This window comes from Pteronotus mesoamericanus, unplaced genomic scaffold (assembly GCF_021234165.1).
Source record: "Pteronotus mesoamericanus isolate MK-2021 breed Mesoamerican mustached bat unplaced genomic scaffold, CSHL_Meso_final scaffold_232, whole genome shotgun sequence".
In the NCBI taxonomy this organism is placed as follows: Eukaryota; Metazoa; Chordata; class Mammalia; order Chiroptera; family Mormoopidae; genus Pteronotus; species Pteronotus mesoamericanus.
Genome location: NW_026555311.1, coordinates 11,392,587 through 11,524,357, shown reverse-complemented (window position 1 = coordinate 11,524,357; position 131,771 = coordinate 11,392,587). Strand labels below are relative to the sequence as shown.

General features: G+C 37.8%; 1 protein-coding gene across 2 annotated transcripts; it reads right to left on the bottom strand.

The window, feature by feature from the left end:
* Positions 1-62,494: 62,494 nt before the first annotated feature.
* Positions 62,495-131,232, bottom strand: SLC39A8 (solute carrier family 39 member 8). 2 transcript variants are annotated; one of them, XM_054591681.1, is made up of 9 exons: positions 130,965-131,232; positions 130,335-130,807; positions 106,951-107,113; positions 99,393-99,562; positions 96,874-96,996; positions 96,243-96,410; positions 66,690-66,897; positions 66,313-66,497; positions 62,495-64,081 (listed from the first exon to the last, which is right to left on the bottom strand). In XM_054591681.1, exons 2-9 carry the CDS (start codon positions 130,551-130,553, stop codon positions 63,932-63,934), a joined length of 1,386 nt encoding a protein of 461 aa, XP_054447656.1. In that variant the 5' UTR covers positions 130,554-130,807; positions 130,965-131,232; the 3' UTR covers positions 62,495-63,931. The 2 variants fall into 2 exon arrangements, with proteins under 2 accessions (XP_054447656.1, XP_054447657.1); XM_054591682.1 differs by lacking the exon at positions 130,965-131,232 and having other exon boundaries at positions 130,335-130,857.
* Positions 131,233-131,771: the final 539 nt, after the last annotated feature.

The following is a 131,771-nucleotide window of genomic DNA, read 5'->3' as shown; positions in this document are numbered from 1 at the left end:
ATATTTGACTTCAGCGGTAAGAGATGAGATGGTAAAAGCAAGAGATTGGAGTAGTTCAAGACAGGTGTCGGGAGCCAAGACATGGAGGAGGTCTCCTAAAACTAAAAAATGCAAGAAACTGGATTTTCCCCTAAAGCTTACAGAACAAACAAGCCTTGCTCACACCTTGACTTTAGTCCAGTGAAATTTATTTTGGACTTCTGGCCTCCAGAATACATTATCTCATTTGGAACACATTAGCACAAAAAAATTAAAATCCTGGGATCCAGTGGACTTCAATGATAAGAAAACATATCACTTCTTATACCAGGAAATCTAGAATTAAGGCATGTTTTAGGTTTGTTAAAATCAAGGCTCTAGTCTTCCCTCATTCATCTGTTATGCCCTATTTGTGTGAGGTTGTATTTCTCAGCCTGATTCATCAGGTGGCTGCCAGCAACATTGGGACAATATGCTACCTCATTCATTGAGGGGAAGAAAAATCTATCATTCAGTCATGGTCTATAAATCCTGCCTTTTAATCTATTTGGCCAGATTAGGGCATGTGCTCAATCATGAGCCAAAAAACAACCCAGTGATGCCCCTCTCTAATTAATTTGAGCACATGTCAACGAACCAATCACAGCAAGGAGTGTGATTGTCAAAACTGGCATTAACTAATCAAAATCCACCTTTGAATCTGGGGATAAGGTGAATACCTAGGCAAAACTAGAATTAGGAAGAGGACAAAGGATAGGGAGACCGTATAATTTATCATCTTACTGAAACATTACTGAAAATAAAGAGGTAAACTACCAAGACAACAGATATTATAAAGAATTCCACCAAGACAACGGCACTGTCCCACTCATCCCGGAACATATGCTCACCCAATTGATACACGTCAATAGCGTCATCTATAAGCATTTTGATGAGGGTTGATTAGAATACTCTTTTGGCTTGAGACCAACTTCTAAGAATAAAGGATTACAAAAATGAGCAAACAGCTGACTGCAATGTTGGATGATTTACCAAAGTCATATAATTGGAAAGTAGCAAAACTATGTATATAACTAACCACATCTTCTTAACCCAAATTCAGTGCTCTTTCTATAGTCACTGCATCTAATACAAGGTCAAATACAGAGGTCAACTTCATTCTTATTAGTTTATTAAGGCTGTCAGAACAAAGTTACATCTTTAACAACAGAAATGTATTGTATCACAGTCCTGGAAAGCCAAAACCAAAGTACTAACAGGGTTGGTTCATTCTGAGGCCTGTGATGGAAGGTTTTGTTCTGAGTCTTTTTCCTTAGTTTGTAGGATGGCTCTCTTCCCCTTACATCTCTTCACATTGTCTCCCCCTTGCATGGGTCTCTGTATTCAAATTTCCTCTTTTTGTAAGGACTCTAGTCATACTGGATTAGGGCCCAACCTAATGAACTTATATTAAATTCATTACCTTTGTAAAAGTCCTACCTCCAAATAAGGTCATATTCTGAGGTACTAGGCATTAGAACTACAACATACAATTTTCGGAGGGGAACATAATTCAACCTATAGTACACTACCAAGGGAAATTCACATTAGGTTAGCCAGACAAGGGAGAGGTCTCTGTCTCAGACCATGTGAGAAACTACTGAGAAAATAGGGATGTCATCTCAGAAAAAAACAGTTTGAGAGAGACTTTGTGAGAAAGGACTAAGATTTACTCTCTATTTCTCCAAAAGTCAGAAGTAGAACAAAATAATGAAAATTGGCTGAAAGAAGATTTTATTCACCTTTCTAAGCATTTGGACACCTTTCTCTTCAGTATTCCATGGAAGTTCTGACATTTTAACCTCAGTTTAATGTAGGGTATCTTGGATCTAGGTTTTAGTCAACTAACTTAAAAACTAGCAGACTACTTTCAACAGCTTATGTTAATACATTGAATCCAGAATCTCTGCTCAATGCATTCATATCAATGAAGTTAATCTGATCTAATTCCTGAGGACCTAATATTTGGATATATGTTCTCCATATATAATGATTCTATCATTATAATTTAGCAATATGTTTCAATTATTTTACAGTGTATTATAACTCCTCCTGGCTCACACTCTGCACTTCACCATTTCTGATCTTCTTGGACTTAAATATGGCTATAGGTCCAGAAGCAGTAACAGGTGTTAAAAACAGATCCTGAGGAGCATAAGCAATTTCCTACAAGGAAACTCTCTCAGGGAAGACAGTTACATATCCTTCAGAAAAAGAGGAGAATAACTTCTTCAGACAGAGGAAGAATGAATGGCTCTATCTACTTAATAAGATGGGCTTGAAGGAATATATGGGTTCAAAGTCTCCAGATTCATCAGAATCCATCTATATAATCTCCATCCCAATTTTCAGGATTCCACTCCTTCCCAAACAATACCCTACTTTTACATAAGAGAATCTTCAGGGTTGGGGATTCAATTTGCAATATAATACAGCCACCCCTATAATTAGACTTTGGACTTGATTTAAAAATAATAAACAATGCAGCTACAAAAAGAAAAGCTAGATATTAAGGGAGAAAAGTAACGACACATTGGAACCCACAAGAACAAACAGGACTCTGTGTCTGTCACTGTCTCTAACCTTGATGGCCTTGGTGGTTTCTAGGCAAAGTTGGTATCTTTCACCAGTGGAATGTACAGGCACTTAGCTTAGGACTTGGAGAAACTGAAGGAAGAACCAGAGGAGCCAGCTGAGCCCCAAGATGAGCCAGCAGATTAGCAACAAGGTATATGGGCAAAAATAGCACCTGTTGTCCTATACCAGCCTTTAGAAGATAGTGGCCACTCTTTTACTACTAGCTTCCTTATCTCTCTCAAACTTCTCTTGTGGTCAATCTTAACTCTGAACTATACAAAAAGAGAATTCTGGGAAACATATTTTCAGCATAGCTAAATTGACACAGTCTGAAGCCATTATCCTTCCAATATTCTTTTCTGCTGTCTCCTTTCTATGTCCCAGGTGCCCTTGCATCAGCATCCTTTCTCCTTCTTTCATCAAATAAACTAAGGTCCCAATGCATGCAATTGACTCAAAGAATTTTCTTGGGGTTAGGAGAGATTCTACAAGATCTCTAATGCCTAATCTTTTCTTAAGCCTTTTAAGCTCAGCCAGTTCACCAATATGTGTATATTTATAAATATACATATATACTATTTGTGCATAAATGTATATAGCATGCATCACATATGCGTTTATATATATGTATATAGATACATAAGAATGGTAGGTATGCAAATATATATGCATAGTCTAAGCACACATGTGTGTATATATGTTAAATCAAGTTCTTGTTTATTATTCTGAAATTTCACATTTATATTTCTATAATTAAAGTTTTCTTTTGAATAAAATGAATAAACTATTACCAGAGTCTTGAATAAACATAAAAATAATAAGTGGTGGTTTTACTACAATATAGACACTAGGATCTATTTTTTCCAATATGAATCGACTGAATTAGAACTGAGGTCAAAAGATCTCATGTTATATTTCTTTATTTTTCTTCACAACAGTTTAATTTACTATACAGTAGAATTCCAAGAGCATGGAAGCCAATGAAGTTTTGTTATTAACCTTTTCTGATGCCTCTTAGTTAAGTAGCTTCTAATGTGAAATCCTTATTCATTACCTAGATTCTTTTATTAAAGATTGATTTTTTAAAAGATTTTATATTCTTGTAACTTTCAATATTTGATACTTTCACCTCCATTTGATATTTTAAAAGAAACTAGGACTTCCAGTCAAGATGGCAGCATCGGTAAACATGGTACTTTCCTCCTCCCACAGACACATCAAAATTATGACTAAACTACAGAACAGCCATCATTCAGAGACACCATAAATCTCACTGAATGGAAGTCCTACAGCTATGGAATTAAAGAAGAAACTACATTCAGACTGGTATGAGGAGCAGAGACATGGAATGGGCTGGTCTCATATCCACGTGTGGTGGGTAAAAATTGAAAGGGCTATCACAGCTGCAGAGGACCCCATAAGGAGTGAGGGGGTCTACCTCAGGGACCAAGTTTTGGGATGGGGAGGCTGTGCCACCAGCCACTACAGAACATCTACTACATTAGGACATTCTACCAAGCCTGGCAGACATAGCAGCTCTACCTAGTACCTACAAACAAACATAGGGAGGCAGTCAAAATAAGGAGAAAAACGACATGCCCCACATTTAAGAATAGAACAAAACTCCAGAAAATGAACTAAACAAAATGGAGACAAGCAATCTCCTAGATACAGAGTTTAAAACACTAGTTACAAGGATGCTCAATGAACTAAATGAGAATTTCAACAACATAAAAAGGACCAGTCAGAAATGAAGGATATGTTAACTGAAATGAAGAATAATTTACAGGGAATCAACAACAGAATAGATAAAACCAAGAATCAAATAAGCAATTTGTAATATAAAAAAGCAAAACACACCCAATTGGAACAGCAAAAAGAAAAAAGAATCAAAAGAAAGAAAATGAGGATAGTGTAAGGATCCTCTGAGGCAACTTCAAATGTACCAATATTTGCATCATTGAGGGCTCTAGAAGAAGAAGAGAAAGAGAAAGAAAATGAAAACTTATTTGAAAAAATAATGACAGAAAACCACCCTAACTTGGTGAAGTAAATACACATACAAGCCCCAAACAAGATAAACCCACATAAATCCACAACAAACACATCATAATTAAAATGGCAAAGATTAAAGACAAAAGAGAATCTTAAAAGCATAAGAGAAAGACAGTTATCTACAAGGTGGCTCCTATAAGGCTGTCAGCTGATTTCTCAAGAGAACATTTGAGGCCAGAGGGGTTTGGCATGAAATATTCAAAGTAATGAAAACAAAGACCTACGACCGATATTATTCTACCCAGCAAAGCTATCACTTAGAATTGAAAGGCAGATAAAGAGCTTCCCAGACAGGAAAAAGCTAAAGGAGTTCATCACCACCAACCAGTAGAATATGAAATGTTAAGGGGTCTTCTTTAAGAAGAAGAAGAAAAAAACAGATCAAAAACACAAACAATAAAATGGCAATAAATACATACCTACCAATAATTGAATCTAAAGAAAAAAAATAAAGAAGCAGAACAGAAACAAACCCATAAATAGAGAGAGCATTTGGCAGTTGCCAGATGGGAGGAGGTTTGAGAGAGCGTGGGTGCAAAATGTGAAGGAATTACAAAGTACAAATTAGTTGTTACAGAATAGTCACAGGGATGTGAAGTACAGCATAAGGAATATAGTCAATAATATTCTAGTAACTATTTCATGGTTATCTCATATGGGTGTGAGATTTATCAGAATGGTCACTTACTAAGTTATGTAATATCTGATCCCTGGGGTATACACCTGATACTAATATAATAATGCATGTCAACTGTAATTGAAAAATAAAAATGATTTTAAAAAAGAAACCACCTCATGTCTTGATGATTCACTGGGTTCCTCATATCAAATATTCCTTTGTAAGAATTTGTTTATTATATGAACACATGGTCCCACACCCAAGCACATGCAAAAAATAATAAATGAAATTGGTCTCCTTGACCCCCACCCTTTGCTTTATGGACAAGTCTGATAAAAGGTAAAATTCTAGTATAATTACAGTGCACATATCACTTCTCTTCTGTGATCTTACTTGATTTTCTCCTGTCTTCTCCTCCTGCATTGCCCACCCATTATGACTTCCAACCAGAAAGACACTGTATCTTCTTTTTGTACATCTCTGTGCTCAGTTAAATGAAGTACTCAGCATTCCAAACTTATATGATATAGATTCCTAGTGTTACTGGACATTGGAGTTATGAGCTTTTAAAGAATAATAAAATTCAAACCCCAAATCATTAGAGCTCTAAAAGTATGTCTCAGGCGATGTGACAAAAACATTACAGAGCCCTCAAATTACTTGTATAGAGCCCTGCCTAGTTATCTATTCATAAACGGACTTTTATTTTTTCTTTTAATTAAAGTTTATATTCAATACTATTTCGTATTTGTTTGTGGTATAAAACATAATGGTTAGACCACAATATATTTTACAAAGTGTTTCCCCCGATATTTCCATATCAACTAGTACCATACATAGTTATTACATTATTAATGACTATACTTCATATGCTGTACTTTACATCCCCATGACTATTTTCTAACTACCAAGTTGTATTTCTCAATCCCTTCACCTTTTTTCCCCAGCCCCTAAACCTCCTTTCTTCTGGCAACCATCATTCTGTTCTGACTTTCCTGATTGTACCTAGAGGAATAGTAGAACACAACAGCACGTCCAATACCCAATTTTCCCGGAATGTGAAAGTAAAATAAGACTATTACTGTCTTCTCTATTCCATCAAATGCAATTATCCCTGACAATCAGTTTTTCTTATATATATCAAAAAGTCTACTTCCAAGATCGTTTTTAAAGATGCATGATTTTACTGAACTTCCTTAAACTGTGCATGCAATAACAAGAGTGCAAAACCATAGAGAGAGTGGAGATAGGTTTATGCTCTCCTTTTTTGCCATGTAATGGAAAGTCATGCCTAAAAAAGTACCCATGACAATAATTTGTGAAAAGGCCTGGCAGCTATACTAGCTTTTGCTGAAAATTGCAAAATTGAATCAAGAGAAATCACAAGGGCAAAGGAAAAAGGTAAATTTTAAGCCAGTGAGGTCTGATTTGACATCTTTTAACATAAACCTGTGGGAGAACCTGCCTCAGAAGATCATAATACCAGCAAAGCTTCCTGAATAATTAAAGCAGGGTATTCAAGGTAAGCAATGAAATCTAGTTTGTTTAGAAAGCAGGGACCTTTCACAACACTCATATCCGGCATTAGAAATATATACTTAATTTGATTTCACTGTTCTTTTCTGCATTCTGCATTTTATAGAAAATTTTGATGTTGGAAGCCAATTTTATTCTACCTACCACAGTTGCAGATTTAAGTACAACTACAGTTGCTAAAGGAGCACCAAAGTACCAGAAAGTCTCTAAGACAGAACACATCTATGTACTACTACTATTTTACATATGTCTGTAACAGTTTGATTTCCAGACCTCATAGTCACCACCTCACTACCCCCCTCTTGAAAGGTTTTACCTGTTGGTTCATATTCTCTTTCTCTATCATTGTTTCCTATCTATATCTATCAGTGGTTCTCAGGCTGCAAATCAAATCTCCTGAGGAACTTTTAGAAAGCACTATGCATAAGTCGCACTCCCAGGAATTCTGGTTTAATTGTGCTGAGATGGAGTGTAGACTTTCATATTTCTTAAACTTTCCAGGTGATTTTAATGTGCATTCAGGATTGATAATTGCTTAGGCAGACAATCCTTTCTACACTGGACTCCCTATTCCTAATCTACCCTCCTCCAGATATTTTGCCTTCCATCTCACTGCATCCACCCACTCCCACAGTTATACAGTAGGACTTACCAGTATCGTCAGTCCTCCATAATGTCACTGTTAAGCATGCCACTCTCTACTACTTTTTCAAATATTCTATAAACTCACTTTGGCCTTCACTCTATTTATTGGCCACCTTCAAACTGAAACTCACCTCCTCATAGTCTCACTTGTCTCCATTCCCACCATAAATTCCATGGCCCATCATTATAATCATTTTTCTGTTTAAGTCATAACCCTCACGGCCCTCTCACACTCCTTTGTTTGTGTCTGACAAAACCCAAATACTGGATAAATCTAATCCCCCGAATGCCCTATAACTGGTGTGTTAAACATAAATGCATCTGTATGACTGGTCTCACTTCAGATCTTTGACTATTGACTTCAAATGAGTCTTTACACCCTCCAGCAATACAGTTATGTATTCCTTCCTAACTCACTCTCCTAGTCTACTAGATTACTATTTATATTTTACATTATCCTTGAACTTCTGACACCATTTCCATTTTCTTCATGCGTGGGTAATGGACTTGCTTATTTTATTCAAAAATTGGAAACTATCAGAATATGAAATTCCACAAGCTTCCAGCCCAAAAATCTACCTATACTCTGTACCTTGCCTACATACTTTACATGATACACAGCATCAAAGTCATAATAATGCTCAGGATAAGTTTGCACAGACTATTGAGGAAACATTTAGAAAGAAAACAGAGCAATCAAGGAAAGGAAAAGATATCCTCTACAATAGAAATAAACAAGGACATATATACCATATTTATTGATTTAACAAACATATGTTGATCAGCTATCATATGCAAGTCAATATTCAATGTGTTGCAGCAACAACAATTAAAAAAAAAAAAGAGTCCTTTAACATCCCCGGTGCACCATCTATATGAAAAAGCCTCCCCAAGTATCTCACTGGTTAATTTCTCACCTGCTTCAAATCTTGGCTCAAATGTCACTTTCTCAATAAAGCCTACCCTTTCCTTTCCACAATATTATAAATATCAGACTTACTCCTTCCCACACACATACACACACTCCCACATTCCCTTATCCTACTTTATTCTTTACTTTGTAGCATATTTTCTGGGTAATATACTTTATATTTATTTTATGTATTTTTAAGATTTTCTGTTTTCTGTACTAGCATGTGGGCAGCTTTAGGATAAGCACTTTTATTTGCTCTGTTTGCTGATGTGTCTCAAGCGCTAGAATAATCCTTGTACAGAGGAGACTCAATATTTGCCAAATCACTCTCTCATTTTCTCAATTTTCTCTTTCTGGAGTTCTTAATAAATAAATATTTGGTATTTTTGTAATATCTGTCATATTATTCAATCTCTCGTGTTTTCTGTCTTTTTAACTCTTTTTTTTGCCTCCAAGTAATTTCATCTGATCTATTTTCTAGTTTACTTTTCAGCTGTACCTGTTTGACCTGTTCATTGTATTAATAACTTTTTTCTTTTCATTTCTAGAAGTTCAATTTTGTTCCTTTTCAACAACTTTTGATTTATAATGTTCTCTTTTGTTATTAATTGATTCATTTTATATCTTCTTAAACATTCACATGTCATTATAAACGTACATATTTTGTAGTGTCCACTAATAATTCTTATATCTAAAGTCCTTAGTCATCTAATCCTACTGTTTGTGAGTCTATAGACAGTAACAAGAAGTATATTTTCCTTTGTATCTTTTGAACTTTGGATTGTGTGCAGAGTTCTATCTGTGACAGTCTTGTGTGGCCTAAGTTTAGGGTGGGGCCATCCAAACGGGTTTGCATTTGCTTCTGCCAGACTAGCTGAGTATCCGTTTTAGGCTAAACTTCTCAGCTTGGTAATTTCTGTACCATGGCGTTAGGGTAAATTCAAACCTCACATACATGAGGCAGAAACATTATTACAAATTGCTAAGAGTTTTTGTACACTAAGAATTAAATAAAAATATATAAGCTTCTTCATTATCCCCCATCTTTGTAGGTATAGGTTTCTTCTCCTCGTTCACACTTTCACTAGGAATGCAGCTCTTGGAGACATCGCAGGTCCTCCGCTCAGTGTTGTTAAAGTCCAAGTTCTAATTCCCTGCTTCATATAATCATTAAATCCAAATCTTCCAGTAAATTTCACACCATAATATTAGCTCTGCATTAATTCACTCTTTGTTCTGGTCGTATGGATGTCACTAAATTTCCTATAAATTCAGCGTGCATTTGAAAGAATGCCTGCTACATCTTAAACATAATTTTTAACTGTTACCTTGTAAACAGGTTTTCAAGTTATAAATGATAATAAAATTGAAAAGAAAATCAACAATTATATATGTAATAATAGCAAATTATAAGAATCTTCCTTGCAATCTTCTCCGATATTTTTTCATTTCCAGTTTTTCAAGATAATGTCTGTGTGTACTATTTGGTGAAGTGTTTTTTGTCAGTTTGTGTTAAATATGTGATTATTTTTAATTTTCACTTCAATTCAAGAAAGAATAACAAAAACGACTTTTTAATTCTAATTCAACCTAATAGAATAAATTATGTACATAAGGGCACTTTGCTATGTATATTTACATGTTCTTTGTTTGTTTGTTTGTTAGTTTTTGCAGCAAAGAAAGTAAGGGCTTATTTTCAGGAAGTCTCTACCTGGAGACACCTGTAAGCTAATGCTCCTCAGTGGTTTCCAGGGAATGGGTTATAAAAAAGAAAAACAATGTTATTAATGTCCATTTTAAATACAAGGAAACTAGCATACAAAATGTTAGGAGTATGCTTAAGATTGCACAGTCAGTGTTTTAGCTGAGAATTTTACCTCATAATGCTGATTTCAGATACTCATCTGACAACAGCTATTCTATCTTTTAAATCAAGTAACTACAACAGTCATAGGCCTTAATGAATCTAAGTCAGGAAAACATAAAGTTCCTTGGGATTTCTGAGGGGAAAGGTTGCTTTTAAATTGGATTCAAAGGCCAGGAACAATAAATCAGTGTCCATACAATAGCACTTGAAAAACAACCTGACAGAATATCTCAGATATACTAACATCATTGACCATCAGGTACAACATATAGTTAAAACATCAAACATGTCATATTATCATATTATGTACATAGACTGTTTCTTACATACAGTCGGCTCTGAAAAAATATTTGTAAATGAATATATGTACCTTTGCATTTTTATTTCCTTCATTTTTCTTCTTAGTTCTTGGCACTAACTTTGCACATAGTAGGTGCTTAATAATCTTTTAAACTTAATTCAGCTGGAACACACTGAACTGCCTATTCCCTGAGCAGTGAGGTGGAAACAACCTACAAACTGAGTTTCTAGGAAAATTCACAGGAATTCAGCAAGATGCTTGAGTTTTTAATTGTCATGAGTATTCAAAAAGGGTGAATAATTCTCTTGTGTTCGCTGATTTTTATGGTTGTCAACAGCATTCTACAAGTCTGTCCAGAAAAAGTCCAACCATTGTTAATATAGTAAGAATGATCTGCACAACATTGATATAACCTGACAGCCAAGGAGAGGGGACTGGAACATGCCATGCATGAACAATGATGACTTCACTGTACTGGCCAGTGGGGACAGGACACACCACTGAGTGAGCATGTGTACTGTGTGGCCATCCCATTCAAAATGACTGAGTGAGTAGAGCAACAGATCTGCATCAAATTTTGCATTAAGCTTGAACATTCCTCTGCAGAATCTATTTGGATGATTCAGAAGGCCACAGCTATGGGCAACTGGTGATTGGCAGCTTCATCATGACAACATACGTGCTCATGCATCACGTCACGTGCAGAGTTTTCTGATGAAACATCAAATCACCCAGGTGACTCAGCCCCCCTAAAACCCAGATTTGATACCCTACAACATCTGGCTTTTCCCAACACTAAAATCACCTTTGAAAAGGAAGAGATTTCAGACTGTCAGTGAGATTCAGGAAACTATGATGGGGCAGCTGAAGGCAATTGGGAGAACTATATGAGGTCCCAAGGTGCCTACTTTGAAGGGGACTGAGGCATCACTGTCCTATGTACAATGTCTCTTATAGCTTCTTCAGTAAATGTCTCTATTTTTCATAGGACATGGCTGGATATATTCTGGACAGACCTCGTGTTTTCTAACAAGTACATAAGGTATCCAAGTTATTTATTAAGTAGAAGCAAAAATTCAAAATAATATTATTTGTTTTTTTGTTTGTCCCTGTCAGTTAAAATCTCTAAGCTCTTAAACATCAGTATTACATGATAGACTTATACAGAGCAAAATTTGGAGTTAGTTTTAGGCATCAACTTATTCTTCCAGGGAAAAATACTGTAATTAACATACCAAAGTCTCAAGCATCTATTTGCGGTCACTGGGGTTCCATCTCACAACGTGGTTTGTTTTAATATTGGTGAAATCTAACAATCCAGTATTCTTTAGAACTCTGCAGATTAAAATAAGCCTCTTTCTTCAAAAAGTCTTACTCTCATTTAGAGTAGATAATCTGGCTTAAACATTTATTTAAATTTTTCCTTGCTAAAATTTGAGCCACTTATCCCAATGATATTGGCCAATGTGATTTGAGGGTGCTAATTGAATCATTCAACCATCTTATAAAGCATTTACTATTATTATTTTTCCCATATTTTACATAAGAAAATTGAGAAACAGAGAAGTTATATAAGAGGTCCAAGGTTATACAACCACTAATTGGTGAGCTTGCAGATAGACCCAGATAATTTAGCTCCAGAGATATCACACTTAACCTTTATGTCCACCCCAGCAGCAACTGTAGGAGTGATGTGTGCCAGAGACCAATTAAGACTTGCACCTTTGGTACTTTAAAGATGGTTTGAGAGCCTCTTTTAGAAATGTTATCTGCCACTTTATTCAAGCATTAGAAAATTATTGTCACCTATTTTATGAAGATGCTAAATCTCTCTGAGCAGTTATTTTGTTTTATATTCCAAATAGGTCTCCAAAAATGCTCTTGAGTTAGAAAACCAGATTCCAAATGAAATGGGGATATTTCAGCCTGTGCTAAGTAAGCAAGGTAGCCACTGGGATGCACAAACATAAGAGCAGAGATTAGAACTGCTGGTTTTCATGTGGGTCCATCCAAACTACACTGCTTAATGTATAGTTTCCTTAACAGAGAAATAGTGAGTAATGTTCCTAAAAGGAGTCATTTTTCTCTTTTCCCTCTAACTGTTCTTTCAAACTTACCTTATAAATATTAGGACCATCTGTACTTCACTTTTATTTTTTTATTGTTATTTCTAATCCTAAAAGTTTTCTTAGTGGTGTTCTATTTCAGAGGACCCAAGCCATCTTCTTTCTCTAGTTTGATGGATCTTTTTGGAGAAGAGATGAAAACTAACTTAGCAACATCATTGGGGACAAACAGCGCATTCCTATTAATATTTTGAGAAACATTTGGGTTGGTTTGGGAAATTTTAAAATGTGAGTTGCCAAAGCAATTATTTTTAAATATTTGTTTAAACAAACACTATGAAGAAAGTTTTGTAAAAGATAGCTGAAGAATAGTGAAAATTTTTTCTAGAATATTTATCTCAAACAAACATCCCCAGAAGGATATGGTAAGGAGGAAGAAGTTAATCAGAACCACCAACAAAAATTACAAATGTTTTTAGTAATAAATAAACACTCAAGATACAGCTTAATGCAAAATCATCACATCAATTAAACAAGAAGTTTGACATAATCTCTACCTAGGCTGCAAATTTCACTTTTCTCCTTTATCTTTATAGAACATTAAATTAATAATGAAATCTAGAGTAGTCTTCTCCATAATTAAAAATTATTTATTTCTGTGTATCAAATTTAGTCAAATGCTAGTACTCTGATTGGAAATTATCCAGATATTAAGGAACACATAAAATATTGTGGGTTGAGAGTCACTTGCTTTCATACTCAGGATCTTTCACTCTAGGTTTCTTATTCAAACCACTAGGGATAAAGGTTAAAATAGTTTTATAAAGTCTGAAGTAAATATAATCTAAATCCAAAGATATCAGCATTTACCTTGAGCTGAAACATATCCAGGACATTTATGAATTTAGCCAGTCATGGAAAGCAATGAAATCGTACCGTTATTTTCAGTCAGATGATTTTTTTCCTTAAAAAATGAAACATCTTAGAAAATGGAATTGAAGGAAGCTTGTACTTTATAGTACATTTATCCAGGAATTTAAGGCATATGAAGAATATGATAAAAGTATTAAGATTTTTGCTGGCATGAAGAATAGCAAATTCTTCAATTTTTGTACACCATGTTTCTGAGTATGGTGTTCTGTCACGGCAAAACAACTTTCACCAATGTTGTCTGGATCATGAAGTTCTGAAAACAATTTACAGACCAAGGTGACAGCAGTTAAAGTGTTAAGAAGGATAAATTCTGGATATACTTTACAGGCAAAGTACTTCCTGACAGAATGGATATGGGGTATGAATGAAAGAAAAGGCAACTACATGGTTTTTGTCCTAAGAACCTGGAATAATGGAGATGATATAAACCAACGAAATGAGATTGTTAAAAAAAAGAAAAAGAAAAACCTAAATAATTAGAATGCTGTTTAACTGGATTTCATTAGTGTGGAAGACAGAATAGTGGCACCCCACCCATCGACCCAAAGATATCCATTCTTAATCCCTGGAATCTATGACTACGTCACGTAACATGGCAAATGGGAATTAAGGTTGTAAATGGAATTAAGGTCACTAATTGGCTGACCTTAAAATTGATAAGTTATCATGTACTATTCAGGTGGCCCATGTGATCACAAGGGTCCTTGAAAGTGGGACAACAAGGCAGAAGTGGAGGCCAGATCAATGCAAGGGACTCAACTCACCATTAATAGTTTTGAAGATGGAAGAAAAAGACCATGAGTCAAGAAATTCAGGTGGCCTCCAGAGGCTAGAAAAAGAATTTGAAAACAAAGATTCTCTTCTCTCTTAGACTTTTGAGAAAAGAACAAAGTCCGGCCAAAACTTTGATTTTAGCCCAGTTAAAACTCTTGTCAGACTTCTGAACTAAGAACTTTAAAATAATAAACTTGTGTTATTTAAGCTACTACCTTTGTAGAAATTTGTTATGGTAACAACAGAAAACTAACACAATAAGAGAGTTGTTCATCATATCATTTCCATTCCTTAGTCTCCAGTCTTCATGGCCTCATGGTTGTCACAGTTAGACTGTAAAAGAACTTGTGGTTCAGTGTGGCTGATGTTAATCTTTCTTAATCTATCTAAAAACAAGTTACAAATTGTCAAGCAACTGAACCATAATGACAACAAAAAGCCCAATATGAAGACAATTACTTCTAGGCATCTCAAAGTTCTAAACCAATTAGAAATGTAAGTTGAAAGCAGAGGTTTGAGATTGTGTTTGAGGAATCAAGATGGCAGAGGAGTAAGTGGAAGTCACACTGACCTCCTCACAGGACCAATTGGGAATTACAATTGGAGGAATCACCTAGAACAAACTGAGCAATAGTGAGAGAGAAGCCTTATAACCTTGGACAGACAGAAGAATCAGCTTTAGCACAACCTAACTGGTAAGGAGTGCAGTAGAAACTCCAGAAGGTGGGCAGGGTGCCCACAGGCAGCAACACCAGAAGGATATTCGAATGGCCAGCTGGATCCCCCTGAGAAAAGCGGGATCTAAACCATAAGTAAGGATCTCCAGTCTATAGTAACAGAGCCCTAAGAGTACAAAAATAACAGCCAACTGCAAAAAGTGGAAGGGTTGTTCTCTGCCAGAGACTGGCTGCTAGAGGTGCAAAGAGCCATTTAAAGGGCCAACACATAAATTTTTGTTTGCAGCCACTTACCCTGGTCTCTGGCAAAGGTAGAGGCAGAGTGATCTAGAGACGCCTAAAGAGATACTGGGAAGGAGGCTTTTAAAGAGAACTGAGAGAGTAGTCGGCGGGATCCCAATGCTGACTCATCCCCCATACAGCAGCAGCCATCTGGTTTAGGCAGACCACTCCGCTGAGCAGCACCAGTGTGAGAGGACCCAATAACCCCACCCCCAGGAGAGACTCTGCCCTGTCCTGTCATGTCTAAGACAGCTCGTTGAGTGCAAAATGACTAGATTAACAGCTGAAGGAGACAGCCACAGAAAATAGATTCCTGGGAGTCTTAAACAAACTGCCTAAGTTCAGACAGGGTAAACATCTGACATCATCAGAGACAGATTCAGAAAGAAAAAACAGTGATCTCCTACCATAGAAGTTCACACCACAAAGTCAGGAAATCAAGACAAATCAACTTAAGAGGCAGAAGCAAAAAAGAAGAGTCTCACAAATAATGGGAAGGCAAAGAAACACCCCCTACTCAAAGGGAATCGCCAGAAAGAGAACTCAATGAAATAGAGGTAAGTAAACTATCAGATATTGAGTTCAAATCAATGGTTCTAAGGAAACTCAATGAACTCGGTGAGCTCAGAGAGAATTACAAAAAACTATAGGGAAACTATAAGGAACTTACTGCAAACTATATAAGCATGAAAAAAGACATAGAAACGGAGTCATGCTGACCTCCTCCCAAGACCAAACTGGAAATGCGACTAAATAGTGGAATAATCACCTGGAAAACAATGGAACTACAGTGGGAGAGGAGCCTTGGAGGCGCAGACAGTGGATTTGACTCTCACACATCCCAACAGGTGAGAAGTGCAGTGGAGGCTCGAGAGGGTGGGCTGGGTGCCCACGGGCACTAGCACCACAGGGACATTGAAACAGCCAGTTAGCTCCCCCCGAGAAGAACGGGGTCTGAATCATAAACAGGGACCCCTAAACTACAGCAGCTAAAACCAAGAAAATACAGACAAAACGCAACCCCGAAAAGCTTAGGGGTGCTCTCTGCCAGAGGCAGGTGGCTGGGGATGCAAAGAGACATTTAAAGGGCCAATGCAAAAATTGCAGTGGCAGCCACCCTCCTATATCTCTGGGTAGAGGCAGCAGCAGGGTGGGCTGGTGCCTGGGAAAAGACTGGTGAGGAAAACTTTGTGAAGAGAACTGACAAGGCGGCCGGTGGAGCCCTGGTGATGGCACGCATCCCACTCTGCAGCTACCATCTCACTCAGGCATAAGGGAATCAGTTAACCTGCCTTTTGTGTGCTCCACACACAGCTTGTGCGTGTGAGCTGGGGGGCTGAGTGCGGACTGGCTGGGAGAGCCTTGAGGAGAGGCTGGAGACGGAGGCATTGGGGAAAGAACGGGAGAAGGAACCGGGGAGCCCCGACTCCCTCCCCATTACAAAGTCTCCATTGTGGGCTGGAAAGGCGCGACCCCAAAGAGGCAGAAGCGGGGCGCGCATGAACCAGACTGCCCGCGATTGAAACGCAGTCTGCACAGGGGGTGGATCCTTGGCCGAAGGGGTCACAGAACTGCCCAGAGACTCCTGAGGAGAGACTGGAAATGGAGGCATTAGGGAATGAACAGGAGGAGGAACCAGGGAGCCCCGACTCCCTCCCCATTCTGTAGTCTCCATTGTGGCGGAAGAGGCCACACCCCCAAAGAGGCAAAAGCCGAAAAGCACACATAGACACCCCAAAACCACCCAGTGCAGGCGCGCACACTTGCGCCGAGTGGCCGGCGAGGGTTAGAAAGTGGGTGTGTGACCTGTGCGGGCTGGCGAACACTTCCACCGGCCAGCAAGACCTCCGACAGATTGGCACTGATATGGTCTGCGAGGGAGTGCGCAGAGCGGCAAGGGCAGGCGTAAATTGACCCACACGCCTGCGATTGCAGAGTGGCTCACAGAATTAGTAGATCCTGAGCCAAAGGGGTCACAGAGCTGCCAGAGTCCCTGGAGGAGAGACCGGAGACAGGATTAACCGGAGAGTCCTGGAGCTGACTTCCTCCCATTTCCGTAGTCTCCATTTGGCGAGGGCAGGCAACTCATCCAAAGAGCCAAAAGCGGGGAAAACACAATAGAAGACCCTAAACTGACCAGTGCCAGGGAGCTCGCCAGCCAGGGGGGACAGGGGAGTATGCAAGGTCACGAATAAGCCCCAGGGTCTGGGGCGAGCACACGTGAGCCCAGGCAGGCAGGGGATCCTGCCACGACGGGAAGCGCACTCAAGGAGCCAGCGTGAGAGTGTAGAGCGATCCCAAAAAATAGTCCATCCCTAACCAAAGGGGTCACAGAGCTGCCCCAAGCAGGAGTCAGACACAGACAGTAGACTCCTGGAAGGCTCAACAACCCAAGGTCATATAAGGTCAACAACTGACATCAGTAGAGGCAGGCCCAGAAAGAAAAGTAAAGGGAAAAATAAATAAATAAATAAATAAATAAATAAATAAATAAATAAATAAATAAATAAAAAGACCCACCTACTACCATAGAAGTTTAATCCACAAAGTCAGGAAATCTAGATGGCCCAAATGAGGCAGAAGCAAAAATAAATAAATAAATAAGTAAATTATTTAACAGACTCTCACAAAAATGGGAAGAAAAAGAAGTTCCCCCAAATGAGTGGAAAAGGGGACTCCCCACAGAGAGAGCTAAATAAAAGAAAGGCAAGGGAACTATCAGATATTGAATTCAAAGCAATGGTTCTAAGGAAGCTCAATGAGCTAAGCCAGCTCAAAGATAACTCTGAGAAACTGCAGAGAAACTATCACAATCTTATAACAAACTATATCAACCTGGAAAAGGATATAGAAACTATCAAGAAGACACAAGAGAATATGAAGAATACCATTTCTGAATTGAAGAACAGTAGACAGAATCCAAAGCAGGCTGGATAAGCCGAGGATCGAATCAGTGAGATGGAGAATAAGGTAGAAAAAAGTTCCCAGAAAGAACAAGAAATGGAAAAAAGACTCAAAAAGAATGAAGAGGCATTTAGGAAAATGCAGGACAACGGGAAACGCAATAATATCCGTATAATAGGGATACCAGAAGGAGAAGAAAAGGAGCAAGGGATAGAGAACCTCCTCGAAAAAGTAATGATGGAAAATTTCCCTAATTTGAGGAGAGAAAGGCTGTCATGGATCCAGGAGGCACAGAGGACCCCACTCAAGAGGGACTCAAAGAGGTCCACTCCAAGACACATCATCATTAAAATGGCAACTATCAAAGACAAAGAGAGAGTCCTCAAGGCAGGAAGGGAGAAGGAGAAAGTCACATACAAGGGGGCCCCAATACGACTAGGAGCTGACTCTCAACAGAAACACTACAAGCCAGAAGGGAATGACAACAAATATTCCAAGTCATGAAAAGCAAGGGCCTACAGCCAAGGCTGCTCTACCCAGCTAGGCTCTCAATTAAAATAGAAGGGGAAACACGGAGTTTCCCAGACAAGAGAAGGCTAAAGAATACATCTCTACCAAACCAGCACTCCAAGATATGCTAAGGGGACTGGTTTAAGAAGATGAAGGAAAAGAATGAGAGAGAGAGGAACACAGGTACAAAGGGAAAAGATGAGTAAGTTTCTATCAGTAATATCTCTCAATGTGAATGGACTAAATGCCCCAATCAAAAGACACAGGGTAGCTGAATGGATAAGAAAACATGACCCACACATATGCTGCCTACAAGAGACCCACCTCAGAGCAATTGTTGTCATTCCCTTCTGGCTTGTAGTGTTACACAGATTGAAGGTAAAGGAATGGAAAAAAATATTCAAAGGAAATGGGCAAGAGAAAAAGGCTGGGGTTGCCATACTTGTATCAGACAAAGTAGATTTCAAAACAAAGGCCATAAAAAGAGACCCAGAGGGGCACTTTTTAATACTTAAAGGAAGAATCTATCCAGAAGACAAAAACATTGTAAACTTATATGCTCCCAATAGAGGAGCCCCCAAGTTTATAAGGAAATTGTTGGATGACTTCAAAAAAGATATAGACAGCAACACACTGATAGTAGGGGATTTCAACACCCCACTGTCAAAAATGGACAGATCTTCCAAACAAAACATTAATAAACATATTGTGGCGCTGAATGACACACTGAATCAAAGAGACTTAACTGACATATATAGAACCTTACATCCCAAAGAAGAAAAATACACATTCTTTTCAAATGCTCATGGAACTTTTTCAAAGATAGACCACATGATAGGACACAAAGCAAGCCTCAGCAAATTCAGGAAAATTGAAATAATACAAAACTTTTTCTCAGACCACAAGGGCTTGAAACTGGAAATCAACCGCAAAGAGAAACTTCAAAAACTTGCAAACTCATGGAGACTGAACAGTAGACTATTAAACAATGAATGGGTCAATAATGAGCTAAAAGAAGAAATCAAAAAATTTCTGGAAACAAATGAAAATGAACAGACAACAGTCCAAAACCTAGGGGACACAGCAAAGGCAGTCCTGAGAGGGAAGTTCATAGCAATACAGGCTTACCTAAAAAAGATAGAAACATTTCAAATAAAAGACCTAACACTACAACTTCAAGAACTGGAGAAACAACAACAAATAAATCCCAGAGCAAGTAGAAGGAAGGAAATAGTCAAGATTAGAGCAGAACTGAATGACATAGAGATGAAAAGAACAATTCAAAGGATCGACCAATCCAGAAGCCGGTTCTTTGAAAAGATAAATAAAATCAACAAGCCTTTCAGCAGACTCATCAAGAAAAAAAGGGAGAGGACCCAAATTAATAATATCAGAAACGAAAGAGGAGAAATAACAACTGATACCACAGAAATACAAAGGATCATCAGAAACTACTATGAACAATTATATGCCAAGAAATTTGAAAATCTTGATGAAATGGACAAATTTCTAGAAAAGTATAATCTTCCAACACTGAAGGAGGAAGAAACAGAAAGCTTGAACAGACTGATAACAGCTGGGGAAATTGAAGCAGTCATCAAGAAATTCCCAGCACACAAAAGCCCAGGGCCCGACGGTTTCACAGGAGAATTTTACAAAACATTTAAGGAAGAGCTAATCCCTGTCCTTCTCAGACTATTCCAAAAAATCCAAGAGGAGGTAAGACTCCCAGACTCTTTTTATGAGGCCAGCATCACCCTGATCCCAAAACCAGATAAAGACCCTACAAAGAAAGAAAACTACAGGCCATTTCGCTGATGAACATAGATGCTAAAATCCTCAACAGAATATTGGCAAACTGCATCCAACAATACATTAAAAAGATTATCCACCATGACCAACTGGGATTCATCCCAGGCATGCAGGGATGGTGCAATATATGCAAATCTGTAAACGTGATACATCACATAATTAAAAGAAAAGACAAAAACCACATGATCATCTCGATAGATGCAGAAAAAGCATTCGATAAGGTACAGCACCCATTTATGATCAAAACACTCAGCAAAATGGGAATAAATGGGGCATTCCTCAACATAATAAAGGCCATATATGAAAAAACTACAGCCAATATCATACTCAATGGGCAAAAACTGAAAGCTTTCCCACTAAGATCGGGAATATGACAAGGTTGTCTGCTTTCACCGCTTCTTTTCAACATCCTATTGGAAGTCCTAGCCACAGCGGTCAGACAAGAGAAAGAGATAAAAGGCATCCAAATAAGAAAGGAGGAAGTAAAGCTATCATTGTTTGCAGATGACATGATAGTGTACATAGAGAACCCTGTAGACTACCAAAAACTCCTCAACCTAATAAGTGAATTTGGCAAAACAGCAGGATACAAATTCAACATTCAGAAATCAAAGGCATTTTTGTACACCAGCAATGAAATAGAAGAAGAAGAAATCAGAAAAAAAAATACCATTCGATATAGCAAGAAGAAAAATAAAGTACCTAGGAATAAATTTAACTAAAGAGGTAAAAGACCTGTACGCAGAAAACTATACGACATTGAAGAAAGAAATGAATGAAGACACAAATAAATGGAAGCATATACCGTGCTCATGGATTGGAAGAATTAAGATCATCAAAATGTCCATACTATCCAAAGCAATTTATAGATTCAATGCAATCCCTATTAAGATACCAATGATGTATTTCACAGAAATAGAACAGACATTTCAAAAATTTATATGGAACCATAAACGACCCCGAATAGCTGCAGCAATTTTGAGAAAGAAAAACAAAGTAGAAAGGATCACAATACCGGACATCAAACTATACTACAAAGCCACTATACTCAAAACAGTCTAGTACTGGCACAAGAACAGATCCATAGACCAGTGGAACAGAATAGAAAGCCCAGGAATAAGCCCAGGTCTGTATGGGCATCTAATATTTGACAAAGGGCGCAGAAGCATAAAATGGAGCAATAATAGCCTCTTCAACAAATGGTGTTGGGAGAGCTGGACGGCTACATGCAAACAATTGAAATTGGATCATCAGCTGACACCATTCACAAAGATAAACTCAAGATGGATCAAAGACTTAAATATAAGTAGCAACACCATCAAAGTCCTAGAGGAGAACATTGGCAGGAAACTCTCAGATATCCCACGCAGCAATGTTTTCACTGATATGTCTCCTAAAGCAAGGGACATAAGGGAAAGAATAAACAAGTGGGACCTCATCAAAATTAGAAGCTTCTGCACGGCTAAAGAAAACATCAGCAAAATGAAAAGGGAGCCAATCGTATGGGAAAATATATTCGCTAATGATACACCAGATAGAGGTTTGATCTCCAAGATATATAAAGAACTCACTCGACTGCACGCCAAGAAGACAAACGATCCAATCAAAAAATGGGCAAAGGACCCGGGCAGATGCTTTTTCAAGGAGGAGATACAGAGGGCCCAGAGGCATTTGAAAGGATGCTCAGCATCACTAGCCATCAGAGAAATGCAGATCAAAACCACCATGAGGTACCACCTCACACCGGTCAGAATGGCCATCCTAAGCAGATCAACAAACAATAGGTGCTGCCAAGGCTGTGGAGAAAAGGGAACACTAGTACACTGTTGGTGGGAATGCAGACTGGTGCAGCCACTGTGGAAAGCAGTGTGGAATTTCCTCCAAAAGCTGAAAATGGAACTGCCTTTTGATCCAGCGATTCCCCTGCTGGGACTATACCCTAAGACTACCAAAACGCCAACACAAAGGAAACTATGCACCCCAATGTTCATAGCAGCACAATTTGCAATAGCCAAGTGTTGGAAGCAACCTAAATGCCAATCAGTAGATGATTGGATCAAAAAACCATGGTACATTTACACAATGGAATACTATGCAGCAGAAAGAGAAAAAGAACTACTGAACTTCGCGACAGCATGGATGGAACTGGAGAGCATCATGCTAAGCGAAATAAGCCAGGGGGCGAAAGACAAATACCATATGATCTCACCTATAAGTGGAACCTAACCAACAATACAAAGATGCAAGGAAAATAAGACCAGCAACACTGAAAGGAAAAGAAATCAACAGAGACAAGAGGGAAGGACAGGGGGGCGGGGAAAAGGAAGGGAAGGGGAAAGTCAAGGAACATAATGCAAGGACTCATGGACAAAACCAAAAGGGAAGAGCTGAGGGAGGGAAGGAGGGAGGAGGCAAGGGAAAGTGGTGGGGGGTAGGCAGAGACAAATGTATTTGAAAAAATAAATTAAAAAAAGAAAAGATTAAAAAAATTTTAAAAAAGACATAGAAACTATCAATAAAAGACAAGAGGAAATGAAGAAATGAATTTCTGAATTGAAGAACACAGTAGAAGGAATCAAAAACAGGCTAGATGAAACAGAAGATTGAATCAGTGAGCTGGAAGATAATGTAGGAAAAAGCTCCCAGAAAGAGCAAGAAAATTAAAAAAAACTCAAAAAGGATGAAGATGTATTTAGGGAAATATAGGATAACCTGAAATATAATAATATCCACATAATAGGGATACCAGAAGGAGAAGAAGAGGAGCAAAGAATAGAGAACCTCTGTGAAAAAGTAATGATAGAAAACTTCCCTAATTGAAGAAGAGAGTCTATGACCATACCACCCTGAACACGCCCGATCTCATCTGAAGAAGAGAAAAAGTCACACAAGTTCAGGAAGCAGGGAGAGTTTCATTCAAGAGGAACCACTCCAAGACACATCATCATTAAAATGGCAAATATGAAAGACAAACAGAGAATCCTAAAGGAAGCAAGGGAGAAAGAGGTAGTAACATGTAAGGGAGCCCCGATATGGTTAGCAGCTGACTTCTCAACAGAAACACTATAAGCTAAAAGGGATTGGAAAAAAGTATTCCAAGTAATGAAAAGTAAAGGCCTGCAACCAAGACTGCTTTACCCAGCAAGGCTCTCAATTAAAATTGAAGCGAAATAGTTTCCCAGACAAAAGGCTAAGAGAATACACCTCCACCAAACTGACATTGCAATATATGCTAAAGGGACTGCTTTAAAAAGATGAAGAAAAAGAGCCTATGAACACTCAGTTCCTTTCACAGTCACCAATATTTGATATACCAATACTTTTAATACTCATTAATCTGATTGTGACAATGACTTACTTTTTAATTGTTCCTTTAATATTTGTAGAAACTAAACCTGTTCTTTTATATTTCTTGCTTATTTCTATTATTTTTAAAAAGCTTTAAATGACTTTTGGGAATTCTTCATCTATTTTTTGATTGTTTGTAGAATTTTTCCCTAAAAATAACTATTAAGCCTTTTTTAGATATGTTGCAAAAACTTTCCTATTCCATTACTTGTCCTTTAACTTTTTTATATGTATATTACTATATAGTCTTAAATGTTTAATATAATCATATTGTCAATATTTTACTTTGTAGCTTCTGGGTTTGGAGATTTTACTTCAGAGTAAGAAAAATAATATTTTGTATTTTCTCCTGAAACTTCTTAGATTTTACATATTGATTTTTAACTCACCTGAATATTTTTTGTGTAATGTGTGGAATAGGGCTCTCTTTTTTTTTTTTATTTCAAGTAATCGTAGTCCATGCAATTTATCTGTTGAATAAGGTTTATTTCCCCCACTGATTTGAAACATCAATTTAATCATATATTCCATTGTTAGACAGATATATACATTTGTTTCTAGAATGCTCATTTTATTTCCTTGATCTACTTGATTATTTCTGTGCCAGTGTCATGTTATTTTAATTGCTGATACTTTATAATGGATTTAAATTTTTTAATATTTTATAATGAACTTTGACATTTAAAAAAATAAGTAAATAAAATCAATCTGCATTAAAAAAAAAAAGAAAGAAGGAAGGAACTCCTACCATTTTCGACAACATGAATGGAACTGGAGAATATTATGCTAAGTGAAATAAGCCAGTCAGTGAAAGATAAATACCATATGTCTCATGTATAAGTGGAATCTATTCAACAAAATAAACTAACAAAAAAAATAAACCACAGGCATGGAAACATGGAGCAGACTGAAAGTGACAAGAAGGGATGGGGAAGGAGGACAGTGGTGGAAGGAAGGGGAAGGGTCTAGACCAAGAACATGTATGAATGACCATGAACATGGAAAACAGTGTGGGAATTGACTGTGGGAGCAGGAGAGGTGGGCAGGATGGGTGGAGGAGGGCAATGGAGAGAAAATTGAGACAACTGTAATAGAATAAACATGATTTAAAAATAAAATAAATAAAAAATCAAAAGAAAAAATATGTCATTGTGTTTGACAAATGTATAAAATATTCCCTTCATCCCAAAAGTGATTTCTACATATTTGAGGATTTTTCAAATTTTTAAAAAAATTTTATCATTTATTTCCACAATGGTCAGATAATATATTCTGTGGAAGTTCAATCATGTTTTTGAGATTTGCTCTATAACTCTCATTTAGTGTCTCTTAGTAGAATTTTGTGTACACTTGAAAAGAATATGTATTCTGCTTGTTGGTGAAGTATTCTAACAATGTACACTAGATAGTAGGTGGGCAGTGCTGTTCACATTATCTACATCCTTACTGATATGCTGCTTACTTGTTTCACTGAGGAAAGAGTTAAAGTTCCACACTGTAATTGTTCATTTGTTTGTTTTTCCTTTTAGCTGTTCAGTATTTGCTTTAAAATTTTGGAGTTTTTCTGTTAAATGTATACCTTTCTGAGTTGTTATTTTTCTTAATGAATTGACCCTTTCATTCTTATTAAACATATCTCTATGAAAGGTAAAAAAAAGAAAAAAGTAGAGGTTTGAGAGAGAGAGTAGCTAATAGCTTTCTCATATTCTTGGGGCATCTGAAAACACAGAATTGGGGCTAACAACAAAGAAAGTTTTGATTAGCAATGTAGTTAAGTGGAATAAAACCAAAATGCATCCCATCGAGAGAAAGGGAAAGTAGGTAGATAATGGTGGAAGTCTTGAAATGAGAACCACACTGTGGAATGTGCAGGAGGAAAAGTGAGAATCCTTGAAACAGACAGCAATTCAGGCACAATGGCAAGCATGTAATCTCTTGAGATTACAGTCCCCTTTTGACTTTCTCTTTCTCAAAGAATAATTTCATCAACCATCAGTTACCCAAATCATAAACTCTGGCATCAGCTTTAACGTCGTTTTCTTCCCTACGTTTGATCATTTATCAACTCCTATCTCCCCAGCTTTCTATCTCTCTCCATTCCCTCAGCTGTTTATCTGGATTGGACCACATCCATCTCTCACTTCCATCTCTGTTTCACTCCAAAGTTTCCCGACTTCTCTCCTGGACACTCATCTTCTCCTTTTTAGGTCACTCTTCAAACTTCTTCCAAAGTGATGTTCTTAAAGCACATATCTAACCAGATGTCATTAGTTCAATCCTCCAGTGATTTCTGGGGACTTAGTCATGAAGTTCAAACTCCTTAGCATGGGTTCTATAGAGTACTTAATGTCTCTTTCCTTTCTCCAAACTGCTACTCTATTCCTGAATTGTAATGAAATCCTCATAGTTGCTTGGATACACCACAATTTTTCTAGCCACTGAACCTTGCAGGGACATTTTTCTTGGCTTGAAATACACTTCTACACCCTCTACCTAAACCCACCTGCCCTCACCTGGCTAATCTTATGCATACTTCAGATCTCAGCTAACAACAGAACTTTTAGCAGGCAGCTTTCCTTGATCTCCAAAATTGAGTTGTCACACTCCTATGGGATCCCAAACATCCTATAACTATATACCATGTTATGACTGCCTTCATTTCCCTGTCTCCACATCAAACTGTTAAACATCTTCAATGAGGGGACTTTATTCCAATCAGAGTTAACTATTGTACAAAGCAAAATACCTGACATATAATAAATTTTTAATAAATATTTTTCAAATGACAAAAAAATGTGTAACATATATTTGCAAAGAGAGAAGACACAAAATTTACTCAATTGTTTCTACCTCTGGCTAAATATTGATATTGTTTTCTAGAATGAGGTAACCAAAATTTAGCATAAGCAGCCAGCACTATTCGAAATTTTGTAGTTATTTATCTCACCCGAATATCGCGTGTATACAACTTGAAGTTACATTTTTTCATACGTGCCTCAGCAATATTAACCAATAATCACAAGATTTTCTGCTGTTTCCCTGGTAAACAGGGCTGGAAGGCTAGTCATTTAACAAAGAGGACCTCATTATTTCTCCATTCCTCCCTGTATTACTTAGGGTGTAACTCACCGGCCTGTCTCACTGGTCTTACTTCCTTTACCCACTCCTACCATTTCCCTGGGCTTAATCTAGCTTCCTACTGGACACAAGATATTTATTAAAGAGCTGAGTCTAACAGATTTGGCTTTCAAATTCTTCCAAGTAGTCACAAATAATGTCTTTTCTTTTTTTTTAAGATTTTATTCATTTATCTTTAGAGAGAGGGGAAAGGAGAGAGAGAGAGAGAGAGAGAGAGAGAGAGAAAATGTCAATGTACCAGAAGAACATTAGTCAGTTGCCTCTTGCAAGTCCCCAACCAAGGTCCTGGCCCACAACCCAGGCATGTGCCCTGACTGAGAATCAGACTGGAAACTCTCAGTTTGCCATACAATGTCCATCCCACTGAACCATGCCAGTCGGGCTAATATGTCCTTTCTTTTACCATTTTTATTCTCTTAGCAAATAGGAATAGCTGATCTGGCTTCTAGTTATATGTCCCTTATAAAAACTCAAAAACTTGTTTTTCTTATTTTTCTAGCTATAAATTTTCATGGCATTGGGGTATTTGGAGGTGTAATAATTTGATTATTGAAACCAAATTATTTGCAGATGAACAGAATACTGAAATCATTACTATTATAACATGACTATTCCTTGAATGATATCTTCCTCTCCCATTACCAGTACAGGTGCTGCAAAGCAGTGGAAAGGCTGCAGTTCTTCAGTGAAAACAGTCTTAGATATTAGAACCAAAATGATGTTCCGTCTCAGTAAGTACTGTTTACAATGGCTTTTGTTTCACCAGCTCCAAAAAACAAAATGTGCCTTCTGTGTTACATTACATTTTAGCAATAAGATACATTTTTGCAACTGGGTGCTTCTTGTTACTAAAAATTAATAATTATCCTCCAACCACGTGTTTCTGTTTGTGTGTTCTCATTTTTTATGTGGTTTTTCACCATAGAAACAGGGTACATTTTCAGTTCCTGCTCTCTGAAACAAGACCACATCATATTCAGTAGTGTGCAATCTAATGACAAAAATGTTCAGTAAAACAGATTAAAGTTTGCAGAAGAAATCTACCAGTACTTTAAATAACCAGTCATGTAATAACGGACTCATTGAATTATAGTTTCTCTGTTCTTCACATTCTTCATAATGAACTAGTCAACTTTTATGCAAAATATGTGAGACTGTGAATTTCACACATTTTAATCATCCTTATATCATAGCTGACAGCTATTTTCTGACAAATTTTGTTCTCAGCAAGTTAATCAAAATTCCATTTCCAAAACTATGATATTTTGTATTGTTAAGTTCTGTTTTTAGTAAGGAAGAAATTTTTCCATGTAAAAGACTACTGAAAATTTCTGATCACTTAGTCATATTAAGACTTTGCTAAGTCACTACTGTTAGAACAGATCGTTAATTGGAAGGTAAAACCTTAGGTTGCCCAGCTTTGACTTCAGGATATTAGATATTGCTTTGATTCCAAACAATTGATTTGACACAGAAAAAATCACAGTACTAACTCTTGACAACTACCATGCAGTGCCCATGTTGCCATGGACATACAGACATTTGCTTCTCTTACCTAACAATCACCATTTTCAAATCTACTCTGAGCATCTATGTCTTTTGGACCAATCAGTTTCATGCCTTTATATTTACTTTAATTACTGTTACCTTTGGATTTATTTCTGGCAGGCAATTTCACCTTTCTAGTTACCATGTGTTCTATTTGCCCCCTCTCCTTTCCTACTTTCCGTTGAATGGATAAACTGTTCTGCTGGTTTATTTCTATACTTCTGGTGGTTACCACGGATTTTTTGATAGCACGCATGAGTTTGCTTTCCCCCTCTCATTTTTAAGCCTATTCATAGCTTAATTGTTCCCTCTTAAAAAGTCAGCTGCTGGCTCAGAGGGGAAATGCTTTTGAATTAGAGAACGGCAACACTTCCCCCAAAAGAAACTTGCTTTCCCCCAGCCTGGGTGCTCATCCGGAGCCCTGGCAGGCAGCAACCCTACCTTACAATGTGCCCACATGCACTGCCCTTTCAGAAGCTCAGGCACATGTGGTGGCACATGCAACTGCAGGTCTCGCCCCGCTCCTCCCTTTCCAGGCAAGGCAGTGGGGCAAGGGCCAGAACGTGGAACCCAATTATCTCTCTAAAATGGTCTGTGATGTGAATGACACCTTAGATCAATGCCATTAGTCAGGACAAACCTGAAGACCCCTATGATGCACGGCTGCCTGAAGAGCCAAACACTTTAGCGTGAGCTTACCGGCTATCGGCCCTTCTCTGACTCGTGGGGTCATCATATAAAACACTTCAGCTCTGATCTTCTTTGGATATATTTTAGCTTATTTTGGTCCTTTATTATTTAAACAGTAAATCTTACCGAGTTAATTGCTCATCCTAGCTTCCCTTATCTCAAAAAAAATAAAAAAATAAAAAAGTGTTCTTGATTTACTTCTCTTCTTGTTTGAGTACTTTGTCCTGGAGCAGGAGTTGGCAAACTTTTTATGTAAAGGCCCAGATAGTAAATATTTTATGCTTGTCAACCATGCACAACTATTCAACTCTGCCATTAGAGCAGCAAGGACCATAAATAATAAGCAAATGAGTGGAACTGTGTTCAATAAAACATTATTTACAAAAATATGTATGGGGCGGTTTTGGCCCAGGGCCTCCAGATTTCTGACTCTTGTCCTAGAGTGTCTTCAAAAAGGATCATTGTGTGCTAAATCTTCAGAAGCATTGTACATGTGGCAATTTTTTTCATGCATTTAAAAGATGATCCAGCTGGGAAACATTCTAGATTCAAATACCTTTTCATTTAAAACTCTAAAAATAAAATTCCATTTTCCAACATCACTATTGCACAATATAATAACAATAAAATTCTTGTTACATTAAGAAAATTTGCTTTTAATCTCTGGAAGTTTATTGGAATTTTCCCCTTAATCTTAGATCTTCGTACATTTCACCATACATATAGGAGAAACCAATTGCTTCTTAGAGTATTAAATTGATTCTGACTGACTTGGAAAAGAAGTTGCCATAGAAATTCAAGGCTTCCTTGAAGTGTAAAGGAATAAAATGAATTCTAAAAAATTTTAATGAAGAAACAAAGAAACATTAATTCCAATTCTAGGGCAAGGAAAAGAAGTTTTTCTTTAAGCACATTAGTGTTGTGAAGATCAATATTTTTATCACTGTTTACAACACGTAAAATGTTCTGTTCTCAAGTTCTTTCAAATAGATTTAGATTTCCTTCTTTCTAAAATGGTTTTAAGAAGCAAATAAATGAACCCAATCTCTTCTGCTTCACTGCTCTTAGTAGCACTGGATGCAACACCTGCTCAGCAGGGGGCATCTCCTATACGGGTAAAACGTAAACACTGCAAGTTCAGATCTTAACACGTATCTGGTCCCATTTACTACTATTAGATCCCAGGGCAGGTTGGGGGGCGGGGGGGGGGCAGGGATAGCACAAGTTTTGGAGAAAACTCAGAAAAGTCTGGGAGGATTAAATTATCCAATCAATCAAGTTCTTGTCCTATGCTTCGCTCCTATTTTGAAGTGTTTCTTTTCTACAATTCCTTTAAAAAGATAGATTGAAATAAAACCTAAATTGAGAATAGAATTTTCTCCACCCTGAGGAGGTTGCATTGTGGCTGATTTGAGAAATACAAACTCTTTTCTTAAATATTGTTACATAATGTTAAACTATAAATTCAAGCTAATCACAGCCTTGAACCTATGCATCTGATATATGTAACAATATCTAAGAAAAGAGTTTGTTTGTATCTCTCAGATCACCCGCAATCTCTCTCAGGTTTAAAGCCAAAACAAAAAATGGGTCATCTTTAAGTTAAAGGAAGGAGTTTTATCTTATTTCGGCAAATAGCTATAGTATACTTATCGTGTATTAGACTCCAGGCATCACTAAGGGTAAAAATATGTGTGATATATGACACTGCCTTCCAGAAATCCTGTGTCGGAGAAATGAAGACTCCATTGCATACATCAAATGCTGACAAAATATTACAAGTATAAGAAAGAAAAATATTTCTTTTGAAATATAGAAAAGATTCTTGGAATTGGTAGTATTAAAAATGAATTTTAATAGATAAGGCAAATTTTAGCAATCAATTGTGAATCCTGACATTCAAATAAAACACTGGTCTGGCACACATAGGTCACAAAAAATCCTAAAACTAAGGCATGTGGGTGTCTCCAAACACAAGCTGCTATAAACAGGACTTTTTTTTCCCCAACAACTAGTCTAATACTATGCACTTATGAACTTAAGTTACTTTGAGGATAATCATTTTCAATCATTTTGATCAAATAATCCCACTTCCTATTTTATACTTTCAAGTGATAGGTAGGAGAAAATGAAAAATATTTAAAATATGAATCCCAAGGATGAAGTAATGTGGTCTAATGACTAAATCCATAGGATCTGGAGTTAAAACTGAGCTCAAATCCTTTCTCTAGCTCCAGCTATTCGACCTCAGGAAGATGACTAAACATTTTTTATGTTCTAATTTTCCCTCCTAAAAAACAATGGGATAATATCTGCTTCAAAGCCTTGTTGTAAATAGAGAAGAAATAATATATGCAATAACTTCATCCTACTAAACAATTAAAGATTTCTTACATTTCTCCTAATGAGACAGGATAGTGAGAAGCTAGGAAAATTCCTTGGCAAGGGGAATAGGGAAACTGAGACAGACAGCAGGACACAAGCGCCGAGGAATTTAGAGCCAGGTGCAGATGGTCACTAGGGCGGGGAGGCCCCGAGTGCTGGGCAGGGGGCAGACCTCAGAAAACAAGGACTTCACCCCCAGGGTAACCTTTCCTCCCTGGAGAGAACATCTAGGCCTCAGTTATATTTTAGCTCCAGGCCCAGAAGAGCAGCAAAACCAGGTGGTGACACCAGGACCAACCACAAGGACTAAAGACCCCTCCTGCCCTGCCACTGACCAATCCGTGGAGACCAGGACCCTGAGAGGCCACACCTGAAGAACTGTGAATATTCTACTGGCCCCTTTGCTGAGACCTCCCCTCAGATTGCCAGGCATGCGCGCTCCCTCTGGGGAGCAGCTGTTTCCTTTCCTATTTTCCCAACACTAAGAAACCCGAGGCTTATAATCAGGGGAACAAGGGGCAGCAGCTGCTCATGTCAGGTTAATCCCTGAACCTGTCCCCAAAGCCCCCTTTTCTCTGACTTCCCAGTGAGCTAAGGCAGCCCAGCCTAGGCTCTCCTGTTGCTTCTTCTACCCTAAGCCCTTTCCTGTTTTACTGTCCCCAGCTTTAATAAACATACCCTCATAGTCATCTGGATTCATGTAGTGAATCTTTCGTACATAAAGTCAAGCACCCACACACTACAGCTGGCCCTTAGGCAGAACCACTCCGGGCCAGGCCTCTATCGGGTAACATAATCACATGTAGTTTATTACAATTTTAACTGAGTCACCTATGTTTATGCTTTTATACTGATAATACCCTCTATTTTCTCTTTCAGCTAATGGTTTCTTAATATAAGAAAATTATACATATGATATTCTGCAGAAGGTAGCAGAGGACATTCCTAGGAGACAGGAGGTCATGAAAAGGGGAAACTAATCAAAGCTCCTTTTATAAAAAGTTCATTTGTGCCACAGAAGGAAAAGTTCCAACCAAACCCTATTCGGTGGGCAAAAATTGCAGTGGTGGCCTTCAACCTCACGAAGAGGTCCAGGGAAGCTGTGAGCCTTCCTGGCGTCAATGATTATACAGAAATCTACAGGGTGACTTATAAAACTCCCACTGAAAGCCAGGCCCTGAGCACGTCTCCTTTCCCATAGCCCCGCATTGGGCTAGTCCTCTCCAGTCAAGTGCAAACTCCTCAGGCCTGCTACCTTATTGTCCTCCCAACAAAAGGGGTAGTTCAGTGTGTGCGATTTTAACAAGGGAATGAATACTCAAAACAAACTTCAGATAATAGTCTGAAAACCTTGACTATTTCAAAGCTCCTTGGCTAGCCAGCATCCCTGTTCTCTTCTGTTTGCCTTTAGGCAGAGCCTCTATTACAGTTTATTTGTTCTCCAAGGACATTTTGCAATCTCTTTAATTGGAGCTGAAAGGGGTTAAGAGACTACCTCCAGAGATAAACTGTCACTTGGGAATAAAGAAAGAATCCATAAATTTGCTTTACTTTGCTCTTTTTGATATCTCCAGATAATGCTCTTTTTTTAAGCAAATTTCAAGAGTTTTATTTTCTTTTAATTTTTTTGTATTGTTCAAAAATATTTGTCTCCGTTTGCCCACCACCTCTTTCCCCTGCCCCGCCGACCCCCACCTCCCACCCTCAATCCTTCCCCACTTTGGCCTTGTCCATGGGTCCTTTATACTTGTTCCTTGATTTGACCCTTCCCCTTCTATAACTCCAGATAACACTCTAAGTCTGTATTTGTTATGCAGCTTAGGTTGTTGAGGCAGAGGGGACAAGTGTCATAGATTGTTAAGTATGCTCCAAAATCCACGGTCTCCTCTTCCTCCTCATGCACAGATGAAATTCCCCAGCCCCTCCCAGTCAGCTGAGGCCACTGACTGTGAAGGCACGGGATTCAAACCTGGAGAAGAAACACAAGTCAAGCTTTTCTCCGCTCTTCTCCTCTGGCTCAGTAGAGCAGAGACACCCTCAGAGCGAACTTGAACGCTGCTCCTCAAAGAAAACAGGGCCTTCCAGCTCTCAAACTGGTTACTGAGTTTACTGAGTTAGCACAGAAACCCAGCAAGGCCACCACATTCGAGAAGGGGTTCTGGGACTAACAGCTTGTTTACTTGCTTCTGTTAAAACTTTAGGTAGGCCATAAAAAAATATGATTTCATAAAATTTAATATTACATTCTGAACACACCAAAATCAAGCAAAAAATAACAAACACAACTCTAGTATAGTGGGTGTTGTAAGTCATCATACTGTCAATTGACAGATCTAATCATTTCTGTTCAATACTGGCAGAAATTGGGGAGAGACAAAGGGCTTATGACATAAATTTAGAACTTTTGCCTTAACCGAAGGTATAAGCTAGTTAAAATATTCTCATACCTGAAATAGTGCAAAAAGTGGTTAAGCACCATAGGTTTACTCTGAGAATAAATGGTATGGCAATTGAAGAAAGATATATATGTGGGCATAAGTTAACTTCAGAAAGGTTCCAAGGAAGAAAAAGAATTTGAGGTTTATTTAGATAAGATCAAAAAGGGAGGACAGGGCAGAGTCCAGCCTGAGCTCCCAACACCACCATCAGCATTTCTTGCAGGTTCCAGAGAAGTTGACACCCAGGTCCTTTATTCTCTTCCAGTTTATCTCTGGGCCATGCCTTAGCAGAAAGGAAAAAGATGCAAAAACAAGAGTTCAGGAATATAGTCCCATTTTAATTGTCATTTGTATGACCTTGAGCAAATGCCCCTCCTCCTCAGTGTTCTCCTCTGTGATGCTCAGAAGGCCACGGCGCCTGCCTTACAGGATCCAATGAGTGAATAAACATAAAGTCCCTTAGAAATGTGGGAAGTGTTATACACATGTAAGTCATTATTCTTGCCATCCCCATTGCCTTTCCTGCTATTTGTAAAAGCAACGGAGGGCACTGTGGTATAGATGATTTCTATCACCGTCAGGGTTGTATAGCTATGCGTACAAATAAGATTTCTTTTACCCTTACCTTGATTTTGGGTAACACATTGGGTACAGAGCACCAGCTGTAGTTATGCAGTTCACTTATTCAGTCAGATGGCCTTTGGGGACAATTCGAAGACTTCTGGGATGAACATCCTATCTCTTCACTGATTGGTTGTACCTCCTGTTTCCATGGCAACTCTTGATCCATTCCACACTCACTCACTTTTGGTTTCCATTCACTGTAACATCTATTTAACAGCAAGAGACAGAAAGTTTAATAATGTAGAAGCATTTTAATAAATGAAGATATAATTTAAATAGAGGCTTTTGGCATTTTAGGAGTCCTTGGAGTTCTCCAAATTTTGCAATAGTTTCTTCCTGTAAGGGGAATGGAGGAAAGCAGACACTGTTTATAAAATTCCTTGCAAGAATATTGAGAAAATGTTGCCCCACAAATCCTCGGACATATTTTATGAACAGAGGTCTCTAACCTATATTTAGTACACCTTAGTCTCCCAGAAGGAAAAATGCAGGTTCTGAGCTCTCATTTGACACACACATTTTCATGACTCACACTCTCTCACATTATCTCGCTCTCCTTCCTGTCTTCCCAAATGGGCGTCACCCAACACCTGGTCATTGAGGGAAGGAGGCAGAAGTGGGGCAAGGATTACAGTCACATTAAGACTGATATATCAGGGTTCTGAATAAACTCACAACAATCTTAGAAGGTAGAAGTATTTTTCCCATTTATTTTATTTGAGATTATTGAGACTCAGAATGTTTGTTTAGCTGACAGTGTTGTAAGGTATGTAAGTGACAGGGCCCTGACCCGAGTGGCTCAGTCGGTTGGGTGTCTTCCCACAAAGTGAAAGGTTGCAGGTGTAATTCCCAATCAAGACACGTGCCTGGTCAGGGAGCGTGTAAAAGACAACTGATCGATATTTCTCTCCCTCTCTTTCTCCCTCCCTTCCCTTGTCTCTAAAAATAAGTAACTAAAATCTTTGTAAATAAATAAATAAATAAACAAATGACAGAGCCAGAATCCAAATACACACACAAGTGTGTCTTGACCACACAGACTTGACAGCGCCTGCAGTCATTGTACTGAAAGTACAGTATAAATGTCACAATTTTGAATGTTGATCAATGGCCCTGGTTCTGACTTTGGATCCCCTCCAGAAATCAGAACCTGAGGCAAAGACTCAGGTGCAGGCAGTTCGTTTAGGACGTGATCCCAGGAAGCAGGAGTGAATAAATGGAGAGAGGAAGACAAGAGAAAGGGAAAAACACTATAACTTGTCTTTCTGGTGGGTCACAGATAGATTCCTCTAGGACAAGTTCTTGGTTCTACCAGAACCTCTGAGAAGAATACAGAATGCCTTATAGAATCATCCAGCTCATAATCGGAGCTTGAGCATTTATACACTAGTTCCCCATCTCCCTCTCCCACTGGCTGAGAGTTGTCTCTGTACACGTTAACTCCCCCTCACTTCCTGGCTGCTCTTATGCACAGAGTAAGGAGTTCCCAGAGGGGCAGAGAAGACCCAGATTAAAGCACAGAGAGACCCATACTGGGCTCCGGGTGGGGCTGACTATGTTGAGTTGAGAATGAACTATCAGAACTACCTACCATAGGTGCTCCTGAAATTGGAGCTGGACCTAGAGGCTGTGGTGCAGGCATTAGGGCTGTCAGCTGCTCCCGAAGTCTAAGATATTTCACAACTTGCTGAGGTAACTCTTGGTTCAGCCTGTGGCTTTCACTCTTCACATCTGACATGAGCGTTACCTTAATTGTAGTTAGAGAACAGCACTGCCTCAATACCCCCAATGAATTCAGGAGTAGCTTCTCTGAAGTGATCACAATCCAATTACAAATTTTGAATGTTCATTTCTACTCCTAGTTTTGACACAAGTCTGGATGCAGAAGTCACTTAATGTGTTTCTGTCTGCTCACTGGTTAAATGGACATGCTAGAATCCACCTCATAGCTTGATGTAGGATTAAGTGAAATATTATATGTCACGCACTTAACAAGGTGCCTGGATATAGCAAGTACTCGACTAGATAGAATTTTACCAAATAATTTACAATTACCAACCTATCAATTTCCTTCTGTCCTAGCCGGAGGTGAGTGCATTAAAAGCACTCCGGGTCTTTCCACTCGTGATTATAATATGCTAATCAAAAGCTTCAAACGAAAGAACTACTATTCCAGAAACCAAACACCATTGTGACACGAAATTTCATCACCCAAAACCCAACATTTCCTTGGTACTTTGTCTCAGAATAATGAAAAGTGTTTCATGTCACTCCCCTCTCACACAAACTAGAGCTAAAGGGAAAGGTTTCAAAGGCTCATATTTCCACTTTGTAAAAAATCCTCTACTCTGAGGGAATAACAGGTGGTTAGAGAAGGGGAGAAAACAACCTGCACAGAAGCTGAGTAGCTTCTAGTCTCCATGGCAACAGCATATCATAGCCTGACCCCTTTAATCCCTTGATTCCCTTAAGATAAAGAAATGAGCAAAAAAGACAAAAATCTTAAAACAAAAAAATGTATCCTTTTGTGGAGTGGATGGTGATGAGGCAGCAAACAGGGCCGTGGGGAGATAATAGTTACGTATAGTTACATGACATTTTCTTCGAATTATTTTTTCAGTAAGTGTGATAGGTTAATATTGATCGATCAGAGCTTAGTTGATATTACTCATTCCCCCCACTGTTAGCCACAGTACATACTTGAGATGGCACCCTGGAGAGAGGGGACACTTTGAGCCTCGCCACAATTGGTAGCAAGAAAATTGATCTCCACAGGAGTGAATTTTATGATACTTTTCTTATCACAAGCTTTTTTGTTTGATTTCTAGGAAAGATACTGAACAGCTTTTGAATGATCAGAGCAGCATATCTCAAAGTGAGATCTGCGCAGCTCCTGTATCAGAATCCTGGGGGCCTTGTTAAAGCACAGATTCCCAGGACTGATCACCAGAGATTCCAGCAGAGCAAGCAGAAAGTGGAGCCACGGCAGCTGTACTGAACAAGCAGCTCCAGAGGGTTCTTCTGCACCCTGCAGTTTGAAACCACTCACTCAAAGCCTGCAGATTGCTCAAAAATCTAACTTTAACTAAGTTCCTTCTATGCTGCTATTTGTGTTGGCCTTCAAAAGATTATTTTAGGCCTGACAGGCGTAGCTCAGTGAGTTGTGCATTATTCCACAAAGTGAAAGGTCACCGGTTTGATTCTGGTCAGGGCACATGCCTGGGTTGCAGGCCAGGTCCCTGATTGGCGGATTGCAAGAGGCAACTGATCAGTGTTTCTCTCTGGCACATTGATGTTTCTTTCCCTCTCTTTCTCCCTCCCACCTTCCCTCTCTAATAATAAATAAATAAATGAAATCTTTTTAAAAAAAATTTTTCTACAGATGACCTACAGAGATAATCCATTTTTAAGACAAAAACTATAGGGAAACATTCAAAACCATTATTGTGAAAGGAACAATCTATTTTTGAAAAAAAAAATGCAGTGAATTAACAATAAAAAGTGAAATCTGGGTTTGACTAATTTCATTTAATTCCCTATAGTGCCTCTCTAGTTATAATAATGTCCATCTAATTAGCATAAAAATTACCCTTTAGGGGGGATAAATGGAGGACATCTGTAATACTGTCGACAAGAAAAAAAGTTTTGAGATTAAAAAAAGAGTACTCTTTACTCTTTATAAGATAACAATTTTATGTTAAAAGACAAAAATCTAATGTACTAAATCACTAATGTATTTCATACCTCTTAAAAATTGTACAAGTACCTTTAGTTGCTCATCTGATTGTATTCATACATTCACATATTCAAATGTTTAGTAAGGGCCTAGTAACAGTAAGGCAATGCTCTATATTCTGGAGTTATGAAGTCAAAAAACCCTGCCATCAGAGAAGACAGATACTAAATAATTAAGTAAAATAGCTACCATGTCAGATGGTGAAAAGCGCTACAGAAAAATATGAAGCCACAAATGAGGTGGTTGCAGTTGTTAATAACTGGCATGAAAAGACTTTAAAAAGAGAAGATGACATTTGAGTAAAAACCTGAGCATGGTGAGAGAACAAGTCTTAAAACTAGTGGGGGAAATGATGTTCCAGGCAGAGAAAACATCATGTGCAAAACGTAAAGTCAAAAAGCATGTATGACAAACATACATGGCCTGTCCGAGGGACAGTCCCAGAGTGTGGCTCGAAGAGAGTGACTGAGGGAAAGGTGCGGTGAAACATAAGAATTTCAGCACAGGAGGGACATATCATGATTTGACTTTTAAAGAAGTCACAGGAATGCTTTGAACAGAGAAATTATATGGACTGACATGTTTAAAGAAATCATCCTGGCATCAGAATTGAGAATAAATAAACTGTAGGAGGAACAAGGACTGAAAAAAAAGAGGCAAGGTAGAAGAGAATTCAGCACTCCATGGGCAAAACAATGTTGGATAAGATTAGACCAGAAGCTGTGGTGGTAGTAAGGAATGATAAGCTTCTGGAAGATATTTGAAGACAGAACCAAAAGGATTTATGGAAGAATCAGATATGGTATCTGGAAAGGAAAGAGTCATTATTATTTTTTTAAATCTGAGGAATTAAAAAAAAATGGAGCAGTCTTTACTAGATGTGGAAGATTGGGAGAAGCAGGTTTTGGGATATGTTTATATTAAATCATCTGTTAGACATTCAGGTAGCAATGTCAAGTAGACAGTTGGATAAGTAAATCTGAAGTTCAAGAGAGATCAATTGGGCAGGAAGTATAAATTTGTAAATCACTAGCCTGGATAATATTTCCTAGAGAGTGAGAGTAAATAAAGAAGACAAGTTCAACATCTAAATACTGGGTCACTTCAACATTTAAAGATCAGAGAAACAAACAGAAATTCTCAAAGAGTAGCCAGTGAGTTGGTTAAAAAAGGCAGAAAAATGGAGTATCCTTTCAGTTATGCGATGAACATATTTCAAAGAGGTGAAAGTGATTAAAGATGTCAAATGCTTGGAGGTATGTAACAGAGGTCTGGGAATTGACCATTAGATTTAGCAAAACAGAGGTGAATTACCATCTTCATTAGAGTGTTAGATATAAAAATACGTCTGGGATGGAAACTCTGATTTTATTGAATTGGAGAAAATAGAAGAGGAATTGGAGAGGACCAGTATAAAAAATTTATCTCTAGACCTTAGCTTTAAAGAAGGGGTGATAATAAGGTCAAAAGAAGTGACTTTTTTTTCTGATCCTTTCTTTAAAAAAATGTATATAAATATTTAAAGAATATTTCTAATCTAAGAGAATATTCAAGTAGAAAAAGCCAATTAAATTACAAAAGACAAGAGGGAATAATTGCTGAGCAATGTCCTTGAGTAGATGAGAAAAGACAAGATCTAGTAGGCAAATGGAACTGTTGGAATTTTTTCCTTTAATAACAAATTGTTCATCTATAATATCAAGAGAGATAGCAGCTGCATATAGCCATGAAGCAATGGTTGTGCCAGTTCACAGAAGTCCTCCGTCATTTGCTTTTTTTCCTCAGTGAAAGAGGAAACAGTTCATCTATAAGAAGGGAGGGGGAGGTGAAAGGGTTTTGAAGGTTAGGGGAGAAAGATAAGGGTGAGAACTACCTTGTGCTTTAGGAGACTGGGAAGGGAAGGGACTTGGGAAATGTGACGTGACTGCCAGCACTGTAAGGGGTCATCTTGAGGAATGGGAGGTGAGACTAGTCAGCCGTTGTGATCTAAATGTCTAGAGTCATATAGAAAAATCTGAATTAACGATCATAACAAGTTTTTCCATTCATTTTAAGAAATATATCCTTTTAATCTTGCCTAATATCAGTTTAAGATTTCTCATTCTCCCGTAGAAGTGCTGGGTCATGATTGTTACCTCTGCCAGCCAGATAGGAATTTGGGGGGGTTAGTTGCTGAATCTGTTACTCTTTCAGTTTATAAGAAAGTGAGGTATGTTTTTAAAATATTTCACTTATTCCAACCCCCATCCTTTACTTCAGGGGTCCCCAGCCCCCAGGCCAAACACTGGTAGCAGTCTGTGGCCTGTTAGGAACTGGGTATCACAGTGGAAGGTGAGTGACAGGTGAGCAAAGCTTCATCTGCATTTATAGCAGCTTCCCATCACTCACATTACTTCCTGAGCCCCGCCTCCTGTCAGATCAGCAGTGGCATTGGATTCTCATAGGAGTGTGAACCCTACTTTGAACTGTGCATACGAGGGATCTAGGTTGCACACTCTATGTGAGAATCTAGTGCCTGATGATCTGAAGTGGAGCTGAGGCAGTGATGCTACTGCTGGGGAGTGGCTGCAAATACAGATTATCATTAGCAGAGAGGCTTGACTGCACAGAGACTATAATAACTCCATTGCTTGCAGACTCCTCAAAACCCTACCAGTGAGTGGCAAGTGACAATTAAGCTGCGTCTGGCGGCAGGCTTTATAAAGGCAAGTGAGTTGATGTACTTCTATTGTATAGCAGCATCTGGTGGCAGGTTTCAAGTCAGAATCCGACACTTATTTTAGTCCATGTGTGACCCACCCATTATTTTATTTACCACTTCCATCTGTGCCTCTTTCCCACACTGCACACTTGTTTCAGTCACAGTTTTAGTAAGCCCACATGCTAATCCTCGCCAAAACAAGTGAAAACAAATGTCGCTGGATCGCTTCTTTGGAAAGGGGGGAAAGACCCAATGATGAGACAGCAGAAGACTCTAAGAGTGCCAACAAAAACAAAGCTGCATTTAAATGAAAATATTGAGCTCTACTTAAATTACAGGTTCATCGCAATAGGTGATTCACATTCTCCAAGTCCACTTTGTATAATAAGTGGCAGCTGGCTATCTAAGGAAGCCATGAAATCTTCAAAACTGTTTTGCCACATGAAGACCAAGAACCCTGCATTAAAATACAAGTCTTTGGGATTTTTCAAAAGAAAAAAATGTGAACATGAAGAACAGAAGCAATTATTGAAGGCCACCACCTCATCAAATGCATCTGCGCTGAGAGCATCATTCCTAGTGGCTAACCACATTGTTAAAGCTAAGAGCACCTTTACTATTGGTGAAGAGTTGATCCTGCCTGCTGCTAAGGACATTTGTCATGAACTTTTGGGAGAGGCTGCAGTTCAAAAGGTGGCACGTGTTCCTCTGTCAGCTAGCACCATAACTAGACAAATTGATGAAATAGCAGAGGATATTGAGGCACATTGTTAGAGAGGATTAATGAGTCACCATGGCATGCAATCCAGGTTGACAAATCTACCAATGCTGACAAGGCAACAATGCTTGTTTTTGTGCAATATATCTTTCAGGAGTATGTGCATGAGGATATGTTATGTGTACTTTTGTTGCCAATCAATACTATAGCTGCAGAACTATTCAAGCCTTTGAATGACTACATATCAGGAAAGCTGAATTGGTCATTTGTATGAGTATATGCGCAGATGGAGCAGCTGCCATGATCGGATGGCCTCCTGGTTTCACTACTCTGGTCAAAGAGGTCACTTCTGAACCTGAGTCTACGCACTGTGTCATCCATAGAGGAATGTTGGCGAGCCTAGCCGAAAAATGTCACCTAAACTTAACTGCATTTTGCAGGATGTGATTAAAATTATCAACCACATTAAAGTACATGCCCTTAACTCAACATCTGTTCACACGGCTCTGTGAGGAGATGGACCCAGAGCACACACGTCTGCTCTTATACACAAAAGTGGGATGGTTTTCTAAAGGTAGATCACTGGCCAAAGTTTTTGAGTTACAAGAGCTGCTCCAGAGATTTCTTTTAGAAAAACAGTTACCGCTGGCAGCACATTTCACTGACACAGAATGGGTCACAAAAGTGCTTACTTGTGTGACATATTCAATCAGCAATATGAACCCAGTCTGTCACTTCAGGGGAGAATAACAACTGTGTTCAAATTGGCAGATAAAGTGGCTGCATTCAAAGCCAAACTGTAATTATGGGGCAATGAGTGAACATTGGGATTTTTGACATGTTTCAAATATTAGCAGAGATTTTTGAAAGAGACTGAGCCAGGGTCTTCTTTCTTCCAGCTGATGCATGATCGCCTCTCTGTGCTTTCAAAAGAGTTTGACCATTACTTCCCAACCACAAAAGACCCCTGAACTGGGAAGGAATGGCTCTGTGACCAAGTTGTGAATAAGCCAGGTGAATAGACTTTGTCCATTCATCAACTGCTTGAGATCACAAGTGACGGTGGCCTTAAAAGGATGTCTGAGACAACTTCAAATCACCGTATGTTCTGGGTTAAAGTCAAGGTGGAATATCCTGAGACTGTCACGAAAGCACTGAAAAATCAGCTTCCATTCCCAACCTCCTATCTTTGTGAAGCAGGGTTTTCTGCAGTCACAGCAACCAAAACAAGATTACAGAGTAGACTGGACATAAGCAACACACTTCGTGTGTCACTCTCTCCCGTCATCCCAAGATGGGACCATCTAGTTGCAAGAAAACAAGATCAGGACTCCCACTGATTCTGCATTATGGTGAGCTGTATACTTATTACTTTGTATATCACAATGTAATAACAATAGAAATAAAGTGCACAATAAATGTAATGTACTTGAATCATCCTGAAACCATGACCCCTCCCCACTGTCCATGGAAAAATTATCTTTCACGAAACCAGTCCCTGGTGCCAAAATGGTTGGGGACAGCTGCTCTACTTTATGGCTTAAAAATCTCTATGGCATGATTTAATCTAACACACTTTCTAAGTTTTTTCCTACCAATACTATTCTAAATGCTACTCAGAGGAAATCATTCTCAATCTGAGCTTTTGGGGTCTTATATATTTACACCAAAGGATAATACAAAATTCCTCAAAGCAAAAATAATTTTAGTTCTAAACCATATGGCATATTACATATATTTTACTAACAGCAAGAAAATAATACTCAAATTAACCAAAAAACGTGGGGAGGCGGTATGGATTTGCTACTCAGAAATTGAGGATATTCCTATAGTCAGTCAGTCCTGCTTCTGAGTTCTTCATAAATCATGAATTTTCATTCACTGCTGCTAATTAACACCCTGCTACAGTTCCCATTCATCCATAGGTTTCTCAAGTAAGCTGTTGTGAGAGAGGTTTAGCTGGCATTTAGGGGGGAAAAAATGAGACTTAGAGCTGCATTGTGATTTTATAGACACCACCTACTGTCACCAGGGATGACTGATTCTCCCTCATTTTTTTCATAGTTATGTATCAGATGTCTGATATCACTTTTTTTTAACTTCAGAGTCTTTTAAAGTAGATAAGGGTGGGAAGATACTTTCTATCAATGCCTGCTTTATAGGACTTGAATACTTTTTTTTCATTTTAAGATATCTTATAAGTGTATATTCAAGTGAATATGCCTTGTTTGTGGTGTATTTTCATCACATGTGTGTTATTTGATAATGGATATTTGTTGTTAAAGCCCTAATTATAGCACGTTCTTACAGAGAAGTAGAATACCCTTAGCTACTCCCAGTATCATGCTTGTGTCTCTTTTGTTGATCCATTGATTGACTGACTGATTCAAAGACTAGCCTATGAACTTTAATGATAAATAAACATTTTCAAGCATATACTAGTTTCATAAGAAATATTATTACATATTTGCTTTTCTTAAATCTCTTCAAGATTAATTCACGAATCAGTATATTAAATTTACATTTCTTCTCTACTATGGGTGTTCTGTGTCATTTTGAGTTAACCTTTTTATTCCTAAGTCTTTCCTTTTGAAGAACCATTCAAAATAGAAAGAGTTTAGATTATAGATAACAGAGTATGCCTTAAAGTCAGAAAATCCAAGCTTCATACCAGCATTTGGTACCTGTGTGATCTTGGGAAAATGACTTCTATCTGTGGGCTTCACCTGTAAAATGGAAGATAATAGTACATTTGTGATAATATCATGATGAGAATTAAGCACATTAATTCATGTGACATGCTTGGCACGCAGTGCCTGGCCAACAGGAAGAATTCAATGAGGTTAGTTTTTACTAAACTTACAATGTATTATAAATGTACTTTATTCAGGCTGCATAGTATATAGGAAGTATTTAGAGTGAGTTGATTCCCAGCTATTTTACTTGTAAGTTATTTAATCTCTCTGATACTCAGTTTCTTAGTTGTTAAAATGAGATAGTTCTAAACCTTAAGTAGATGTGCATGTAAGATTCCTAATACAATCCTTAACTATTAGTAGGTATTCTTTAAAAAGTAGAACTACAGTCAATAATATTGTAAAAACTATTGATGGTGTCAAAAGGGTACTAGAGTCATCAGGCTGATCACTTCATAAGTTATATAAATGTCTAATCATATTGTATGTCAACTGTAATTGAAAGAAACTTTTAATTTTTTAAGGTGGAATAAATTATTATCTACATTAGTTAGCTAGGTATCCATAACGAAATACTATAGCCTGGGTGGCTTAAACAAGAGAAATTGCTTTTCTCACAGTTCCATAAGTTAGAAGTCCAAGATCAAGGTGTTGGCGGGTTTGCTCTCCTCTGAGACTTTTCTCCTTGGCTCACAGGGCTGCCTTCTCATTGTGCCCTCACATGGTCTTCCTTCTGCGCATGGCCATTCCTGGTGTCCCTCTTGGTGTCCTAATCTCTTCTTATACACACACTAGTCAGATTAGACCGGGACCCACTTAATTGGGCTCATTTTAACTTAATCACCTCTTTAAAGGCTCTATCTTCAGATGCAGTCACATTCTGAAATACCGGGGGGTAGGGCTTCATGAAATACATGGAGCTTGGAGGAATAGAAGTCAGCTCATAACACTACCCCTTCAGCTTTTTCATCCCTGTTCATCTTCCATAGTCCAACTACTTTGACAGACGCACTGAAAGAAACAACAGGGGTTTCCATGTTTCAGACACCACAATCTGAAGAAACAGAGACATTTGTATATAATAACTTTCTTTTCTTTTCATTTAAACATAGAATTTTTCCCCTTCCCCCACTTCATTTCCAGGTCTTGAAATTGTAGACAGTAATTCTAAAAATATATCCACTTTAATAAAATGGTTACAATAAAACACTGTATTTGAGTTATTTATTTTTAAAAAGATATTTTTTCTTGTATCTGTAAACAATAACTTTGATAAGCAAATTGATAACATGAAAAAGCAGAATATACATACTGTGAAGTGAGAAAATTTTTTAATAGATATAAAAAGAAAATATTTTTTACCAGTGTCAGTAACATTAACTTGATAAAAACAACCTTGGCAAACACTGTAACTTGTGTGCCCAATAGTCATTCACTCTTTTGTGCCAGTTGAAACCAAACTGTGTCCATATTTTTTCAAGGAGCCATTGTCACATGGGAGGCAGACTTCCCCAGACCCTTGTGGTGAATGATGATGGGCATAAAAGCCAGTCATGGTAATTCCACCCCCGTTACAGGATATGGCCTAGCTTAGGTGACTGAGTAGGAAAGGGAGTCTGCAAAGAGCCCTGGAAAATGGAATATAGGAAAAGAACACTTTCTTTCGAATATGAAAGAAAGTTAGGTAACAATAAGATTTTTTTTGAAACTGTAGCCATCTTGTCCTCCAAAATAAATTTTTTCTGTTCCCTCTGACACTGCACAAAACAACATAACAAAGTCTCTCAAATCAGAGACTAATTGTTCTCAACCAAAAATTAATTTAAAAGAACTGCCAAAAGACAAACAAACTGGATCACTTTGACACTCAGCTAGAAAAAGGTCAAGAACAAATTACTGGGGAAAATTTATAATTCCAGAGAAGGATTTTTTAAAAATTGGTAAAGAAAATGTTCATATTAGTGGGAAAGTAAAGAAGGTTAAAAATTGAAAAGTTGTTTCTAAGTCTTAATTTTAAAAATATTGTCTTTGAAAAGTATTTCTGCTTAACACTATTTTATAATAAAAGAAATACGTTGAATTTCAAAAATTCTCTGCTTAAACAAGAGAACTCAAGTGGTAGGTAACAATCTGTGGTCCCTGGCCAAACCAGCAGAAAGGACAGCCCTCTGCCATCAACAGCACCCTGCCACCACTTAGTAACACTTCTTGAGAATTAAAATTTCAGTTCAAAATATTATAAAAAGGCAGCAATTATCAAAGTGGTATTACCCCTCTGGTCTGAACCAGTAACACTGTAGCATTTTAAAATATGAATCGATCTAAATTTTATACATGAGAAAATCAACTCTTTCCACTGTCCTCTCCCTTTCATTTTCAAGGTCGCTATGATTGTGTCTGTGTAGGTGAGAAGTGGGAGAGTTATCTATCCTTATGATTTATGAAAGATTCTAAGTCAAGACTTGGCTGGTGTGGCTCGGTAGATGAGCACGACTGCAAACCAAAAGGTCACTGGTTCAATTCCCGTCAGGGCACATGCCTGGGTTGCGGGCCAGGTCCCCAGTAGAGGGTGCATGAAAGGCAACCACACATTGATGTTCCTCTCCCTCTCTTTCTCCCTTCCTTCCCCTCTATCTACAAATAAATACATAAAATCTTTTTTTAAAAAAGAAAGAAAGATTCTAAGTCATATAAACTGCAAGATACTTAGCATCATCTGGGAAACTCTAGGCTCTGTGAAACCAGAGAATGGGTCTGTCCTGCTAAGTTCTGTGTCTTCACTGGCTAGAGAGCTCAATCAATATTTGTTAAATGAACAGATGAATGAATGGGAACTCCAAAGAAATAGGATCCACCATCGTATACTAGTCCCCTCTACCGTCCACCTAACCCCCAATTATTATACTTAAATATGTATTATCTTTTACTGTACAACCTAATTTTTTCCTACTCCAAAATGACTCAGTTAATAATGGCCATCAAATTCCCAATTCATTACCTAGATTTTTACTTATAATCACTTTTAATTTAACAGTGCTTGAAGATTTTTCATGCAACTCCTGGGACATCTTTACCTGGCCTCGCATGTGTTATCAGTGATCTGGTAACATTTCACAATTGGCCATTTTAACTGCATTCAGTAAATAGCACTATGTTTCTTCACAATTCCTGAGAGAGATAAATTTGCCCATCATTATATTTTCAAAGAGCTGGGAACAAAAGATGTGGCACAACAGGTCAGAAAAAAAATATATCGATCATGCTCACTGAGCTCTGTAACCCACTAATCAAGCAAACCAAAGGGCAAGATGATCACAGACCTTTGGTGGCAGGATTCATTATCTTAACAGTTTTGCAGGAAAGCAGAGTTCATCTTGTTCGGTGAATAAAACGTACCAGAGTTTATTAGACATATTTTATAATATACAGAAAAAAATCATGAAGTCTGAATCCAGGTGACATTTCTGGTAAACACATTATTAATTGAACACTTAAGATTTTAATTTGAATAAGTGAACACTCCACCCCAGACTAATACTGTATCCATTCACTTTTGAAAGACTCTGGCAATGAGAAGTGGTATAGTGAGGAAGTGAGAGGAAGTTTCTTGATCACCAATTAACAATTACATTTCTTACACTGATTCTGAAAAGTTCTTAGGGAAAGAAAAGCTCTTAGAGTCAAGTTGCGTCTTGGAATAAAGTAATTTACCTTTAAAATGGGGGAGGTCTTTCTTTGTCTTGGAGAAAATATTTTTTGGCTAGGTTATAGACTTACAGGCAACAGGAGTAGCCATTCTTTGCGATAGCCTGGGGTAACGACTCCTGCCCTTCCGTGTCTTCACGGAAGGTCCTTGGGCCGATAGAAAGGACAGGCAGATGAGAGTCCCCAGAATCAGCTGTAAAGGGACAAGAAATGGTTTAATGTTCTACATGGCAATTCAGTGTTTTTAATGTGGTTATACTAAATAATCTTGCTTTCAAAGATAGCCTTTCTTAAAAACACCCACTAATACTACAGAGAAGTATTAGAAGTGTAAATTAGCAAGAAGAAAATAAGAGAGTCAGTATGGAATGCAGGATAGCAGTACAATTTCTGGAATCAGACACTTCTAGCTATAAATATCAGGCCCCCCCATTTCTAGCTGCTTCCACTGGAGAAGTTAATGAATTTCTTCAAGCCTCAAGATCCCTATTATATTAGAAGAGAAAAGCATGTCTATTTCATAGCATTTATTTAAAGATTACATAAGATTATATATGTAAAGTATTTCCCAAACTGTCTGTAGTTGCTCAACACTCAAGAAATTGTACTTAGTGTCATGCTGCTACTATTGATAATAATGATCTATATTCTATCTTACATATATGCACTGCTAACATTTCATTTTTTTATTTATTGATTTTGGGTGTGGGAAGAGAGGGAGACTCAATTTGCTGTTTTACTTATTCATGTATTCATTGGTTTTCTTTTATGTGCCCCTGACCATGGATCAAACCTGCAACCTTGGCAGATGGGGACTATGTTCTAACCAACAGAGCTACCCAGCCAGGACCAAACCCTACTGACTACATTTTAGCATGTAGTCTTTCATTTTGATTTCTATGTGTATGCTTCACATTTTTTATGTAATAATGGGATCATAATGTTTGTATGCATAATGCCTATAGCTTGCTTTTCAAAGTAAATATTTCCATGTCAATAAAGTTCTGCAATATAATTTACAATGGCTGTATACTAATCTCTTTTTATCTCTACAGTAATTTATTTTGCTGATCCCCTTATTGCTAAGCATTTGGGAGATGGTCCCAAATTTTTGCTATTATAAAAAATACTGTGATGGATTACCTTGTGCATAAATATTTCAATATAGCTCTTCTGGGGTTAAATTTCTAAAAGCAAAATCACTGGGTCAAACAAAGTGAATATGCACTTTTTAAGATTTTTGACATTTTGACAAATTCCTTTCCATAAAAGGCACCCACTGAGAATATGTGAGGTTCTCTTTTTGTCAAACTGTCCACAACCCTGGGACTTGCAATTCCACATTCAGTCAGAAAAACATTGCCAATATAATAGCAGTGAGAAGGTGTTTCATTTCTGTCACTATAAAATGAAAGCCTTTTAATGGCTAATTTAAATCTCCTAATTACTATCTTACAGTTACAATTTATTCTAGAGAAGGAGTTGACAAACTATGGCCCCAGACCAAATCTTACCTGCTGTCTATTCTGGTACATCCCATAAGCTACAAATTGTTTTTACAGATGAACATTTGCAATGAATTTTGGATAGGGCGCTAACTTCAACCGTAATTAAACAAAATGTATTTTTTTTTAATTTTTTAATCTTCACCCAAAGATATGTTTATTGATTTTAGAGAAGGAGGAGGTGGGAGAGAAAGAGAAATTGATGTGAGAGAGAACCATCGATCGGTTGTCTCTCCTATGCGCTCCAACAGGGGATGAAACTCACAACCTAGGCATGTGCCTGATGGGGAATCAAAACCCCCAACCCTTTGGTGTACAGCGTGATGCTCCAACCAACTGAGCCACACTGGACAGGACTCCAACCATTTTTATAGCCTCTTCTTTCATATCTGGGTTCCAAATGAAATTTCACATAAATAATTTCCCTACAAATGAAAAAAAAAGTTTCTGTACACTGCTTCCTAACATGGAACAAGAAAGAGACTTCTTTTTGCAAACCCTCTTCCAGTGACTATTGACAGTAGACAATTAATTCCCAATAGCCTCCAGCCCTCCTGTTTTCAGATCAAACTGGCCCACTTTTTAAAAGGTTATAACTCTAATTGATGAAAATGGCCGATGCAAATAAATCTAAACTGGTATTTGTAACTTTTTATCTTTTGGAGATGAAACTAATCTTGATGCATATAAACTATTTGATGCATACAAATTATTCCGCCCTTAAAACTGTTAAGCCACTATTCTTACAGTGAGAGAGGCAAGGGAGAATTTAAAAGGAACAAATAAGCATAGAACAGAAAATGAAAGCCTAACTTTCCCTCATTTTTCTGAGCCATTTATTTAGGTGGTGAGAGTAAACTTGCACTGAAGCTATTATTTCGCTTTGTGTCAAAATGTAAAGAAATGGTTAGGAGCAGAAAAAATAAACACAGGAATAAGACCTGGGTTGTTTTTCCATTATCTGCAACTTTCCCGATGACTGCGCATTTCCACAAGGTTTAACGTAAGTGTCTCTTCTCCCTTCCGGAAGGTCATTTAGCTACATCCTGAGACAGTCCCACGCATATAGCTCCTCTACCTTCAGCTTCAGTTTGGCAGAGAAATTCTTTCAAATAAACAATAAAGAAAATAGTCTGTTTCATTACAAAACATATGCTATTAAAAATCAACAGCAAAATAACATATCAATTCTATAACAGAAACAATGGGTACTACAATTAAAATTCTATGAACAGTGTACATCAAAGTTATCTACATTCTGGAATCAGTTAAGTCAAGACAAGGAGAACATAATCAATAGAATTATCAAAAGAGTAGCAGTAACAATGGCAATAATATTTAACGTTAGGGTGCTTTCTGTGTAGCAGGCCATGATAAGGTTGTGAGAACCAGGTCCATCTGACTTTCAATAGTATTAACAAACACTTGTTTATGTTGACCAGGCCCTGTTCTAATTCCATTAGGTGTATTAACTGCTTCAAGGCAATAACACCAATGAGGTAGGCACCATGATTACCGACCTCAGATGGGGTTTAGCAGGTTTGTCCTGCTGATAGAGCTGGTACACACTGGACCTGGAATATGAGCCTGGGCCTCTTGGCCAGGAGCCACCCACAACAGTGCTCATCCATGACATTCTCCTGCCTCTCAAATCCACCTGACAGCAGGAGGTGAGAAGATTATAATAGGATAAGCTCTAGTCTCAGTTGAGACTAGAAATATTGAATAGACAGTTTTTTTTAAAGGAGAGGATTACAAACCACAGAGGATAAAAAAGGAGATAAGTACTACAAAGGGTGCATTTTATTCCTATTATCTTCAAAGATTTCAAGATAAAAACCAATACATTAGACTATTTGACAAAGGAAAGCAATGGTCCTCAAATCTTTCCCAGGGGAAAGTGACACTACGTGGAGGTCAAAAATGTAGGTACCTAGCAAATGCCGATATATTGTCAGTGGTAATAGAAATAAATGGTAGCTGTTACAGGAATCACAAAAATTGAATGAAAGTAGCCACTATTTCCTGGAGGGATTAAGTACAAATTATAGTCATAAAATAGTCACTGGGATATAAAGTAGAGCAGAGGGAATAATGTCAATAATATTTAATCACTGTGTACAGTGCCAGATGGGAACTGGAAAAATTGGGGGCAATACTTTGTAAAATATACATATGATTGTCTAACCACTATACTATACACCTAAAACTAATACAAAATAATATTGAATGTAAACTGTAAATGAAAAAAAAAATAAAACAAAAAAATACTTCCCTCTATCCCAACCTCCACCACAAAAGTAGCCACCATTTCCAAAAGTTTATTCTAAGTGATGCTAATAAGAATTATCCAAATATGAAAAAAATGCTATGTGGTTTGGTAATAAGAGAAGCCAGCCCAGAAAGCACAGCTTTCTTTACTACAAGACGTTCAGAATCATGCATCACATGAGGTCTGTCCAGAAAGCATCCAGCCATGTACTATGAAAAAATAGAGGCATTTACTGAAGAACAGGCAAGATACAAAACACATTGTACATAAAACAATGATGCTTCAGTCCCTTCAAAGTAGGTACGTTGGGACCTCACACAGTTCTCCCAATCGCCATCAGCTGCCCCATCATATTTTCCTGAACCTCAGCAATGGTCTGAAACTTCTTTGATTTCAAAGGTGATTTTAGTGTTAAGAAAAGCCAAAAGTCACAGGGCACCAAATCTTGGCTGTAAGCAGGCGGAGTCAGTTGGGCAATTTGATGTTTCGCAAAAAACTCTGCATGAGACGTGATGCATGAGCTGGTACATTGCATGACGAAGCTGCCAATCACTAGTTGTCCATAGCTGCAGCCTTCTGAATCATCCCAATAGTTTCTGCGGAGGAATGTTCAAGCTTAACACAAAATTTGATGCAGATTCATTGCTCTACTCGCTCAGTCATTCTGAATGTGACAGCTACACAGTACACATGCTCACTCACCATTGCGTACCGCCCCTACTGACTAATACAGTAAAGTTGCCACTGCACATGCATGCAAATTCCAGCCCACTTTCCTTGGCTGCTGAGTTACATCGATGTCATACAAACTGTTCTTGTTATATTAACAATGGTTGGACTTCTTCTAGACAGACCTTGTAATACTAAAGTGAATTTCCGTGAAACAACTATCATAAACAGCATTTTCTAAACTTTTTTGAACACAGCATTTTTTTCTCAGAAGAAAATGTTAACATTTTGTAGATTACCCATTTTCCATGAAACACAGTTTGAATGAATTAATCAATCTTTATTTTTTTCTCTGTGGTAAAAACTGTCAAGAATGCGTTGCTGGGAGAAGAATTTGCACTGTGTCCCAGGTGTTCCCATCCACGCATACTTACAGGTGAAAGTTTATAGAGAATGAAATTACAACCTAGACCGATAGACAAGGGGGAGGAACACAGCAAGTTATCATGCATATCTGTTAGTATGCTCCCCTAAATTTTTCAGTCCTTTAAGTTGGGAGTCTTTTAAGTTTTCTTCTTTGTTCTAATTGTATTTGTTGGCTTTTTTTAGGATAAATGTTCACTGAAGAAAACAGAGAAAATAAGAAAAATAAACTTTGAATGATTTAAATCCCACGAACTGCAGTTTCCTCTTTTAAAACACTGATTTAGACATGTTTATTGAAGAAAATTGAAAATAAGATAATATTTTACACAAGAACCAATTTGAAACAATTCTAGCCCCACAAACAATGATACCCCTACTAATACATTATAAAATATATTTACCCTTTGTATATTTTATGCACCCATATATACATATAGAAGCAAAAGTTGGAATTACAGAGTGCATACTCCTAAGTAGCCTTCTTTAGTTAATGTTAATTTAATTTTTACATTTTACTTATCATCGTAGTATTAATAGTAATCATATTATCTAAAACACCTCACCTCAAATATGCTTACACTCTACAATATAAATGATACCGGTGTAATGATACCAAAAGTAACATTCTAGTGATATCAAAGTATCATTTTGTTATTAATTGCAAAAGTATTTCATCTGAAGTTGAGTCACATAGTGAAGTTCTTGGTTGCAGTCAAGGGAAGAAGAAAAGTTCTGGTCAGAAAAGAATTAAAAATTATTGACTACAACCAAAGTCAAATAGTAAGATGCTACCTCTTCTGTGAAGTATTGCTTGACTGGCTCTCACCTCACCCTAAGGAGAATTCTTCCACTTGTGCGCAATTACTCTTTGTCTCTGTGTCTGTCTGTCTGCCTGACTGAATGCCTGCCTGCTGTGTCCTCTATCATAAAACCTGGATTAGTGGTGTCGTGGGTTTTTACAGGCCTATATCCCCCTGAGCCTCCCGAGCGCAGACAGGAGCTCTGATTCATTTTTGTATCCTCTGGGCCAGGCTTCAGTAGGCATCAAGTGCATGTGTTATTGAGTTAGTTAATGAATTAATTCACAGGAGAACAAACTCAGAGTTTTTCTCATTCAATGCACGTATTCCCTGCAAAGGCTTATCTTATTTTTCAAAATAGGTAAAGTTTGAATTATTAATTTTTAAAGTATCATTTGGAAGAAAGTGAAATGTAATTATTCCAACACTAACCTGAATATTATGCTTAAGCATAAGTGAGGCATGTGCCTAAAAAATCCAGGTGTCTATAAAAATCAAATAACTTGACAACCAGATAATAGTTGCTAAGAGACTGCATTTGTCTGTGAACACATGGTGTATGAAGTGTGGCCTAGATTCATATCCCACACAAAGCATCCTCCTTGGAGTTATCTAAAAAGTTTGATTTTGTATGGTTTGTCAAGGCACATAAGTTACTGCCTTCACTATCCTGCTCCTGCTAGTAAAATTATGGGCCTACACATCGAATATTAATCTCAACACCATTATCTGTTCTGAACAAGTTGTTTAGATTACAGACTGAGGCCCTGTTAGCTCCAAAGCGTTTCAGTGGTATTAAATCCCACCCTCCCCTTAAATTACCACTGAGAAACAACCATCACTTAAGATGTACTAACAGAGCTAAACAAAAAAATTAAATATCTACAATGTTTCTGTATTCCAAAGTGAAATAAAAATAAATTGGATATTATCTGCAAGTTTCAAAAGACTTGTTCACCAGTAGTGGAACATAAGGGAGATTTTGCTATGCTGTGCCCAAAATAGAAAATTGATCCCAAATGTTACCAATGGGAGATCCAAAAAGTGCCACTTGCAAAAGCTAGAGATTCCATTTGAAATAAAAATGTCAGTATTTACCTGCTGTATTAGTTAGAAAGCTTATTGCAAGTAACTGAAACTCAAATCAAATTATCTAAATCAAAAGAAAAAAGATTTCCAAGGACATTAGAATAACTTGGGTAACTCACAAATTTGAAGGGGTTTCAGAAAAACCGGAAGCATACCAAGGGTGTCAGAGACTCGAACCACTGGCAACTGAATACATGCCTCTCTCCACTTTAATCTTCAACCAGAACCTCTAATTCTCCCTGAGCATCAGTCCCACCTCCTCAGGTTTCTCCTGGTGCCAGAGATGTGACCATTGGCAGCTCTGGAGTCATGTCCAAAAGGCCAGAGCTCTGGCTCCTCCCCTCCAATGGGAGAGGTTCAGTAGAAAGGTTATGATAGGACCAGCCTGGGTGGCTTGTCCTGCCACGGTTGATGGGCCCTCCAGAGCCACTGGAGGTAGGAGCAGCCAGTCTCTAAGGGGACGGCTGAAGCTGTTACGAAAGGAAGGGCAGAAGCCAAAATGAGCCGGAAAAACCACAGTAGTCCATCCTCCAACCATGTTGGCATTTATCTTAATATCATTTCATCATGTTCTCACTGCAAAGGTATAGGGTCACCTAACCCCTATTTTACACAACATCACCTCTAATATTCACTATTCTAAAATGTTTTTAACTTTTTTCACCTTAAAACACCAGGCAATCACTATGACAGTGTCATCCATTTTTCTCGCATGTGTTGTACAAAACGTGCAAAATTCTGAGGTTTAGTTTTTACAAATTAAAAGAAAGCATTGTTATGAAAGACAGAAAACAAAGGTAAAGAGAAGGGAAGATGCATATGATGTACCTTCCCAATAGTTTCTAAGATTTCTAAAATCAGTGCCTCCCACTTCATAACAATCCCTCATTCAATCAAGAAGAACAACGTTGAGGCTAATGAATAAAAAACACCCCAGAAGAAAGGGATTGTCTGTTCACAAGTGTCCACTGAAATAGGCGGAGGCACTCGCTCTGGGGTTAAAAGCTGTAGTCCCCAGTTTTCTCACTCAGATACGCCTCATAATAATTCATAGTGCATTTTAAGTAAAGGAATGTGATACATCTACATGGAAAAATTCTCATAAGGCACAAACTGTTTATTCAGCCTCATTTGTAGAAATAAGTTCAGTCTTCCCCAGCTAGAAATCTGTCTTTATTTTAAAAGTGTGATGTTTAAGGAAGTGTTGCCTCACAGACAGTTGGAATTTTTTATCTGTTCAAAAGATATATTTCTGCAAGAAGTATAAGTACACTTCATATCTAGGCTCTCAAAACATCCTAGATATTCTTCTCTGTTTGAATTGTTACTCATATGAATTAATCTAACTCAGCGATTTTGAACTTTTCTCATCTCATGGCACACATACACTAATTACTAAAATTCTGTGGCATACCAAATATTTTTTGTCTTTCTAACAAAAAGCAGGTATAATTTTGTTTCATTCATACTGGACAGCTATAGTTGTGCTGGCTGTTTTCATTTTTTCATTTGGCGATCTAAGGGAGACAAGGTCAGTGCCCCTGACTAAACAGTCAGGTATTGCATGTTTCAAAAACTCTTGCGCCACACCAGTTGAAAATCGCTGATCTAACTCAATTCCATCCTGTTAACCTAAGAACACTTCATGTATGCCTTCCAATTATCTTTAACCCCTTCCAGCTTTCAGTTTGCTTTCAAATCATACTAATTCCACTCACATTTACCCACTTTCGTGTCTTACTCTCACCCCAATGTTCACATAAACTGCTGATCGGTTACAATCACAACTGGAACAAATATGCCACTCAAACTAGAATAATGTGAGGTATGTTTATTTCTTTACAAAGGTCTACATTAACATGCAGCATAACAACTTTTTGGTCAATGACAGACTGCATATATGATGATGGTCCTATAAGATTATAATGGAGCTCAAAAATTCCTTTCGCTGAGTGACATCATAGCCATGGTAATGTGGTGGCACAACACCTCTCTGTTTTGTGCAGGTATCAGTCTATGGATAGTAATACCTGGACCCAGGTGAGCTTCTCACAGACATCTTGCTTTTCTGAACTAAGGTGACAAGTGAACCAATGACCCTTGTGGTTCTTATTACAGTTGTGAGAGGCCCTTTAGCAATAACTGCTAAGAAACTTTGAAGAAAAAAATAGAGTTTGGTTTTTTTTAAGCCCTGGAACATGCAAGGCACACCAGAGGACAGACAGTAAGGTCACAGGTAGAGAGAGAGAGAGAGCAAGTGCACAAGCCTGGGATTCTGCATTTATTTGGGGTGAGGGTAGAGGCCTAGGGTTTCACAGGGTTCCTCTTTATTGGTGAATTTAAAACATATGAGTGAGAATTTAAAGCATTGGAAAAGTAAAAAGACAAGCGCCCAAAAAGTCAGTTATCAAAATCAACCAAAATCTTTAAAACAAAGGAGCCACAGTGGGGGAGGTGGCCTAGCTCTGGATCTAATGTGTGGCTGGCAATGTGTTTATCTGAGATAGCCAGCTTTCACATGGACGGCTCCTTGAAGTGGACACCATGGCAACCAAAACTTAAGTCAGGCACCTGTACCACAAAAAAAAAAAAGAAAAGAAAAGAAAAGAAGCAGCGAGCTAACTGTCCTGGCTTACAGTATGATTATTCACATGGTTGTGGTGATCCTGATTTCAATAAACCTACTGCCCTGCTAGTCCTATAAAAGCATAACACACACAATTACAGTGGTAGGCTATACTATCTAGATTTGTGTAAATGAATTCTATGATGTTCGCACAACAATATCACTTACTGTCATATTTCTCAAACATGTACCGACATTAAATGGCACAGGGCTGTAATTAAAAATATGCAAGTGGGACCCAGGGAAATCACAGGATGAAACTCAGGCTAACAACAGCAGAACTATCACTGCCCAATGCCAAAGGGTCAGAGAGAATGCTTGCTGAAAGCAGATGGAAGAATCCACAGACCTTTGCTGGGCTAGTGTTTGTTAGATGAGCTAGTTGAAGAAATTGCGAGGAAGCATAAATAAAATTCAACAGCAGTTGGACAGAATATTGTAGGTCTTTCTCTGATAATAAAATGATTAGGATTAGCTGTGTCTTTAATTTTTACTTCATTTTTCTACTAATTCCTCTGCCTTCTATTTGCTAAAGTTCCAACCCGTGACCGATTGGAAATGCCCTTTACTGCAAGTACTGAAAAATGCTCTGCCTGGAAGAGGCTTTCTGGAGAGGAGCCGCCCTTCACTTGCACATCACGGACACACAGTGGGCAGAGAGTTCAGGACATCTGAGGACACGGATACCCTGCCCTCACCCTCCTCTTTCGTCCAGTCTCCTATTGAAGTTCCCCAGTGGCTAAATCATTTTTATTCCAGTCAGTCCACTGGGATAAAAAGCAGGAAACAGATTGGTGGAAAGTGGGTCCCTTTTCTGTGCAATTGAAAAACTCATGTCCCCAAAATAGCAAGTGCACAAAGTCCCATCATCACAGTCATGTCATTTTGGTCATGCCACATATCACTTCATTGCCCCTGAGCTCTAGATTTATTCTTCAGCACATGCTCTGCCCTAACAAGCAGAATTCTTTTAAGTGTCTCTCCTGTGCAGTGAGCACCTTGTTGAGCTTTCTCAGTAGAGGGCCCTGAGGGACATTGTAGGACAAAGGGCCCCTCCTCCTGCTGTTTGCAGCAGCAGCAGCCTGGGGCCAGCAGTGTTGGGGGAAGGACTATAGTCATACTCTGCCCCAAACAGACACACAGAGCATGTGGCCCCTTTGCAAGCGCTCAGCTTCTCAGCGGCAGCCTGGTCTGGTACGAAAAATAGAACCCATTTCATAGTGTTGTCGTGAGGACCAATTTTAAAGTGCATATGGAATCAGCATATTACCATGCAGTTCTTAACATGGTGAACAACTTTGGTTTCCTTCCTCGCATGCTTGGGGCGCGCAGCTAGATAAAACTTGGGCTGACACAATGAGCGTTTTGACACAGACTCTGGGAGAACATTAAGTCCTACAATCCCTTTAAGACAAACAGAGTCTCAGATCAACTATTGAAAGTATCCAGTCTAATATGTTGATCAGCACTTCAATCTTTATTCAAACACAAGGCTTCTCTTCCAACTACCTTACTCTCCCTGTTTGTTAACTGTGGCTTCGGGCCCCTCCAGGGTTAAGTGCTTGGATGGAGGAGGTAAAAGGAGGCAGAGGAAAGCTCCTACTTGACTAGTACAGTCAAAACATGGCTTCATGCTGTCTAAACCTTTCTCTTCATAGGTTATATAAATATCTAATCACTTGATGTTGTACACTTGAAACTAATATAATGTTGTATGTAATCACTCCATGTTGTACAGCCGAAACTAGTACATTATATGTCAACCGTAATGGGAAATAAATTAATTTTTAAAAAGCAATCCTTTCTCTTATCAACGCTGTTAGGACTCTCCAGAGGGGTTCCTCTCCAACGATGTATTCCAGTTCTCCAGTTTTCCCACTTGGCTCCATCCTTGGTTTTCCAGAAATCCGCTCAGTACTGACTTTCTCTGTCCTCAAGAATGCGCCCTTCTTCCATACGATTTTAAAATTGTCCCAGACAATATCTCTCACACCCCAAGTGGCTCACAGTAGGCCAAAAGAATATCCATGTAGCCTTGGTCCCAAAAAGCTCTGGGACTGAAGGTCAAACCAAACACGGCAACAAGTCTCCGCACTTGACCTCCAAAGCCACTCGCCAGCATCCTCTCAGCCTTTGTCTTCTGGAAGGCAGTCAGACCCCAGGCCACCTTGTGCTCCCCGCCTACGGTGAGGCCCTGCTGTGCCTCTGTGGGCCCGCGGGTGGGGCTTGCCACAAAATTGAAAATGAGACAGCTTTTAAAAACTTCCTCGGCTTTTTAAGGGAGGGCAGCCTTCCTGATTTGAATTCTTCCTAAGGGACTATCGGGTATAATTTATAATGTTTTGTCTTTGTTTTTCTTCCCCATGACTCTTGATCAGACATACCTTTGGTGACCACAAGCGTGGTCGTAAGTTATCCACATGCTGCCTTGCTGGGGTCCTCCCACAGGCTGGTCTATCCAGCCGTGGGGATGACATATACAATCACCGAAGTAGAAATTCAGCTGTTACATAAAGATTAGAAGCCCTGCCCATTAAAATCTTTCTTTGGCAATCCTGCTGTGTCTGACCAAACTAAATGATGTTGAGATTTGATGTTACCAGTGGTCACTATTTTAATTATATGCAAAAATCAGATAACAAAAAACTTTTCTGATCAACTTTGCTTCTGCTAAATAGCTATAATAACTCACATTGGAAAAGGGGGAATAAATAATTTTTTAAAATTTATTTTTGCCAATTTCTGCAGATAGTTCCATAGTTCTGGATAGAAGCCTGGTAATTTGAAGAGTTTTGAACAGAAAGATCAAAGTCCGTAGAAAGGATGTTCGGGTTTGGAGGTTTTTTTGTTTTGTTTTGTTTTTTAATTTTCTTAAAATTTAGACCATCCTATGAAAGTCAAAGGATGTCTAAAAATACATAGTACTCACAACAGGCAGAGACAGAGGAAGTACAAAGATAAGTATAACTTGTATGCACTCTATTAATGGTAAGACTGGTCATGTGGGTCAATGTAGTTAAAATGCTTAAGGCGATATGGAATTAATCTGAAAAGGGTCATGAGAATCTCTAAAAGAGACAGTTCCCTGAACGGGCTGTGTCAGAACCTTCTGGAACAATCATCCCCTCAAGTGAACCAGACACAAACCTGTCCAAACCTGTCCATAGTATCTACAATGTACATTCCTTGCTTCTTAGTAATAGAACCCTGATTTTACTGTGAAATAAAAGCATTTCCCAGCTTCTCTTGCCAGTTGGTATGGACATGTAGCTAAGTCTGGCCAGTGAATAGAACTGCAAATACCGTCTATTACTTCTGAGAAAGGTCCTTTAAGAGTGATGAAGAGTTGGCTGTGAATTTTTGGTTTTTCTATCCCCTTCCCCTTCCTCCTGTGTATAACTTAGGCTAGATCCCTCCAGCAAACACCTTAGAATACAAAGTCGCCTTGAAGTCAGAAGCCCTAAATGACAGATCAAAGGAGCCTGGGTCCCACTGACCATGAAACTGCCAGGCCAGCCCTGCACTGCTTCTACCACACTCCTTTCATAGGAAGGAAAGTAAAGCTGACATGCTCAAGTGCCTCTTATTACACACCATCAAATCCCAAACATAGTGATGCTGGCATTTTCTTGGCCTGCCCAGACTCCAACAGATTATTTTAATTTTTCCACAATTATAACAACCTCAACAATGCCACCTGGTTGCCAGTGATTGTAGCATGTCATTTGGAAATGTTAAAATCAGGGGTAAATGCCTATCATAAAATGAATAGAACAGGTATTCGGAGTTTTCGGTTTATCATGTCACCTTAGCTTGCCTGAAATTTTACTGGTAAAATCACTGATTATGAGACATAAAGAAGTTGGGAATTTCCAATAGAGGAAGTTAAATGGCCATGAGAGTATGCATTGTACGTACTTGGCACAGAAAGGAAGCTAAGAGAAATGCAATCTAATACAGATATTGCCACCCACAGCTGAGGGAAGACAAAGTGTCAGTGAGACAGTAGCTATAGCAACATCAGTGTTAGGGAATTTATTAATTATAAAGTTAAGAACTTCTTGTACTGTAATGGATCTTAACTGAACAAAGTACCTGGAAATCATGGTAGCCTATCGATAAAAACATCAAAGAAACACCCAAAGGAAGACACTTACATTAATTACCTTGTAAACTCACAGTACTGTTTTGGTTGTCTCTACTAATTACTTTTTTTTTTAATTTAAGCTCCTAGTTAAAGAAACCCCTTTAGATATCATAGATTGGAAATGCCCAATTCAGTAAGGCTTTACTAAGCATCTAGAGATCATGATAAAATGCTACTCAGGGACTGTCATACCAGTGAACTCTCTTGTTGGCTACACTAAGCAACTGCTATAGAAATGAACATGGCAGAGTTAGACTATCAAACTAAGCAAACACAAATTATCCTGCCTTAACTAGCAATGAACCAGTGCTACAGCCACGCATCCACACATTAATAACTTACACTGGTAAAGGAAAGAAAATACTCTCTAATAAGTAGCAACTTTCTTTTCTATTTTGGGGCCTTTGTGCTGTATTGCCTGTGTTCACCTCACAGTCAAAGAAAAAGGCCCAAAGGTCAACACAGGAGAAAATAATGTGGAGAGCCCAGACCATCAACCGACACAACGGTCCATACCAAGTGGGAATCTGTTTAATATCAGGTTGTAAATAGTTTCCTAACCCAGATATATAATCTATGCTTTAAAAAGGTAAAGATTATTTCTTAAAATTATGTAAACAGATGACGTGATAAAAATAGATCCTATGGTTACTGGTTTATTAATCTTTATAGTTTTTATTTCCTGAATATCCTTGAAAGAAACACATTACCAATTTCCTATTCATCTCCCCCACTCACAATACCAAATATATGGAAGTCACTCAAGATACATACTTAAAATTAATAATGAATCACACAATGCATGGTTTCAAAGGTGTTTACTATTTGGTCAAACAATAATTTTTTGTCAGTCATAAAATGGAATGTACATTCATATACATGTTAAATATTCATCAGGTCTGCATTACGGCTTTGTGACACTATTTTCTACTCTGTAGGGAAATGTAATTCCTGAGATCATTATTGGCCTTTATAAATCATTTTATTCACTGTTAAATCATCTTTCCTTAAGTGCCTTGGGAGTGTGAATTGAGGTTAGGATGTTCAATTTCAAACCAACTTTCTATAGCAGTTAAATGAGAAAACAGGCTTTATCTTTTATAAAAGGTAGAAAAATAACCATGGTGTGAAGATTTTTTTTCCAAAGTTTACCACACAGGAAAAATGTAGACTGAACACAAAAGAAGTCTTTTCTGAATGACTCTCAATTCCATAAAGAATGTATGTTTTCCAGATAATCAGTCTTTGACATATAGCAGTCCATCTGTTGTTTTGCATTTATTTAAAATATCCTTTGCTAAATAATTATGTTCATCTTTAAAAGAAAATTACTTAAAATTACATTCAATTTCTTTCTACAGACCAACAGTCTTCACCTTCACAAAGCAAACACATTGTACATGAAAACTGAGTTGTCAGTCACCAGCTTTGCATACTAATCGGCTATTTGTTTGGTGCAACTACAGCCTAAGTCATACAAAGCAATTCCTACTTTTTGTGAAATCTGGTAGAGTTTACACTTAGAGATAAAGTATGAAATAAAGTCTAAACATACTAGGGCTAGCAAAGCTTTAATGATTTCATAATTCATATTGGTTTTCAAAACAATCTTATAAATACCTAACTAAAATATAAAACAACAAAAGCTGTAAGCAATCTTCTTTTCCTGGGTTCACTAAGGCCTTTGGACTCATTTGTATCTATGTTGTGTACGTTCTCATTCTCTTCTGCATTTTGACATACTTGCTCATGAAAACACTAGAACAATTTAATTAAAAGAAAACCACTCTGAAACCACTTGAATTTCTGATCCTACCATAGAGGTTTAAATGCTTATGAAACCTGGCTTGTATTTTTTTTTCTGGGTTTTGATGTCTAAGTGATTATAGACTGCATGCTTCTTGCTTCGTGGTGATTTTCTAATATGCATGAAACATGAAAAAGTGGGTATTTACCAAAGATCTTGTATACAAGGCTTTTCAGACTGGAACTGATAACCTTTTGAAACATTTTTAATCACAAATAATGGCCTATTTCACAGATCTGAAAGCAATAACAAGTTTCCATAACTTACAGTTGAAAATATTATCTTTTAACTAAACAGGATCAGCTTAAAATCCTTTTGGAGATGTTTTTTATTCATTAAATGTCTTCTTTAACAACACCACCTTTCATTTCCTATTAATCCAATTCAATTTCTCCTGCATACAAAGTAATGAGCAGAATAGCTGTGAATCCAGTTAACATTCCAGCATTCTGAATCATGAAGAAGGTGAAATCAGTTTTTCTTCCTGTTACCTTTTCTCTCAGCATATCATTCATCTCTGGAAACTAAAAGAAAGATGTATTGTTAGATAACTGTTGCCATCTTGTGGTAAAACATAAAATAGTCATTTATAGATTTTTGTGGGAGTGGAAGATGGTCATTTATTTCAGGTGTTTAAATGTTTTAGCATAGATTGCACAATAGTAATATCTAGCCTTGTTAGACATCAACAAAAATAAAAGTATTAAAATAGTGTTCCCCAAGTGTGTTAATCAATCAATGGAATGGAATTTAGTTTATTCTAGTCTCTCTCTTTATTTTCCTCTCTCTCTCCTCCCACTCCCCACCTACATCATTCTTTCAGGACCTCAAATGCATCCAGCCTCTTTCCTTCCTCAAATCTTCACACTCAACAAAAGTTCTATCTGAACTCTTCTGCCTTCAATTTGTCAATGAACTAAATCCTTCAGGTTTCAACTTAAATCATATTTTCTTAGAAAGGCTTCTCTTAGTCCCTTCTAACTTATATTAGATTCCCTTTCATCTCTCATCATACATATTGCTTTTCTTTTATTTCACAGGTTTCTTATTTGTAATTACTGGTCATGTGTGTGATTTTGTTTGTTTGTTGAATTTTAAGTTTCCCTCTTTGTAAACAGAAAGCCCCATGAATGAGGGGACTGTGCCTTTTTTGTCACTACATTCTCCCCTGTTCCTTATCAATTTCCAGGCCTGGTAGAGAAATATCAATCCATGGTATGTAAAGAAATAATTTTTTAGCAATCACTATACATTTAATTTCTGTTCTTTTTAATTTGTGTCCTTTTGCTTTCTTTACCCCTCACAAAATTACTAGGTATTTAAATAAATTATGCACTGCTCTAGGATTGAAGACTGTAACAATCTCATTACAGTGAAAGTAATTAAAACCCCAAGTTCTGTATGTAAGATCTACCGTTTCTCAGCAGGTAACCTCTACTGAAAAGGCTTCATGTGGAGATCTGTAAATGCCGCTTTTAAAAACATATTCCAAAATGCTTGCTACAAATGCAGTGGTGCATTATACAATAGCAGTATCCAAAAGGTCTCCACAGTCAATCATGTGCCTGATTTAAGAAAATTGTTACAAGGATAAAATGGGTGAAACCATTCTGAAAAGAGTGAAACTTCTGTAAGTATATACAGCATCATTTATCAGTATTATTCCTGCAAACTAAACACTCTAACAGATTCTGTTCTTATGTCAGAGAAAGGAGAAGCGGTGACCTAGCATAGAGTGAGAGATATTAATTCTGTGAAGAAAATATAAATGCAGTGATGGTTCCAAGGGTCTGCACAGCGCAATGAACAGAGCTAGAGAGCTATCATTTGTAGCTAAGAATGCAGATGGAGGAACTTAAATTATTAAATTATGTCTGTCATACATATTCAGCTCCAAATGCAAAGGAAATATTCTTTAATTTGCATACACTTAGCACCTCTTCATGCTCTAAAAATCTGTCAATGCTTCATTTGAAAATGCACAGGATCATTTATATTCTGTGTCTTGCATACACACATAAAAATAAATACATAGACACAGCCATAAACATAAATATAGATATAAATATATACTGACCTAAGTACATATTATTAAATTTTAATTTACCAGTTTTAGTTTAACCCCAAAATGTTCTTGCTGTTTAGAACTTTGAAATGACAAAATTCTATTTGCAAAACAAGTTATTCCACTTGCAATACGATATCCTCACAAAAGAAAAGGAAAAACTCCCAAGGGACATGTTGTCATAGAATATGAGGTTTATCTACCAAAGGACAAAAAAACTTGGGAAAATATCTCTACTTCAGCAAAAATAATTTATTTCCTCTTTTATCAGTAAGATCATAGATTAAAGAATGAGCTCTCACTGGTGTGGCTCAGTGGATGGAGCACCAGCCTGTTAATGAAAGGGTCACTGGTTTGGTTCCCCATCAGGACTCATGCCTGGGTTGCAGGCCAGGTCCCCAGTAGGGAACACATGAGAGGCAACCACACACTGATGTTTCTCTCCCTTTCTTTCTCCCTCCCTTACCCTCTCTCTAAAAATAAATAAATAAAATCCTTTTTAAAAAAAGAATCAGTGAGAATCCTTTTCAAGATGTTGTTAGTACACTCAAAAAGAGTTATCTGTTAAACCAGGAATGTTTTAAATTACAACAAAAACAACTTTTTTTTTGCCCTTAGTCAAATTGTAATCCGTATGTTTATTTATAAATTTCAAACTAAAAGAAGGTAAAAATTTTTGAAATTTCTTACCATATCCGCCAGAGAAATATAGAGGAACATGCCTCCAGCAAGTGCAAATATAATATTTGGAGCAAAATTGTTGCCCACCAAAATGCCAAAAGCTAGCCCAACATAGCAGGAACATGCAGAAAGGAAATTGAATACCAAGGCTTGTCGAGTGCTCATCCCTGCATTGAGTAGGATCACAAAGTCCCCTAGAAGAAGAAAATATCAAATGAAGAGATGTTTCAATTTTTGGATGGGATGAAAGATAACCATCAGTATCTAACAAGGGCTTCTCTACTTTGATGCCATCAACAGAAATTTTAAGTATGTCACCTGAAATGTCTCACTCCAATGAAACCAAGAAGTAGTAACTGGCTTTCACAACATGAGCAGGCCCTTACCCAGCTCGTGAGGAAACTCCTCGCACAGGATTGCTATTGAAGTGCTGAGTCCCTGGAGAAGAGACAGGGTGCAGGAAGCCCCAATTGCCAGGCCATCGATGAAATTGTGGAGGGCGTCACTGAGCGTTATCATCCAGGCAATTGTCCCTATTTTTGACAGTTTGGGCCCCTTCAAACAGGTACACGAGCTTGACTCCTTTTTTTCATGCTGTAAAATGGCAGAAAATCAATCAACAGAATAACCAACATTTCTTGAAAGTCTAAGATACACAGAAAAGCAGATATATTATGTCTTAAGGAAGAGAGACATGGTTGTAACAGAAAGTCTTTCATAGTGGATGGGAACTCCTAATCCTATGTAGCAGAGAAAAGAAAATTTATGGTAGGGAAAAAAGAAATGAAATAAGTGAACAAGCCTTGAACAAGCTACTTAAAAGACATTTTATTTTACTTTCCCCTTAAAGCAATCTTTTGATCTGTATGAACAAATTCCTACTACTGCCTTCCTGAAACGTAGCAGATATTACCCTATGAATTTGAATTATTCACATACATTAAAATAAACATTTTCCAAAGACTAAATTTAAAGTCGTTTTCCGTGTTACAATGTGAAATATACATTTAAAGCATAATGACATCAAAAAACATTTTTCTAGTCACCCCTATTCCATGATGTGACTGTGAGCAAGTTACTGGGCCTCAGTTTCTTCAACTGTAAAATGAGGAGAATGTATTAAATGATTCACATATTTTCTCCATGACTTATTAAGTTTCCATAGTCTTCTAGGTGCTAGGCTGGGTATGTCAGCTGTAACATGGTCCCTACCAGCTCTAATTTCAATGGTTCTGTTAACAAATTTCATGAAGTATGATTGAAACAGACTTGCCTTTACACTAACACTTCTTTCCACTTAGAAACAATAATAAAATATAAAATCTTACAAAGGGATCCTTTGTAAGAATTTAAATTTTCACAAAGTTAACAAAATTGTATAAAAATCAAATGACAAATGTCAACTAAAGTGTTTTCCAGAAACTGTGAAAAAAAAAGATAATAAAATGCAAATACATTTTTAAGTAGGGAAGTCATTTCCTATTAACTAGAGAATATTTTATTCCTAATCCTCCTCCCCTCAACTCTGCCTCAGCAGCTAATCAACATATTTATTGAACATCTGCAATTTGTGAAACAGTGTGCTCAATGCTACAGGAAATGCATGGAAGCAGAAAAAATAGCTTCTGTCTTCAAGAAGTGTATTTACCTTGGAGAAGCAAGATGTAAAGTACATGACTGACTTTTTTAAAATGTGCATTATATATCCGGCTGAGAGGGACTTCCTTCTGAGCAATCATCTGAGAGATTTTACATTTATTCCAACATCACTTCATTACAGAAAACACTTTGGGGACTGTTCTTTCAGAATTGACTTTAGATCTTGCAATACATTCTTTCTCTGTTTCATTAGTGGCAAATCTTCATCTTTGGGGGATGATTTTTGTTTTTAGACATAGCCAAAGTCATTTGGAGCCTATAAATTCTTAAATTTGTATGGCAGGAGGGAGGATTGTTAGTGCTAATAATAGTAGAGGTAGTTGTAGCAGTCATAACAGCAGTAGAAATAGTCATAGCAAAGCCACATAGTTTTATTATGTGCCTGTTCTAAGTGCTTAGATTTTTAATTCCTTTAGAACAATTCTATGAATTAAGCACAACTGTTACCCTCATTTTATAGTTGGGGAAACTAAAGCACAGAATGGTTAGTTAACTTATCCAGGGATACAAAGGAAGTAGTGGGGTTTTGTTTTTTGTTTTGTTTTGGGGTTTGTTTTTTTTTTTGGTAACTATTTCACTCCTCCAAAGGTATGGAGGATAGCAGGCAGGAACTTCTTGTTTGTAACTGGGTCTGGAGGCAGTTCACAAGGAGAATGCCCCCTCCTCTCAAAAAAACTATACTTAAACACTTGAAGCAATGTTAGACTGTTTTATCTCATTTTATTTTAAAAGACAAATCTCATCAGCATAAATAAATTCTATCTGGTCTTAAAAGGTGGCCTTATTTTTACTTTATAATGTTAAAAGATTAAGTGAGGCAAATTAGAAATTTTTTAAGTTTATTTGAGCAAAAATTGATTCAAATATGGCAGTGTCAAACAAGAAGCGGTGAGAGCACTTCACCAACAAGAGCTCAGGGAGAGAATTTTACAGATAAGTGGCAAAAGCAAAGCAAAGAAATTATTGATTGGCTATAGCTTACAACCTAGTTGGTTATTTACGATTGTTTGGCCCTAGGTTTCAATTCTGTACCCTTCAGGCATTTACAGGCTTAGATTTGGTTTTGCTTCCATAGGCCACCATAGCACTAGAGACACCTCCGTCAAATGACCTTCTTGTTTAATTATCATTCATAAATGGTAATTTAACCATTAATATATCTTGAATGCACAAAAACATAAACAATTATGGTTTAGTACATAGCTGAGAATAAATGTTCCAGAGCTAGAAGCTCGAATGGAGAAACAAAGGTGGTCATGAGAAAAACCACACAGAAAGAGACCTTGGCTTTGCAAAAACTTACTACCAAGATATACTTAATAAGAACTGTTGCTTTCATCTTCCAAATTTGGTTTACCTAGTCACATATTTATACTTTATTTTTTATTTTATTTATTTTCTTTCTCATTTTCAATTACAGTTTATAATTTCCATATTTACTTGTGATGTCTTGACAACCTGATATTTTATACTATATACAAATTCTGTATACAAACTCCTTCAGTTCTGAAAAAGAAATTAATGTATCAGGCATGACCTTTTTCCCTCTAAGTATAGATATTATTGACCCGATTTACTACACTTTTTAGCTCTACAAGCTTAGGTCTCAATTGGCACTGTTGGGCAGGTTAACAGATATACATTTTTAATAGCTCTGGAACAAACAAAAGTATGCAAACATTCACAAAAAGTTCTTCTTTAATATGCTTGGAACTAAGTTATTGAGCAGAGAAAACACTATATTCAAATTACTTCTAGTTAAGTTAGTAAGTTTTCTTCTCTTTCCTTTTTTTATTTTTTTCACTACTGTTATTGTTTACTTGCTTGATTCTTTAACTTGTACATTAAATGTGAAACTGTTTAACCTCAGCCATGATTAGGCAACTCAATCTAGTGAAAAGACCCAATATCTGAAATCCAGAGCTGAATTCTAGCTTGGCCCTGACAACAATTACTGTGTAATCATCAGCAAAGCTCTGAACATTTCTCACCTTACTTATTAATGAAAATGAAAATCCAAGAAAACTACGGATAATCAGAATGGGGTGAGAAAGAATACCATGGACCACAGCTCTAAGAGTAGAACACAGACTAAGCAGAATCCTAATATAAGTATGAAAGAAACAAAATAAAACAAAGAAAATGTACTAAGAAATCAAAATGAAGAAAGCAAGTGGGATGAATGCAGAACAGCTTATCTTAAGGCAAGGAGGGGGAAGATCTAAGAGAGGAAGAAGAGGACAAGGAGAAAAAGGTGTGGCATGAGGAGAAAGAGAAATGGAAGGAGGAGAAAGATAAATAGGATGAAGAAAAGGAGAATAAAAATAAGAAGTTAGAGATGAATGAGAAGGAGGCAAGGAAGGAGAGGAAGATGAGGAAAGAAAAAGAAAGGATGTGCTATCCTTCAGCAGAATATAGGTCATATATTAATATGGCTTACACCTGCACTAAAATAATATGCAGAATAGTAGAGATGATGATTCTCTATATATTTCCACATGTAAATATGTCCAAAACATAGTGTTGAGGTAAAAAAAAACATATAAAACAGCATGTATATTGGGCACCTTTTTGTAAAAATAATCACAATTATAACTCCATAATGGTCTAAGTGAAAATATATTTGGAATGATATATACAAAAATGCTAAGCATGGTTCCCCCTGAGAGACAGTAGTGTGGATAATCCTTGTTTGTATGTTCTTTATCTTTTATGGGTGTTCTGGGTTTTTTGCACTTATTATATATTATTTTAATAGTCATAAAACAAAGCATTAAAGCCATAAGGTGAGAATCAGCAAGAGGGAAAAATGAATTTGTGATGACTCAGGAGTTTATTATCATCAACAAACAAGGTGAAGCTAGAGAATCCGGCTGCCTATAGGTTTGATCTAAATTGAAAAGAGGGTATATTGTCTCACTAAAATGAAACGAGTAGGGTTAATGACTGCAAAGATCAGCATGAGCACAGTCAGGCCTCATTCCACATTGGAAGAGGCAAGATGAGTCATGATTAATAAAAATGTTTTTTATGGTTTGTTTATTGTTTATATGTTTTATCAGTAAGAAGGTAAAATCAAACAACCATTGCAGTTAAATATTAAATTCCATATTTCATGCTGAAAGAATTTTACAAATAAAGAGGCTGCAAATAAAAATGGGTGAGTTTTATGTAAAGGAGCACTGAGTGCAAGATGCTTAATAGTTAAAGGTATGTATGTGCTTTCGTATCAAATGGGTGTGAGTTTTGAGTATTTGCTCTGCTACTAAAGAGCTCTGTGTCTGTCAGAAAGTTACTTGGGTCTTAGCTAATGTACTTAGACAAGAAAAGGAAATAAAAGGTATACACATTAAGAAGAAAGAAATATAACCGCCTTTGTTGGCACATGACTATACAGAAAATCCCAAAGAACTGACAAAAAAAAGATCCTGGAACAAATAAGTAATTTCAGCAAGGTAGTAGCATACAAAATATACAAAAGTTCATTGCTTTCCTATATACCAGCAAGTGACAAGTGGAATTTGAAAATGCCATTTATATTAGCTCCCCCAAAGACAAAATCTTTAGGTATAAATTTAACAAAACATGTACAAGATCTATATAAGGAAAAGCACAAAATGAAGAAATAAATGAAAGAAAAGCTAAGTAAATGGAGAGAGATTCTATACTTATGGATTGGAAGACTCAATATTGTCAACATATCTGGTCTTCCCAATTTGATCTATAATTCAACACAATCCCAATCAAAATCCCATCAAGTTATTTTATGGATATTTTCTGATTCTAAAGTGTATAAAGAAAAGCAAAAAAATCTAGAATAGACAACACAACATTAAGGGAAAGAAACAAAGTTGGAGAACTGACGCTACCTGGTGTCTACCCCACTATACAGCTACAGTAATCGAGACAATGTGGTATTGGTGAAAGAATAGACAATAGGTCAATGGAACAATAGAGAGTCCAGAAATAGACTCATATAAATATGGTTAACTGATCTGTGACAAAGAAAAAGACAATACACTAGAGAAAATATAATCTTTTCAACAACTGGAGCAGGAACAAGTGGACATCTATGCACACACATACATACAGTCTAGACACAGACCTCACACCCTTCGCAAAAATTAACTCAAAATGGATCATAGACCTAAATGTAATGCAAAACTATAAAACTCCTGGAAGATAGCACAGGAGAAAACCTAGATGACCTTGGGCATGGTAATAACTTTTTAGGTAAAATACTGAAGGCATAATCCATGAAAGAAATAATTGATAACCTGGACTTCATTAAAATTAAAAACTTCTGCTTTGTAAAATACAATGGCAATAGAACGAGAAGACAAGCCACAGACTGGGAAAAAAATACATGTGAAAGGCACATATGATAAAGGACTGTTAAACAAAATACACTAAGAATTCATAAACTAAACAATAAGAAAACAAACAACCTGATTTAAAAATGGGCCAAAGACATTTACAGACTTCCCACCAAAGAAGATATACAGATGGTAAATAAGCATATGAAAATATGCTCCACATTATATGTCATCAGGAAAATTCCAATTAAAACAACAATGTGACAACACTATATACCTATTAGGATGGTCAAAATCGGGAATGACAATATCAAGTGCTGGTGAGGATGTCGAGCAACAGGAACCCTCATTCATTATTCATTACTTGTGGGAATGCAAAATGATACAGCCACTTTGGAAGACAGTTTGGCAATTTCTTACAAAGCTAAAGGTACTCTTATCCTATGATTTAGTAATTGCTCTCTTTGGTATTTAGCCAAAAAAGTTGAAAACTTTTATGCAAACAGGTGTTTACAGCAGCTGTATTCTTAATATCCAAAACTTGGAAGCAATTAAGCTGTCCTTCAGAAGGTAAATGGATAAATAAATTACAGTATATCCAGAAAATGGAACATTATTAACCCACCCCCTTCAAAAAAATGAGCTATCGAGTCATGAAAATACATGGAGGAACCTTAAATGCATACTACTAAGTGAAAAAAGCCAATCTGAAAGACCACATACTGTATGATTCCAACTATAGGACATTCTGAAAAAGGCAAAACTGTGGAGACAGTAAAAAGATGAGTAGTTGCCATGGGTTAGGGGAAAAAAGAGATAGATAGGTGGTGCAAGAGAATGGTTAGGGTAATGAAAATACTCTATATCAGTGATTTTCAACCTTTTTCACCTCATGGCACACATAAACTAATTACTAAAGTTCTGAGGCTCACGAAAAAATACATTTTTTGCTGAGCAGAAAAAAAAAGTATAATTTTGATTCAATCACACCAAACGACTACTGTTGTCTTGACTGTTGTCATTTTTTTAATTTGTCAATCGAAGGAAAAAGAGGTCAGTGTCCCTGACTAAATAGTCAGGTATTGCATGTTTTAAAAAATCTTGCAGCGCACCTGCCTGCTGCCGCACACCAGTTGAAAATCGCTGCACTACAATGACTTATACATATCATTACAAATTTGTCCAAACCCATAGGATTTACAACACTGAGAGTGAACTATAAACTATGGACTTCGGGCGATTGTGATGTGTCGCTGTAGCTTTATCAATTGCATCGAATTTACTGACCAGGTGGAAGATGTTGGTAACGGGGAAGCCTATTTGTGAGGGGGCAGGAGTTTCTTCTCAATTATGCTGTGAACCTAAAACAGCTCTTTAAAAAATAAAGTTACTTAAAACAACTTTCTTGGAATCTGACTTCAGATTCCTTAGAATGTAGAATGGTGAAAATAATATGACCAACTTCATAGAATTGTTGTGATGATTAAATGCAATGTTCATAAACCATTAAGTGCTTGAGTGCTTCATGATGATAATTACTGTATCATACAGATCATTTTACCTAACAAAGTACAGATGAACACAGCATTATTATAAGTAAGATAAAACTGCCTAAGAAGAAAGTGTGTAAAACTAAAGATTTCTCATGTATGATCCTTGAATATATTCAGGAGTAAATTGATCAAGACTATTGGAGGAAAAAAAGGAGAAAATTAAATCTACAACAACAACAACAAAAAAAGAGCTTTAGGAAAATAAGAGGGTATAGAGACTTGTTACAAAGAAAAAGGGGAAAACTTTTAACAAGGATTCTTCAGCTTGGGCATAATATAATCTTAAAGAAAGCTATTGACTTTCAGCTACTAAAGTTCAAGGTATGTGAAAGAGTCATGGGATTAATTAGCCAGAAAGTAAAAAGTATGAAATCTGAGTTAATAAGTTCATATGAATCAGATAATTGACTGGGTAAAGGAGGAGAGAAAATTTAAAGATACAAAGTAATATCTTCAACACTTTGCAGTTTACAAAGCACTTCCAAATGTTAGTGTCTTCATTTTCTTTTGACCTTTACAACACCCTCATGAGTAAAACAGAACAGATACTGATATTCTAATTTTAGAGATGAGGAAGATAACAACCCAAGAATACAAATGAGTTGCTCAAAGTCATAAAGAAGGTGTTGGGATCTGGCTACTCAATTATTTACTGAGCACCTATTTGGTAACAGGCAGAAGCTGTGCAAAGAACTGATGACAGAAACATAAATAAAAGAATCTCTCTCTTGTTGGAATTCATAGCCCAGAAAAAAACATCTAGGATTCAACCCTCAGGCCTATAAGAAGTAGTTTTCATCTGCCCTTCCAGCATGACTCTCCACCCTCTCGCCCTCTTCTCTGTCCTGACGCTGTCCTGAATGGGCCACCGCTACAGGCTCCTTGTCCTCTGGTTTCCATTTGAGACTGACCACTGGGGAGCGTTTGGGGGTACAAAGGAGGGAGAAATCGTGGTATGTATTTCTCTGAAATCCCTTTGTGTGGTCACCTCAGGATCTCCATGACTCTCAGTTAAAGGCTAGGGCTCTTCTCAAGACAATTCCCTTCCCAGGTTCCAGCTCCCTCCCTTCTAGCCTTTGGATCCAGGGGTGGTCACCCGTCTGCCATTACTGGTCCCTGGTTTATGCGCTACCCCTGTGGTTCTCTCACACCTCACTCACACCTGTAAGTAAACCTTCCCGAAATTATTCTGAGTGTCTTATGTGTTTCTTATTAAGATACTAACAGATATAATCATTCATGCTAGACATAGCCATAAGAAACAGATCCCAAAAAAATGATATTTAATTGGGCTTTTCATAGATTTGAAGTATAGGGAAATGGGAAAAAGATTACTCATAGGCTGCATTTTTCAGTGAATCCCAGAATATGAAAGGGCTCTGCAAGTTCTAGGCTGCATTGCAAGCTTTCTTGTGCCTTGGTCCTTACGACCCAGCAGACCCACCAGGGTTGGAAGCATCCATGGCAGGCAGAGACGCTGAAAGGAGCCTTCTGGCAAGCCCCGACAGAGAAGCCCAGTGCTGATCCCTAGGATGTCAGGGTAAAACCATGTTCTCATTTGTCATTTACTATTATTTTTCTCAAAAGCAGTTCCTTACTTGTTTCTGGGACCTTGTAGAGACTTATCTTGTGTCCCTGAGGCAGTAAGTGGCTATGAGATCATGCTCAACATGAACTGGATGTTATCTGATCCAGCAAACCATAAAAGCAATTATTCACAGCAGCATTCCATTATTAAATTGTATATTCGAGATTAGGCCTACACTAGCCTTGAAGACCCAAACTGCAACGGCAGGTGTTTCAGGCTCTCATATTGAAACCTAATGCTTTATCTCTTTTCCCTCCAAACGGCAAGGCTTCGTGGATAGATCCATGGAATTAAATTAATTGGCTTTCATTTTCAGTGTGGGAACATATCATTGTACTGTCTTGAAAAAATAATGTAGGAGAAATCAGAGGGTTTTTCAAAAATATGCTACTATTTTGTCAATGGAATGTCAATGGAATTCAAAGTATATACTAATTAAGTATTTACAGTATCTCAATGGACTGTTTGCGTCACTCTAAAAGGTTGCCTACTCTTACGACAAATGAGAATAGCATTAATGTTCCTGTACATTTGAGAAGTGAGGTATCATTTCTTATGAAAAGCCTTTATGATGTACTCTCCAGCCCACACAACTCTCATTGTTACAGAGAAGTCTTAAAGGGAGTCAGAAGGCAACAGAACATTCGTTAAGTTTTAAGGTTAACTGTAGAAATTTTTTGCTAGGCTCCTGGAAAGTAGTGTTCCACAAACCCAGGAATATCTACATTGCTCAGCATGAAGGTTTCCAGAATGATTCCAATGAGGAAACAGGGGTAGGGCAGGGTGTGGTAGGGGAACGGACCCCATGCAGCAGCTGCCTGTTGTGTACGCAACCTTTTGACATGAATTATGTCAAAAGAACTGAAATACAAAAGACCCCACCCAATGAACTACAAACAATTGGTTAACCATCCCTGCAAGAGATGAGACAGTGCTCTCTGACTGGCAGAGAAGATCTACAAATGCAAGCTTCCTAGGGCAAGAAGCTTGGGAAAAGTGGGAAAAGGCAAGGAATGACAGAGAGATGAGAAGAGCGGTGAGAGAAAGTGCTACCTGCAGCCACGGTGACAGAACAGGCAATTAGGACCGTGGTGGGGTGTTAAGAAATAGGCAACCTGCCAGGAGAAAAGAAAATGAGCAACAGAGAGTTAGAAATAAAAAACTCTTCTCTGTGAGAGGGCAAGCAGAACCCTGGTCCATGTTTCAATAGTTCAGAAAAACAGAGGCCATCTCTACTTTGCATGTGAAGAGGGAGGGGTAGGAACTCTAGGGCATAAGGGCACCAGGACCTCATTGCCTCTTGATGTCACTGTGACACTCCGGAGATTTGAAGGCCAGTGTAAGAAGAGCAGCTCTGTAGGGGGGAACTGAGTATCAGAGATACAGGATACACTTGTTGACCACAGAATAGAAATAATGATAATATCAGGAATACAATTCATTAACTGTACAAGTCATCTAATCTTCACAAAAACCCTATGTGGTTATTATCCCCATCTTACAGATGAGAGAACTGAAGTGGACAGAGCTTTAAGTAACTTGTCCAACCTCTAGAAAGGAGCAGATACAGGATTTGAACCTCTATGCCAAACAAACTACCTGTGACCTCCTGAGGATGTGGGATTTAACTTTCCTCCCTCGTCTCTCCTCGTCACCCAGTACCCAGTGCTGCAGGCACTCTGGATGTTTCTTGTCTGAATAAATGAAGGTGTAGTAACAGGAAAAGTACATTTTTCTCTCTGACAGGTTCACAAATTATTGTCATATGAAACATCTATTCAAATCTTTTCAAAGAACAAAGATATGGACATTAACACACAAGGTGGGAAGGGCGTGTGTAGAAAAATCATTCATTAATCAATTCCAAATTGGTTGTTCTACATTAAAAATACCTCAAAAGTACCAAAGTGTTTTTGCTGTTCTCTGTGTGTTTTCTTGACAATTCATTTGTGACTAAAAGTTGTGGATCCAAATCAAAAGCTCCAGGAGCACAAGGAATTTTTTTTTCATCTCAGCCCAGAGCTTAACATTGGTAGGTGTTCAATAAATGTTTTTTTAAAAAATAAATGATGAGGAGAGGGGCTTGTTTTGCTGAACTGAATGGAGAAAAGGAATGCCAAAATTATATTCTAGTCAACAGATCTCAGGGTGTATCAACCTCCATCCCAGTAACTAGTAAAGGGCAGAAGATTTTTTTTTAATATGTGTATTGATTTTAGTGAGATGAAAAGAGAGAAAAACATCGATTTCTCCCATATACACCCCAACCGAGGATGGAACCCACAATCTAGGTATGAAGGACAGAAGAGTTTGAAGATTTTTATCCACAGCCATCTTGCATGTAACTTTATGAGGCTGAAACATTTCTCAGAAAATCATTGGAGGGAGTGGGCATACAAATAAGGATTGAAGCAACAAAGGCAACAAACACTGTTGAGTGCTTACTGTTTGCAAAGTATTCTCCTAAATGCCATGAAATGAGTAATTCCAACCACAGAATCACAGACGAAGTAATGAGGACACCAGAGTAATGAGGACCTGGCCAAAACCACACAGTTAGAAATGGAAAAGCCAAGACTTGAACCCAGACAATTTGCCTCCTAAGCCCATGCAATAATAAAAGGCAGAGAAACTGCACAAAAGAAGAGTGTTTTAGGTAAGAAATCCTGAGTTCAGTAGTTTATTGCTATAATAATGGATTATTTTACTGCTGTTGTCAACCTCCATCCTGGAAGGTGCCAGTGACTGAGGCACTAAGAATACACTAGGTTGATAATTGTGAGGTTTGCTAAAAGAAGGAAATCTTACCCTTAGCATCAGCATGGGTAGACCTGGAGAGCATTATGCTAAGTAAGGTAAACCAGTCAGAGAAAGAGAAATATCATATGATTTCACTTACAGGTGGAATCTAATGAACAAAATAAACTAACAAACAAAACAGAAACAGAAGCATGGGCAAATGGAACAGACTGACAGCTGTCAGGTGTGTGAGTCGGGGGGCTGAGTGAAAAAGGTGAAGGGATCAAGTAAAAAAATAATAATTTATAGACACAGACAACAGTGTGGTGATTACCATAGGGAAAGGGGTTGGAGATGGCAGAAGAGGGCAAAGGAGGAATAAATAGTGATGGAAGGAGACTTGACTTGGGGTGGTAAACACACAATACAATACATAGATGATGTATTATAGAATTGTACATCCGAAGCCTATATAACTTTTTCAACCAATGTCACCCCAATAAATTCAATTAAAAAATAAAAATAAATTGCCCTAGCCAATGTGGTTCAGTTGGTTGGAGTATCATCCCATAAACCAAAAGGCTGCAGGTTTGATTCCTGGTCAGGACGCATGCCTGGGTTGTGGGTTCAGTCCTGGTCTGGGCACATATGAGTGACAACCAATTGATGTTTCTCTCACATCGACATTTCTGTCCCTCTCTCTCTTCTTCCCTTCCCCTCTCTCTAGAATCAATAAGCAGGTCCTTGGGTGAGGGTAAAAACAATTAACTAATCAATGAATTAATTCCTGAGGGAGGAAAAACACCATTTTGGGGCTTTCAAATCTACTCTATTGTTTACAGACCACAGCATGGACAGAACAATACTGTTGTTTTCTTGACTATCCCTTCCTGAGTTTGTTACATTAAAGGAAATGTAATCAGAACCAGAGATTTATTTGAGATTATTGATACTACTTAAATGTTAGAACACAGTAACACTAACTTTGAAGAAAGACTTTGATCCAGAATTTTCTCCAGTGTTGTTTTATACCAGCATCCATTGTGCCCAACCTATGCTGACCTTTTATCCTAAAACCCACCACACTCTTTGCCACCCTAGAGACTGCACTGCCTCTTTACTCAGCTGTGACCTTCTTCTCCCTTATCTGCGCATGGATGGCTGCTTCTCACAGTTCATATTTTTAGTTTAAATAAGTCCCTGACCACCCAAACTAAAGTAACCCACCCAGACATCATCACATCACATTTTAATTCCCTGCACAGCATTTGTAACCCTATGATGTTGAACTGTGTGTCCCACTGGAAGGAAAAAATCCCAGGGAGCAGAATTGTCTTTTGTTTAATTCACCACAATATCTCCAGGTTATAGAACAGGACACCTCACAAGTGAATGATAAAATGATTAACTGAATGCCATCTCCCTGCCTGTTACTATAGCTTCACTGATTTGACCTATATACCAGGATGTCATTCAGAACGTGAAATGTTACCCTAGAAAGAAGGCCCAAATCAAGACTATCAGTTCTGTTTAGCTATACCAGTTGCATGGCTCTGAAATTTTTGTCAATGTCACAAAACCTACAAAGAATCCAGAGATAATATGAACCATTTCTGCAAAAGCGATAACTTCCTAATAAAGAATTTTTGTGATTTTACTTACAATATATAAAACAAAATATAAAACAACCTTTAGATGTGGGTGTTTGTTTTGCAGCCTAGGAAACTATTAACGATGATCTCTCACTTCAGTTTTTCCAATATGTATTTTATAATCTAGTAATAAAAGTAGATGAACTAGAAAGCATCAGACCAAAGATCTGCATGGTTTATTGAACTTTCAAAGGTAATGTGTGTTGGTGCCTTCTCAACTATTGAATTTTTTCTTTAATCTGACTTCACTGAGTTGCTGTAAAGGTTTAATATAGTTATGTTCAATAAGCAACTCTATATTCCTAAATAGAAATTCAATAAAATGAAGTTTGGTTTTTGGGTTTTTTTACTTTTAATGCTCTTATACTTGAAAACATAAATAAAAAGCAATAATATCCCACCACTTTAAAAATAACTGGGCTCACACATTGGGCTCTTACCTTTCTGGTAAGAATTCAAAGCTTACAATGCATCCAAATAAATTGAGCCACTGATTAACATGGTGAACAAAGTTAAAGACAAGAGAAAGTCACCACCTAATTAAAATAAATGACAAATCACTAACTTAATTAGGTTGAGATCCTAGAAAGGAGCTAAAATTGCCTACCTAAAACATACCCATATAATAAAATGAGATTATACTACCCAATCAATGATCTGACTCTAACCTGATGGTACATTTATTAACAGTGAACACCTAATTTGGTCTTCAAATACTTTTGACTACTTTTTTTGTTCACTAAGATTATCAGTGAAGTGTGTGACTAGCTATAAAAGTGATATTTGTAATGTGGGCATTTGCCTCAGACATGAAACTGAATAGATATGAATATAGAGACAGGTGAACAGCTATAGGTAAGTGTGTGTGTGTACGCGTGCGTGCGTGCATGTTACAATCGCTAAAACTCTACTACATAGTACAGTAGTGCCAAACTCAGAAAGCATTTTGGCAAGACCACACTTCATTTGTAAGGTGTTTTAGCTTTGTGATCTTTCTAATTTAGGATCCTTATTTTGAAATATATAGAATAAACAGAACGTGTAATAATAGAATATATTATAAATTCATTGTCTTTTCAAGGGCTTCTCTTGGGGACATAAAATTCATTTATTAGAATAAAATACTTCATGCTTTGGCCGATTTTCCATCATGCAATACACTGAGTAAAAATTACTCACCAGTTCTTGAACCAGTATTCCCAAACTGCAAGATGTAGCATGTAAAAAAATATAGCACCATATAAATATTTTCAAACAAGCAAATTACATAAATCAAAGAAAAGAAAAAGTCATATTTTGGCAAGTCCAATATTTATGACATGGACATCCTTTATAATTCAACCTTTAAAAAAATTTGAAAAAACTGATGTTAAAGACACACCAACCATAGAATATATGTTTAAATTTCTCCATTGCTTATACTGATTTGCAACTGAGCTTTCTGCACAATAGAACCAAGCAACTCCTTCTGATACTTGGAATAATTTGCTTGAACCTCTTAAATTTTTTCCTCATTTATCAAAAAAAAGTGTTGGCATTCGTTTTCAGTTTTTTTTAATCAATGACACAGCAACACAGCGATTCTTCATTATACTAATGGGGAAGGAGGAGGGAATGAACTTGACATAAAACCTAATTGAGTAAAATCTCACTAATTCTTCTAAATAGGGATAAGTCCTGCTTGATTAGTGAAAGTAATTTAGTATAGAACATTGTTTAGACAAATAGACTTTTATTGCTTTTCAGAACTCACAGTAACAAAGGCCTCCCGCAGCCAGCTCATGGTACAGTGGAAATCCTTAAGAAAATCTGCCACATTCCATAGATCAGATTAATGTAGCATATCAATAATATAATAGCAACTTAGTGTTTCTTTAGATAACTTTAAAACTTTAGGTGCAACTTGCCTATAATTTGCTTCAAAAGCAAATTTTATAAATGCTGCCAAGGTACTCTACAGCCCAGCCTAGAAGCAAAATACAACAAACTATAATTTATCATCTATGATTGATTAGTAGAGTCAAATTTAACAAGGTTTCACTATGCAGGCAATCCTCAATTCAGTAGAAATTATATTTCAGAAGTTCATTTGTAAGCTAACTGCTAGAAATCAGAACTGATTAGAGCAATGCTGCCATTAGGAAGTGAGTTGATGTATACGGAAGGAACACGGGCTTGGGACTGAAGACCCCAGGAGGGGATCTCATCGTAGCTTTGCCATTTATTATCTGTGTGAACTTGAGTGAGTTACTTAACTTAATGGAGTGTTAATTTACTCATCTATATATAGATTTAATATCCATCTCAAACGCTTTTGTAGCAATTAAACATAATAATAGCTCTAAGGCACCTACAACAGTGCTCACTATCCTTACCTCTGGGAATTAATTTTCTTTTTTTTTTTTAAGTGTCTTTCTATATATCAGAGAACATTAGCTGGGAGATTGTAGAAGTGCTTCAGTGGGTTCAAGAATCCCCTTAAATTGTATGCACTAATTGGTTTGTCCATATATTCTGTCGCAAAAGCCAATAAGCTTCACCAGACAGCTTCCTACGGAGAATGATGAAGAACCAATGCGCTATAGGGAAACGTCCCAACATTTTTCAAGCTAATAAAAGGCCAAATGTTTAAAAAATAATAATTGGAAGTATCCTCTGCACCTGGGTTACTGTTCATCCAATCTCCCTTACCTAGCAGTCCTTCAAGGTGGGAACAAGTGTCATTTTCTCAGGAGAGCATCTGTTCTTGCATCTCTTCCAGTCCCAGCATGTGCCACACACCTTTCTCAACCCAGCAACTTGTGTATACATTTGCTGTAAGTACTCTTCAACTATACTATGTTTACATGTCTGTATCTTTGAGGAATACCAAGTACATGTTAGATGCCTTTCAAAGATAAGAATTTTTTTCCTCACAAAAATGTATTTATGTTTGGAATTCATTTGAAGAGGCCATGCGAGTTAATGAGAAGCATACAAATCAGGAAGCAACTTAGCTTTGTTTAAAAAAAAACTTTAAGTGGATTGACCTAAGTTTAAATAAATGCCCCCCTTTCGCTTTTCTCATCTGTGATATGGAGAAAATCACACCTCCAATCAAGGTTGTACATGAATAATATTGAAAAGTATGGAGTATATTCCCTGCACATGATAGATTACCACCACCATCACACCATCACACCACCCACTACCACCATCACTATCGTTGCTATTAATTATTCAGAAGTGACAGGTAATAAAAATCTGACACACTTATTAATGGGTTCCTGTACTGGCACTGGATATGGTTCAGAGACTAGAGAAAAGAAAATCTGCAGAGACAGCTTCCAGGAGGTGTCGTGCAAAATGATGTCTCTGGAACTTTATACACAGGAGCAGGCTACTTTCTATGTGTAACCGCCTGGGTCCCTGAACCGTCCAAAGTTTGCAGGCAGGTCATTCTCTCTGTCTGCAATAATGTGGGACTCCACCCAGATGGATTGTAGCTCTCTATGCCTTACATCTGTGCACAGTGGTGTCCAAATTTTGGGGCTCAAGGCTGCATAGGTCACATTTCCACCCCTGAACATAAAAGACACAGGCTTAGGGCTGAGAATAGTAAGCTGATCCTTTCTAGGAAGCTGATCTATTATTCTCATTCATCTTATCAAGGGGGGTCCACTTCATACTGGAGGCCCATAGGGTTTCTTCTATTCAAAGCTCAAAACATGGCGCCACCCCGTTCCATCCCATCCCCTGACCATTTTCTTCTGCTTTTCCTTTCTAACGCTCCAGAAGATGGCATTGCCTAGTGTGTGGGATTTTGTCCCCAAAATCTCTTCTAATAAGCCCTGACACCAGGAAATTTGTTTTGAAGGGAGAGCAAATCAATGTCAAAATTCAATCCAACTGCCTTCATCTCCTTTATTCAAACTCGCCATTTGGTTTGTTCTCCACAGACTGCTGTGAAAGCCCCTGTTCCCCACCTCTATTCTGCAAACCTTTCATTCATATAACTCGTGGCTATAAATTGCTTCTGTGCTGAAGCAGTCATCTCTTTTTGAATCATCAAAATGTTTCCCACCGTATCTTCATAGAAACCGCATGCATAAAATGCTTTCCTCCTTCCGGCTGACATGTGCTTATAAACCTGACACATAATCCCACAGTTTGCCACCAAGAATCCTACTTTTTCATGAGTTGCTCAATATGCTGCCACTGAAATAAAGAACTTTGTGGCTCTGCCTCCAAAGACAGTGTTGCACTGTTACTCTCACTTAATCCCCATGGCTTCTCAGTAATATGGTGATGTTGATAGTGTGGTAGCAATAGTATTAAGATTCAGTGTTTACTGTATGCCTATGCTTATTCATTACTTTTGAAAGATTTTATTTAATCCTAGTAATAATCTTGACTGCTAGAGATTTTTGCCAATTTACAAATTCAGAAAATGATTTAGAAAAGTGAAGGAGCATCATTAATCGTCAAAGTCAGAATTTAAACTAAGACCTATGACTCAAGTTCTTTTCACAAAGCAACCTTGCTCTAATTTACAAGTTACTAATCTATTAACACCTAATTAATAACACTATATTTCAGAAATGATGTAATATTTGTGAAAAAAATATACTTATGTAGTCATGTCGTCTTTCGCCCTGCTTTAAGATTCCCAATTCTAAAAGTAGAAAAGTTGTGTACAGATTATGCATACTTGGTAATAGTATAGAAAATGAAAAATATTTAATAAATTTAAAATTGTGAAATACAGTAAATTCTGAATAATGAAGGAGCTTTATTAATCTAATTACGGTATCTTTTTTAAAAAAAAGAAAACTGAAGCAAACAACCCGTTGAACTTAGACACATTCCCATCAAAGCCAGAAATAAGACAAAATGTTGGCTATCACTACTTCTAATCAGCATTATCCCATAAGTTCTTGTCAATGTAATGAGACAAGCAAAATAAGAGTTATAACAATTGGAGAAAAATAAAAAAATGTGCTTACTTGCTCTTTGATGTCTATACAGAAAATCTAAAAGACTGAGCAAACAAAATACAAGAAACAGTAGGAGAGTTCAGCAATACCACAGGATACAAAATCAATATACTAAATCTGTGTACTCCCACATATCAGTAATAAGCAATTAGAAAACATAATATGAAAAAATATACACCATTTAGGACACTTGCAAAGCTACAAAGTCATTAGGAATAAATCCAACAGAATAGTTTAAAGACATACAGAAAACTACAAAACAAAGAAAATCTGAAATATTATAAAGATGTCAGCTGTTCCTTAATTGATCTGTAAGTTCTATTCAGTGTTAATAAAAATCCAAAAAATGATATTGATATGGAAGAACAAATTTTCAATTTAAAAAAAAAAGTGAGAGGCTTTGTCTTAGAAGCTCAATGCTTCCTAAAAATGATAATAATGAAGGCAGTGTGGTTTAGAACAAGAATTTTTGTGGTACAAGGCAGGAAGAAAATAAAAAGCTGATTCAGACACACTGATATATAGAAACTTGATATATGGCAGAGATACAATGATCCATCTAATAAAAGAAACTAGGATAACAGCTTACCTATACAAAAAAAAGTCTTGATCTTTTTCTTATATCATACGCAAAAATAATTCCACATGGTAAGTTAAATTTTGTAAAAAAAAAAAAAAGAAAGAAAGAAAGAAAAAGAAGAAGAATATCTTCTTTACTTTGGCAAGGGAAAGATTCCTTAACATGTCAGAGAGTAGAAAGCCTGAAGAAACATATTGATATATTGACTACATTAAAATTAAAATTAAAAAAAAAATAAAATATAAACCATGTGAAAAGAGAAGTCACCAATTCCAAAAACAGATTTGACTCCATTTAATAAGTAAACATTAGGATCTAGAATGTATGAAAAACTTCCACAAATGACAAAGACTCTCCTTGACCAAACTCTAGGGTCAGGCTCCTCTAGCTTTCTTCTCGACTCCATCCCGGCCTAAGGGGTCTGCATCCATCCCTTCCGAGTCCACTTACAGCAAGAATCCTGCTAAGGCAGTTTAGTAAGAATCTCCTTATCCTTGATATCGGATCATCCTGGCCTGCCTTCAGTAACAATCTTACTGACTTAATAGAGCAAGAATCCCCCCACCCTTGATGTCTTCTCTTACTAATTTTCTATCCACTGACGTCTCCATTCTGCTTATTAGCTATAAATCCTCAACAGTCACTGCTGTCCTCTGAGTTGAGTCCAATCTATGTCCTCTATTGAGTCAACCCATATTGTTACAGCCTTGATGAAAGTCTTCCTTACCATTTTAATGAGTGTCAGAATAGCTGTTCTTTAATACAAATCAATTTAAAAAGACAAACAATTAGAACATGTGAAAAAGATGAACAGGAGACACAAACTAAACTCTCAACAATTAAGTCTATAAAGAGAAGCTAAAGTATGCTAGTAATCAGAAATATACAAAGACATATCACAAAAAGATACTATTTCAAACATTAAATTGGCAATAAACAGTCAAAAGTCTGAAATTTTCAAGTATTGTCAAATATATTTGGAAAAAATGTGAATTCTATCCTGCCGTTGTTGAAAGTGTAACTGAGCGTGAGAGGTGGACCGCAATTTGTTGTTATTCAGTAAAGTCACACCCGTGCAGGCACTAGGCTTCTCTACCTCTGTAGCCCAGCCTTTCTCCCAGAGATTCAGTAAGACAATTAAGTCTCAATGCCTTAAGGTATCCATTCTACATAGTAAATTAATTTATCTTTTGTGAACTTGGAACGCACGATGTATTTGTACCATCCTTAAAAGGTAAGAGAAAATAGTCATTTAAATTGTTTTTTGTGGGACTTATTCGTCTCACAAAAATCCAGTTGAGAAAAGATCAATGGTTCTGAATCTGAAACTATCTAAATGCCCCCCTAGGGCATTTAGAAATGTGAGGGTAATGAAGGCTATTTTTTTGGTTGTCATTAATGACTGGAGTGCTGCCGCTGACAAATAGTACCCTGGGAGCCAGAAATGCTTAATAGACTACAATGCACAGGAAACTTTCACACAAAGAATTGTTCTGCTAGAGATGCCATTAGTGCCCACCTCAGCCCCAGGCAAACTCTAATTCACAGGCCTGAGGAGACATGGATAAGCATGTACATTGTAGCGTTGTTACAGCAAAAAGCTGGAAAGAAAAAAATTATCGTTGTCAGAGAAAACAGATAAACAAGTAGGAGTAAGATCACACAGTTAAAATGAATGAAATAGAAATACAGGTACTCAAATCAAGTTGGAAACTGAGAAGTTTTTGGTATTTTATCCGGATAATTCTCAAAAGGTTTTTATCCACTGTGTGTAGGACTCTTTCATGGAGTTTCAGAGCAATATGTGGGGTAGGAAACAGGCAAGATTTCTCTCCTGTTTCTAGGGAGATTGAGAGGACATCTCTTAGAATGTCTTGTCTGTGACTGTTTTATCTTTCTTTTATTTTTTAGTTCAAGATATTCATTTATTCAACAGAAATTAGATTAGAGGGCTATATGCAGAGGTAAAAGAAAACCCTAAAAGTCTAGAAGTTATACCCAAAAGTCAAGTTTAATAACATTTTCATTATGTTTGCATGGACCTGAAAGCACATATCAATGAATTAAAATGCTAAACTCCATAAAAATATCAACCATTTAAATGTTTATCAGACAATTTACAAAAATGTTCCCTTTTCATTAGGATATCATAGGAGTCCCTAACTGACCCTTAAGCTGCCCTTTATAGATTAAATAGTGCAGATTTGGGTACATTTCAAAGCACTTTTATAAACATTACCTTATTTGATTCTTCCAGCTAGCCTAGTAGTTGGTAGTAAAGATGTTCTTTCTTTATAAAGCTTCCTAGTCAGTGATGATGCTACCAGCCTCCCCGTGTGAGATCTCGAATGTCCCAGCTGGTCGAGTGACTGGCTCATTTAAGGAGTTACAACAGACAACCCTAAGCCCCTCCTCACATGGGGTATCAACTAAAAAACTTTTGCCAAATTTACATACCTGGGACATGGTTTATCCAGGAAAGCAAAAGTAGTTCTCCATGGAGGATTTCCCTTTTTTGCCTAACTGCTCTGACTACTTCAAACCTCTCCGTTTTAATTCTAATTTAATTTAGGTTGCAAGTACTATCTCTAGTAGTGTGACTTTATTCACTGGTGTTCTATCTTGTCTTTCAAATTATGATTTTTACAATTTGTATCACTAAATTTTTCATCTTTATAATAATCTCTATAAATTTCTATATCCAGGTTTAAAAATGAACAGCACTAACTACAAAGCTTAATTCAATTTTAAGAGATTTTATGCACCTCAATTATTTCAATAATATGACAATCAAATGTCTTTCATCCATAATTAAAGTGTCATTCTTTCAATGCCCTTTTCTAATGAACTGAATGTATCAAAGTGTGACAGATATGTCTGGACCTATAGGTGCACAGCTGAACAACGGTGTTAGAGCATCTGTGGGGCAAAAACTGATGATATCATTCAAATGGCAAATTAAATTGGAGTTAAGAGTTTCATTCCATTAAGTTAGAGTAAATGTTTTGAGTTCTCTTAGTCTATCTGACAGAGATCACTGGCAAGCTTGCAAATATTTACATTCAGAATGTTGTCTTTATTACCAAAGGACCTTCACATTTTAAAATCAAACCTAGTAAAAGTACTCAAATTATAAAAACAGATAAATAATGGAGATGAGAATGCATGAAATTCTATGTTTTATCCTCTCACTGTGTTTCTCTGTTCCAGAAGAAAAATATAAATAAAGTCAAAAGCCTTTAAAATTTAGAACAAGAAGCCCTCTTCTACATGATGATCTATAAGTAAGTAACCATATCTATTTAGAAGTTATTCCCAGAGTTATTAAAGTTAAAGTGAAGGATTTGATAGATTACTATGATTACAAACTAAGAGAAAAAATTGGTGAACAGAAGAGAGAAATATGTAGTTATCATATATATATATAATGTGTCAAACACATTGTTACATTGACCCATAATAAATTATTTAATTTTCACAAAAATTCATTAATTTAAAGATGTTTCCTTATCATTTAACAGATGAGCAAAGGTGCAGAGATGTTAATTAATTTTCCCCAAGTCAAACAACAAACATTTTATTACTAAAATGTGAACTTCAAAACCCTTGTTACTTCCTCTACACCCACTGGCCCTGCAAAAAAAAAAAAAAAGAAGGAAGGAAGGGAGGGAGGGAGGGAGGGAGGACAGGAGGGAGGAAGGAAGGGAGGAAAAAAGAAAAGGAGATTCAGAGAAAGGACCAAGAAATCTACAATGACAGCGCAAGAACACTATCACATCACAGAAACCAACTAATGAGCAACTCAAAGAGCAAAAGAGGGAGGAAATGGCTTTCAGTGAAAAATCTGCCTTTATTTTCCTGGTATTGAGTCAATAATAGACTCTCAAGTATGTTCTATACTACAGGAATGCCCCGGGGGGGAGGGAAATGATGAGTGTTAAGAATACAGCATGCTGCCTGGAAAAATCATTGTAGAAAATAAGTAGATTTTTTAAAAATTATACACAATTTAATATTGGAGGACATGATGAAGAGGAGGAAGCATGTGAAGACTAGTCATCAAGTGGAAATAACAAGCAGTGCGTTACAAGGTAATGTGTAACCATATGGACCTTGGAACCAGGGTGACTACATTTAAATCTTTACTCGGTACCGGTGTGACCTTGGCTAAATTACTCAACTTCTCTATACATCAGCTTCCGTATCTTTAAGATGGAAACAATAATTGTACTTACCTCACAGGGTTGTTATGACAGGAGAAAATGAGTTAATATTTGCAGAGCAATTAAGACAGCATCTGACACATAGTCTTATTTCAGAATTAGCTAGTCTTTGGAAAGTTGGACAGTGAATAATGTACGGAGAAAGTTTGAGAAATCTTGGAGAGTACAGAGTCAAGAAAAAAAGAATAAAGTAGAAAAGACTAGCAGGGGTGTCTACCTTTTGGCATCTCTAGGCCACACTGGAAGAAGCAGAGTTGTCTTGGACCATACATTAAATACACAAACACTAACAAAAACTAAAGAGCAAAGAAAAGGTTTTAAGTACATTTATGACTTTGTGTTGGGCTGCATACACAGCCATCCTGGGCTGCATGTGGCCCGAGGGCCACGGGTCGGACACCCCAGGCAGCAGAGCATGTCTGTAGACGTAGGGAGAAGGAGAGATTCAGGAAAGATAAATGAAAACAGAAAGAGGCCATGGGAAAGATGGGCACATTTAGAGGAACCAGCCTTAAAAATGAGGAAGGATGCAAGTTCTGACACAAAAGGAAATGGAGAGCAGATGAGGACAGAGAGCAGTTTTTCAGGAAGTAACAGATGAGACCGCAAAGATCCAATTACAAATAATGATCTCAGTCTCTTCATTAGAGGAAGAAAAGGTAAATGTGAGAATTTGGGGGGGAAATTAAAAATGTTTAGAAAAATAATTCTTGAAAATATGAAGATAGTCACTAATGATGAATAAATGTACAGCTAAAATCCGCGAAGTGTGGGCTGATTCAAGTGGACTCATGTACCAAGTTTTATGACTTCCGTAACACACAGAGAGCCAGACAACACACAGACGAGAGCCAGATAAAGTGGCCTATAGCAAGCAAGGAAACATAGAGATGGATCTGGGGAGGGCAAATTTCACTGCCAACTGCGCTGTACTCAGAATTCCTCATCCTGATTGTCTAGGGACATCACCGAATTAAACCAGCTTTTCTGTGACCAGGAGTCAATCAAAACCAAAGAAAACCACTTCTTATTTCATTTTATTATCTGTATCATTTTCAGTTTTAACTAATTGTTGATATAACTACATACTGGAAAATAACGGATTTTTGTTTTTAAATCTTGTGATGTTAAAAATCTATGTGATTTAAAATAATAAATAGGTTTTTGATGAAATATGGCAAACTAGACATACATATTTTTCTCTAGCCCCTCCTGAAAATCCCTGAAATCAAAAAATAAGAAAGCCATAAAGTCACAAGGACAGAAAGAATGGAAAGTGAAATGATAGCACTGAGATATTTATTTTGGGTGATGAATAGAGGAGAGTAAGTTCTAACTGACTTCACAGAGGAGAAAATTCAACAAAAAGCAGAGTTATGCTGGGCCCAGAACCTCAGAAACATTGAGGGATTGAAGGTGCCAAGTCTCTCTGAAGGTAGCAGGTAAGGAGTGAAACTAAAAATAAGGGAATTACTTGTAAGTTTATTCAGGAAGCAATTAGAACCCCAGATCCTGCTCCGAAGCCAGTGCAGCAAGGCCACCACCCCAAATAACAACAAGAGGTTTATCTCTCGGGGAAATTGAACCAGACAGACCCTCAATTCAAGGACAGAAAGTACAAATGAAGGCTGGAGTGAAGTACAGTGCTGAAGTCAGATATTCACACTGTTCCAGCCCCTTCTCCTCACCCACTACATCCCCACAGGAGCAGCCAGGAATATCTACCACCCTTCCTACCTCTAGGCAAAAATACAAAAAACCAGCCACCCAAGAGAAAAGTCTGATAGAGAAGCCCCACACATATACACAGCGCTTCTGATCAGGTTTTTGTGTCTCATACTAAAAAAAAAAAAAAAAAAAAAAAAAGGCTTTCTGCTTTTCAGTACAATATTATATACTATTTCATGTATATTATGGAAGGGCAGAAAGTTTGTCTGTTCTGTCCCACTAATGCATTCCCAGTGCTTAGAACAGTGCTAAGTACACATTAGATACTCCGTAAATATTTGATGAATGAATTAAATGTATTTAAAATCTGTAGGCCTCTCATAGAGACTCAAGAACATCAAAAATGTTATCTTTGTATTTGTAGAGTATCAGTTCCAGTCAGTTATTGATGAAACATGTCTCCCTAACATCACCATACGTTGCAGCTAAATTCCACTTCATTGCACCTCAATTTTAAACACAAAATTTACAATAGCCCATTTCTTAAAATGGCTGATATTAATTTTTCTTCTATTAGGGAAAAATAGGTGGGTTATATAACTTTATATCTATTTGCATGTATTCTCAAACGAAAGCACAAGAGGTTTTCATTTAGAAACTGAGCCAGATTACGGAAGCTAGGAGAAATGAGCTAGATGGGCCCTCTAGTGGCCTCGAAGGGCTGTTAACACTCCCCAAAATACCTAACATTCCTAAGGAAACAAATACTTACATGTCTAGCACAAAGAGCAAAAGAAATGAACAAACAAAATAGAAACAGACTCATAGGTACAGTGGGGGATGAGGGCTGGATGAAAATGGTGAAGGGATTAAGTAGTTACAAAATAATCATAGGCATATAAAGTACAGCGTAAGAAATACAGTGATCAACGTGGTAATAACTAGGTGTGGTGCCAGGTGGGTACTTGAAATCTCAGGGGAACACTTTGTAAAGCATATGATTGTCTAACCATTGTTCTGTGCACCTGAAACTAATAAAAATAATACTGAATGTAAACAGTAATTGAAAAAAAACATTAAAAAAAAAAAAACAGAACACCAATAAACACAGTCCTTTTAAAGCTGTAGATCTGGGAAAAGACACACCTGGCTGAACAGATACCGAAATGACTTCACACAACTATGCAGTAATCAGTCAGAGAGAGAAGAGAGAAAAGCAGCAAGTGTCACAGGTTGAGATGTGAAACTTTACTGAGAGGCAATAACTCAGTAACTATGCTCCCCTCCTCTCTCATAACTGCCTTCTTATTATCCCACCATCACCCCCACTGTTCCTGAAAACGTGCACGTTCCTGCGTGTGCATACCACATCCCGTGTAGACTGCAGTGCCCAACTTTCACTGGGTCTGTAGCAAGGGTACTAAGGAAGTTTCACATCATTTATATAAATATTTAGAAGTTATAGTCAGGCTAACAAACTGTTCAGTAAAATGCTTTCTGTCTTCCTACTATGTTTCCATGGCAACAAAATTTTTTTTTAAATTTGTGTAAAGCTGTAAGTGCTATACAACTGGATATAAACAAAACACCACAGGCAACGAAACATAAATATTGTCATATATCTGAGTATTCTGTGATGAACCAGAATTGTATGGATTAGTATTATCCGTGACATCCCTAAGTCATGCATTTTAATCATTCTGTAACAATTCTTTTGTTCTTCCTACACCTTAGCAAAATCAAGAATCATGCTGTTACAATCTAAGTTGCCATACAATTTGTGTTCTATTGACAGTAATGTCAAATTAGACTAATTTTTGTAAGTCACTCTTACATAGTTTCTTATTACTTTCAGTTTGGAAAAACTTCATTGTGTTGAAGCAGTAGCAACAGGAATCATCAAGGAAAATCTTAAGGCAATACTTGGACTCAGAAATTTTACATGTCATGTTCGAGCACTGTACTGGGTCACCTGGGTTAGGTAATTTGTATCATGTAAAATATTAGAAAATATTTTATTACTAAAATCACTATCACTTATATTACAATACTACTGCCTTTTAAAGTGATACCTAGACACTTATGATATTTCTTAAGTTCTGTTTCTTTTCATTTTTAGTGCAATATAAAGAGAAAACAAAATAACAGTATTTTGCTCAATTTGTTTAAGTCTCATTCAAAATTATACATTCAACCAAATAGCCAGAAAATAGTCCCCATAAAAAATTAGCATCAGGCCTCATCTTAAGGCCCAGTATGTGTTTATCATTCTGGCGCCCACCTCCTCTGCCTTCGGTTGGGCTTCTTATCCCTGGACGTATATTTCCAGAATCCAAGCTTCATTTCCCCTCTCATTAGACTGGTAGTTGACTTATGTATACAATTCCATGGTTGTTTCTACTCAGAATGTTAAGGAAACTGTACCACTGGCCTCCAGCATTGATGTCAGGAATCACAACACCATTTAGCTTCCAGTTCCCTTATTTGAAGCCACTTGATTATGCTCAAAGCTTTTAGAACATTCTTTCTCCAGATATTCCCAGAAGAGCCTGGCTCTTCTTCTTCATTATCCAGTTCCCCACCCATCTCTTAACTTTCTTGATCAGTCAATCAAAGAAGATCCCACATGTCACTCCCACATCACCAAATTTTATTTTCATCAAACTAGTTTGCTACCTGATACTTTCTTGTCTTTTCTATATTGTCTCTTTCTGCTGAATAAACTATATACTCCACAAGAATGTGTTTGCTTCTGAATCCCCACTGCCTAGGATAGTGAGCAGGTTTCAATAAATGTTTATTGGCTCAGTGAATGAAAGCCTGAATTCTAGCACTACTACCAGACGTAGAGTGAGAATGGTCTTTTGATTGATATTCCTAAAGTAAGTAAAACAGGATCATGTCCGGGACCCTAACTTTGTCATGGTGCTTATATTTACTTCAAACATGTCTTCTGGCCATAGTGAATCATAAAGTTTTAAAACTAAAATCATAACTGCAAATATTGAGAGGAACACTGTAATGTATATGACCCGTCTAAAATCATACTGCAAATATTGAGAGGAACACTATGTAATATATATGACCCATCTAATAGCTGGATACCTGAAACCAATACAAATTGAAAGACAAAGAATTTTTATTAAATGAGACAAAAAAACTAAAATCAAACTTTTGAGAAGTTCAAATTATTTGTCCTCAGAAAGCAATGCCCTTGGGCTAGTTTGTCGTCTTCTACCTACAAAAAACTTAGTATTTATTAAGTTAAGAGTTAATGTCATCATCTTGATCCTCGCTGAGCAATGACATGAAGAATGTAACTTGGCCAGAGCCCAGTCTTCAACACCAGAGGTCCTAGGTCCTAATCCAAACTACACCATTTAGGATCTGTGTGTCCTTGGTTTTGTTACTTAACCCTCTCAAAACCAGTCTCCTAATTATAGCACTACTTGTCTCCTTGGCTCAAATCAGGATCAAATGAGATCATTCACTTAAAGTTTAGGTGTAGTCCTTGAGCGTTTAATAAATATTAGCTGTAATTATTATAATAAATTATCTATTTGAACATTTCCATATTCTTTGCAAAATCTTGGCTGAAAGCATCATTCATTACATTGCATGAAATAATTTTCTCTCTCAACTTAGTGCAAACACAAATTGCCTCTTCAAATGCACTTGAGATTTTTTTTCCTTAATCAGTTGGAGAAGTAGATGACCAATCATGTTTTCCTTCCAGAAGGAAATTCAGGTCATTTTCCATAATGACCTTTTCCAGATATCTTTTTCCTACCAATTTTCCCCTTGGCTGGTTTTCCTTTTGGTTTTATTTTTAATTGTCTTCTTTTACATTTCTCTTAACATTGTAGCTTGTGAGTCTGTCATTTACCAGCTGAGTGACCCCGAAAAGGTTATTTAACATCTAGAACTCCACTTTCTTAATCTGTCGAATGGGAATTGTGGTGGAGACCAATGACACTATCAACCCAGCATCCTTTTTAATACTCAGTGCTCTACTGCATCCATATTCCCTCAGGGCCATATAAGGGACCCAACCCACTATGAACTTAGATTAATCTAGAAGTAGACATTTAATTCAAGCTGAACCAAGAAGACCCTTGCCAGGAATTCTGGATTTAAGACTGAAAGAGTCAGGTCACTTTCCTTTTGTAGCTGAAATTGTAAGACATAAATCTCAGTAGCTTCTAGAGTCCACATTTCCCACTTACTAGGAATTGGTCCATAGTGAAGGAAAGAATGCAAGGAGGAGAAGAAGAAGGGGTCCCAATGGTTCTAATGGTCCCTAGGTTCTTGCTTTTCTTGTAGCTTGGCTGTTCCATTAGATATCCCACTATTTTTCAATAAATTCTTCTTTTTGCATATATAATTTAGATTTGATTTCCATCACTAGAAACTGAAATATTTTTAATACTAAGAAAATACACCTTACTTTGAATAGATGTTATAAAAAGGAAATGAGATAAAATATTTCAGTGCATAGCATGTAACCTGGCATATAATATTTGATCAAGCAATGATGCTTATGAACATTATTTAGAAGATGGGAAAACAAATTCTAAGTCAATTAATTAATAAACATAATTTTGATAGCTTACAAATCTTCTTTCTTCTTGCAGTTTAAAAATCATTCAAAGGGATTATTTGGTTTCAGACTGCGAAAGAGTTGCAAAATAAAAGAAATGTTCTGATTAATTGTGCTACATATTATCATATAAATCTAAGTGACTTACATAGTTAAACAATCTTAGAGAATAGTGAAACCTCAGATACAGTAACCCACAATTTCTTGCTTAATTCACTTGGTTAAACATAGAGAGAGAAAGTAAAAAAAAAAGTAGGCTTACATTTTACTTATCCCACATATATAAGAGTAAGTCTGACCCATTTAAGTGTACAAAATACTGACTTGGCAATCTTCAGATGGAGTAAAGAATCAAGTTAGTAAAAAGAAAATGAAATTACCATACCTGTAGAGATACCACACTGACAGTATCAAAATGGATGTGTCCATTAGGCTCTGTGACAGCTGGATTTGCATAGCATGTCACACCATTGATGGCAGGTAACGTTTTAGGTTGATGAGTTTTTTCTTGAGAAGGACCAAAGTCATCGTTACTAAAGTGAGTGTGATCATTCTATATGGAAACATTAAAAAAACAAAAAGAGCTTATAAAAAGGAAAAAAGAAGGCTCATGCAGATAAGTAAAACAGAGTTTAGTTGCTTTTTATCTCTAAGAGAAAAACATTATGCCTATTCTATGCATACTCTAATCTTTTTTGGATTTACAATGTTTTTCTCCCTTTAAATGTATTCTCATTTGTTAGACACTATTGTATCTGTTTTTTCATGTTAGAGAACACGTAACTTTTTATTTTGTTGAACATGAATGGAAAACATTTGTTATTCAATGTTAAATTGTTAGCACTTACACCAAATTCTACAATACAAATCATTTCCTTTATACTTAATGTATTGACTCTTCTTTGTCCTTACATTCATGAATCTAACATATGAACAATTCATGGAATCATTTATTTGCCTATATAAAGTAGCTTTGGCAAGTAAAATATCAAAAGCTTTAAATAAAGTCCATTTACCTGACCATATGTCTTTAATAACATCTTAAGAATTCTTTCAAAGAAGAAAAGTAGGTAAAAGCCACCAAACACAGCAACGGCCTTCTCAACATAGTTGTCAATTTTGGGATTAAATCCAAATGCCTGCGGAGGGAAAAAAAAGGAAATTCACTTAAAACTAAGTAATATAATTTCATTTCTAGAAAATAATACAAAAATTTCTCAGTATCCAATTTCCACTGAAGTTCTACATCCATCTTTACATCCAGGTAATATTGGGAACTTACCTGCCAAAATTATAAAACAAAAACTCTGACACTACAGTAAGCCAACTGTGAGAGATCTCTTAAAAATCTCCTAACCAAAGGATATCTGGTGAATAAAACCCCGAGTATCTTATTGTTTCCTAGCTATAACAATTGCAGCAATAAATACTTCAAGAAAGAAAACTTCAGTAGTAAAGAAGCAGCACTGAATGCCAGATTTGTAAGATAATGTTAGATCTAGGTAATGAAGATAAATGAGACTGTTTACTTTCTAGAAGAGTAATATATGTGTCTATCATATCCAGAGTCAAATTTTTAAAGCAAATATGGCAAGCCACCAGGATTACTGTTTTCGCAAGAGAGACCCTCTTAAACCTAGTGGATCCTGATAAATCCTGAAGAGATTAAATAAATGAAAAACTGGGCCAAAGAATAAAGAAAAGATTTAAGATACCAGGTACATGCACACACACACACAAAATGATGAGAATGAGAATTCATTGTTTAGAGGACATAAGACAAAAGCTGGAGTTTGAAATTATAAAGATATTCCTAACAGACAAGAAACACAAACTTAAAATAAATAAAGTAAGAGGAAAAAGCTTTACGCCATTCCAGACATTGTAAATCTTCCCTCTGAACTGCAGCCTAGAATAAAGGATGCCCAGACTCCTGCTCTATGTCTGCCTCTGGGTAGACCTAATGGTCCCGTCTTCATCTGAGTGACTTCTCTATGCTTATTTATACAGTGCAAAAAATGGCACAAAAATACCTACTTTATATATGTGAAACAGAGGTTATGAAAATAAAATGAAGTAGCAAAAATTTTGCCAAAAAAAAAAACCAAATACACATCTGTGGAAATATGAGGTAATGTTACAAAGGCAGATTCTTTAGTGTTTATATAAATCTCTGATCACATCCATAGTTCCTTAATTATCACAGACAGGCAAAAGAAAATCCACAAATGTTGTTGAGGAAATTTCTTATTTTTCCTAAGAAATTTCTTGTGCACTACATTTTCAATAAAATGAAAACCCACAAAATCATAAATGTGAATCGCCACTCTATACACAATATCAGTTTTTTAAATGTAATTTGACCCACAAATCAGGTGAGTTAATATATACACATATAACATTATATTAATGTTACATGTATACTCTTACATATAAAAATTGTTAATCAGAAAATCTATATTGTCATCTCAGTTTTGTTACTAGCTCATTGTATAGTTATAATCAAGTCATGTAATCCCTCTGGATTTTTTTTTCATCTCTACAGTTGAGATGACCTTCCTAGGTCCTCTCTAGATATAATGATAACAACAATAATAATAAATCTATGATACTAAAATGTTATATTCCCAATTTCATATATAGCTGTGAGAACTAAAAAAAGCTTTAGATATAATTTTCTAAAAGTTATGAGATGAGGTAATGCCCTGAACTACTATTTTTCTCTTTGCTCAGTGCTCACCTGCACCCACCTTTTTGTATACACAGAGGGTGAGGGGAGATACAGTCCGTGTGTATATATTTCCCCAGCTCCCCTTTGTGGCCTCCTCACCTTTGTCTATTCTCTTTCCCCTCTCTTTCCTCTCAATTATTCTTCTTCCTCTTTATCACTCCCTTATATGGCCATAATATAGATTTAAAATAAAACATATATAATATTTGTCAATTAACTGAATAGTGCATTATAGTCAATGTCAGATCAATAATACATTTTACAAAAGGAAACAAATGTTGCTGTTTATTCATTGGCCCTCACCTGATCTTTTTCCACAGTCGAAAAGGAAAGGAAAGAAAAGAAAAGAAAAGAAAAGAAAAGATTTGTCAACCACACTCTTATTTCTCCTCTAGTCTTCAATAGCTATAGTAAATATCTAAGGGAATTTTGTAGTATACTTTCAGTAAATTTGACATTGCATGCTCTTTAGAAAAAAATAAATTAATAATACAAGTATGTAGAGAAATCAAATTTTCCAAATGCAAGACAGAATAAATTTTAAGGTCCTCAGAGGTACTACAGAGCTGTCTGAGCACATCCTGGTAGCTGGCCTCCTGGAATATTAATTCTGTCTCTGACATGGACATTCCCTGAAGCTTGAGACAAGCTTCTTCATTTGCTGCAATTCAGCTCTCTTTTATACAAAACACCATGCACCAGACCATAAAATTCTGTGAGAATTATAGAGGTTTTAAATGTGCAAAGTGCTAAAACATGTGAAAGAAACAGTTATTCACAGAAACAGAGAGTAAACACCCTTACCTCTGGAATAAGTTGGAAGATTGCATTTGAAAATAGAGTCCCAATAGCCAGCCCCACAAAATAGGTCAAAATCTTGGGGAAATAAGATTTCTTTATCAATGGAGTCAAAATCAATCCAAGGAGAGATGCCAGATTAATAATTGTCACTGACAGGAATCCGTATCCCCAAACTGTGAATCAGAAGGAAAGAGGAGAGATTAATCAGAGCAAAGGCGCCAAATGAAGTCTTAACTCTACAGTAGACTTGAAACGAATTTCTCCTTGAAAGCTTGAAACAGATATGTTCTTTTAAATGAAATCATCTCAATGAAAATTATATATAAAATTGGGACCACATAGCGTAATAAGTACTAATAGAAATGTTGGGTATGCTTTCATCAGTCCTAAGCCATCATTATGGGATGGCAGAACTGCATGGCTTGCAGAGATTTTAAATATTATCTAGAATAGAGACAATCTGAGGTCCACAGCCTACCTAGTTTTATCTATTGGTTCATAGCCTAGTTAAAACTCAGCCTTTTAGAGGAATATTGAGGCAGTGTGAGTTTCAGGGGAGAGGAATGGTAGATGGGTGGTGGTGGGTTAACTTCAATGTGACCATAGTTTTTGACAGTAGCTTGTCATAATCACTGGTCTGCAAGCACCTGTAGGGAGGACTCATCTGGACTCAGCCCAGTGCAGGGAGCACTTGGGAAGGGAACACACAGGGGCAGGAGAGAGCATCTGCGTTGCACAACTCACCCTGCAGGGCCCAAGTTATGGCAAGAATATCCTGTACAGAGGAGACCCTGGTGGCAGAAGGAAGTGGTGCACCTTTCATCTCTATTCCCAGGGCCTGGAGCCCAATAGGTACTTAATACATTTCACTTAGGATGAAATAAACGAATGTCATCCTAAGTTCTCCTGCTAATGGCGTGCGTGGCCTACTGCCTTTGGACCTCCATTTTCTCCAGTTATCCCAGAGGGACTGATTTTTTAAAGACATAATGGGAATGCAAGTGGAACATATTGTGAGTACAGGACAGTCATGATGGCAGCTCAGACTAATATACAAATGGCCCCAAACTCCATGATGTGCGGCTTTAGGCCTGTGGCCCCTACACACTAAGCACAAGGACAGTGTGAAAGATTAGAATGTTGGCTCTACATTGCTGCTTCTTTGTCCAGAAACTATTTTTAAATGTTGGGCCCCTTTTGTCATGGACACTATCAGCTGATTACCAGAGTAACACAATGCTTAGTGAGTATTTGCCATGTCCCAGGCACTGTGCTGAGCAACTAAAATGTATTAATTCCTTTGACCCTCACAAAACCCTCTGGAGTAAGTAGTACTATCGCCTCCTTCATACAGTTAAGGAAACCAAAGCATATGGAATTCAAATGAGCTGCCCAAGTCATGCAGATAGAAAGCCATGCAGATTTCAAACCTCAACAGTCTGCCTCCAGGGTCCATGTTTTTTAGCAATATGCTTCATTACTCCTGCAGAGGTAATTTAATTTTGAAAGAGTCCATGGAGCCCTGGCTGGTGTGGCTCAGTGGATTGAGTGCCAGCCCGAGAACCAAAGGGTCACTGGTTTGATGTCCAGTCAGGGCATATGCCTGGGTGGCAAGCCAGGTCCCTTGTAGGGGGTGCACGAGAGGCAACCACACATTGATAATTCTCTCCCTCTCTTTTTCTAAAAATAAGTAAATAAAATATTTTTTAAAAAGAGTCCATGGAGCTCAACAAAACTGAAGATTTTATAATATGCTTTATGGATATAAGATTGTTCACCAATATTCTAGTTAAAGCGATTCTATCTACAAACAAACAACCTTAGCAAATGTTAATGGAGTCTATGATGGGAAACATGCTTCCTGACAACAAGCAGCTTGGATCTATTGCTTGAGCAGCTGAGAAATGTGAGAACACACCCATACACAAAGTAATATAAGGCAGCTCTTGCTGAGTACCAAATGAAAAGAACAAATAATAAATGTTACTATATTACCACAATAATCATCACAGACTAATCATGAATTTATCTTCTCCACTTTCTGTCAGCTCAAGCCTCCTGATGATGCCATACAAAATCATCTCATTGGACCTACACAGGTCCACCTCATTCCCATTTATTATCCTATTACCTGAAACAACACTACCTACTCTCCTCAGATGTTTCACGTAGAAAAAGTTCTCAACCCCATATCTTTCTCCATGATACATCTATCTGTAGTTTCCTTCACCATGAATAGCCTTCTATTCCATCACTAGCCTACAAGTATGCATTCATTCAACCAATATTTATAACCTCATTGGGTACACAGGATACATACAAGTTGAAACTAAAATAAAAATGCAAACGTTTTGAGTACCAAAGAGAGGCAAAACCACATACACATGTTAAGCACATCACCTTCCCCTAAAAATTCCTGCTCCACTACCCTTCCCAACTGTCTCCATAAATAGCAGAAATATTAGGATCAATTTCAATTGCCGCTCTCCACCAACCAACTCCATCCATGACCGGTGACCACATGCCATCAATTCTGCTTGAAATAACTCTCACTCCAGCTTCTCTCTCCTCATTACTTTTGCCTTGAGTTCAGGCCCTCACCATCTCTTGCTCCCTCATCTGATGCATTACGACAGTTTTCTGTCTGGCTTTCCCCCCTGCAACTTGACATGGCCTTATTATTCTAAAACACAACCCAGGTCACCTCATGGCCCTATGTGAAATTGCCCTATCTCACCTGACTCCCATACAGCCTCACCATATTATATACCCCCTTATCAACATGGCCTTTCTGCAGACACAATATTCCAAAAACAGAATTGCCTTGTGGCTTTCTGTCGAGAAATATCTTTTTGTTTTCCTCATGGCTGTCCAGGTCAACTCAAAGGCCTCCTCTAGGAAGCTTCCTTGGCTCCTCCAGGTGGCAATCCCTGCTTGTCAAGCTTTCCATAGTTCTTTGACTGAAGATAATTGGGCCACTTACCATATCTTGTGTCTTACCATGATTTTGTCACTTATACATCTGTCTATATCATATAAATTATGACATTTTCAAGGAGGGGGCTATGTTACATTCATCTTCAGTGCCTAGAACGTTGCTTAGCAAACAGCACACATTCCTTGACAAATGAATTAATGAAGTCCATATTTCCAGGTGCAGCCCAGAACTCTGTCAAAAGATACCAATTAATCTGCTTATCTAACCTTTCTAACTCTCCTTAATATTGTGCACATTTCTCAGAACCACTGGGAGAACTTTGGGAGTGTGAATCATCACTCTTCTGGGCACACTGCTTAGTTTCCCCCTTCTTTCATTGTTAGGACATTATTCAGGGGGGGAATCCATCATCCACTCAACGAGAGCACCAGAGAATAGGTCAGTATAAAACATTCCTTGGACCCCTCCCTAGACACATTGGACTTCCTCCAGTGGTCTGTTTTGGACTTTCTGCTTCTTATTAAACTCAGAAAAGTTTTCATAAATTTCCAAGGAATATTAGTAACAATAGTTAACATTTATTGGATGCCAGCTGTGTTAAAATTCTTCTGAAAACCTCACATATTCTAAGTCATTTAACTCTCCTAGTTCATAGATGTTTTACAGGAATAACAAGGAATAACATAATACCAGTTAACGCAGTCCCTAGAATATAGTTGTCTTCAATCTATGTTACCATTATTTTTTTTTAAAATAGTAAGTAGACCATCATATAAACTTTAGTTCATTTAGCTCATTGCTACCCAGTGAAAGAACAGCAGACTAGGAATTGGGAGCCCTGGGCTTTCACCTTTCCTCAGGTATTGGACCCAAAGAAAGCCATTTACTCTCTGGAGCTTAAGGCTTATGTCATCGATTGTACTACGTAGTTGGACTATGTGATCTCCAGGGATGCTACAAGTAAAATTCCATTATTCTTATCTATTATTTGAATTAAACAGCATTCTGTGACCTTATCAAAAAAATGAGGCAATTCTGGACCATTAAATAACTGCTAAAACTTAATTTATCTCCTAGAGAATTGAATTTATTATCCTTTTATTGCAGTTATCAATATGAGTTTATAAAGCACCTGAAAAGAAACTTCAGATTCACAAAATGTGATGTCTCTGATGAATGAGATTGATATCTGACCACTGAAATATGAGTATGAATGTGGTTCATAAAATCCTGTGCCATGGCTCCTTTGGATTACTTTTATTTTGATTTTTTCACTCCCTTGAATGAACTCAGAATTAACTCTATATTAAACAGTTATGTCAAGAGTCCGGTGGATCTCATTATTTAAAATATATATTTCTCTGTGGGAAAAGAATAGGCTTACACAGGCCAGGGAATAAGGTGAATCTTTGAAAACATGTGTAAGGGTGAAGACGTACTCTTCCTGCTCTATGCAAGGCACCATTCTGGGCACATGGATATGATAACTCATTTAAGAGCCAATTCTACAAGGAAGGTAATAATTTTTATAGGCAAAGTAATGAGGCACAGAGACATTAAATTAGTTGCTCAACTTCACACAGCCTCACTAAAATAAAGCACTTAAGATATTACACCAAAAAGGCAATATATTGACTAATTAAACACCCTACATTAATAACAAGTACTCTCCCAGTTTCCGTATTTCTCCAGAAATGTTTCTAGGTCTCTACCCCATCTCACCCACTCTAGCCCATTTCAGTCCATAAGATAATGTGTACCCTAGCAAATGTATTTCTCTTTGAGGGGCCCTCTGTCCAAATATATGGAACTGTTGATTTTTCCATTTTATGACTTTGCACTGACCCTAGAATTCTCTCATTTTCTGTTTCTACTTCCCTGTTTCTACCTCCTGGTTCCTGAGACAGAGTAAGCCTGAGAACTGCGGCTAAGAACACTTTTATATATCTGTAATTAACCTAAAGAAGATTGGTTTTTTCTGAAGCCTCACTTCCTATACTCAGAATTATCTATATTATGTATATTTTATTGAACAGACATATATAGAGTACCTCACTACCTGCCAGAGAGCATTCTAAACATTTTGTAAATATTAAGTTACTTAATCCTCATAGCAAATGGTACTATTTGCTATGAAAAATGGTACTATTTTAGATGAGAAAACTGAAGCAGAAAGACATAAATAAAATCATGTGCTCAGTATCGCTAGAAAGTTACAGAGCGGGGATTTAAGCCCAGGTGGGCATATTTCAGAATCCATGCTCTTACTATGCTATACTATTAGCAAATGTTAGTATATAAAGCAATTACTGAATGTACTTTTGAATGTAAAGTGCATACTGCATTCAAGTTAAATTGACATGTAGGAATACAAACACACTGTCATTTAATACATATTCTATTAAAGATATTTGAACTATTAGCTCTAAAATTATTGTTTTTCAATAAATTAATAATTACATTGATAAAGTATACTTGGCGGTTTCCATTCTTTGTATATGTAAATAGGAGATAAAAGAGAACATGGGTTCTGAAGCCAAGACAGCCTGGGTTCGAATGAGACTCTATCATGTACAAGTCGTGCACTCCCGAGCAAATGACTTTAAATCTCTGTGCCTGTTTCCTTAGCTTTAAAATAGGAATAGCCATTCCTACATTATATAGTTATATGAAGATTAAATTAGTTAACATGCAAAAAGCTCTTAGAACAGTCCCTGCAATACAGTAAGTGTTATATAAGAGTTGAGTATTGTCATTACTTTTGTCACTGTTATTCTTATTCCTGTTATTCACATGAAGAGACTGAAGTATTCATATACACAAAAGGAATCCAAAAGTAAGTAAAACGGGCACTCCCGTCGTCAAGGCTTCCCTTCTAGTCTTCTCTACTGTGCGTATATTAGTTATGCTCACTCTGACCAGGGGCTTCAACTGCTGCCTTTAAAATAAATGACACATCTCCACAGCCTTGACCTATTCTCTGAACTCCAAATGTGTGCATGCCCCTGCCTACTGGACACAACCCCCGCTGGTCTACCTCAATGTCTCAAACTGACCGTGTCAAAAAAATCGTTCTCTTGCTCCTCACCTCTGGCTCCCTCTAACAACAAACGGCTCCTCTCCAGGCTTCTCCATCCCGGGAAATGGCACAGCCCTCTATCCACTTTCAAGGGCTCAAACCTTGGTTCGTCATTCCCTCCCCCACACCCAAACCAGCAGCAAACCATTTTAGCACCGCCTCTGCAATCCGTCCTGAGTCTCATCACTTGCCCTCACTCCTACTCTCCTGTGTAGAACCCTAAAATGTTTTCATACCGCATTCAAAATAAAGTCCAATCACTTTATTGTCCACCACAAGGCCCCTGGCTCTCCCAGGACGTCACTCCTTCTGTCCTCCCTCTGGCTCACTATGCTCCAGACACACAGGCGCTCCTGCTGTTCCCTACACCTTCCCAAGCACCTGTCCACACTCATTCTGACGGGTTCCTCGTTCCTCGAGCCTGCGTGCTTTTCCCCCACAGAAGACTTTGCCTCGGTCCTCCCCCGGCCCCCACCCCGCCCCCGCCCCCCGCAGCCACCCCCCTCCACCCCGGTCCTTAGTCAGGACTCTGTTCAAATGCAAACTTATCAGAGAGGCTTCCGTTTACTCCCTTAAATTCACACACACCCACCCTCTCCTTCTGTTGTAAATGGCTGGAACCTACTTTATTTTCTTCAAAGCATTTGTCCCTCTGAAATCCTATTATTTATTTGTTTGTTTGTATACATGTTTATTATGTTTCTTCTCCACTCTGTCATAAACCCTAAGAGGGCAGGGAATTTTTCTTCTTGCTCATGACTGAATCTTCAGTACATAGAACAGTTCTTGTCATGTCATAAAATAAACATTTATTGAATGAACAAATAAATGATTAAAATATCCATGTAGGTCAGGGTAACAACTTGAGAATACTGAGAAATGGCACATAGCTAGCAAAAAGACCTCCTGAACAATTAATTGTTTTATCTCACTTGTGAAAGAACTCTTCATGTTTAAGTATGTAAACTATATTATATAGTAAATATACTATATATGTGTGTTTTCTTATATTTTAAATTTTTTGCAGTATCTATGACAATAGCATTATAGGCACTTTAAACAGTTGCTGGCATTTTCTTTTATTTATGAAAATTACAGTGGTAATAATTCAGTACCTTAAGATTTCATCTAGAGACAAACTGGTTTTCTTATCCCTTCACTGACACTTATAGATAAACTAACAGGTTTTTGAATAATATTATAAGTGCAATGTAACAGAAATTAACTGATCAATTTTGAACTAAACAGTATGTAACCCACTGTGCACAGCATAAAACATGTGTTTAAAATCAGGAATTGGGTTTTATAAAGTTATTAAGTGGTACCAAGTGTAATTTTGACTCCACGAATAGAAGAGTACAACTTAGGAAACTTAAAGAGTTCTAGTTATTCTTATCCTATATACTTCCAGAATATAAGTGCTTTACCAAGGGATTCTATACAGATTAATTAAAGCAGTAAAGCAGAAAAAGAAGCAGGTTAACTTCATTTCAGACTAGCCCATAGTCTTTTCAAACAAATGGGAGAACAAGCTTCTAAGATACCTTCGGAATGACTTGGTTTGGTCTTGTGCATGGACTGCTCATCACAAGGGTGAAAACTCAGTTGCTGAAGGACTGCTGGGCAGATGACAGAGAAGTTCGAGCTGGTTACCTGGGTAGCATTTGAAAAGCCATGAAGGGAAAAGATCTCTTCAGCTGACAAACACTGAAATAGAAGAAACAGAGTAAATGTATATGTGGTGAGATAGTGAAGCACTCCAGCAAAGGCTATACAAGACACAGAATATTTCCTCCAGACCCACAGCACTAACACCTTACACAATAACTCACTACAGAAATGTATAGACCCCTAAAACTGTGAAACAGCCCACACTTCCTTAAACCTAGAAACAAGAAAAAAAGCAAAAAACCTTCTGGATCATCAGTCTACCTATATATAGCCAGCCGAAAAGGTAGGAACTGGTCAGGAATTTCCAAGGACTTTAGAACAAAAGGGCTTTAGATGATACAATATTTTTTATCTTCCCGCCCTGTTTTTCTTTAGTTTGAATGGATATTTTGTGTGAGCTTTGGAGTGGCTCTCTACAACATTTCTTGGAGACAAACACCAGGCTCCCTTACAGTTTCACATTTGAGGGATTCGTCCATCCTTTTAGCACTAATAATCCCAACACATAAATATTGTTTTAAAATATGTTTTTGGTACAAATGGTTGTTTGTTAAAACATGTATTATGCTCAATGATAACAGGTAACTTTCTTATATTATACCAAGTTTTTGAAAAGTGATGTGAAGTTTAGAAATTCATTAACTATTAATGAGAAATAGAATTGTCATTAGAAAAAAATTCTCTGCAAAAAAAATAGTAACATTTTAAAGGTAGTATTTTAATCTTGGACAAAATTTAAGTCTAAACTACTTTCTGCATACTCACATTAATAAGAAGAACTTAAAAGAAATTAAATGTGTTACTATTGCTAATGAATGTTGTAAGAATTATAGAGTATGAAAAATATCCATTCACTCAAATAGAAGAGTCTTTCATAAGTACAATTGAGAGCATTGCTGTGTATACTTCAGCCAATATTTAAACCCTGCTAAGACCTTAGCTTTGTATAATACGGTGGACTCAATTGCGTCTTCCTAAAGTTCACATATTGAAGCCCTAACCGCCAATGTGATGATTTTGGGAGATGGAACTTTTGTAAGGCAATTACAGTCAGATAAAATCATGAGGGCGCAGCCCTGCTCCACTCATACTAGTGGGCTTACATGAAGAGACACCAGAGAGCTTGCTTGCTCTCCCCCGCTCTTTGCCATGTGAGGACAAAGCAAGAAAGCAGCCGTCTACAATCCAAAGAGAGAGCTCTAACCAGATTCCAAACCCCTGCCACCTCTACCAGTCTCCAAAACTATGAGAAAATAAACTTCCATTGTTTAAGCCACCCAGTCCATAGTATTTTGTCATAGCAGCCCATGTTCACTAGTACACTATGAATGATATTGAAAACTCAAAAAGTTTTTGTTCATTGTTTCACCATAAGTGCTGTAATTTTCTTCGTAACAAAAACAATGAAACTAAAAATGTAAGATTTTGAGAACAGGAGATCACTACTGATTTTGAAGAAGAGATGGAAAGACATCAAATACACCAAGATGTTTGGAGTTGTCAAAAGCTAAGAGTGCAATTGCCATAAAGAAAATATACATTTAGACCCCTTTTTAATGTCTAAGTATGTGGCTGTGTTGTTCCCTTATTCAACCGATGCACTCCTTTGGGTTCATGACAATGACTGCTGTGTGCCATTTCTAGAAGAGGAGCCAGTACACTCAATGCTTTGTTAACTGTCTTTCTTTTGGTGAGAATAAGGGATAATAAACTAATGATGGAAGACAATAGCTTGATAGCCAACTGGGGGAGGCAAAGTGGATATAATTTATTCATTACCATGAAACCACACTGGACTATAATTGTTAGGTTCAAAAATTACAGAGTCCATGTGGTCCAGGTGTGCACTGCACGATTCCAGGAATAAATGGGTGTGGTAACACAAACACAAGGCAGCACTGTGTCCCTGCAAGGAAGTCTTAACCTACTTGGACTTCAAGTTCCTTCAACTGTAAAATAAGAGGAAAGGGGGAAGCTGCTGATAGGCAATTTACAAAGCCTTCTCAGAATTAACATTATAACATGTCCTAAAACTTGATGTCTGGTAAACAGTTTTCAGACTCCAGTTGCAGCCTGTCAGTGGGTCAGGAAGTTCACTTATAGTCAGCATTTTGTAAGGAAGTAAAAAACAATACAATAGAAACTACAGAGTGTATCACACATAACTAGGATAAGGACTGCTTAATCAAATTTTACATCAGCTATACATTATACATACATGTACATGTACATGGGACCACAAGGCAAAGTTTATTTTTTAGAAGCTAGGAGAAAAGGGTGAAGAGATTAGGAAGTACAAATTGCCAGGTACAAAACAGTCATGGGGATGTAAGGTACAGCATAGGGAATATGGTAAATAATATTGTCATAACAACGTATGGTGTCGGGGGGTACTAGACTTATTAAGGGGATCACTTTGTAAGTTATGTAAATGTCTAACCACTTTGCTGTACACCTGAAACTAATATATGATTGAAGGCCAACTGTAAGTAAAAATTTTAATTTTTTGAAATTTCAAAAAAATATTTTTTTACTGTAAATGCTGTAAAATGTTTGAAAGTTACTACCCTTAAGGATGTCCAAATTGCCTGTTGTATATCCTTAAAGACACTCTCCTACATACAGTTAGGAAAAGAAAGATAAACAAAGGAATAAATAATCAGTATTGTAAGACAGCTTAGAGTCTAGATGAGTTGTGCAGGATCTGTATGAAAATTTGTTTGGGCAGGTACTCATGGTGTGCAACAGCTCAATCTCAAGGAAGAGTAAATAGGTGGAGAGATGACAAAACTCTAGATCTTGTCTTATGATAAGAGAGTGGGGATAGAATATTAAGAGAATACTAACAGTGTGGCAAAACAAAAAATAAGGGCAGGCCTAATTTATTTAAAACAGCTATCTTCCAGTAAATAGAATACAAAAAAACTTATACAGCAGCCAAATTTTGCTTTTGAATAACTTTCATTTGATTTTATTTTTTTCTTTTTATCTTTTGACTCCTTTCACCTGTTTCTCCCACTCTGGCAACCACCCATCTGCTTTCTATATATGTGAACTTGGTTTCATTTTATTTGTTTTGTTTTATATTCCACATATCAGTGAGACCATATGGTATTTGTCTTTTTCTGTTTTCTTCACTTAGCACGATACACATTAAATCTTACCATGTTATCACAAATGGTAAGATTACAGTCTTCTTTATGGCTGAGTAATATTCCATTGTATTTATATACCACACCTTCTTTATCCATTCATCCACCAGTGGACACAGGTTGCTTCCATATCTTGGCTGCAATGAACATGGGGGTGCATATATATTTTCTAGTTAGTGTATTTTGTTTTCTTCTGATAAATATCCAGAAGTGGAATTGCTGGATAATATTATAGGCATATTTTTAATTTTTTGAGGAAACTCCATATTGTTTTCAGAGTGGCTACACCAACTTACATTCCCACCAACAGTGCACAAGGGTTCCTTTTTCTCCACATTCTCATCAACACCTGCTATTTCTTGTCTTTCTGATAATAGTCACTATGTGAGGTCATATCTCACTGTGGTTTTGATTTGCATTTTCTTATGATTAATGATTTGAACACCTTTTCATATACTTGTTAGCCACCTGTATATCTACTTTGGAAAATGTCTACTCAAAACTTCTGCTCATTTTTTAACTGGATTGTTTGGTCCTTTTTGTTTTTGACTTGTGTGAGTTTTTCTCCTGTTGAGTAGGTTGCTATTTTATTTTTTTGAAGGTGTCCTTTGCTGTGCAGCTCTTTGGTTTGATGTAGTTTCTTTCTTTTTTAAAAACTTTTATTTATTCATTTATTTACTTATTTATTTATTGCTATCATTATTTTTTCTTTGGTCTCAGATTCATAAAATTATTGCCAAGACCCACATCAAAGGACCTTACTACCTAAGTTTTCATCTACGAGTTTTATGGTTTCAGCTCTTAACATTAAACTATTTAATCCATTCTGAGTTAATTTTTGTGTATGGTATAAGAGAGTGGTCAAGTTTTACTCTTTTGCATGTGGCTGTCCAGTTTTCCCAACACCATTTATTAAAGAGAGTGTCCTAGCCCCATTGTAGATTCTTGGCTTCTTTATCATAAATTAATTGACTATATATGCATGGTTTTATTGCCAGGAGATGTGGGGTCATTGTGGTATCATGAGGAAAGCATTCCAGGAGACCCACAAGGGAGGATCAGGTCTGGTGATAAGATTTATTTGTGGCACCAGATGCAAGATCAAAGGAGTTCCCCTGGGTTTCCATTGTCCCATCTCCGTCTTCCACCCAAGGAAAAAGTTCCAATCTTGTCTTCATGAGAACAGAAATAGGGCCAGTGTCCAGAATTTCTGTGGCATGCCAAAGATAGTCCCTGTTAAAGCTTTGTCCAGTCCAACCTTTATCACCATCCAGCTAGCTTAGCTTGTTTTTTGGGCTACGCCTTGTCTAGGACCCACATTTGGAGTCCACATGGCTAATGGGGGCCACAGGTGTCTGTTAGTCCCACATGGCTGCTATGGAGAGAATGCAAGAACAACAAGGCAAGCAAGAAAGAAAAAAAAAGGCTCTTTGTTCGGTGGAATTATGTTATCTCAGACTTGGGAAGAACCAAGCACTTTTTCAAAATAACCAATAAACTTTCTGAGTTTTTGGAGGCTTCTGCTGGGTCCAACCCCGAACCAATCTATTCCTTAGATCCTCTGGAATTTTGTCTTTTATCCAATCCAATCCCTTTTCCTGGATAGACTAACAGCCCTTTATGGTTTCCATTGTGGCTCCTACTGCATATGTGCTTACCTCCCCCATTATTGTTCTCTCTCTCTCTCTCTCTCTCTCTCTCTCTCTCTCTCTCTTTCCAGTGATCTGAGAGGAAGGACTATTGTTCCCTGAGCAGTAAGTGAAGCTGCAACTTCTTTGAGAAGCAAGCATGCTTATGCTCTTTATTTTATTCAGCTTAAGAATGTCTGAGTCCCTTTGTTCCATTCCTTTAATAATATTTAGCTACCTATGCTAACAGTTTTATTTGTGGGCTCTCTATTTTTGTTCCATTGACATGTGTCTCTTTTTATGCCAATATCATACTGTTTTAATTACTATAGCCTTGTAATATAGTCTGAAGTCAGTGAGTGTTATGCTTCCACCTTTGTTCTTCTTTCTCAAAACAGTTTTAGCTATTCAGGGTTTTTTGTGGTTCCATACAAATTTTAGGATTATCTTTTGTGAAAGTCATGTGAAAATGCCATTGGAATTTTAATAGGGCATTGAATCTGTAGATTGCTTTGAGTAGCATGAACATTTTAACAATATTGATTTTTTCCAATCCATAAGCATGAAATATCTTTGCATTTATTTGTGTCTTCTTCAATTTCTGTCATTAATGTCTTATAGTTTTCAGTATATAGGTATTTCGCCTCTTTGGTTAAATTTATTCCTAGGTATTTTATTCTTTTCGATGTAATTGTAAATAGAATTGTTATTTTAACTTCTCTTTCTGATAGTTTTTTATTAGTGACTAGGAATGCAACAGATTTTTGGGTACTTATTTCTACTCTGTTTTGATTTAACAAAGTTGAACCTGAAACAAAGAGAGCAGTTGCCTAAGAAAGGACAGTGTTTCCCAGAGCAGGGACAAACAGGATGAGCACCTGAGTTGTAAGGGCAACAACAAAACCAGTAGAACCACTAAGGAAGTTCAAACATTCTCCCAAACACAGCCCTTCACCTCCAAAACAAACAGGAATGAATTTTATAACTAGTGAATCCAGTGGACTCCTCAGAAAACAACTCAAAGTGATTGATGAGCCAGAATAGTATGTGCCTTAAAAAACACTTCATTAGCTTTCAACATCTCCTTCCAATTTACATGCTGAGCTTTTCTTCTATCTATTTGCTTTTACAAATCTGTTACTCTCAAGGGTGTCTCTTGATGTCTTTTGTGAGCTTTGTGCTATCAGAGACAAACCCCAGTCATAAGCTTCCATAATGTTTAGTGCATTGACTTTTTTCTAAAGACATTTTCTTAATTTTAAGTGAAATTACTATTTGTTTGTCTCTTTCCACATTAAGATGATTTCAAAGGAGCCTTATATACACAACAAAGTAAAGTAGTAGAAGAGGTAAGGGGGTTTAAACATATATCATAAACAAGGCTTCAGATTATATTCAAAATTGTTTTAGCAAATAGTTCCATACATTTTTTTCTACTGTTTCCCCCCCCTCCTTCTTCCTCACCTCTTCTGACTAGTCAAAAGTTGGCTTTGGGTTTTGAGGGGCTTTTTTGTTTTACTTTGTTTTGTTTTGTTTCGTTTTGCTTCTTTTCCAGACATATTTTTGTGGGAAAGAAGGAGGCTGGTACAGGGAGGGTAGGGAGGGTTGAAAGTTGAATGATGAGGGCACGTTCCTCACTCAACATTTTATACAGCTGAAGTCTGCTTATAGTAGATGCCAAGGAGTTAAGCAAGATTTAAAATTACATACCTTAGATAATGACACAGACTCTGCTTGACTAACTTTAGTCAGGCTCTCTAAGCCCTCTAAGCCTCAGCCTTGTATCTGTTCGGGGTTGGGGGCGGGGGGTGGCCTACATTGTCTAGTTTTAGCAAGAATCCTGCTAAGTCAGTTTAGAGAGAATCCTTCATGCTTGATATCTGATCAGCCTGGCCCACCTTCAGCAAAAATCCTGTTAGGTCTGTTTAACCAAATTCCCTCTTAGTAATTTTCCATGCATCGCCCCCACTTTGCTTCTTGGCTGTAAATCTCTACTTGTCTTTGTTGTATTCAGAATTGAGCCTCATTCTATACTGAGGCCCCTTTTCCCCTATTGCAATATGTAGGTCTTAAATAAAATTTGTTTTTATTGCATTGACCACTGTTTGGCTCTGGTTTTCTTTAACAATACCAAGTACAATAACCACATAATTATACTTCACATCACATAAATTTTTTCAACAACTATTCATTGAATCTTAAAAGTCAGGGTATATCATTGATGGGAGAAGCGGAAAGTAGAGGGAGCTAGAGGACGCCACCAAGAAAGGAACACAGTGATCCTCTTCATCCGCAGGGGACACGTTCCAAGGCCCCCAGCAGATGCCTGAAACCTCGGATAATACCAAACCTTACAGATACTATGTTTTTTTCCATACATACACAACTATGATAAAGTTTAATTTATAAATGAGGCACAGTAAGAAATTAACAACTGATAATAAAATAGAACAATTTATAACAGTATATTGCTATAAAAGTTATGCGAATGTGGTCTCATCCAGCAAACTAGCACAAATTTCTTTTTCTTTCCTTCAAGTTTTGCAGATAGAAGATTCATTCTCACCATAGATCTTAGCAGCCTCAGCATACATTGTTTTCTTCCCTTATTAAGTCAAAAACTTTTACCTTTTCATTTAAGGGAAGCACTCTATGGCTCTTGGCATATCTGAACTGCCAGCATCACTACGCTTGCACTTGGAGGCCATTATTAAGTAAAATACAAGTTACTTGAACACAGGCACTTGGATACCATGATAGTTGATCTGATAGCCAAGAAGGCTACAAAGTGAATGACGGACAGGGAGCGAATACAGCATAGACATGCTGGACAAAATGAAGCAAACCCAAATTTTGCCACCCCCAATACTGTACCTTTTGGTACACTGATTTCAAGTTGGTTATTAAGAAATAAAAAACTCAGAGAGAACCCTTTACCCTTCCCTTTTCCTGCCAAAGAGGTTCAGATAGAAAAGCCTGCTCCGAGAGGGGACGCTTAGGATGTCACCTTAGCCTCGTTTGAATTGCGTGTGGTGCCTGGGAGAACTTCAAGTAAGGCCTGAGAGCGGCATCAGCCCCTTGGGAGCCATTGTTTTTGGGTTGCCTGGCAGGAATTTGCCTGCCACGTGTGTTCCGTTCTTCCTCAGTTACCTGTGAATTGACCATTTTCACTTTTAAAATCTAAGATTTAGTTCCCTCCTTTTCTCTATGTCCAAAATGACATGTATACCCAGTTTTCCCCCACTATCTTTCAAATTTTATGCTTATGTGAATTCCTTATGTGTGCTTATTAAAAATATATTTCCTCCCATTAATCTACTGTACAGTATTTGAATTATTAGCCCAGCCAGATGAACTCAGAAGATGGGAGTAAAAGTGTATTTTTAGCCCCCACAAAAGGGAGGATTCCTGTCCCCGGCAGGATGGAGTGGGATGGCAGAGGGTTTCATTATGCTACTCACAATGGCGCACAATCTAAAACTTATAAATTGTTTATTTCTGGAATTTTCCACTTCACATTTTTGGACCCCAGTTGACAATGGGTAACTGACACTGCGGATAAGGTGGGGACTACTGTAATACAAAGATAAACAAGTCATAATACCTTCCATCGAGAAACCTGAATAATTGTGGCAGAAATAAATCACATACACTAACAGCTATAAAACCGGAGAGCAAGTGATAAATTCACAAGACCCATAATGATAAAGAACAAGGAGAGCTCACGTAAGAGAGAAATAACATGCAGAGGAAATCGTCAAAAACTACTCTGCGGTCAGAACTCTGGGAAAATGGGAAGAGGATGTTGTTACTGTGTGATTAAGGGACCCAGGAAGAGAAGCACATGGAGGATGGCGGTCAGTCTGGTTTTAGACATTTTAAGTTGCAGCGCCTGTGAGACACCAAGTGGAAATGATGAGTGAGCTTCCCTGAGAAAGGCAGAGGCCAGACATAAGGATGTGGCTCTCTTCTGTTAGGCAGTAAGAGCTGAGCAGGGGTGGAGGATGTACCATCAGGAGAGAGTATAGAAAGAAGAGAGAAGATCTGGCAGTACATATACAAGGTGGGAAAAAAGGAGGTTTACAGTCATGAGTACATGAAACAGAGTTTATTCCTATAGTATTACTTATTAATTATTGTATTATTTTTCATATGAATAACTGTAAACCCTCTTTTGCCCCACCCTGGATAATTTGTACAAAAGCAAGGAAAGGGAGCCAGAGAATGAGACAGAATGAGATAAGCCCAAAACATAAGAAATAACCGAGGCTGGTAAAATGTAGGCAATGTATATGGTTATCTCCCTCCTAAGACCAATCCCCATCATCCCGTAGCAGACTCCTTAGTGCATGGGAGCCTCGTATGTGATGTAAGTAGGGCTGCCCAAAGAACAGATGACCCAGACCTGTCCACTCGCTGGTAGAGCTATTGAACAAGTCTTTTTCTATTTGGATTGTTATGAGCCTGGGGTCTCCTTCATCCATTTTTTTTCTACCACACAAAAGAAGATGAACCAGTAGAGGAAAGACAGATTTCCAATTCCATCACTAATCCCCTGGATACAGCTGTGCCTAAAGCTGGTTCTGCCCTTGAGTCTTCTGTTAGTTACTTGAGCCAGTGAATTCCCTGGCTCAAAGTTGTTTCTTTCACATTCAAGTGAAAGAGTCCTGATTGATATATAAAGTATTTAAAAGACATTTTAAAGCTAACAAATTAAGGCATCATCCAGAACCTATGAAAAAACAAAAAGATAATCTTTTCTTATGTTAAAACCTCATCCATTCTTCTTCCTTTTCTCAACACATGAGTTGTTTTCTCTACTTGGCTATCTTGTCAAATGTCACCCATTGAATAATACAAAACCATAGAGCCATCTGATCCTGTACCCATTATGCCGAAGCCTTCACACCATACCAGAAATGAAACATAATCCCATTCAAAAGTCACCCCAGAAGTGGTTTCAGATTATGTTTTGCCATATACTGTGCTTCTGTGGCAGCGGAGCAGTTCACATTCCCACCAAGCACACTGCTAGGTGTGGTTGTGTCCTCTTGTGTGGAGGTACAGGGAAGGAGAGGATGTACCTCATAATGCCTTTAGACTTGGTGACAATCAAAGGTTGAATGAAACAGCAAATCTAGTCAGTTTTCTAGGTTGTCAAGTAACTAAGCCACACACTTTAAATTATATTTCAAAGCCTCTAGCTAGAGGTAGAAATGGGGTTGAAATCCAAGTCTGAAAGAACCCCATCTACCCTCTTTCCTTTAGTGACTTCTCCACCCTGCTTCATCATGTCTGTTGTTTTTCAGCAAGAATTACAACTGCCTTCTGGAATTTTCCATCCTTCCCCACACCGCAGGTAAATGATGGGCCTCCTGTACTTTGAAGAAGAACTCATCCATAGTCTTCACCTATTTTGCTGTCATAGAAGCCAGTTCCACTTCCCCCTCACTCTCATTCATTCATTCATTTATTCATTCATCAAACACAAGCTGCTCACATCTTCTCTGGGATAGGTAGTCTGACAGGTGCTGAGACCAAGACATAGTTCAATACACTCACCATTCAGTAGGTAAAACATAGAGATACAAAACAAATAACTATAATACAATGTGATAAGTAGAATAATAAAGATGTGTGCAACATATTGTGAAGGAAGAGGGAAGAGGTCAGGGAAGACTTCCTGAAGGAGGAGGTACATGTGCTGAGTCTAAAATGTTAGTGTAGTGCTTCTCATGGCTAGAGAGAGAAGGCATAAGCCACAAAAACTAAGGTTGAAGTCAGTATTGCAAGCAATTATGTGAATAGTTGACAAATAAATTTTATAAACAATAGTTATAAGAATTCTGGGAAGCACACAAAAGCTATATGCTTAACACATATAATCTCTTTTAATCTGCACATCAACTACTAAAGTAGATTTTAGAAAAAATCTGGGATGAAGAAAACATATCTTAGAAAAAAGTAAATTATTCAAGATTAAACAACTTAGAAGTATTAAAGGCAGAATGCAAACCAGTGTCACATTGTGACATCTGACTTCTAAGCCAATACTCTTGCTGCTATACTCCTATATTTTGGTGGGTTAAACAATGAAAAGAACACAAATGGTGAAAGAGACAACCATTTAGACCATGGCAAGGAATGTAGTTGTTGTCCCTGACAGTGACTTGAGTTATACAGTTAAATTGCTCTTAGGCCATATTTGGCATCCCACCCAAAAAGAAATCTCAAAAACAATCAAACAACAGTCAATTCAAACATCAGTCAAGTTTTCTGACCATGCTGAGGACTAAAGAAATGCAAGATGGTTGTGATTCTTTGCCCCCCAATAAACCCTTCCATCCATCACCAAAACAGAAATATTGGGCAAACACAACAAACACATTCAAGCAGCAGACAGCCTGGCACAACCCTGCACAATACCCTCTGCCACATGCCCATGGCTGCTGACATTACTGTGAAGAACCACATAATAGCCTCATGAAACCTAGACCATCTGTGTGTGTGCCATCTTGAATGTTTTGCTTCCCTGTTACTGTTTTAAACCCAGTATTTTTGAAGCTCAAGCAGAAAATCCAGCTAGTTGATTCATCTACCTGAGCTACCATCACATGAGACCAGTATGACTGGTCATAGATTGTTAGGAATGTGTTAGGAGGAAAAGGTAAAAATGCAAAATAAGAATTTAATGAGAAAGGAACCTCTGGAATCCTGGAAAGCATACTTACCTTAGAATTTATTAATGCTAATACTAATAATGTGATGCCACGTGCCTGGCACACAGTGAGACTCAGTAAACATTTATTAAATGATGGGTGGGCAAATGAATGAATGAACCTCTCAACTTGTCTTAAAAGTATTTTTCAAAATCAACTGCAAAACCAGTGTAAGGTCACAGTAGTAACCTAAGTAAAATTATGAAAAAGCAAAAGAAATGTGGAAAGTAAAGTCTGTACACACAAAAGTGTCTCAAATATGGAACTGGCCAAAGATCACAAGAGAACAGTTTAAATATTTAAATTTTAAAAGTTTAACAATCGAGAGGCCACTTCTGACCCTGAAACAGGCAAGTAGTCCCATTAATTTATGCCTTTGGGGGTGAGTGAACAATGCCATGAAACTGGTGATTTAAACACTTCACACTGGCAACGGGAACATTCCAAGCAGGACTGACTGAGAACATCACTTTGAGGTTTGTTACTGATGCAAAATGGAACCACCTAACCTCAGCAACAAGGAACTAGAGGACTGCTTGCAAATCTCCTCGATATTGTGCAACATATGTATGTACTGAATCACCTCCTATTTTACCAGACTTTTCTTGAACTTTTTCACTCTTAATTTTCTCTTCAAAGTTTACATTATTATTTTACCAAGATAAAGCATAATTTTCTAAGGTTTGAGTGAAGAACATTCTTAAAAGATGACCTCTACATTTAACAGGTGGCTAATCAAGTGATCCCAACCCCGTTTCCTAAGATTCATTTTCCCAGTTTTACTTCAGGTTCCTAGCACTGCTTACTGCAGCCACTATGGCACTGGTTCATTCTTACCTACAACACACACGTGCACATGCACACCCGCATTCACTCTCAAAACTCTTCCTGAAGAGGAGACCAAAAGTGCCTTTCTAAGATATCATTTAAAGAGAAAAATGCTGTGTTTTATGATACATTGTTATAGGAAAGGGGATTATTATGAAACAATATGGATAGAATGATACCGCAACCATAAATAAGATTAGATAAAATCTGGAGATACGTGCTTCAAAATGTTAAAGCATTAATCTCTGGGTGGTAAAATTATGGGTGATTTTTATTTTTTCCATTCTGCTACTCTATGTTTGCCAAAGTTTTAGTCAAGATACACATATTGTTGTTTCTTTTAGAAAAATAAAGTTAAATTATGGGGAGGGAGGGTTAAATCTCTTTTCTTGGTTTCTCCAAACACAATGAAGACAAGTTGGAATTAGTGCTTAATTTTACTAAAGAAAACAAAAATTTAAATGCTATTATACACTTTTAAAAAGAGGTTTACAAAGTGTTCTGACTTCACTATAGCTACTGACAAGTGTCTCAGCCTTATCCCCTTCCATATTCAGTTCCTCAAGGCCCTCTGGTCCGTAAAAGGATGTCATGGTGTCAGAGCGCAGAAACTCGGTCTGGATTCTTGACTTTCCAACCCTACTTTCTGTCACCTGTGAGATAGCCCCACAGGCCTTCTCCATTTTGCAGCCAAGACCAAAAGGCCTTTAAAGCCTTGCCACTCACCAGGGGCCTCCCACTCACAGCCCCTGGGGATACGGTGTGGGCGGCATGCCTCTTCAGTTCAGGGCTGCGGCTGATGCCACAAGGAGTGAGCTCATCCTTCAGAGCCATCTCATCGCTTCATACAAGGAATGGTCTTGTCCTTTGCAGGCTGAACTATGCAACAACCCTTTAGCACAGTGGTTCTTAAAGTGCGGTCCAGGAATCCCTGTGGGTTACCAAGACGCTGCTAGGGAATATGAAAGGTCAGAATTGTTTTCATAATAATACTAAGACTGCATTTTCCTTTTTCACTCTTATTCTTTCATGAGTAAACAACGGATTTTTCCAGAGGCTATATGACATATGTCACAATAGAATGAATGCAAAAAGCATATATGAGACTCTCACAAACCAGATACTAAAGAGATTTGCAAAAATGTAAAGCAATGTCATTCTTTTCACTAATTATTTTGTCATGGTAACATTCTTAAAATGTTGACATGGTATGGGTTTATTAATGTTATTTTTAATAAACATTTTTTAATTTTCTCAACATTAACTTGGATAATTATAAATATCAATAGGTATAAACCACACATACTAAAGGTGTTTGGTGTCCTCAGTAATGTTCAAAAGTAAGTACAAAAGGGTCCTGAATCCCAAAGGTTTGGTCTAACACATAAGAATGACACACAAATGGACCTTTACATGCCACCTAACTGACAAGTTGGGGGCTTCTAAACAATCTTGTCTAAAACACATCTCATCCAGTTTGACCTGCATGCCCACAGGATCGTTTCTACAGAAACACTGCCATTGTCACTCCTCTGCTCAAACTGCCCCCAACACGCGCGCGTACACACACACACACACACACACACACACACACATTCTTTCTGCCAGGAGTGTAAAGGCCTAACACAAGAACCTCAGTTATCTATCTTCAATATTCCACTTCCTTAACCATCCCCCAGAGCATACTTGAACTCTCTATCTTAACCAAACAGTCCCAATAAGTCTTGCGTTTTACAGTCATTGTGACTTTGCATGGTCCCTGACCCCCACCTAGAGTTCTGATATGCCTCCTTGCAAAGCTTCCAGCTCCTATCTGTCCTACACGGGCCCACACCTCCTCTGCTTCCTATTGCTATGCTCACTCCTTCCTCTCCAGACACCTTCACCAAGAGCATTTATTTGTTTAGCACTAACTGCATGCTTCAATGTATTACCATCTGTTTGTAAAAGTGGATACCTCTTTAGTAAGATCGTGAACAGAGAATAGACATATTCCTTTTTATATCTTCCTGAACTCTTAACAAAGCATCAGACAAGGTTAGCAGAAGGCTTTGATGGAGGAAAATGGAGCTGATGAGTTCCATTTGGGGCAGGCTGAGACCTATTGAGCTGGGGAAGGGAGAGAGTTAGACATCAATGGGCAATAGGATGTACAAAGCTGAACCTCATGAGAAATATCTGAACCAAGCCAACCTATTTAGAGAACGTCTACAGAAAGGTAATAATTGCAGCCCAGGAGTGACTGGGCTGTGCACAGAGAGTGTGTAAGATTAAAAGAAAGAGGGCTGGAGACAGAACCCTAAAAAACACCAATACCTGAAGGGTGAGCAAAGGACACTGAAATTGAAAAGTGAGCCAGAGGAGTAAGAGAAATGAGGTAGATACACTTACAGGCAAGAAAGCAGTGTGTTTCAAGTAGGATATGTTCAATACCATCAAAATTAACAAAGAGGTAAGGCCTGAGAAACGCCTTACCCACTATATTTAGCAATAAGAAGATTTGGGGTGATGTCCTGTAATTTCAAGAAATTGTTGGGGACCGAGCCACACCACAGTATGTTCAGGAGTGACTGGAAGGTGAGGAAATGGAATAGGAATTCATAAATTTCCATCATCCAGTTATAGGTAGAAAGGGAGATACACACACATACATGTGAGGTTCTGTGGCCTCAGCAGAAGGGCCCCACTAACACAGCCTCTGTCTAAAACCGGCGCAATGGGAAAGAACCGAAGACTTGAAACTGGAACCGCTGCTCCCCCAGACAAACTGGGGTACTTGGTGACTTTTGCCAAATGACTTATTTGTGCCTCAGTTTCTGGAGATACTGACATGACCTAATTCTCTCACAATACAATTTTTAGTATCAAATGTCAATAATGAGAAAATAACATTGTAAGGCTGAAAAAAATACCAGGTTTTAGAGCTAGCCCTGACTATGGCAGAGACAGCTTTATCAGGGAAAATTACAATAATAATTTTTTTCTTGTTTTATTGAAACCAGAAGAGTATCAGCAGAAAACACCTTCTTGCCTTTAAATGACTACAATTCTCGGTGGCTTCAAGAAACTGGCATCAGTTCTAACTTGTCATGTAGGAACTTGGACAACATAGGAGCCATGTGGCTTTTTGGAAAATAAACCAGCCCCTCCGTGGGATGATAGTCTCCAGCAAGAGGAGCAACCATGGAAGGAGCATAGGTTTTGTTTTGTTCAGTTTAATAATTTTTAATTTTTTTACTTTTTAAATTTTATTTTTCAATTAAAGTTTATATTCAATATTATTTTGAATTAGTTTCAGGTATACAGCATAGTGTTTAGACAATCATACACATTACAAAGTGGTCCCCCACCCTTGATATTTCCAGTACCCGTCTCCACGATACATAGTTGTTACAATATTGATTATATTCCCTATGCTGTACTTTACACCCCCATGACTATTTCGTAACTACCAATTGTATTTCTTAATCCCTCCACCTTTTTTGCTAGATCACCAAATCCCCCACCCTTCTGGCAGCCATTAGTCTGTTCTCTGTACCTATGAGTTTGTTTTTATTTTGTTTTTTTTTTTGTTTGTTTATTTGGGGTTTAAGACTCCAGACTCAAGCCCTGCTTTCTCAAAATGAGTATAGGTTTTGAAGTCCCGTCACTCGGGAGTGGAATCCTCACTCTGCTGCTTCTGAGCTATGGCTTTGCATGAGGTATGTAACCTAGCTGAACTGGGTTGCCCCGTGGGAATACATGCCCTTACCCTGTGAGGTCAGAAGGGTGTACAGGGTGGTGTATAAGAAAGCACAGAGCACAATGCCTGGCTCATGATCAGTGCACCGTAAATGTTAGCTCTCATTCCTGTTGGGCCAGGACCTGCTTCCTCTGCTAACGTGAAGGCCCTTCCCAGAACATTTACTTACAAGGCATTCATCCCAAGATGAGAAACAGAGCCAGCATCTAGCTTTCTCATTAATGTGCGTAGGTGTATATCTAGATTCTGAGATGCCTGCTCCTAAAGAAAAGTGTAGCGCAACATGATTTGATATACAAACTCAGTTACCTGGTGTCAATAACATGCATCCATTAACAAAGGGGTCTGTGTGTTTCCTAGCAGGTAGAGGGGTGTGTGTGTGTGTGTGTGTGTGTAGATATATGTATCTCCAGTGGTCATGCACAGACCACTTTCTCCAGTGTTACACAGCCAGCAATGCAGCACTTCACAGGCATGATAAAGTAAGATTTACACTCTACACTGCCAGAAGAGAGAATAAATTCATTGGCAGAATCCTTCTAGAATAATAGTGAGAATAGGACTGAATGTTTTAACACTAGACATGTTGTCTCCCTCATATCTGAAGCCTATCCATAGAAGAAAGAACAAGGTTAATATGCCCTTCTCTAGGAAAAAGTTAGGAACTCAGAATTAGGAAAGCTATTGTTGCCAAAATATTTTCCCTGGGGAAAAAAAATCCTGGCTGGTATAGCTCAGTGGATGGAGTGTGGGCCTGTGAACCAAAGGGTTGCTGGTTTGATTCCCAGTCAGGGCACATGCCTGGGTTTTGGGCAAGGTCCCCAGTAGGGGGCGCATAAGAGGCAACTACACATGGATGATCCTCTACCTCCTTCCCTTCCCCCTCTCTAAAAATAAATAAATTATTTTTAAAGTTTAAAAAATAAAATTAAAAATCACCCTATAAGAAAGAATAAAAGAATATTTCATTCTATAAGAGAGAATTCATGTAAGTCACAGGAAAATCCATCTTGTGATTAATAGTAGAAATACATTTGGAACAGGCAGATGTTCATTCAATAAATATTTTAAAAACCAAGCTAGATAGGCAGAATTCTCCAAAAGGAGAACTGATGATTTGTAACTCTTCCAGGAGGCATTTCCCAAAAAGATCGCTTACTCTTCTGAACTAGTAGCACCTGCTATCAATAGTATTCATTGAACAACTAATCACATACAGCCTTTCAAGATGTTTTATAATATTGGTTTCAGTGACTACTTAACTACAGCAGTTTTGCCTGGCATACTTTTCTCAAGTTGCCATTTTATTTCCTAATTAAATTATAAGCTCTCTGATCACAAGGACCCATCCTCATCAGAGTAGTTTCTATAGTCAGCACTGTTCCCTTAATGTGACTAAGCAATGGAACTAGATAAGCAACTGATGGTTAGTAATTTCTACATATTTCAAAATCTGAGGTAATAGTTGTTCTGGCTACAGAGAGTGTAATTTTATAGCCCATAATTCAAAAAACTCACGATAGTACGTGTTTAGGATTGCCTGAGGTTCTACCACTTCTGTGGCATTAGTCACGTTACTTAACCTGTTTGTATCTCATTTTCCTCATGTGCAAAATGAAGATACTAACGGTACATTTATCAAAAAATTTTTTTGAGTATCAAATATGATAATACAAAGAAACTGGTTAAAAGAGTTATGTCACATAGAAAAAGACCAATAATCTCTTGCTATAATTATTTATGTTATGCCCAAAGAGTCCAGGTGATTCCTGGGTAGTGGGTAAAGATGCAAGTTTGGGAGCTAGATGTGGAAAGAATGAAGGACGTCTTCCGGCGCAGGTCCCAATCACGCCTGACCCGGAGGCAAACTGAGCTCCTGGTATCTGTATAAAGAGAGACTGGAACAAAACCAACTCCATCTCCAGATCCTGGATTTCACTTCATTTTTAAGTGCCATGCTGTGAGTTTTGACCAACTGTCCTATCGTTAGCAAGCATATCAAAGCTTTCCGTTTGATGATGTTCTGTGTTCCATAAAATGTAGCCCTAAATATTTCTGTTAGTAACAGCTGAAATGGCATAACAACTAAGATTAATATCAAACTGGTAATAGTATCAATTATAAGCATTCGTCTATCATAATACCACCAGCAGGTATTGCCCTGGCACTATGGCATTCTTTGTTCCTTTGTCTTGTCAATTATTACTACCTGAGTTACGTTATTTTTTTTAAAGTACTGTAGCAGGGGTCTGTTAGTGAAGAATAATTTGCACAGACTGCTGAGTTGTCTTTTCTGCCCCAAACCCATCTTCCCCTAAGTAAATTGCCCTACAAAAAGTTCTGTTATATTCCATGGAGTGAGTGGCCTGCTTTGTTTTTCGGTCTGAAGATACCTTCTCCTTATGGTGGCCACTACACCTTTTCTCCCCCATCGGACAACATCATAGTCAAATGATTTTACGAGTATCCCTCATTTTCCCAAAACATCTTGGAAACAATGATTACACTGTACACAGTCAGCTTAAATGAGAATGATGTAATAGATCGGAACAAGTCCATTATCTTGAATAAAAAATGACCAGAGACCTAAGTGCAACCTCACCCTTATGTCCCACCTGTCTGTCCCACTCTGCCAGTTTCTCATCTGAACAAGCAGTCTGCAAACAGTCTCTCAATTCCTTAAAGACATACCCCCATTTCTCAGAACATAAAGACTAAAAAAGACCAGATGCTCTTTCTCTGCTCTGTTCACGGTCAGTGCTTCCCCTAACCTCCCTCATATAATCCACCATTACCCCACCCCAAGGAAAAGTACAGTAAATAACAATAAGCTATGCACACAGTGTATGTGTAATGACCCCGACACACACCCCCACACAGGCACACCTTCTGTTTGCTACATATCATTAGCCTGGCCATCCATTGAAACAAGCCAAGAGTTACCATACTACCTCTCCCTTGGGCATCGTCGGGCCAGAAGCTAATGAAGAAGACCTAACGACAGTTAAATGACCACAGCAGGCAAAACACTGAAGCAGAAAATATTTATCTTGGGGCTCTTTTGCCTTCCCATCAGCCGCGCCTGCTCTTCCTGGAGAAGGCAGGGCCTTTATGCTACCTCCTGTCTCCAGGTTCAAGCAATCATTACATCCCACTCCTGCAAGCCACTGCAGTTTCCTCCTTAGTTTCCGACCTGACCCACTCCAACACTTTTCATACTCTCATGGAGATAAATTTTCTGAAAACCCAAGTCTGATCCCATTCCCCTTTTGTTTGGAATTCTTTAATTAGACATAGCGTTCTGTGGTGCATTATAATTCCATATACCTATGTTATACCCCTCCAATAAACTGTAAAGTCATGTGAGGGCCCAAGTTATCTTACTTATATTAAGCAATCTTCACTCATTCATTCAAAATATACATAATGAATACATGTTATGTACCAGGCAATACACTAGCCCCTAGAGAGGAGAGTTAGATCATTCTCTTCAATTTGTTCAAAATCATAGAGGAGCGGTAAGGAAGTGGGGAGGTTGCAGTCATATAAACAAAAAATTGTAATATCTACTAAGTTATTTACATATTATAATATAATTGCAACATATAATATGTTACAACTGTAAAGGCATTAATTCATATAGGATCACATAGAAGGGACTCTTACTAAACCCTTGAGCAAACCAAGAAAGGCTTCTCAGAAAAAGTAATGTCTAAACCAATACCTGAAGCATAAGCAGGTGTACATGGAAAACCAGAAACTACAGGCAGTCCATTAGCCTGGAGCAGTGGCAAAGGAGAAGGTCTGAGAAATATAAAGGGACCACATCATGAAAGGGCTAAGCCACACTAAAGTGTTTGAAATTTATCCTGAAGGAATTTAATTGTTTTACTAAGATGAGTAATATGATCAGATTTATACTTTTAAATGACCACACAGATTAGTGTACAGTAGTCATTCAACATATCTGTTAAACACATCAATGGTTAGGTGTCATTAGCATAATAAAAAAGCATTTCAGTTATTCAAAAAGACAGAGAAAAAAGGATATCAGTGCTGGCTGTGATGCCCCGGAGAAGTTTTATGCAGAAGTAGTGGCAAAAGATAGGTGGGCAATTAAAAGTGTAGGATTTTGATAGGGTAATTCAAGGGAAAGAAGGACATTCCAGTTGGAAACATGAATAGGGTAAGGAAGAAAATAAGCCAAGAAGCGGCTGCACAAAATATAAGGTGAATTCGAAGAAGAGTATATAGTTCTGTCTCGTGAGTGCTAGGTCTGGGTGGGTACTCGCTCAGGTCAACCTTAAAGTGCAGGATCTTGAATGCCAGGCTCAAGATCTAGACTTCACCAGCAAGGCTGCTTTGAGAGAAGGTAGGCATGTTCCAAGTATTGCTTTAGTAAGGTTTAATACGAAGTAAAAGAGGTGTACAAACAAGGTTCAGGCAAGCAAGTGAAAAGGAACAAAAGATGCAGAAATATGCTGCAAGATACGTATTGAAAGAAAAAAGAGCTTTAAGAGAGAGAAGCAAAGTGTGAAGGTGAGTGATGGTGGGAAAAAAGGCTGCCTCACAGGCCAACCTGCCGCAGCTAGTTCTACTTCTGCAAAACCCCCGCAACACTCCTGGCAGGCTGATTTATGATAATTTAGAGAATGAAGATCTCCTTTTCTATCAAGGTATTTAATCGGCATCTACAGTAATAACTTCAAATGAGGTGTTTTGAAGAAGAGAAAAGAACATTTGAAGAGAAAGGAACTTCTGAATAAACAAACACTGAGGCCATTTTTTAAATCCCCTCAATTGATCACCCAACATATGCATTCAGTTGGGGCTTCCCTGTGAATTCTAGGAACTCCCAGAAAGAGATCAGATTTACACCCCCTCACCTCTGAGAACAACTGAACTAAAAGAGCTCCCCTCTCACTGTTTAAGTCACTGCTTCTACCTGCTCTTTGTACCCTCATAACCATGAAGCAAAACAATAAACTCAATTGTTCTATTAGCAGTTTGAACCTAGGTCACTTTGGTCTCCCAAAGCAACAAATTAATTTAATGGGTCTTAGGAATACTTTAAAAATATCAGAATATCTTCCAAATTCTCTAAAACACCTCCAGAGTATAGCAGCCTATGATCTGAGAAAAGCTGATCTAAGAAATATCACAGCCCTCATCCAAAGGAACACTGTCATTTGTTAATAGATCTCGGAGAAGATTCAATAAATCCCCAGTTCATAGAAATAAGTTGTATTTTCTCGGCCTTTTTCAAAGTCAGAAAATCAAGCTTTTCACAATTGGCGCGTATATTGTTTATTCTATTTTGTTACAAGTGAGGAAACTCAAGTTGCATTCTTTAAGTTGCAGGTATTAATGGCCCTAAATTTTGCTCCAAATTGGGCGGTTTCCTGCCAGCAAATTAATACATTCTTCTGGAATCTATTTCATTTGTTGTCATTTTGTTTGATGATGGTTGTTTTCATCAGGACTTTTTAGAACATCAAATTGTTGTTTGTTAGGCCTGTTTAAGTGATAAATTGTCCTTGGCTTCCCTTTGTTTCCAAAGTAATTATGGGCTTCTTCCTGTCTCTTTTTGATGCCCACAGAGGCCACAATGAATGTAGTTGAATATGCAAACATGAGAATGAGAAACAAGATGTTAACATATATATAATTTATCAATTTATGAATCCTACTTACAAAAGAGGAAACATATTGCTAATAAACTTAAACAATTTTTCAAATTAATTTACACATATTTTCCAGCCTCTTTGCCAACGGGGGGGATCAGGGATCTTTTGTCTCTTTGAAATTCATCAACACCTCCAGACACTGCGAGATAAGGAGATAACTTAAGTCAAAACAATGTGTGGGCTACAGATTTGCAGCTGCTTGTCAAGTCCCATGCTTCTTTCCAAGCACATGACCACTCCTACTCCTACCTAGAAATACCTTAGTCAGCTCAGCTGTTTCCCCTACTTGAAGAGACTGCAACTAGACAGAAAATACTTAGGCAGTTGTTTTGTTTTCTTTTCCAAAATATCAATATAATATGTGGGAATTTCAGTTTTGCCAATATATTTCTTAGACATTAAATCAAATGTTTAATTAAACCATGCCAGAGCTAAGTACTACGGTTTATTAAAGTACCTGCATAAGTGAAACACAAAACCCTCCCTTCTAGTTAAAGGGAGGTCATCCTTTGATACCCCACGGCATCAAAAGTTCTTCTTGAGTAGTATGTTTTAATTGACGTGAGATATTTCTAAGAAAAAGAATGTCCACCTATCTATAATGTTCTTAGCAAGGAGTCCATCTGACTGGAGTTTCCCTAACGGCAATCTAAAGTCAATACATTAGGAGATGCTAAATTTCCAAGAGTGCAGCATTTCCCAAACACCTGGGACCACAAAAACTTTTTGTAACACAAACTAACATGGGCCAGAAGTGATGAACAATATGGAAAATATTGCATACTGCTTTTCACCATCAGTTCTCTCTGGAACAAGAACAGAAGGTGAAAACATCAAGACACTGAGTTAACACTTTTAAAAAGTGGGGTTGGAGTTTGGGGAGGATGCAGAAAGCACACTTTGCCTACTCCAGAATTTTAAGAAATAAAATATAAATTATGTAAAAAACAATATATAAAATCCGTTTTTCAAATTTACTAACAGGTATAATCTTAACAGCTCTGTGTAGAGTAAGTCTCTTCGGGTCTAAATGCCTCTTGTAACGTACACAGGAAAGGCAGAACCACATTATATCTCCTTGGCAGCTGTTAATCCACCAAGCCAACTGTTAACAAGGACGGCATATGAGCTGGTCGTTATTTTTGTTGGGAAGATTTAAGTAAGCCATTCCAACCTTTAAAAAAAGAAGCATCTCTTAAGGTGCTTCCAGGCTTAACTACTTCAAAAACTTCTCTATAAAATCTTATATTCACAAGCGTCTGATCGCTCACCTCATCAGGCATAAAGCTGAAATTTCTGGCTTCCTCAACCCCCACCAGCCCTTTAACGCCGGCTAAGGAGCCTGGTCTGGTGAAAATCAAGTACCACCAGTCACCGTCTCATACTTGAAAAACGTAAAGAAATCCTTTCCCCTGCACTCTTCCCACGTAAATAGCGTTCAGGTACAAACGGATGTCTAAAGACAGCGACTGCTCGAAAGAGCCTCAGGCCCGCGCCGTACCTGGTTAAAGTGCAGCTGCGCAAGTTGCTGGGCGCCCTCCGCCCTGGAGCCTCCCAGCTGCTGGAGCAGGCGCCCGAGCTGCGCGGCCGACAGGCTCCTATTCGCGCCGAACACGCTCAGCACATCTTCGCTAAAGGCAAGCCAGGGCCCCGCCACAGCCCCGCCGAGGCCCGCCGCGGCCAGCAGCAAGATCCCGGCCACCGCCTGGCCGGGGGCCATCCTGGCTAGGGCTGTCCCTTGCGGGCCCAAAGAGGGCTAAAGCGCACGGGGACGCGCCGGGCGCACCGGCGTGGGTGCCCAAGGGCGCGCGGTTCAGGCGTCGGCGCCCGGCCGAGTGAGCGGTGGCACTGGGCGCCCCTGGTCCTCGGGCGCCTTCGAAAGAGCAGCAGCCGGAGACCTGCGGAGCATTGAAGTGGCGGTGCAGCGGGGTGGAGAGCGATAGGCAGAGCGGGCTCCCGGTCCTCCTGGAGAGCCTGAGATAAAGAGGACAAAGGGGGAAAGATAAAGGCCACTGGGTCACCCCCCGGCCGGACCCGGGAGCACTGCGTGGCCGGAGCCCGCGAACGCCCGACCGGGCATGGGGCCAACTGCCCCGTAGCCGGGTTTGCAGACGTCCCGGGGTTTGCTTACAGTGTGGTGACACAGGCTCCTCCCGGATATAAAGCCCTAAACCACCGCCAGTTCTTAAGAAGAACTAAGACTGCACTCGCTATGGAACCCCATCTCCTCTTCCTGCCTTTCTGCCGAATTTCCTCAGAGCAAACTTAAGAGGGATGAGACGTGCAGTCCGTTTCGGCGTCCTGGGGTTTGAGCGTCTAAATGGGATCTTTGCTATGTGCTTTGAGCGAGCTAGTAGGAAGGACTAGGTTAGCCAGCTAACCTCTCACCTCGCCTGTCTGCTGTGGTGTTTCTGTCCCGCCCTGCACCCTTTCAGATAAGGGGAGGATGACCCTGTCCCCGCCTCTGCAGCACGTGGTGACACACTCCCACCCAGCCTGAACTCCCGCGGGCGTCCACGCCGCGGCGCCGGGCCGCTGGCCTTTCCTCTTCTCTCTTGCGCATTCCCAGCCTCGGCTCTGGCGGCTCTCCATTCCTCCCTCCCCTCCCCCCACCCCACAATCCCAGGGGTTTACCTTAATGACACCTGCATGTAGGTGTCTCCTAACCTTCTTTCTGCTCTCCGTGGTCTCTTTGTCACCTTGATGACACCAGCTTCCTGGCATAGAGTCTGGAACCCCTTGCATTGTCTAAGGTATTAGGTATTAGCAGGATTTTTTTTTTTTTTTTTTTTTTTTTTTTGGTCTTCTTAAACTCAAAGGAAAAAAAGGAAACGAAATCTGTAGCGTGGTGGTAGACTCACTGAGCCAGCACTACCCAAACCGGCCCTTCCTGACGCCGCACGGGATATCCGCAGATTAAAATGAATGTTTGTTCAGA

Coding starts and splice junctions, on each gene's coding strand:
- SLC39A8 (XM_054591681.1), bottom strand. CDS start 130,553: ATGGCCCCCGGCCAGGCGGTGGCCGGGATCTTGCTGCTGGCCGCGGCG. Junction 99,563..106,950: donor CAAACCAAGTCATTCCGAAG/GTATCTTAGAAG, acceptor TCTGATTCACAG/TTTGGGGATACGGATTCCTG. Junction 64,082..66,312: donor ATATTTCTCTGGCGGATATG/GTAAGAAATTTC, acceptor TCTTTCTTTTAG/TTTCCAGAGATGAATGATAT.